The sequence below is a fragment of the Cherax quadricarinatus genome, chromosome 76, assembly GCF_038502225.1.
Source record: "Cherax quadricarinatus isolate ZL_2023a chromosome 76, ASM3850222v1, whole genome shotgun sequence".
Taxonomy (NCBI): domain Eukaryota; kingdom Metazoa; phylum Arthropoda; class Malacostraca; order Decapoda; family Parastacidae; genus Cherax; species Cherax quadricarinatus.
Window position 1 is genome coordinate 21,683,297 of NC_091367.1, and position 144,179 is coordinate 21,827,475.

Genomic DNA, 144,179 nt, shown 5'->3' on the forward strand with positions numbered 1-144,179 from the left:
ACATCACTGGTAGCTGAGGACATCACTGGTAGCTGGGGACATCACTGGTAGCTGAGGACATCACTGGTAGCTGGGGACATCACTGGTAGCTGGGGACATCACAGGTAGCTGGGTACATCACTGGTAGCTGGGGACATCACTGGTAGCTTGGGACATCACTGGTAGCTGAGGACATCACTGGTAGCTGGGGACATCACTGGTAGCTGAGGACATCACTGGTAGCTGAGGACATCACTGGTAGATGGGGACATCACTGGTAGCTGGGGACATCACTGGTAGCTGGGGGTCCAACTAGTCGTACCTCTGGAGAGCTGATCTTCATACATAGATTAATAGCATTTTAAAGGTAAAAGAACATATTAGTGAAGTGTGCTGCCGCAGGTTATGCTAGCGAGTGCGCATAAACTAAGGCGAAAGTTATAAGTCTTTTTTCAGACCTCGTAGGGGCTAGAATTATACTACTATAACCTATGACAGTCAAAACACAGGACAGAGTTTTTTCTTGAACTGCCAGAGTAATTTAATGCACACAAAGACAGTGTGTACGTATAGAGTGAGTCAGTCACATGCACGTACACGTACACGTACACGTACACGTAAAGGTACTCGTAGAAGCAGGAAGAAAACTTTAGTATTACTGTTAGGCCGAAGGAGTGACAGACGTACTCAAGGAAGTAAGACTGGTTCTGAGTACACAAGTACATAAATACACACAGAAACATGCTAACGAGGAAAAAGAACAAACACACACACATATGTGAATACATACTCTCATAAACACACATATATGAGTACATACACACAAAACACACACCCTCTCTCTCCCTCCCCCCCTTATGTTAGTACACATACAGGAATTGACAAGGTGGACAGAGACAGGATGTTCCAGAGATGGGACACAGCAACAAGGGGACACAGTTGGAAATTGAAGACACAGATGAATCACAGGGATGTTAGGAAGTATTTCTTCAATCACAGAGTAGTCAGGAAGTGGAATAGTTTGGGAAGCGATGTTGTGGAGGCAGGATCCATACATAGCTTTAAGCAGAGGTATGATAAAGCTCATGGTGCGGGGAGAGTGACCCAGTAGAGGCCAGTGAAGAGGCGGGACCAGGAGCTATGAATCGACCCCTGCAACCTCAACTAGGTGAGTACACGCACGCACACACACCGAACACATCTGAGGCACACATCAACCAGATAACTGCTGCAGCACTTGGGCGCCTGGCAAACCTAAGAATGCCGTTCCGATACCTCAGCAAGGAATCGTTCAAGACTCTGCACATCGTGTACGTCAGACCCATACTGGGGTATGCAACACCAGTTTGGAACCCACACCTGGCCAAGCACGTCAAGAAATTAGCAGGGAAATGGAGCAGGGAGAGAAAGGACCTAGTAGCGAAGAGGCGGGGCCAGGAGCTATGAATCGACTCTTCAACCACAAATAGGTGAGTACAAGTAGGTGAGTACACACACACACACACACACACATACAGCAAACACATAAACAACAAACAGAACTCTAACTTGCACACACATTTACACTCACTCTCACATAGACACACACAACACACACCCACACACTTCGAAAGCTAGATACAACAGCAAGCTCGATGAGCTCACAGCAAGAATGGAAAGAGGATGGAAGCAGAGAAGATGTGGGAGGAGGGAACGGAAACTGCAGAAGCCAGGATGCAGACCCTAGAAGCTGAAGTAGAAAGGCTGAAGCAGCATACAGGGCCAATGACCAGAAAAGACTTAAAATCTGGAGCAGATGCACCAACAGCAAGCGAGGGGACTAAAGGAAAGATGGAGACAAGACTTACGTTGAAACCATACGACAATACGAAAATGACATAACGAAAGCCAAATCTGACCCAAAGCTGTTGTACAGTCACATCAGGAAGAAAACAACAGTCTAAGACCAGGTAATCAGGCTAAGGAGGGAACGAGGGAGTTTACAAGAGACGACCTTGAAGTATGTGAGGAACTCATGAGATTCAAAGAAGTATTTATAGTGAAGACAGAGAGGACTCAGGAAAGACGGAGAGGTGGGGTACTTCATGTGCTGGACACGATACATACAACTGAGGAGGAGGTGAAGAGGCTGTTAAGCAAACTAGATATCCCAAAGGCGATGTGGCCGGATAACATCTCTCAGTGGGTCCTGAGAGAGGGAACAGAGGCGCTCTGTGTACCACTAACAACAATCTTCTACACATATATCGAAACCGGGCGACTACCTGAAGTTTAGGTGACGGCAAATGCAGTCCCGATTTTTAAAATAAGGGACAGACACGCAGCATTAAACTACAGGCCAGTGTCACTGACAAGTATTGTATGCAAAGTCATGGAGAAGATTATCAGAAGAGTGGTGGACCACCTAGAAAGATAAAAGATAACTATCACGGATTCAAAGGCGAGAAATCCTTTGTCACTACCAAGAGTTCTGTGACAAGGTGACAGCAGTAAGACGAGAGAGAGAGAGAGAGAGAGAGAGAGAGAGAGAGAGAGAGAGAGAGAGAGAGAGAGAGAAAGAGAGAGGTGGGCAGACTGCATTTTCTTGGACTAATAGAAGGCTTTTGACAAAGTTCCACACCAGAGATTAGTGCACAAGCTGGAGGACCAGGCAGTTATAATGGGGAAGGCACTACAATGGATCAGAGAATGCCTGACGGGAAGGCATCAGCGAGTCATGGTACATGATAAGGTGTCAGAGTGGGCGCCGGTGACGAGCGGGGTTCCACAGGGGTCAGTCCTAGGACCGGTGCTGTTTTTGGTATATGTGAATGACATGACGGAAGGAATAGACTCAGAAGTGTCCCTGTTTGCAGATGATGTGAACTTAATGAAGATAATTCAGTCGGAGAAGGACAAGGCACAACTACAGAGGGATCTGGACAGGCTGCAGCCCAAGGCCAGCAACTGGCTCCTGGAGTTCAACCCCACCAAGTGCATGGTCATGAAGATTGGGGAAAGGCATAGAAGACCATAGACATAGACCATAGCCTAGGGGGCCAAAGACTATAAACTTCACTCAAGAAAAGGGATCTTGGAGTGTGTATAATACCGAGCACATCTCCTGAGGCGCACATCAAACAAATAATTGCTGCAGAATATGCGAGACTAAAGAACATAAGATTAGCATTCGGGTGTACAGGGTTCGTTCCGAACCCTGTACACCGTGTACGTTAGGCCCATATTGAAGCACGCAGCTTCAGTTTGGAACCAACACTTGACCAAGCACGTCAGGAAACTAGAGAAAGTGCAAAGGTTTGCAAGGAGACAAGTCCCGGTACTAAGAGGCATGTCCTCTGAGGAGAGGTTAAAAAAACTCGACCTGAGGGCTAGAGGTCAGGACTTGATAACGACGTATAAAATACTGAGAGGAATCGACAAGGTGGACAGAGACAGGATGTTCCAGAGATGAGACACAGCAACAAGGGGTCACATTTGGAAGTTGAAGATTAAGATGAGTAACAGGGGTGTTAGGAAGTGAAATAGTCCTGAAAGTGAAGTAGTGGAGGCAGGCACCATACACAGCTTTAAGAAGAGGTATGATGAAGCTCATGGAGCAGGGAGTGGACTTAGAGGCGACCAGTGAAGAGGCGGGGACAAGAACCCTTCAATCACAATTAGGCGAGTACTCACAGGCCAGGAGCCATGAATCGACCCCTACAACCACAATTAGGCGAGTACACACAGGCCAGGAGCCATGAATCGACCCCTACAACCACAATTAGGCGAGTACACACAGGCCAGGAGCCATGAATCGACCCCTACAACCACAATTAGGCGAGTACACACAGGCCAGGAGCCATGAATCGACCCCTACAACCACAATTAGGCGAGTACACACAGGCCAGGAGCCATGAATCGACCCCTACAACCACAATTAGGCGAGTACACACAGGCCAGGAGCCATGAATCGACCCCTACAACCACAATTAGGCGAGTACACGCATACAAATATTTTTATATCTGCATTAAAATTATTTGAGTTCTCATTATTCTTTTTTCGCGCCTAAAGCAAGATCAAGATACACTATCAGACATATATTTAGGCCTAGTAAGTGGCGCAGTAACTCTCTGCACTCTCATATATTCGGTGCAACACAACGAGTTATTTCTCGTAATTATAAGTTATCATGCGCCATGATCTTCACCCCGCGAGTTATTCTGACACACGATGGCTTTTAGTAAGTTCAGTCGCACAGTAAGTTCAGTCGCACAGTAAGTTCAGTCGCACAGTAAGTTCAGTCGCACAGTAAGTTCAGTCGCACAGTAAGTTCAGTCGCACAGTAAGTTCAGTCGCACAATAAGTTCAGTCGCTCAGTTTACCTGGAGTTTACCTGGAGAGAGTTCCAGGGGTCAACGCCCAAGCGGCCCGGTCTGTGACCAGGCCTCCTGGTGGATCAGAGCCTGATCAACCAGGCTGTTGCTGCTGGCTGCACGCAAACCAACGTACGAGCCACAGCCCGGCTGGTCAGGAACCGACTTCAGGTGCTTGTCCAGTGCCAGCTTGAAGACTGCCAGGGGTCTGTTGGTAATCCCCCTTATGTATGCTGGGAGGCAGTTGAACAGTCTCGGGCCCCTGACGCTTATTGTATGGTCTCTTAACGTGCTAGTGACACCCCTACTTTTCATTGGGGGGATGTTGCATCGTCTGCCAAGTCTTTTATTTTCGTAGTGAGTGATTTTCGTGTGCAAGTTCGGTACTAGTCTCTCTAGGATTTTCCAGGTGTATATAATCATGTATCTATCCCGCCTGCATTCCAGGGAATACAGGTTTAGGAACCTCAAGCGCTCCCAGATGCGATTGATACAATGTTATGGTCCTTGAAGGTGAGATCCTCCGACATAATCACTCCCAGGTCTTTGACGTTGGTGTTTCGCTCTATTTTGTGGCCAGAATTTGTTTTGTACTCTGATGAAGATTTAATTTCCTCGTGTTTACCATATCTGAGTAATTGAAATTTCTCATCGTTGAACTTCATATTGTTTTCTGCAGCCCACTGAAAGATTCGGTTGATGTCCGCCTGGAGACTTGCAGTGTCTGCAATGGAAGACACTGTCATGCAGATTCGGGTGTCATCTGCAAAGGAAGACACGGTGCTGTGGCTGACATCCTTGTCTATGTCGGATATGAGGATGAGGAACAAGATGGGAGCGAGTACTGTGCCTTGTGGAACAGAGCTTTTCACCGTAGCTCTGTTGACGACTACTCTCTGTGTTCTGTTAGTGAGGAAATTATAGATCCATCGACCGACTTTTCCTGTTATTCCTTTAGCACGCATTTTGTGCGCTATTACGCCATGGTCACACTTGTCGAAGGCTTTTGCAAAGTCTGTATATATTACATCTGCATTCTTTTTGTCTTCTAGTGCATTTAGGACCTTGTCGTAGTGATCCAGTAGTTGAGACAGACAGGAGCGACCTGTTCTAAACCCATGTTGCCCTGGGTTGTGTAACTGATGGGTTTCTAGATGGGTGGTGATCTTGCTTCTTAGGACCCTTTCAAAGATTTTTATGATATGGGATGTTAGTGCTATCGGTCTGTAAGTTCAGTCGCACAGTAAGTTCCGTCGCACAGTAAGTTCAGTCGCACAGTAAGTTCAGTCGCACAATAAGTTCAGTCGCACAGTAAGTTCAGTCGCACAGTAAGTTCCGTCGCACAGTAAGTTCAGTCGCACAGTAAGTTCAGTCGCACAGTAAGTTCAGTCGCACAGTAAGTTCAGTCGCACAGTAAGTTCCGTCGCACAGTAAGTTCAGTCGCACAGTAAGTTCAGTCGCACAGTAAGTTCAGTCGCACAGTAAGTTCAGTCGCACAGTAAGTTCAGTCGCACAGTAAGTTCAGTCGCACAGTAAGTTCCGTCGCACAGTAAGTTCAGTCGCACAGTAAGTTCCGTCGCACAGTAACTGGCCTCTTTATGAGTCAGGGAAGTATGAGGAAGTACAACTAGTTTTTCACTTAATTTTACGGGACCGTGAACCAGGCGCCCTGGACTCTTGTCCAGGGCGCCTGGAAGACTCCCCGCTGAAGGTGACGTCTTGTCCAGGGCGCCTGGAAGACTTCCCGCTGAAGGTGACGTCTTGTCCAGGGCGCCTGGAAGACTCCCCGCTGAAGGTGACGTCTTGTCCAGGGCGCCTGGAAGACTCCCCGCTGAAGGTGACGTCTTGTCCAGGGCGCCTGGAAGACTCCCCGCTGGAGGTGACGTCTTGTCCAGGGCGCCTGGAAGACTCCCCGCTGGAGGTGACGTCTTGCCCAGGGCGCCTGGAAGACTCCCCGCTGGTGACGTCTTGCCCAGGGCGCCTGGAAGACACCCCGCTGGAGGTGACGTCTTGCCCAGGGCGCCTGGAAGACTCCCCGCTGGAGGTGACGTCTTGCCCAGGGCGCCTGGAAGACTCCCCGCTGGAGGTGACGTCTTGCGCAGGGCGCCTGGAAGACTCCCCGCTGGAGGTGACGTCTTGCGCAGGGCGCCTGGAAGACTCCCCGCTGGAGGTGACGTCTTGCCCAGGGCGCCTGGAAGACTACCCGCTGGAGGTGACGTCTTGTCCAGGGCGCCTGGAAGACTCCCCACTGGAGGGGGCATTCTACAAGCAAGTTGTTGGACGGAGTATTTAAATTCAATTTATCCTTAGAAATAGTTAATTTAGAAACGAGCCCATTAACACATATCAAGAATAAATTATTTATTATCTTTTGGTAATAATTTAGGATTTATGAGATTACGAGATATATATCAGTACTTACGTATTAGGTTGACTTAGTCATTATGTCTGGTTGATATCAAAGACAAGAGGATGGTAATACTGATATATGGAAGCAATGAGAAGCTTCTTATGACTCAAACTGAACCAAACTGAGAATATACGACAGTCTGACTCTAGCAATCAGCTAAATGTAATGAATAATGTCTGTATAATGAATGATGATGATGGGCCCTACTTAATGTTATATATTTTTCAACTTAATAATGAATGAGGATTATTTATACTAATTCAATCGATTTATCACATGAGATTAAGCATATATCACTACCCAAGTTCTGTATGAATTATGTACCGTTGAGAGAACTCACAAGATCAACTCGCAAAGAGCATAAAACATTGTACTCATAAAAAAGGGAAATTGAATCTAACAAAAATTGTTGTATGTCACAAAGGAGTCTCTGAAGGGACCCTTCAGTTACTGAACAAAAACTTAACATTATTCCTAAATGGCAAAGTTACAAAGACAACAAACAGTCGTCCTGAAAATTGCACATACCTCTTTAAGGGGGACTCCTTGTAGTGGTAAAGAGGCTTTTCGTCGGAGGAAATGGACTTTCGGTCTATTTCCTCGCACTCCCTCTTTCATACCCGATCTTTTCCATCCCTCCTTTCCCTTTCCTGTCATTTTCCCTTACATTCCCTCTGATTCCTTTCCTGCTTTTGCCCTCTGAGGTCTTCCCCTCAAAGTCTAGCTCCTAAGATGGAGAAAGGGTGTAGTTGTCTGTCCAATTTCGCTGGTGATGGCTGAGTTTCGGTGAAATTTAGATCATCCAGGGATGTCCCGATCCCCTTAGCCACCCCCTTCCCCTCCAGGGGCTGGCTAAGGATGTCCTTCGGGTGATGGGTGTATCTATGAAGGATACCTGTAGGTGCCAGGTAGGTGGCCGAAAGAGGTATGCCTTGTGGCGCGTTTCCGGTCGCCCTCTGTTTTCACTATGGAGGTGGTTCGGTGGATGTGAAAAGTAGGGTAGGGCACGGGCTCCATGCCGCATCTGCACTGTTGGCTGCACTAAGGGTCCTCTTGGGCCCTTTGATTCCTTTTGTTCCTCATGGGAGCTATTCCTCCACATTCCCCCATCCCCTTTCTTTAAAGAATAAATAAAAGGAAAAGTTATATAGGAGACCTTTACCCATGATATGCCTCCTCTCGAACCCTTTTCTGCAACGCTTCTTACAGACCCCTGGCACGCCTTTGGACCATTTTTCGGACCTGTCTTCCGGTACCTTCTCCGGGTAACGTTCCGTTACCCTCCTCTGGTACCGCTGTTTTGACTGACCCTTTAGACACTTTTGACCTCTGCACAGCTTTGACTATGATCCCGGCTTCTCCACATACATTGCGACGATTTTCGAATCTTATACACAACTGGGGATAGTCCACCTCTAACCTTCAGTCCAAACGACCTCGACGTGTCAACAATGAACCTACCTCAGTTTCTCCTCATGTTTTAAGAAACGTTGAACTAAGCAATTCCTACCCTTACGCTCTGTTTCAAGGACCTTGGACAAAATTCCTTACTCTCCAACCAATTTCTTCTACTGACCATCTTTCCGACCACAGCATCAACAAGGCATTCCTTGGCCATGGTGGTCGGAATATTTCCTTCCACGTTCTTAAAAGTGTCACAGGCATTGTCACAGTTCAAAATGCAGAGAAGACGCAGTCTTCCACTTCTTGATGTTGCTGACAACACACCAGACAGTGATGCTTGTGTTCGTGCAGTGATGCTTGTGTTCGTGCAGTGATGCTTGTGTTCATGCAGTGATGCTTCCAAATACTCGTGCAGTGATGCTTGTGTTCGTGCAGTGATGCTTGTGTTCGTGCAGTGATGCTTGTGTTCGTGCAGTGATGCTTGTGTTCATGCAGTGATGCTTCCAAATACTCGTGCAGTGATGCTTGTGCTCGTGCAGAGATGCTTGTGCTTGTGCAGTGATGCTTGTGCTCGTGCAGTGATGCTTGTGTTCGTGCAGTGATGCTTGTGCTCGTGCAGTGATGCTTGTGCTCGTGCAGTGATGCTTGTGCTCGTGCAGTGATACTTGTGCTCGTGCAGTGATGCTTGTGCTCGTGCAGTGATGCTTGTGCTCGTGCAGAGATGCTTGTGCTTGTGCAGTGATGCTTGTGCTCGTGCAGTGATGCACTGGGTCGCTACCGTTGCAGCAGAACCGCTAACTGAGTCCTGATTTTAAACGAGCGAGGAAGTTGTTGAAGGGTATGTGTGTCCACTCTCACTTCCACTCTAAGACAGCAGCTTGGAGAAAGGTAGAGGAGGTAGTTGCAAGTACTAGTCTCCAGACCCGACTCCCGTTCTTACGATGGCTTGGCATCAGTGTTGCAGACCTTGCTGAGGTTGCCACAGTAACCGGGCATCATCTCGTCCATATATCTCGACGGCTTCATCCTTCACTTCCTTTCTTCCCTCCAAACCTGAAGAGAGTAAACACATTTAGAGTTTGCTTCTCTCATTTAGTAGTCTTATAACGCGCCCTTCAAACTGCGCGAATTTGAGTCAACACTTTTCTTTTGTCACAGGCAGCTAAAGTCAGTACCTGACCAGCCGAGCTGTGGTTCGTACGTCGGATTGCGTGTGGCCGGCAGTAACAGCTTGGTCACCATGCCTCGGTGGGAGACGGCTTGTGTATTAATAATAATAACAATAACAATCATCAGCAGCATATAATTTATTCAGAGTTCACGGAAGAAATCATTACTCTGAATGTGTTTTTCTGTACTGTAAGTAAAATGTTGTCTAAATAAAGATCTGTGGGGTGGGAAGGACCTCGACCAGAGGAAGACCTCGACCAGAGGAAGACCTCGACCAGAGGAAGACCTCGACCAGAGGAAGACCTCGACCAGAGGAAGACCTCGACCAGAGAAAGACCTCGAGGTAAACTGAGTGAGTTATATAACTACGACCTTCACCACGAACAGTTCTCGTGATTCTATTGACAAATAAATCCCAGTGAAGTTTGTGTTGCAGGAGAGGATGCAGAGCACCACAGCTGCCTCCAGGCCTCCTCCAGGAGTCGCCTTCAACATCAAGGTGAGTACTCTTATTCTCTGTTATTGTAGAGACGTGTGTGTTTTTAAAGGGCTGCATTCTGCCTCAAATTTATTATTTTCTCGTTATATCTCTCTTATTTTTCACAAGGTTAGGTTAAGATTCCTAACTTTATTTACAAGCTAAGAGCTGTTACATACATCAGCTCAATTAAAAGCCTTTTTATTGTCACAAAACATAAAAACAGAGAAGAGGATGACGTTGGAGTCATCTCTGGGCCAATATCAAAATGGTATACAATACCGACAGGATGGTAGTTTAGACACATAGGCAACATTTAGGCAACTTTATTCCGAAACGTTTCGCCTACACAGTAGGCTTCTTCAATCTAGTACAAAAAGTAGGCAGGAGCAGTAGAGATGTGAAGACGATGTAATCAGTCTATCACCCTTAAAGTCATAGATTTGATGTTGTCAGTCCCTCAGCCTGGAGAAGTTCTCCAGGCTGAGGGACTGACAACCTCAAATGTTGCCTATGTGTCTTAACTATCATCTCTGGGCCAGCGATTTTATTTGGTCACCTAATTATTTCGTTGATATCATGCTGTACGAACATGTTCCAGACATGCATCATCCAAGGAATATAATAATCAACACTAAGTGGTAATCCCACAAGGTTTATACAGCACTGCACGGTAGGTTAATTAGTTTAATATCTTTATTATGTACCCCATACCCACCCTGTGGGTGGTAGTCATACCCATCCTGTGGGCGGTAGTCATACCCACCCTGTGGGCGGTAGTTATACCCATCCTGTGGGCGGTAGTCATACCCATCCTTTGGGCGGTAGTCATACTCATCCTGTGGGTGGTAGTCATACCCATCCTGTGGGTGGTAGTTATACCCATCCTGTGGGTGGTAGTCATACCCATCCTGTGGGTGGTAGTCATACCCATCCTTTGGGCGGTAGTCATACTCATCCTGTGGGTGGTAGTCATACCCATCCTGTGGGTGGTAGTTATACCCATCCTGTGGGTGGTAGTCATACCCATCCTGTGGGCGGTAGTCATACCCATCCTGTGGGTGGTAGTCATACCCATCCTTTGGGCGGTAGTCATACTCATCCTGTGGGTGGTAGTCATACCCATCCTGTGGGTGGTAGTTATACCCATCCTGTGGGTGGTAGTTATACCCATCCTGTGGGTGGTAGTTATACCCATCCTGTGGGCGGTAGTCATACCCATCCTTTGGGCGGTAGTCATACTCATCCTGTGGGTGGTAGTCATACCCATCCTGTGGGTGGTAGTTATACCCATCCTGTGGGTGGTAGTCATACCCATCCTGTGGGTGGTAGTCATACCCATCCTTTGGGCGGTAGTCATACTCATCCTGTGGGTGGTAGTCATACCCATCCTGTGGGCGGTAGTCATACCCATCCTGTGGGTGGTAGTCATACCCATCCTAAGGCGGTAGTCATACTCATCCTGTGGGTGGTAGTCATACCCATCCTGTGGGCGGTAGTCATACCCATCCTGTGGGTGGTAGTCATACTCATCCTGTGGGTGGTAGTCATACCCATCCTGTGGGTGGTAGTCATACTCATCCTGTGGGTGGTAGTCATACCCATCCTGTGGGTGGTAGTCATACCCATCCTGTGTGTGGTAGTCATACCCATCCTGTGGGTGGTAGTCATACCCATCCTGTGGGTGGTAGTCATACTTATCCTTTGGGCGGTAGTCATACCCATCCTGTGGGTGGTAGTCATACCCATCCTGTGGGTGGTAGTCATACCCATCCTTTAGGCGGTAGTCATACTCATCCTGTGGGTGGTAGTCATACCCATCTTGTGGACGGTAGTCATACCCATCCTGTGGGTGGTAGTCAAAAGATTACAAAGGTACACAATGGGTCCAGGGACTGGACCCCAAAGTTATGATAGCTGAACTAGTTACAAAGGTAATGAACTCCAGGTAGATCTGGTCACAATCATGGCAAGTTACAGAGGTAATGAATCAGCTTCACTCCTATACATGGTTACAGTCATGAACAAATTACAAAGTAATGAACCACTGACACGTCCACACCTGGTCACAATTGTAATGAGTTATAAATACAAAAATTAAGTGGGTCATACAATCACACGAGCGCGCGCGCACACATACACACACGAGGGCGCACGCACAGACACATGCACACGAGCGTACAAATATATGTATACACACAAGCGCGCGCACACACACACACACACACACACACACACACGTGGTAATGCTTTATTTACAGCTTTGAAAGTCAGGGTATTTCTCCAGAATGGTCTGTAATATACCAGTGTGTGCTAAAGTTTACTATGCTTGATCTGAGACAAGCCAGGCTGGAGAGTATAAGAGAGGGAGAGTAAAGGCGGTGAGGAGTGCTATAGGAAGTATAATAAAATTTGCGTAATAAATCTGTTGGTGTTAAAAAGTCCAAGAGAGAGTCTGTGTGAAAGATGGGGCCGTCAGCGAGGAGGTAAGATAAAGTAAGGCTGTTAGAGCGGTGACGACTCTGGAAGTAAATTCTGCGTGCTTGCTGGTAGATAGGAGAGTCATACAATATAGCAAACTGAAATAGGAACCTGACAATTCTCACGGAGTAGAACTGGGCACCTCTCCATGAGATACCCATGAGTGTGATGTGTGCGCCCCATGTGAAGGCTGGAAACCTAGTCTCCCAAACACGACATCGATAGTAAGAAGACCAGAATCCTAAACTCGGCTTTATAGAACGTAATTTGTTATGAATCAACTAAGACCAACCTTGTTACCAACGGTTTCGAAGGCGGCCAGAAATTACAGCAAAATAGGATGAAAATAGAATACCCCTATATAAAACGAGGAGGTCCTGTACCACTGACCGCGCAGCAGAGTCAGTCTGCTCGTTGCCCTGAACATCAACATGATCACGGACCCAACAGAAAACAATTTCTTTATTTTTGCTAGAAATGCGGCACAACCAAAGTTGTATATGACGAACTAGAGAATGGGAAGAATTAAATTTTTTGATAGGTTGCAAAGCACTAAAGCTTAAACTACCATGAATGTTGAGGTAGGACTGGAAACAATACGTATAATTGCTATGATAATTGCATACAGTTAAGCTGTGAAAATGCTACCAGAGTCTTATAAATGACCTCATACAACACTGGGAATGCTGCTTCAAACCCGACGCCGTCAGAGGATTTAAAACCATCAGTAGTGCAGATGCGGCATGGGACCAGTGCCATACCCTACCCTTCATGCCGATAAACCAGCAATCCAGGATAGCAACCTCACATCCACCGAGCCACCTCACTGAACGAAAGAGGGCGACTGGAAATCCATTACATGGCATACGTCCTTTGTCCACCACCACCTGGAACCGACAAGTAATCTCCAGAGATACATCCGTCACCCGAACCTAAGCTGCTCCCCCTGGAACTCTGAACGGATATCAGGATATCCCTAATTGATCCAGATTCCATGGCAAGCAACAGCACCACCATGAAGCTCAACGAAATGGAATGGACACCGACACCCTCTCCCCTAAAATTTCAGAGGGGTAGATTCCGAAGGCCAATAGCACGGAAGGAAGGAGAGGAGAGGGATGGGTCAAGAACAGGGAAAGGAAAGGAGGAATGGAAAAGATTGGGTTGGGAAAGAGGAAGTGGGGGTAATTTGGTTCGGTCGGAGGAAAAAGACCGAAGATCCAATTCCTCAGAGCAAAACCCTTTTCACCACGCCAAGGAGACTCCCCTCCCCTTGAAGATGGTCTGAACAACCTCCTGACCATATCTGCATCATTTTAGGGATTGAGATGCTGTCACGTGATTGGCTGATTAGGTACTGGCATTATCGGTATATTTAATATAGTTTCCACTAAGTACATGTGCATTCACAGAGGATCCAGTTATTATTGCTTTGATTGAGTGAAACTTGGCTTGATTCAAACAACTAAAGTAGCTTTGTCTATCATGTACTGGCTAGTTTAATCCATCTTGTGTTAAATTATAAAATACAACTGTATCCTAACCTCAGTTCTTTTGTGTTCGGTTTTTACTTAATCACTTGGAATGTTTCAAGTATCTAATTTTAGTTTATTTTGGGACTCTGTGGGAATATAACCAGTATAGTGAACCAGAGCCGTTCATTATTCCCCAGTATACAACAGTGACGAAAAATGATTTTTTGGGGGGGTGGGGAGTTTGTTTTATAAGATCGTGGAGATGCTGTCAGTCAGGAAGTCTGAAACAAGTGATTTATTTCAAGAATAAGACAGCATCGTGGCTGTCTCTCAGGAATGGTATCAAGAACCAAGTTGAGAACAAAATTTAAGTTTATAATAAACAGGAAAATACGAAGTTTAATAACCTAACTGAATCAAAATTGAAAAATAAAAACTAAATTAATGACCAATGTTAACAAGGGTTGATTTACTGGTATCATCACTGCTCCGTAGATAATCTGTAGCATACAGACGAAGATGTGGATGTTGCTGTCAGACTTCCTTGTACTACTGAGGCGATGAGGACAGTATAGTTGACCAGGATAACCGTATCGTAGTTAAAATGCAATCGGAAAAGAGTCCTGGTCAATACAGATGATTATGGGATTTTCCTGGAGCAAACTAGGTGAGGTGGAGGCTAGCAGAGTCGAGCAGAATATCTGAATCGAAACTCTAACATACGATCGTGTTGGAACGTTGGCCAAGAAACAGAGTGAGTGAGAGAGAGGGCGAGAGACACACACAGAGACAGAGCCACAGACACAAAGACACACACAGACAGACACACACAGACAGACACACAGACACACACACACACACACACACACACACACACACACACACACACACACACACACACACACACAACTAGGTGAGTACAACTAGGTGAGTACACACACACACACACACACACACACACACACACACACACACACACACGACCCCTGCAACCACAAATAGGTGAGTACACACACACACACACACACACACACTCACAGGGGATATGATAACGACATATAAAATGCTGAGAGGAATCGACGAGGTGGACAGAGACAGGATGTGCCAGAGATGGGACACAGCAACAAGGGAACACAGAAGCTGAAGACTCAGATGAATCACAGGGATCTTAGGAAGTGTTTCTTCAGTCACAGCATTGCCAGGAAGTGGAATAGTCTGGCAAGTGATGTAGTGGAGGAAGAATCCATACATAGCTTCAAGAAGAGGTATGATAAATCTCATAGAGCACGAAGAGTGACCTAGTAGCGACCAGTGAAGAGGCTGGGCCAAGAGCTGTGACTCGACTCCTGCAACCACAACTATATGAGGTGAGTGCAAACCACACTCTTATGTTATGGCATAAGTAGCCGGATTATAGCCAAGCTAATGCAGGTAACTTAAAATTTATTAGTCGTGAGGAAGACTTAGCGGGAGGAGTCAGGAGTACAGTGGCACTATTGACCTACTCTGGATACTATGTAAAAACCAGTAGTTCTCTCCCAAGGATGGCAGGGGAGACTGACTCTCATAAAAACCCGAGTAGGTTGACAGATTACTCGCTCATCCATAATTTATGCAAGCTAATGTTATTCTTAACACGTCCCAAGTGAAGATACAATCTTTTACCTCCATCGGAAATCTCCTTGAAACGATTAATATTAATCTCACCAAACACAAAAATTTACAGTGATTTGGGAAATATTTATGAGTCGTTGTATGTCATGATAAGAATTATGATGACCGTATAGGATAACTAAATAATATTATTATACTCAGTTTAAGCGCTAAACCCATAGAAATTCATACCACAGCATCAGATGACATTTCATCAAAGGAACAAACACCAGTAAGAATCTTTGAGTAACATGTAAGTTTAAAGATACTAGTTAATGACAGGATGGATAATGAGAACCTTCAAAACTAGGGAGGCCAAGCCCATGATGACACTCTTCAGGTCACTTGTTCTATCTAGGCTGGAATATTGCTGCACACTAACAACACCTTTCAAAACAGGTGAAATTGCTGACCTAGAAAATGTACAGAGAACCTTCACGGCACGCATAACGGAGATAAAACACCTCAATTACTGGGAGCGCTTGAAGTTCCTGAACCTGTACTCCCTGGAACGCAGGCGGGAGAGATACATGATTATATACACCTGGAAAATCCTAGAGGGACTAGTACCGAACTTGCACACGAAAATCACTCACTACGAAAGCAAAAGACTCGGCAGACGATGCAACATCCCCCCAGTAAAAAGCAGGGGTGCCACTAGCAGGATAGGAGATAACACAGTAAGTGTCAGGGGCCCAAGACTGTTCAACTGCCTCCCAGCATACATAAGGGAGATTACCAATAGACCCCTGGCTGTCTTCAAGCAGGCACTGGACAAGCACCTAGAGTCGGTACCTGACCAGCCGGGCTGTGGCTCGTATGTCGGTTTACGTGCGGCCAACAGTAACAGTCTGGGTGATCAGGCCTTGATCCACCATGAGGCCTGGTCACAGACCGGGCAGTGAGGGCGTTGATATACTGTCTTAGTCGTTCAGTTTGACTCGAGGGTCACAGACCAGTTATTCGTGGTAGAGAAACTAAATTTTTTTCCTAACTTGGTGGCTGCGAATTTAGATTTGCAAAGTTTGTCTGCTGGGAAGATTTTTTAAAGAAACTTGATCATTGTGAAAGGTTTGTCAGCGAGAAACATGAAGCTGAGAACGTTGAAGCAATTCATGTTATCATAATTTGTGAATTTTGTCGGTTTCTACATGATAAAAGTTTAAACTTTACATTCGAGGATTTAATTTGTAATTTGTGTTACAAGAAAGATCACTTGTGAAGCATGTATCGGGAAGCATCAAAAGTGTTGTATGATTGAGACACTTATGCTTATGTTGCTTGTCTCAATCTTCAACTTGTCGGTTTTTCAAACCATTCATCACAACTGTCAGACACGGCAGCATCATGGGATCTTGTTACAAAGAATTCTTCAACACTTGTTCAACCTTTGGACGAAGACCTACTTCGACTAGTGGATGGTACCACTATGACCCCGCCTCCGCCTGCTTCACCTCACCTCACTACAGTATATAAGCCACGTCTACGGCCCTATGCTGTACATTCTACAAGATTGATGGACTGAACACATCGACTCCAGGCTGAGGGACTGATTACCTCAAACTCCTCCTCTCCTTACCCATTTCTACTTTGTATTGGACTGATGAAGTCACTGTGTGGCGAAACGTTTCCTCAATAAAGATTCCCATATGTTGCATAAGTGTCTCAATCTGGAGTCTCAGGTTCCACGATGTCTGAAGATGGAGCACAGTTGTTAACAATGCAGGTAGAACTACGTCAGAAAATATTGAATGTAATCATTTAGAATACTTTGTATTATGCAAATTTTCCTTCTTATGGAGAAGGAAGTGCAATATAATTGATCGCGAATTTCTCACTTCTTAAATATGCTTTACTCTAATAATAAACTGGTAATAAACCGTGAGAAAGATCTCATCTAACCTCATCTAACCTCACCACGGGTGGGGTTAGAACCCGCGATCAGAGAGTCATAAAACTCCAGACCGACGCGTTAGCCACTGGACCAGCTGGCTACACTAAGATTCATCCAACTAGGTATATTTCTACACCATAGGAAGGTTAAGATAGGCACCACTGTGACCACAAATGTAAGTGCGTGGCCGTGATGAACTCTACCAATCGTGTCATTACGATTTCATGAGTCTGTTGCATTAGATAAGCTTTCTAAAGCTTATAAACATAATAGTGATAAAATATAAGCAATTTTTTTGTGGATTCAGATAAGTGTTTATCAAGTGAGAGGCGCTGCATCGCCTCTCACTCACTCATGCTGTATCCCGTGACGTCATACAGTCACTCGGCCTAATAGGGATCTTCTATATAAACACATGGATGGTATTATGATGCTCAGCTAATCTATACATACAACACATGTAAAGGAGGATCAGCAACTATGCTGACAACGGTAGCAACAGTTCACGTGAAGTGTGTCGCTACTCCCAGATTTATGAAACAAGAGAGATTACCTTCTGTCAAAAGGTGACTCAAGTAACACTTAAAAAAATGTTAATTGAAATTATTTTAGCAGGTTTATATAGTGATTGGGCAGTCCCTGCTGTGCCACTTTTAACTGCAGTCTCTAAAACTGTAAGGATTTATGTTGATTTTAAGGTTTCAGAGAAATTCAATGTAACAAGTGTCCATTAATATGACTTAAGGAACAATTATCTGTTGATAAATTAGAACATAAGAACATAAGAACATAAGAAAGGAGGAACACTGCAGCAGGCCTGTTGGCCCATACTAGGCAGGTCCTTTACAATTCATCCCACTAACAAACATTTGACCTTCCCAATTTTCAATGCTACCCAAGAAATAAGCTCTGATGTGCAAGTCCCACTCAAATCCAACCCATCCCACTCATGTATTTATCCAACCTAAATTTGAAACTACCCAAAGTCCTAGCCTCAATAACCCAACTAGGTAGACTGTTCCACTCATCTACTACCCTATTTCCAAACCAATACTTTCCTATGTCCTTTCTAAATCTAAACTTATCTAATTTAAATCCATTACTGCGGGTTCTCTCTTGGAGAGATATCCTCAAGACCTTGTTAATATCCCCTTTATTAATACCTATCTTCCACTTATACACTTCGATCAGGTCTCCCCTCATTCTTCGTCTAACAAGTGAATGTAACTTAAGAGTCTTCAATCTTTCTTCATAAGGAAGATTTCTAATGCTATGTATTAATTTAGTCATCCTACGCTGAATGTTTTCTAACGAATTTATGTCCATTCTGTAATATGGAGACCAGAATTGAGCTGCATAATCTAGGTGAGGCTTTACTAATGATGTATAAAGCTGCAGTATGACCTCTGGACTTCTGTTGCTTACACTTCTTGATATAAATCCCAGTAATCTATTTGCCTTATTACGTACGCTTAGGCATTGCTGTCTTGGTTTAAGGTTGCTGCTTACCATAACCCCCAAGTCCTTTTCGCAATCTGTATGGTTAAGTTCTACATTATTTAACTTATAAGTGCTAGGGTTATGGACACTCCCGAGCTTCAGAACCTTGCATTTATCTACATTGAACTGCATCTGCCACTTTTCTGACCAAGAGTAGAGTTTGTCTAAATCCTCCTGAAGTTCCCTAACATGTACGTTTGAATCAATTATCCTACCTATCTTCGTGTCATCGGCGAATTTGCTCATATCACTAGTAATTCCCTCATCAAGATCATTGATATATATTATAAACAACAACGGGCCCAAGACTGATCCCTGTGGAACGCCACTCGTTACTGATCCCCACTCGGATTTAACCCCATTTATGGACACTCTTTGCTTCCTGTCTGTGAGCCATGATTCGATCCACGAGAGCACCCTTCCCCCAATTCCATGAGCTGCTACTTTCTTCAACAGTCTTTGGTGCGGAACTCTATCAAATGCCTTACTAAAATCTAAGTAAATAATATCAAATTCTTTATCGTGGTCAACAGCCTCAAAAGCTTTACTGAAGAAAGTTAATAAATTAGTTAGACAAGACCGGCCTTTTGTGAATCCATGCTGAGTGTCATTAATCAAGCTATGCTTATCGAGATGGCTTCTTATAATCTCAGCTATAATTGACTCTAGTAATTTGCCTACAATTGAGGTCAGGCTTATTGGGCGGTAATTTGACGGTAACGACTTGTCCCCTGTTTTAAAAATAGGAATTACATTAGCCATCTTCCACATATCAGACACTGCACCTGTTTGAAGAGATAAATTAAAAATATTAGTTAATGGTTCACAGACTTCCATTTTGCATTCCTTTAGATCCCTTGAAAAAACCTCATCAGGACCCAGTGACTTATTTTGCTTCAGTCTGTCTATCTGCTTCACAACCATTTCAATAGTGACTGTGATGTTACATAATTTATCTTCTTCTGATCCACTATAAAAATTAATTACCGGAATATTATTAGTGTCTTCCTGTGTAAAAACCGAGAGAAAATAATTATTTAAAATCGAGCACATTTCATTCTCTTTGTCAGTAAGATGCCCATAGTTATTTTTAAGGGGACCTATCTTATCTCTGACTTTTGTTCTATAGACCTGGAAAAAACTTTTTCGGTTAGTTTTAGAATCCCTAGCAACTTTAATTTCATAGTCCCTTTTAGCTTTTCTTATCCCCTTTTTTAATGTCCCTCTTAATGTCAATATACTGATTCATAAGATGACCCTCGCCTCTTTTGATACGCCTATAAATTCCTTTCTTATGCCCTAGTAGATATTTGAGCCTATTATTCATCCATTTTGGGTCATTTCTATTTGATCTAATTTCCTTATAAGGGATAAACGTTCTTTGAGCAGCATGTATTGTGTTCAGAAAACTGTCATATTGATAGCTCTCTTCGTTACCCCAGTCAACAGATGATAAGTGTTCTCTAAGCCCATCGTAATCTGCTAAGCGAAAATCTGGGACTGTTACTGAGTTATCCCTACTATCATACTTCCATTCAATTCTACATGTAATTGATTTGTGGTCGCTAGCACCCAGTTCCTCTGAAACTTCTAAATTATTAACAAGGGATTCATTGTTTGCCAGAACTAAGTCAAGCAGGTTATTACCCCTTGTAGGTTCTGTCACAAACTGCTTCAAAAAACAATCCTGAACTACTTCTAAGAAATCGTATGATTCTAAATTCCCAGTCAAGAAATTCCAATCAATATGACTAAAGTTAAAGTCTCCTAGAATTACTACGTTATCGTGCCTTGTGGCCCTAACTATTTCCTCCCATAGTAGTCTCCCCTGGTCCCTATCTAAATTTGGGGGACGGTATATCACACCTAAAATTAATTTTTCATGCCCCTCTGAAAATTCTATCCAAACAGACTCTGTATGTGTTACTTCAGACTTAATACCCGTTTTTATGCAACAGTTCAAGCGATCTCGGACATACAATGCCACCCCACCCCCCTTCCCGATACTTCTATCTACTTGGAACAATTTAAAACCCTGAATGTGACATTCTGCAGGCATGTCCCGACTTTTTGAATTAAACCACGTCTCAGTAATGGCAAATACATCTATGTTACCTGCACTAGCAACTAGTCTCAACTCGTCCATCTTATTCCTAGCACTGCGACTATTTGTGTAATAAATATTTAATGACCCTCCTATCTCTTTACCCTTCCTGCTCATTTCTGTTATTCCACTAAACCTATTACTGTCATTGTCAATTAGTGCCACTGGCTTTCCAATATCCTCCTCATTTTGCCTATTACTAGTTCTCCTATTACTCATGTTACTACCCTGCGACTTCACAGTTTTCCCGCCAAAACCCATACCACTAACTATTCCTAGTTTAAAGACCTAACAGCTCCCTCCACTGCGTTGGCCAGTGCTCCCACCCCACACCTAGACAAGTGAACCCCATCCCTGGCATACATGTCATTTCTGCCATAGAAGAGGTCCCAGTTGTCAATGAATGTTACCGCATTTTCCTTACAGTATTTGTCCAGCCAGCAATTGACACCGATTGCTCTGGACAACCATTCATTTCCAACTCCTCTCCTTGGCAAAATGCCACATATGACAGGTTTCCCACCCTTCCTCCTAATTATCTCTATTGCTGACCTATACCTGCTAATCAGGTCCTCACTCCTACGTCTGCCAACATCGTTGCCTCCAGCACTGAGACAGATAATAGGATTGCTCCCATTACCTCTCATGATGTCATCCAGACGGCTAACAATATCCTTCATCCCAGCCCCAGGAAAACACACTCTCTGCCTCCTACTCCTATCCTTCAAACAGAATGCCCTATCCATGTACCTAATCTGGCTATCCCCAACAACAACAATGTTTTTACCTTCCTTGGCGTCGTCCGTAGTGATGCTCCGAGTAGTCGACTCACATTCGCCAGGTAGCATTACACCACTTGTAGAATTCGTCATGACGTTCTCGATGGTCTTCGTTGGGGTTTCTAGGGATGTCTCACTCACGTCTGCCAATGCTTCCTTGGTGCTCGTTGTGGCATTCCCAGTAGAACACTCACATTCGTCAGGTAGCACCGAGAATGAGTTGGAAGTTTCCACGGCAGTCTTCTGGTTTCTCGTTGTTTCTGCCTCTCCAACCGTTTTCTTAATCTTCAGCTTGGTTCCATGTTGCCCGGCCACTGACCAAGCTCCCCTCTTAACCTGGGGACTCACAACAGGAGGATTACTACGAATCCTCTTGTTCTCCTCCGTTAATCGCCGTATCTCCAGTTTAGCAACTCGGAGTTCTTCTCTCAGCTGCTGGTAAAGCTGCTCAAGAGAGGGCATCCTGGTTCAGATTCACAGAGAGCACACAAACAGGTCTTCACAGAGCTAAGTACACGTCACCACTGAGCTAAGTACACGTCACCACTGAGCTAAGTACACGTCACCACGTGTGCAATTCTTGGGTATCTTTATTGAGGAAACGTTTCGCCACACAGTGGCTTCATCAGTCCATACAAAGGATAATCTTGAAGAACCGGAGGAGAATGAGGTAATCAGTCCCTCAGCCTTCAGTCGATGTGGTCAGTCCATCAATGTTGAATAGAATACGGCATAAGTGCAGAGAAGGAGCTTATAAACCGTATGGCAGGAGAGGTGCAGCAGTCTCAGGTGTTGTCACATCAACAATTATCTGTAACTGAAAAGTGCCGAGAGATTTTCGTAATTAATCATAGCAAAACACTTTTTTTGAGAGACAAGGATGCCTTTTGGACTCTTAGCATCTCCAAGAATTTGGATGCAGTTGATTTAGATGACATATTGTTATTGGGTCACAAAAGATGAGAACTTAATGACTGGTGAAATTGTAATGACGATTGCAAACAAACCATACCACGGGTGGGGTTAGAACCCACGATCAGAGGGTCACAAAACTCCAGACCATCACTTTTTTTTTTTTTTTTTTTGAGAACCTAATTTAAGAGTTAGACATGCGTTAGATTTTACAGAATCATAAGTATTATTGTTGGAAACTAATTCCATTGGGTTCTTCAGGCATTACAATTCAGGTGAAGGCATTAAATAATACCAGTATTAACATATACATCAGTAAATGAACATAAGAACATGTTGAACATTAAAATGGTATAAAATACCGACAGGTTGTTAGGTAAGACACATATGCAACAGTTAGGTATCTTTACTATGAAACGTTTCGCCTACACAGTAGGCTTCTTCAGTCAAGTACAGAAAAGTTGATAGAAGCAGAAGATACTTGAAGACGATGTAATCAGTCCATCACCCTTAAAGTTTTGAGGTGGTCAGTCCCTCAGTCTGGAGAAGAGCATTGTTCCATAGTATGAAACAATATGGAGATGAAGTGACAGGATGGAGCTTTTTATAGCGCCAAGAGGTGAGACGTAGGCCACTAGGAGAGGTAAGAACTCAGATGCTGAGAGGTCAGGTCCCTCTCAAATCCAGCCGCTCTCACTAGTGGAAGTTGTCGAAGTTGATTGCAGGTCTGTACCAAGATACCCTTGTGTTGCAGTGTCTGACAGATTGAACATTAAAATGGTATAAAATACCGACAGGTTGTTAGGTAAGACACATATGCAACAGTTAGGTATCTTTATTATGAAACGTTTCGCCTACACAGTAGGCTTCTTCAGTCAAGTACAGAAAAGTTGATAGAAGCAGAAGATACTTGAAGACGATGTAATCAGTCCATCAGTGGATTTGAGAGGGACCTGACCTCTCAACATCTGAGTTCTTACCTCACCTAGTGGCCTACGTCTCACCTCTTGGCGCTATAAAAGCTCCATCCTGTCACTTCATCTCCATATTGTTTCATACTATGGAACAATGCTCTTCTCCAGACTGAGGGACTGACCACCTCAAAACTTTAAGGGTGATGGACTGATTACATCGTCTTCAAGTATCTTCTGCTTCTATCAACTTTTCTGTACTTGACTGAAGAAGCCTACTGTGTAGGCGAAACGTTTCATAATAAAGATACCTAACTGTTGCATATGTGTCTTACCTAACAACATAAGAACATAAAAAAGGAGGAACACTGCAGCAGGCCTGCTGGCCCATACTCGGCAGGTCCTTTACAATCCATCCCACTAACAAAACATTTGCCCAACCCAATTTTCAATGCTCCCCAAGAAATAAGATCTGATAACTCTATCCACTCATTTGCAAGTCACACTCAAATCCAACCCATCCCACTCATATATTTATCCTACCTAAATCTGAAGCTTCCTAAAGTTGTAACCTCAATAACCCAACTAGGTAGACTGTTCCACTCATCTACTACCCTATTTCCAAACCAATACTTTCCTATGTCCTTTCTAAATCTAAACTTGTCTAATTTAAATCCATTACTGCGGGTTCTCTCTTGGAGAGATATCCTCAAGACCTTATTAATATCCCCTTTATTAATACCTATCTTCCACTTACACACTTCGATCATGTCTCCCCTCATTCTTCGTCTAACAATTGACTGTAATTTAAGAGTCTTCAATCTTTCTTCATAAGGAAGATTTCTAATGCTATGTATTAATTTAGTCATTCTATGCTGAATGTTATCTAACAAATTTATGTCCATTCTGTAATATGGAGACCAGAACTGAGCTGCATAATCTAAGTGAGGCCTTACTAATGATGTATAAAGCTGCAGTATGACCTCTGGACTTCTGTTGCTTACACTTCTTGATATAAATCCCAATAATTTATTTGCCTTATTACGTACGCTTAGGCATTGCTGTCTTGGTTTAAGGTTGCTGCTTTCCATAACCCCCAAGTCCTTTTCACAATCTGTATGGCTAAGTTCTACATTATTTAAGTTATAAGTGCTAGGGTTATGGACACTCCCGAGCTTCAGAACCTTGCATTTATCTACATTGAACTGCATCTGCCACTTTTCTGGCCAAGAACAGAGCATGTCTAAATCCTCCTGAAGTTCCCTAACATCTACGTTTGAATCAATTATCCTACCTATCTTTGTGTTATCCGCGAATTTGCTCATATCACTAGTAATACCCTCATCAAGGTCATTGATATATATTATTAACAACAACGGGCCCAAGACTGATCCCTGTGGTACGCCACTTGTTACAGATCCCCACTCGGATTTAACCCCATTTAAGCATACTCTCTGCTTCCTATTAGTGAGCCACGACTCGATCCATGACAGCACTTTTCCCCCAATGCCATGAGCTGCCACTTTTTTTACAGTCTCTGGTGCGGTACTCTATCAAAAGCATTTTCTATAATGGTGATCTGCTGTTGAATATTTTAAAAAGATGGAGTTTTCTGTAAACAGTCTTCAGTGAAAAAGAAAACTGTTCCAGGTATAAAGGAAGTTTTATTGAATTCTTCCATGATATCCAGTTTTCCAGAGAAACATTCACCAGTTCTTAAAGTTGATATTTTTTATATAAGCTCACATCATGTCTGATCATCCATCAACACTTTTAACTGATGCATTATTCTGCTCCTGGAACTGGTCAGTCGACATGATAGAAAATGCACGTCCTCAAGTTTTCACAACAAATTTGCCTTTTATAAACTATGAACGTTGGGATTCGCTTTGTCAGTGAAACCCTATTACGGAAGTGAACTGGAATCCATCTTGCATACTGAGTGTGTCTCGACGCCAAGAACAATGACACCATCTTGGTCACGTCTTCCACATAAAGCGGAAGTCTCAACCTCGTATCACTTTCACGTAAATCACTAAAATTAGCACCAGCTGCTAGATGGTGATCCAGAACCACAACTGGGGACAAACCTCCCTACTTTCTGTGCATTATTCTTTTCTCAGAATGACGTCTATGTTGCTATCTTCTAAGTCTCCGCAGTATTCAGTATAGGACTGTGGCATAATTACATAGAGACTTGTAGATGAATGGTTCAGAGAACCGACATGTTGATAAATTAGACACATGTGCAACTGAAGAATTGAGACACTTATGCAACATATGGGAATCTTTATTGAAGAAACGTTTCGCCACACAGTGGCTTCATCAGTCCTATACAAAGTAGAAGTGGGTAAGGAGAGTAGAAGTTTGAGGTAATCAGTCCCTCAACCTGGAATCGATGTGTTCAGTCCATCACTCTTGTAGGAAGTGCAGCATAGGGCTGATTACCTCAAACTTCTACTCTCCTTACCCACTTCTACTTTGTATAGGACTGATGAAGCCACTGTGTGGCGAAACGTTTCTTCAATAAAGATTCCCATGTGTTGCATAAGTGTCTCAATTCTTCAACTTGTCGGTTTTCAAAACCATTCATCACACATGTGCAACTCTTGGGTATCTTTATTGAGGAAACGTTTCGCCACACAGTGGCTTCATCAGTCCGTACGTAGGAGAAACTTGAAGAACAGGAGGAGAATGAGGTAATCAGTCCCTCAACCTTGAGTCGATGTGTTCAGTCCATCAATCTTGATGGACTGAACAAGTGCTCCCGTCCACCCTCTTTCATCCAGAAGATATCTAAGTAATTTGAGAATTGCCATTTAAATATGCAAACTAACAAACTTTTTGATCCTCGCCATTAATTCTATGCCAGTTCTACTGGATTTTCTCAGCCAGTGAGAGTAGTGGTTGGCACTTGTCGTGGATTAAGGAGCTGAACTACTTAAGTAACAAAGTCCACTGAAAGCAAAAGACTTGGCAGACGATGCACCATCCCCCCAATGAAAAGCAGGGGTGTCACTAGCACGTTAAGAGACCATACAATAAGTGTCAGGGGCCCGAGACTGTTCAACTGCCTCCCAGCACACATAAGGGGGATTACCAACAGACCCCTGGCAGTCTTCAAGCTGGCACTGGACAAGCACCTAAAGTCAGTTCCTGATCAGCCGGGCTGTGGCTCGTACGTTGGTTTGCGTGCAGCCAGCAGCAACAGCCTGGTTGATCAGGCGCTGATCCACCAGGAGGCCTGGTCACAGACCGGGCCGCGGGGGCGTTGACCCCCGAAACTCTCTCCAGGTAAACTCCAGGAATGGCGAATCCTGGCTACTGTCATGACCAGTCCCAGATACAGGGGAAGTAAGGACGGGATTGTGGCTTCGCTGTTTACTGGAGGCTCTTGATGGCGTGTGTGGTATGCTGTCAAAGAAATAATCGCGCTGTCCAACATGTAATTCAAATACTGTAGCCATCTATATTCCTTCTCCAAGGCTTGTATTGTTAGTTTAAACCTTCTTGCTGTGGCACAGGTTAAAGATGTGTAACAAGAACAGTAGCAGAAATACTACCGCACTTACGTCTTTTGTCTAATATTTTCTGTAATGTTAGTCTCTCCATCCCCAGTTAATTATATCTCACCTTTCCTAGTTTCCCGAGAAACGTAACGCTTATGTGTCCTTAATTTCTTCAGTGACGAATCTCTCATGTGTGAGCTAGTTTCTCTCAGTAATGTATCTCTTGTGTGTGTTAGTGTCTGCCAGTAATGTATCTCTTATGCATGGTGTCGTCAGAACAAGTTGGATCGGTGTCTTAGTAGGAAGACACTGTACCGACGTCTGCCCTTCCTTACCTGGCTCAGGAGCTACAACACAGAATGCCTGATGGGGGACCTGATAGCTGGCTTCACCGTTGGCCTCATGATGATACCCCAGGCGCTGGCTTACGGTCTCGTAGCTGGTCTTCCTCCAAGTGTAAGTTACCTTTTGATTACTCCCTTGTTTATCTTGCCATTATGTCTGGTTTTTCCCCCAGCAACTAATTAAATCCTGTCATCATGTCTGTACTTCCACTCAGCCAATACCAAACTCCTGTTCCCATGTTTACTCTTTTTCCCAGTCACTGTCTTTATCCTGATATTCATGACTACTTTTTCAATTAACCACTTTCTTTATCCTCTGGTATTTTCATGGTGAGGAAGAATGTCTCCTGACGCAGTTAGTTGTCTTACAACGACCAGCAGAGTGGCAAAGCGATGCTTCAATCTATAGATTAGTTTCTCACTTTACAGTAAATCATGATAGCCACACATTACAGTGTAACTAATGGTTAGGTTAGGTAAGGTTCGCCAGGAAACAGGACAAATGTTTCCTGACGCGGGTCTTAGTCAGATGATGACCCGCCTTTGGAGCTTTTGGTCATCTGACCGAGGCCTTCCGCTGGCTTACCGGTCCACCCCTTTAAAAATTATGGTCATTTATAACCATTGTTATATATAATGATTGTGTGTAACTAATGTTGATGTATATAAACACTGTAATGTTGATGTATATAAACACTGTAATGTTGATGTATATAAACACTGTAATGTTGATGTATATAAACACTGTAATGTTGATGTATATAAACATGTAAATTGATTTAGAATATAATCTGTGAAATAACACACAAATTTAGTGTTAAGATGCCAGTAATTTTGAGATGGTAATTAAATTCTGCATTGACGAGTTTGGTAAGAATTGCTGTAATTGTTAGAAATAACTTTATTCATAGTGGTCTGCTGAAATTCATTATGATATCCTGAATTGCCTCTGACGATAAACATTGGGATCACAATTTTTTGCTGCGGCAACAATTTAACTGCCACACCAACATTCTCTCTCTCTCTCTCTTATTGACAACTAATCCGAAAATGAAAAATAGTGGAGAGTTTGGTCTGTCCTGGACCATTATAAGCTCGTGAATTATTTATTTGTTTCAGCCTGGCTACAGTGACTTTTATTAACTATCATCCTCACACTGTTTCCCCTCCCTCTTCCTCTCTGCTACAGTATGGGCTGTACTCTGCCTTCATTCCCTGCTTCGTATACTTCCTGCTGGGGTCGACCAGTGAGGTCAGTATCGGACCAACAGCCATCATGTCCATCATGACGTACCAGTATAGCGGTCAGGGCGGGGGTGACTATGCTGTTCTCCTCGCCTTTATGGCTGGCATCATAGAACTGGTCGCTGGCATCGTCAACTTAGGTAAGTTCCTCTTTAAAAGACAAAACAAAAGAGTCGTTACACTTGATGGTGTCACATGCACTATGTCCGGCTTGTTCTATAAATTCATATATTTTTTATACTAATTTACAAACCGGAATTAACCTGAAAGAAACGTGAAATGGTGTCTAGAACTAACTTAAATTTCTAGTGAATAGAACTAAGGCACGTTTAGCCTAGGGTCAGGTTCAGCACCAGAGCAACACAGAAATTGGTTAAACTTGCTGACCAGAAACCAGGTGACATTGCAGTATAATGGACAAACGTTCTTGTTGCATAGTACCACCGACCCATGATTCATCACACATCACCGGTCCATGATTCATCACACATCACCGACCCATGATTCATCACACATCACCGGTCCATGATTCATCACACATCACCGGTCCATGATTCATCACACATCACCGACCCATGATTCATCACACATCACCGGTCCATGATTCATCACACATCACCGGTCCATGATTCATCACACATCACCGGTCCATGATTCATCACACATCACCGGTCCATGATTCATCACACATCACCGACCCATGATTCATCACACATCACCGGTCCATGATTCATCACACATCACCGACCCATGATTCATCACACATCACCGGTCCATGATTCATCACACATCACCGACCCATGATTCATCACACATCACCGGTCCATGATTCATCACACATCACCGGTCCATGATTCATCACACATCACCGGTCCATGATTCATCACACATCACCGGTCCATGATTCATCACACATCACCGGGCCATGATTCATCACACATGATTTCATCACACATCACCGGTCCATGATTCATCACACATCACCGGTCCATGATTCATCACACATCACCGGTCCATGATTCATCACACATCACCGGTCCATGATTCATCACACATCACCGGTCCATGATTCATCACACATCACCGGTCCATGATTCATCACACATCACCGGTCCATGATTCATCACACATCACCGGTCCATGATTCATCACACATCACCGGTCCATGATTCATCACACATCACCGGTCCATGATTCATCACACATCACCGGTCCATGATTCATCACACATCACCGGTCCATGATTCATCACACATGACTTCACTCATCTCACCTCGAAATGATTTTCATTTTTCAACTATCCTCCCTCCAGAAAACATTTGTATTTACATCTTCTGTATAACTCGGTACACCTCTACATAGAGAAGCAGTGTCCCAATATAAGCTCTTTCTTCAGTGCACAGGTATGGAAGGGTAGTTCCAGTTCCTTATATCAAGTGTTTCACCAGTAACCTCTGATACATGGTCACCTTGGCTTGCTGGCTTTGTCTGAGTGTCTAAGCCTGGCTAAGAACTCATCAACCCATCCCATCTTTTTATTTAGCTTACATTGTTGGCATGTTTATTCCATTTGTTAAATTTTGCTCCTGAGTAATGTGGAAGACTTTGTTGTCTGTTATTTTCCTCGTTACACAACCAGTTGCAATGTTGAGATCTGCAGCACCCAAGGATGGTTAGACCACTAAATGCACCAGCTATGGACCATCAGGTGCACCAGCTGGTGGATCATCAGGTGGCTGTCAGATGGTAGAAGTATTACTGGAGATGTTCTGTCAGGTTGATTCTCGAGCATCACTAGTGAGTAGTTGTATGTCTGGTGCTCCCGGTCTATGACGCAGCTTTCTTAACCTTTGCTCTTTTAATTCTGGTTGATATATCCTGGCCTGTGGCACGTGTAGGGTAGTGGATCATCCTCCACAAAAAGTTGGCACTCCTTGATGTAGATAATGGGACTAGTGCCAGGATAGTTCGTTAATTTTTTTAAGTATCCTCGAAGGGGAAACTTTAAGAGGTTCCTAATTTTTTGTTCCTCTTTTCGTTGCAAGCCTGTTCACGGTGGGCAAGTTTGCAACCTGGTAGTTGCAAACTACCTGTCTTCTGTATCCTGCAATAGTTGTGATTCGGATGATTAAGAGGAAGGTAGATGGTGCTGCGTTGAGCACTAATTCACTGGACCTCACGTTCAGCCAACCGGACCTTCCCCTCTACCCAGATGTTGGGTGGAGAGATTCGGAGAGACCAAAAGTCTGGTCATCAGAGGCTCAAGAATTAGGCAGCCTGAAACACTTGTTGCATGTGTTGACGACGCCAACACTTCCCACTCCACCACACATGACAGGACGTGTGTGGTGGAGAGAGTGACTACGCTGCTGCGCTCTAAGTATCTCGAGAAAACGAGGTTTGGAGAGACGACTAGCATGAACTGCCTCTTGCATCCTGGCTGATCTTATGCAACTATTACTACTAGTCACAGGTTAAAAAAACTCAGTTGTAAAAGGAACTTAATTGAGATATTTCGCCTATGGACAGTCTTATTTGGTCAACTGTGGCTTTTTCTTAGCACCTACTGTCAGCTTTGCATCATTTATCTCCAAGGTATGAGACGCAGGCTGCTCTGGGGTACAGCTCTTACCTTCCCTCGGAGGTTCGTCCTACCGAGTCTTCAAGCAGCCTACAAATGACCAGCACTGCCTGACTACCCGCAGGTTAGTAAGGGCTCTCCTAGGGTATACCCTGAAAGTGAATGTGTTGGGAAGTACCTGAAGGCAGAGGGTGGAGCATCAGCCTTCACTGCTCAGTAGGAACTTTCACTGCTCAGTAGGAACTTTCACTGCTCAGTAGGAGCTTTCACTCCTGCTTGGATTATATCCTCTCGTGTGCCTGGTCAGAGGAACTAGTTACAGAAGCTATTTGATCAACTGCTACCAACTTTTAGAATTGTCCGAACATGTCGTGCTAGATGTTGTTAGGTAAGACACATATGCAACAGTTAGGTATCTTTATTTCGAAACGTTTCGCCTACACAGTAGGCTTCTTCAGTCGAGTACAGAAAAGTTGATAGAAGCAGAAGATACTTGAAGACGATGTAATCAGTCCATCACCCTTAAAGTTTTGAGGTGGTCAGTCCCTCAGTCTGGAGAAGAGCATTGTTCCATAGAATGAAACAATATGGAGATGAAGTGACAGGATGGAGCCTTATATAGCGCCAAGAGGTGAGACGTAGGTCACTAGAAGAGGTAAGAACTCAGATGTTGGGAGGTCAGGTCCCTCTCAAATCCAGCCGTTCTCACTAGTAGAGGTTGTCGAAGTTGATTGTAGGTCTGTACCAAGATACCCTTGTGTTGCAGTGTCTAACTGTTGCATATGTGTCTTACCTAACAACCTGTCGGTATTTTATACCATTTTAAAGTTCATGTCGTGCTAGAGCTGAAGTGAGGTACAGTACCTGGAAGTGATGTACTGGAACAAGTGAGGTACAGTACCTGGAAGTGATGTACTGGAAGAAGTGAGGTACAGTACCTGGAAGTGATGTACTGTAACAAGTGAGGTGCAGTACCTGGAAGTGATGTACTGGAACAAGTGAGGTACAGTACCTGGAAGTGATGTACTGGAACAAGTGAGGTACAGTACCTGGAAGTGATGTACTGGAACAAGTGAGGTGCAGTACCTGGAAGTGATGTACTGGAACAAGTGAGGTGCAGTACCTGGAAGTGATGTACTGGAACAAGTGGAGTACAGTACCTGGAAGTGATGTACTGAAACAAGTGAGGTACAGTACCTGGAAGTGATGCACTGGAACAAGTGAGGTACAGTACCTGGAAGTGATGTACTGGAACAAGTGAGGTACAGTACCTGGAAGTGATGTACTGGAACAAGTGAAGTACAGTACCTGGAAGTGATGTACTGGAACAAGTGAGGTACAGTACCTGGAAGTGATGTACTGGAACAAGTGAGGTGCAGTACCTGGAAGTGATGTACTGGAACAAGTGACGTACAGTACCTGGAAGTGATGTACTGGAACAAGTGAGGTACAGTACCTGGAAGTGATGTACTGGAACAAGTGAAGTACAGTACCTGGAAGTGATGTACTGGAACAAGTGAGGTACAGTACCTGGAAGTAATGTACTGGAACAAGTGAAGTACAGTACCTGGAAGTGATGTACTGGAACAAGTGAGGTACAGTACCTGGAAGTGATGTACTGGAACAAGTGAGGTATGTTTTATTAACTAAGGTAACGTTAGGTTAGGTAAGGTTCATCTGGAAACAGGATAAGTGTTTCCTGACGCCGGTCTTAGTCATTTGATGACTCGCCGTTGGAGCTTTCGGTCATTTGACCGAAGCCTTCCGCTGGCTTGCCTGTCCACCCCTTTTAAAATGATCATATCGTGTGTACAGAGAAAAGTGGAAAAAGGAAAGAATGGGACAAGGAAACAAGCATTTTTAATTCGTTTAATTGATGCTATTGTTTAATGATACATTTTTGTGTTGAACTGGAATATATCTTTTTTTTTCAAATCGCAGAACGGGTGGGGATCGATCCCATGGTAGGGAAGTGGTAAAACTCACAGGTCAGTGTGTTAACCACTGAACCAGCTGACCAGCTGTTACAGTATCGTGAGTCATATCGATATATCAAATATTCGTTTTTCGTTTAAATTATCATATATTTCCCACTGCTACACTGAACTTTCAGTTTATCTCGCTTCAGATCACCAGCATCTCTCCCAGCATCCCCCACTTCAACCCAGAATCTCTTAATCTTCCTAATTAACCGATGTTTAGCCTCGTATTGGCATCTCCATTTACATAGCTCTCTTGCCCCTAATGTTGTAAACTCAGGCAGATGTTACACATGTGTCTTATTCATCACATCCTCACCCCATTATTTCTCTTCTGTTACTCCAGCTTCAGCGTATTCTTTCTCATCACGATGTTGTATCTGCAGGGATCTTTATTCCTTATTTGATACATCTGCAAGGTTCTTAACCAGCTTCCACATTGTTCCTGATCAGTTTCACACGTATTATATTTACATGTTTCCTGATCAGTTTAGAATTTGAATATTACATTTTCAGGGTTTATCATCAACTTCATCTCTCAGCCAGTCATCAGTGGGTTCACCTCAGCTGCAGCTATCATCATAGCTTCGTCCCAGCTTAAGCTACTGTTTGGTCTTCGTCTCAAGACCAAAGGGCTGATCGACACTTGGGTGAAAGTCTTCTCAAATATCCAAGATTTACGATGGCAGGACCTCACACTCGGCCTCATCTGCATTGTCGTCCTCTTCCTCCTGAAGGTAAGATGGCAGGACCTCACACTCGGCCTCATCTGCGTTGTCGTCCTCTTCCTCCTGAAGGTAAGATGGCAGGACCTCACACTCAGCCTCATCTGCACTGTCGTCCTCTTCCTCCTGAAGGTAAGATGGCGGGACCTCACACTCAGCCTCATCTGCACTGTCGTCCTCTTCCTCCTGAAGGTAAGATGGCAGGACCTCACACTCGGCCTCATCTGCACTGTCGTCCTCTTCCTCCTGAAGGTAAGATGGCAGGACCTCACACTCGGCCTCATCTGCACTGTCGTCCTCTTCCTCCTGAAGGTAAGATGGCAGGACCTCACACTCGGCCTCATCTGCACTGTCGTCCTCTTCCTCCTGAAGGTAAGATGGCAGGACCTCACACTCGGCCTCATCTGCACTGTCGTCCTCTTCCTCCTGAAGGTAAGAAGATCGTCGCATTATCTATGTTGTTTTAAGAATGTGAAATGACTTTTTTATTAGTGCTATACATCTAAATATCTACAGGTCCTCTTTTCTGGAACTCGTCTTTCTTGACGTTAAAGGTCTTTTTCAAGAAATATTTCTACTTCAGTGTAAGAAGGATATATTCAAGTCCTCGTTTTACCTCAGTGAAAATCTTGTGTGTTAATTACTGCAAGTTTTATCTTTTTTTTTTCTTTTAACCTTTGGTATTCTTAAAAATCTCCAAATTTTCTCCCTTACTAGAAGTGCTCAGTGATTACACAGGTTAAATCGTTCCTTAAATCTGGCGTCTGGTTTCCACAGGAACGTCCTGAAATCTTATATGTTATAACTTTGTTTTTTCTGGAAGCTTTTTTGTCTCCACTGAAAACTTCACTAAATATTATATGTTCATCAAATACACTTCCTGGTCACTCTTTGTGAGCTTCCCTCCTTCCTTCCTCGACCTGATTACCTGGTCCTTGACCAGGGGGGATATGATAACGACATATAAAATACTGAGAGGAATCGGCAGGGTGCACAGAGACAGGATGTTCCAGAGATTGGACACCGCAACAAGGGGTCACAGTTGGAAGTTGAAAACTCAGATGAATCACAGGGACATTAGGAAGTATTTCTTTAGTCACAGGGTTGTCAGGAAGTGGAATATTCTGGGAAGTGATATAGTGGAGGCAGGATCCATGCATAGCTTTAAGAAGAGGTATGATAAAGTTCATGGAGCAGGAAGTGTCACCCAGTAGCGGTCAGTGAAGAGGCGGGCCAGGAGCTATAACTCGACCCCTGCAACCATAACTAGGTGAGTAAACACACACACACACACAAGCACACACACACAGAAAAACCCACAGAACTGCCCTCAGAACCCTGCAGCCAAACACATTATCTCAACACAAACCACACTCACAACCCCCACCTCACAATACGCAGTAGAATCCAAGAACACCCTCCCAGGCCCCCAACACTCCCACACCCACAAATCCCCCAGAATTCAGTGTTGGAGAGGAAACTGAAGATGTGGTACACCAGCACTGGTATAACGAACAAGTTATATCATGCTATGATGTCAACAGACATCAAAGAACTTACAGAAGTCAAGCTCACAGGAATGATAATAAACGCCATCTTTCCAACTGGATATCAGATCATGAGGAAAGACATTGTGAATGGGGTGGGAGGGAATGGAGGAGCGGAACTGCTCATCAATAACCAATGGGATTTTGGGGAGCTGGAGAGAGGTGACAGATAATAGGAACACAGACTGAAGGTCCCAAGGTGGTCATTGCAATGATGTATAACCCACCACAGAATAGCAGGAAGCCAAGACAAGAATATGATGAAAGTAACAGAGAGATGGTTGACACACTGGACGAAATAGCAAGATGTGCCCATGGGGGCAGGGCAAAGCTACTAGTTGTGTGTGACTTCAATCACAAAGAAATCGATTGGGAAAACCTGGAGCCACATTAGGGCCCAGAAACAGAGAGAGCTAAGATGTTTACCTGGGGTTTACCTGGAGAGAGTTCCGGGGGTCAACGCCCTCGCAGACCGGTCTGTGACCAGGCCTCCTGGTGGATCAGAGCCTGATCAACCAGGCTGTTACTGCTGGCTGCATGCAATCCAACGTACGAGTCACAGCCCGGCTGGTCAGGTACCGACTTTAGGTGCTTGTCCACTGCCAGCTTGAAGACTGTCAGGGGTCTATTGGTAATCCCCCTTATGTATGCTGGGAGGCAGTTGAACAGTCTCGGGCCCCTGACACTTACTGTATTGTCTCTTAACGTGCTAGTGACACCCCTGCTTTTCATTAGGGGGATGTTGCATCGTCTGCCGAGCCTTTTGCTTTCGTAGTGAGTGATTTTCGTGTGCAAGTTCGGTACTAGTCCCTCTAGGATTTTCCAGGTGTATATAATCATGTATCTCTCCCGCCTGCGTTCCAGGGAATACAGGTTTAGGAACCTCAAGCGCTCCCAGTAATTGAGGTGTTTTATCTCAGTTATGCGCGCCGTCAAGGTTCTCTGTACATTTTCTAGGTCAACAATTTCACCTGCCTTGAAAGGTGCTGTTAGTGTGCAGCAATATTCCAGCCTAGATAGAACAAGTGACCTGAAGAGTGTCATCATGGGCTTGGCATCCCTAGTTTTGAAGGTTCTCATTATCCATCCTGTCATTTTTCTAGCAGATGCTATTAATACAATGTTATGGCCCTTGAAGATGAGATCCTCCGACATGATCACTCCCAGGTCTTTTACGTTGGTTTTTCGCTCTATTTTGTGACTAATCTCATTTTGTCGGTCTGGGGCTCCGCGCATACATGTCTGAACCTCGATTATGTTGTGATCTGAGTATATTGTTTTTGATATGGTGACATTTCGTATCAGATCATCATTGTTAGTGAAGATGAGGTCTAGTGTATTCTCCAGTCTAGTAGGCTCTATTATTTGCTGGTTTAAGTTGAATTTTGTGCAGAGATTTAAAAGCTCGTGTGTGTGTGTGTGAGAGAGTTCTCGTCAGAGCTGCCTCCTGGTGTTATCACTGCAACAACATTATTTGCTATATTCCTCCATTTTAGATGCCTCAAGTTGAAATCCCCCAGGAGCAAGATGTTGGGGGCAGGAGCTGGCAGATTTTCCAGACAGTGGTCAATTTTTGACAGCTGTTTCTGGAATTGCTGAGACGTTGCATCCGGAGGCTTGTAGACTACCACAATGACTAGGTTTTGGTTCTCGATCTTTACTGCTAAAACTTCCACTACAACATTTGAGGCATTAAGCAGTTTTGTGCAAACAAGTGACTCTGCGATATACAGGCCAATCACCCCAACCCCCCTTTTGCCTGTTCACTGTGACATCTGTATAGGTTATAACCTGGGATCCATTTTTAGTAGTCCAATTGAATCTTTTTGTGGGTCTCTGAAAGCCGCGAACATTGCCTTTGCCTCTGCAAGCAGTCCACCGATGAAAGGTCTTTTGTTGTTCGTTGCTGGATTTAGACCCTGTATATTTGCAAAGAAGAATGTCATCGGACTGGTGGTATTGGGGGCACTGGGGGGTACTTTTTTTTCCGGCACTAGTATCTGGTTTGGAGTGGAGGCCATCGACTGTGGTTTCACTCCAGAAATGACTTGATTTGGCGTACGATTTCCGCCATTTCCTGCCAGTTTTTTTTCCTTCCTGGCACTAAAAAACCTCTCCCTCTTGAGTGGCTGTGGCTACCCAGGCTTTCCCATGGCCTGGATGTTTTGTATCTTTTTGTCGCCTTTAGATGGTGTGCCTGGCAATTTAAGTTATAGCACAGTCTTTCCTGTACTGAAGAGAGACACATTTCAGGGTGAAAAAGCTTACAGGAAGGGAGTTTGCATTTTTCTGTTGTCATATGAGTACGGCATTTTCTAGGGTAGTCAAAGTTGCACGTCCCATGTGTTTTTCCAGATTTCCCATGACTGCAGATACCAAGTGCATAGTATGTGCACAGGCTTGGTATCCGTTTGCCTTGGGTTTCTGTGACTGTATTCCCTGTTGGTGCATGTTTACCTGTCTCATTCCTATCCTTACTAGTACTAACAATGGAGCTCTCACCAGTTGCTTCTGGCAATATATCCTCACTATTGCTAGTGGAGTATCCCTGTTTGCTATCTCCTGTGGTATTACTAGTTTGTAATATTGGTTTTATGATGAAAATAAGTGGTATAAAATACCGACACTATGGAAACATAAACACATATGCAGACGGCGGGCATTAAACATCTTCAACACACCCAGAGAAGACACTGCCGAGAAGAGATACATAGTCCTCCCCACCAACTCCATTGCCAAACATGTTTCCAACATCTTTTCCAATACATCATTCCAAGTATCTACCTCTACAACCACGACCATCAAGGACATCACCAGTAGTAGACAGGACAAGCTTCCATCCTCTGCAGGGGTATACATAATCCCTTGTAATGGCTGCAACAAATTATATGTGGGCGAAACATCAAGAGACCTCCAAACACGTATTTCAGAACACCAATACGCAAGCAGGACTGACGATACAAGGAATGCCTGTGTACAACATCGCAATTCACACAACCATTTAATCAACTACAGAAACTCAAGACTTATCGCCACAGAAGACAACACTCAATACAGAAGAATCCTGGAATCATCGCTTATCTCTATAACCAACAATTTCAACCAGAACAATGGCTTCTATAACATAGCTGAACCACTTGCCAAGAAACTTCTTCATCGCTATCCCACAAAAGAACATAGAACACTGCAGAAGGTCTACTCACAACTTGTCCAATACCCCTGCCAAGCTACCCAAGACTCTAAAATCCCACCCAGTGGATCCTCAGATGCAGCATTCTCCACCTGACCTCAACATTCTGACTATAAATACTCCCGTACCTTCCACCCCAAGTAGATCTGTTTGTGACTTGAAAAAGCCCACTGTGTGGGCGAAACGTTGTCAATAAAGGATCACATTAAACTGCATATGTGTATGTTTCCAATATTGGTTTTATCTCGTACTTGACTACACTTGTTTCCCCACTACAGCTCCTGTCTCCCTCGAGGTCATTTATATGCATTCTCTCATGCGTACATTTACTGACTACTTGGACAGCACCACCATCCTCACCATTACTGTCACCCAGCAGCCAGCAGTATAGAGGCAGTATAGAAAAGCTCATGCATCAATACGTTAGGGACACTATCAGAGAGAGGGGAGAGGATGAACCAGCAAGACTGAACCTAATATTCACATAAGAAACGCCCCTCAGAGCAAGCGATCGTGTGATTCTAAGGGAAGGCAGGACGAATGAAGCCAAACTACAAAAGAAGGGACTACACAGGCATGAGGAATTTCCTGCACAGGGTTCAGTGGGATAAAGAACTGGCAGGGAAATCAGTAAACGAAATGATGGAATATGTGAAAACAATATGCAAGGAAGCGGAGGAGAGGTTTGTACCCAAAGACAATAGATAAAGTGAGAAGGCCAGAACGAGCCCTTGGTTCACCCAAAAATGTAGAGAAGCAAAAACCAAGTGTGCTAGAGAATGGAAGAAGTATAGGAGGCTAAGGACACAGGTGAATAAGGAAAGTAGTCAAAAAACAAGAAATGAATATGCACAGGTAAGGTTGGAGGCCCAACGACAATGCAAAAATAACATAGCAGCCAAAGCCAAGTCTGACCCAAAGCTGTTGTACAGTTACATTAGGAAGAAAAGAACAGTGAAAGACCAGGTAATCAGGCTGAGGAAGGGAGGAAAGGAGTTTACAAGAAACGACCTGGAAGTATGTGAGGAGCTCAACATAAGATTCAAAGAAGTATTCACAGCGGAGACAGAAAGGACTCCAGAAAGGTGGAAAGGTGGGATACACCAACAAGTGCTGGACACGATACATACACGAGCTATGAATCGACCCCTGCAGCCACAACTAGGTGAGAGAACACAAGCAGGAGAACCCAGACTCAGGAAGAAAAGCAAATACAACGTCACTTACAACCACCTACAGAAAGCCTTTAACCCTGACAACCCCACTGCAACCAAGCACAGTAACCTAAAACCAACATGCTCTACCCACAGCCCCACCTCCTTCACCACAAACTCTAACTTCACAGTAACCCCCCATAGTACCTCACCAGGTTTCCCGCTTCCCCAACTCCAATGTACCCCTCAGACCACAGTATTAAAAAAGAAGTTGAAGGTTTGGTACACAACACGGATGGAATAACAAATAAGTGTGAGGAGTGATATGAAAAAATTAAGGAGGCGTCCCCAGACATCACAGCACTAACAGAATCGAAACTCACCGGGATGATAACAGACACGATGCTTTTCATCTGGATATCAGACCCTGAGGATAGAGGGATTTCAGGAAATGAAAGGAATGGACAGAATGGGCGAAAGGGACCACAGAGTAAAAAGAATTCAGTCTGGGAGCCCTAAGGTGACAATTGCAGTGATGTATAAACCTCCACAGAACAGCAGGAGGCCAAGAGAAGAATATGAAGAAAGCAACAGAGCAATGGTGGACACACTAGCTGAGGTGGCCAAAAAGGCTCACAAGGAGATTGGGAAAACCTGGAGCCACATGGAGATCCCGAAACATGAGAGCCAAGATGATGGAGGTAGTACTGGAAAACCTGATGCGTCAGCATGTTAGGGACACTACCAAAGACAGAGGTGAGGATGAACCAGCATCACTGGACATCGTATTCACCTTGAGTAGTTCAGATATCGAGGATTTCACATACGAAAGGCCCCTTGGAGCTAATGATCACATGGCTCAAATATATAGTTATAAGTGGAGAGGGAAACAGGAGTAGGATGGAAGAAGCTAAACTGCAAAAGGGGGGACAACTCGGGCATGAGGAATTTCCTGCAAGGGGTTCAGTGGGAAAGAGAACTGGTGGGAAAATCAGTAAACATAATGATGGACTAATGACAACAAACTGCAAGGGTGCAGAGGAGAGGTTTGTTCCCAAAGGCAAGAGAAATAATGGGAAGACCAGAACGAGCCCTTGGTTCACCGAAAGTTGTAGAGATGCCAAAACTAAGTGTGCTAGAGAATGGAAAAAGTGTAGAAGACAAAGGACCCAGGAAAATAGAGATTAGTCGAAGAGCCAGAAACGAGTATGCACAGATAAGGAGAGAGGCCCAATGACAGTACGAAAACGACATTGCATCGAAAGTCAAGTCTGACCTGAAGTTGTTGTATAGCCACATCAAGGACCAGGTAATCAGGTTGAGGAAGGAAGGAGGGGAGTTAACAAGAAACGACCAAGAAGTATGTGAGGAGCTCGACATAAGATTTAAAGGAGTATTTACAGTGAAGACAAGAAGGACTTGGGAAAACCGGAATGGCAAGGTACACCAGCAAGTGATGCTCCAACAAGTGCTGGACGAAACACGCAACCGAGAAGGAGAAGAAACTGATAAGTGAACTAGATACCTTAAAGGCGGTAAGACCGGACATCTCTCCGTGGGTCCTTAGGGAGCAAAGATGCTGTGAGTGCTACTAACAACAATCTTCAACACATCAATTGAAACTAGACAACTACCTGAGGTGTGTAAGACGGCAAATGCAGTCCCATTTTTTTAGAAAGAAGATAGACACGAGTCACTAAACTACAGAACAGTGTCACTGACATGCATGGTATACAAAGTCATGGAGAAGATTATCAGGAAAAAAGTGGTGGAGTACCTAGAAAGGAACAAGCTCATACACGACAACTAACACGGTTTCAAGGAAGGGAAATCCTGAGTCACACATCTACTGGAGTTTTATGACAAGATAATGGAAGTAAGACAATAGAGAAAGGAGTGGGTAGATTGCATTTTCTTGGACTGCAAGAGGACTTTTGACACTGTTAAACACAAAAGATTAGTGCAAAAGCTAGAGGAGCAGACACGTATAACAGGAAAGGCACTACAATAGATCAGAGAATACCTGACAAGAAGGCAACAACGAGTCATGGTACGTGACGAGGTGTCAGAGTAGGCGCCTGTGACGAGAGGGTTCCACAGGGGTCAGTCCGAAGACCGGTGCTATTTCTGGTATATGTGAATAACATGACGGAAGCAATAGAAGCAATAGTGTCCCTGTTTACAGATGATGTGAAGTTAATGAGAAGAATTAAATCTGATGAGGATCAGGCAGGACTACAAAGGGACCTGGACAGGCTGTAGGCCTGGTCCAGTGACTGGCTTCTGTAATTTAATTTAACCTAATCCAACGAAATATATTTTAGATAAGTTTACAATAATTTAATATTAAACACAATGAAATATATTTTTTTTCTTTCAGAATGATTTTTGCGAAATTATTACGTACACAAATTTTCTCTTGCCTTATTCAGCAAGAAGAGCGCTGCTATTTATCCAAAATCGCATGTATTACCTATATATATATATATATATATATATATATATATATATATATATATATATATATATATATATATATATATATATATATATATATATATATATATAATATCGTGCCGATAGGCAGAACTTGCGATCTTGGCTTAAATAGCAACGCTCGTCTTGCCATATAGGACAAGCGAAAATTTGTGTATGCAATAATTTCGCCAAAATCATTCTGAACCTAACGAAAAAAATATATTTCACTGTGTAAGAATGGTATATAATACCGAATGGTATTATATACCATTCTTGCACAACCTGTCAGACACTGCAGCATCATGGAATCTTGATTCTGAGGACATGTACATAACCTCCACGACTACGACAACTACTACTACAACTAAAACATCCCTTTGGGTAGGACCTACTTCCACTGGGGTATCCCGCCTACCAGTGACTATGCCCTCGTCTGCTACACGTCCCATTTCCACTTGACGTTAGTATATAAGCGTCTGGCGCCTTGCTTCTGCTTCAGAATCTCCACGACTACGGTGCTCTTCTCACCAACTCCAAGGTTGAGGGACTGATTACCTCATCTTCTGTACATAGTCCTACTGTCTTCAAGTTATGTCCTGGAATTTGTATTGATAAAGCCACTGGATGGCGAAACGTCTACAATAAAGATACCCAGATGTTGCACATGTGTCTTAATTTCATATTTCACTGTGTTTGTATAGTATTAAATTATTTTTTGTAAACAAATCTAAAATATATTTAGTTGGGTTAGGCTAAAATAAATTGTTCTTATTATAATAAGGTTAGGTAAGTTTTCTAAGATTCTTTTGGAGCAAAATTAAATTTTTTTTACCTTAACATTAATGAAAAAAACATATTTTTAAACGTATAAGACAAAATTTTAGAAAGGACTTCATTTTAAATGAGTTCTTGCTAACTGACCAGTTCTACATATTCGGCACTATTTATATATATATATATATATATATACATATATATATATATATATATATATATATATATATATATGTAAATGTATTTTGTTTATTAATAAATGTTCACATAGAATAATAAACATATAGGGGGTGGTAGGAGAAGAAAATATTCAAACAGCTCCGGGGAGAACCTTGAGTTTTCTCTGAGGTACGTTTATTGTCTTCTCTGAGGATGAGGGTCCCCATTCCAGCCATAGAGGTGGTACTTCCCTATATATTATTTTTTATATATATATATATATATATATGCTACATTGGTGGCACCGGTGAATCACGTCTTCAAAAGATCCATATTTTTCTCTTGTTTTGACGCCAGATGCATGATAGAACTGATAAATTGGCTAAGCTGTATGCTTTCAAAGAGGGAGTAGATTACAATCTTGGCTTGTCAAGTAGTAGTTTGAGAACAATAATACGAAAAGAACTTCAGCTGAAATTTATGGACTTAAGGCTCAGGGAGATTGACACCAGTGAGTCCATCTATCATCATTCTATCATGCAGGAGGAGCCACATGTCTATGGTGCATCCAACAAAATAAGCAGACTCTTGGATGTCACTACTGCCCGGCTCCGGCTGGGTTACAAGTATCTTTGGCAGGTTAAATCACCACCACCAGATGTAGACCAAACGAAATGTAAACTTTGCCAGATGGACTATTGTCACACCTTGCGTCATTATGTACTGGAGTGCGATAAAATTAATGAATTTAGAAACAACTCACTCAGAAGTGTTCAAGAAATGGCAAAGTACTTTATCCACAGTGGTATATTGCAGACCATTCTGGAGAAATACCCTGACTTTGCTAGCTGTAAATAAAGCATTACCACATGTGTGCATATGTGTGTGTGTGTGTGTGTGTGTGTGTGTGTGTGTGTGTGTGTGTGTGTGTACTCACCTATTTGTACTTACCTATTTGTGGTTGCAGGGGTCGATTCACAGCTCCTGGCCCCGCCTCTTCGCTAATTGCTACTAGGTCCTCTCTCTCCCTGCCCCATGAGCTCTATCATACCTCGCCTTAAAACTATGTATGGTTCCTGCCTCTACCACATCACCTTCTAGGCTATTCCATGGCCTGACTACTCTATGACTGAAGAAATACTTCCTAACATCCCTTTGATTCATCTGAGTCTTCAACTTCCAATTGTGACCTCTTGTGTCTGTGTCCCATCTCTGGAACATCCCGTCTTTGTCCACCTCGTCTATTCCGCGCAGTATTTTATATGTCGTTATCATGTCTCCCCTGACCCTCCTGTCCTCCAGTGTCGTCAGGCCGATTTCCCTCAACCTTTCTTCATAGGACAATCCCCGTAGCTCTGGGACTAGTCTTATTGTAAACCTTTGCACTTTCTCTAATTTCTTGACGTGCTTGACTAGGTGTGGATTCCAAACTGGTGCTGCATACTCCAGTATGGGCCTGACGTAGATGGTATACAGAGTCTTAAACGAATCCTTACTGAGGTATCGGAACGCTATCCGTAGGTTTGCCAAGCGCTGCAGCTGCACCGACAACAATGGACCTTCAACACCTTAGCAACATGACTGGAGATAAAGGCAAAGGAACTAAATGGAAGATCAACCAAAGAACCTATAGCACCAATCCACGTTAATCACAGATATCCGTGACATCCACAGTCTGGTGGATCACACAGACCTTTGGACTGCGACAGAAATGAACATAAGAATGTGATACATGCTTAACCAATAAACTACATAAAGCTGTATCAAAGTGGTGGCTAGTTATAAAAAATACGTAAATGCAACACTCCTGTCACCTAAATCAGAGAACGGGCGGGGCTTTTACCCATTGTAAGTCCTAAAACTCACGGGCCAGTGTGTTAACTTCTCGGCCAGCTGGCTAATAAGATTCATCCAACTATGTATATTTCTACACACCATGGGGAGGTTAGCATGGTCCACCACTGTGACGACAAATGCAGCCTTTTACACATGAATCCCACACCAGCGTCGCTTTGGCGCACTCTTGATCAAGTCCCTTCAAAACCACCTTCATGACTCACTAAATCTTGTTGTTACGGTTTAGTCTGTCAGAGTAACACCAACGAAAAGAGAGACCAGTTTATAAACCCTATAGCAGCTGACAGCACTAGAAACACAGCAGTAATAAACTGGAACAGCAAGGTACATAGATGGGCAGGATGAGGTCAGAGAGACCTGGAGGACACTGGTAGGAGAGGAAGACTAAAAGAAGCTTAGCAACTGTAGCCAGCGGTCTACCGCACTCTCTGAGAACCCAGAATTTTCCCCTTGCAACTGGATGAAATTCTTTCTCTTCAGCCAACAACTCACGGATTAGTTCTCCGGCCACAACATTAACAAAGAACTAAAGAAACATGTTCTATTTCATCCCCTTAAAATCAACTGGGTGTGAGAAAATTTGTGTAATCTGGCCTCTTGTGAGTTGTACTCTTCAGCAAGTACCGTCGACACAGATACCCAGAGACTCCAAGTGTCACAGTCTCACAAGTGGCCTTAAGGGCACAATTTGCATAACAGTAAACTAAAAGACCTATAGAACATCTGAATCACCTGATGGTTAGTGGTAGATACGATTCTTAACAGTAAGATAACTATTCCTGAGTGTTTCCCCATTATTATTATTATTATTATAATCAAGGGGGAAGCACTAAACCCGTGGGATTATACAGCGCCTATGGGGGGATGGAAGGCATTCAGGCTTAATTCAGGGAACTGGAGCACAGATCCAACTGGAGCACAGATCCAATTCCCTAGATCAAGAGCCCCTCACCAGCGTCAAGGAGCCTTCCTTGAGGGGAGTGTTTCCCCAGTATTTAGTGGCCACATAACTAGGGACAAAAAACAGTAATGAGTATCAGAAACTGGTCTGGCGTAGAGACTTGTATCCACGATTTATTGGGAATGCCTCTGAAGCACGATGTTGGCAGCCAGAAATATTTTGAAAACCTGCTGGCTTTATGTAGTTTGTGTCTCGTAAGAGCTGTTGCTGCTAAGAGTGTTTTTTTTTTCCCAAGAAAGATCTAGCCCATATAGACTCATTTTTTGAGATGCTAGGTGTCGCAGTTTTTCTAGTATCCCTACTCAATGCAACCTATTATTAAGCTATATATTAAAGTCTAAATCTATTATGAGAAATTACATGCATGAGATTCACAGGCACTAATCTGAATTTTTACATGCATATAATTTGGCCAGAGCTAGGTGGGACTATGGTACAGAAGGTCACAACACTGCACCTCCTTCATGCCCACTCCAAACTACACTCACACAAAGCTGGACCTGTAATAATTGTTGATTATTCAATTTACACCAGTAACTGGTATATTATAATCGTGGACATTACATAAATTTAACGACTTGATCACCAGAAATGGTTAACTGGATCACTAGTTATTATTATAGACTGTTGTGTTTAGAGATTGAGTAAGATTCTAATCACTTTGATAATATTATCACCCTAATTATAAATACCAAATTATAGACATTAACTTACCACAGTTATTGTTGACAGAACACATCCAAACACCTCTCTAGTAACAGCCAACGGAAACTTGACCAACCGCTACATACAATTATAAAAGACAGTTAATATGCTGCCCAGATTTGACATCCTCTTATTTTCCACCCATACAACCTTATTATAGTTGTTTAACGCGGAATTTGTCTATTTACCACATTGGAGGACGTTATAGAATTTCCTAATCCTTGATTCCAGTCAATACAGTAGTTTTCAGCTTCGATGACGCCAGGTAAGAACCAGGAATAATGGATTTAAGTTGGATAAATTTAGATTTAGAAAGGACATAGGTAAGTACTGGTTTTCTAACAGAGTTGTAGATGCGTGGAACAGTCTTCCCAGTGGGGTGATAGAGGCTAGGACCTTGGGTAGCTTTAAGAAGAGACTGGACAAATATATGAGTGGGAGGGGCTGGGTTTGATTGGTGTCAAGGGGTACGGGAGTTATTTCTTGAGTAGCTTTAGGTAGATGTCGTTTTGATAAGGACCTGCCTCGTATGGGCCAGTAGGCCTTCTGCAGTGTTCCTGATGGTTAAAACCTCTCACATGAATAAATAAAACATTAGAATCTTGTTTAATGTTATATTTATGTTGTTGTAACATTAGTTGAAGACTTTTCCCAGCTTATCCATAATGAACTTTATTGAATTGTGGTCTGAATATCTTCAACCATTTTAGACATAATTATTCAGAAGACTATTATTAATAACATGTCTTCCTGCACCTCACTGTCTTCCTGCACCTCACTGTCTTCCTGCACCTCACTGTCTTCCTGCACCTCACTGTCTTCCTGCACCTCACTGTCTTCCTGCACCTCACTGTCTTCCTGCACCTCACTGTCTTCCTGCACCTCACTGTCTTCCTGCACCTCACTGTCTTCCTGCACCTCACTGTCTTCCTGCACCTCACTGTCTTCCTGCACCTCACTGTCTTCCTGCACCTCACTGTCTTCCTGCACCTCACTGTCTTCCTGCACCTAACTGTCTTCCTGCACCTTACCATCTTCCTGCACCTCACCATCTTCCTGCACCCCACTGTCTTCCTGAACCTCACCATCTTCCTGCACCTCACCATCTTCCTGCACCTCACCATCTTCCTGCACATCACTGTCTTCCTGCACCTCACCGTCTTCCTGCACCTCACCATCTTCCTGCACCTCACCCTCTTCCTGCACCTCACCATCTTCCTGCACCTCACCATCTTCCTGCACCTCACCATCTTCCTGCACCCCACTGTCTTCCTGCACCCCACTGTCTTCCTGAACCTGACCATCTTCCTGCACCTCACCATCTTCCTGCACCCCACTATCTTCCTGCACCCTACTGTCTTCCTGCACCTCACCATCTTCCTGCACCTCACAAAGTTCCCTTTATATAAAGAAACATAAATGCAATATAGTGGCATCCTGTTAATAAAGATAGAAATATAATACATTTGCTTATTATCCATCGTAAGAGTGTTTTATACCATTTTTCACCATATTCCATTTATTGAACTTCTGGGTCGTTGTATAATTTACACTGACTTTATAAAGCTTCTGGAGAGACAAACGTAGCATCATTAAATGTCTCATTAGTTGCTCCTGTGTTCTTTTACCTTAAATATTTCAGCCACTGTTGGTGTCATCTGTGAGAGATTCATTTATTCCGTGACTTTGACTCGGTCTCAGATCATGAGTCTGTCTAGGTAAATTGTGTAATATTCTACTCTGCTACTGTTACTAGGATCTACCCATAAGATATATCCATTTTTCTACATGTAATATCCAATTGCTATAATTACAAATTAATTTCAATTGATTCAGGAGGTTCGCAGTGTGCGGTGGTCGTGTCTGGACAACAACAGTCGTAGTCTGGGTCAGCGGGTTTTAAGAAATACTATTTTCTACGTCTCTGCTGGACGCAATGCTATTGTTGTCATTATTTCTTCCGTCATCGCCTATTACCTCGACGGGGATGAACAGCCATTTATAATTTCAGGTGAGATGCTGTTATGATTTTAAACATTGATCTGCTGATATTATGTATCAGTACATCACCTGACTATTCTCAACCTCACAGGGAAACATATCCGGATATTAGTCTTGACTCGTGAAATCTTAATAACATGACTACAAACAAACCATGGTACGGGTATGGGTTCTAATTCCACCCATACCATGGTTTAAAGATGTTCTTGGTTGCATGATATACACTTCAGTTATATAAACCTTTTTGTGGAGATACAAACTTGTAAATTATCTCCAAAACACAGAATGTGGAAAATTGCATTTACTTGGATGTATCATTATATACATAACAGTAAATGAACATAGATAATTATTATTTATCAGTTAGACAAGTAGGAATTTGGGACACCTAGGTCGCAAAAAATGTCCCCCTTCCATACCTACCACTGTCATATCCACAAGTTGCTCTGGACCTATTAATTAAATGAAATATACATCACCAGGAATGCTGGTAAATATATAAATTTGTGGACTGTATATTAAAATTAAAAAAGGATTATAGTATATACACACATTTATATAACAGAAGGAGAATATATCTTAATCATAACACTCACCAATTTAACTGGAGATTAAGTTGTATCATACTCAGAAAACCTCACTGTCTATACATGAAAATAACAACTGGCCAGAGTTATAACATAACAGACTTATCTGAGGTTCCTGGAGCTGTCTTGTCCAGTCGCCTGATATCTCAAGTTATTCAGGAATGCACATCCAACAATTTCGCCTCCTATTTGAGAGGTGTCAACCCAATTTTAACCTCTAGAGCACGAAAAATTCTTCCCGTTACACTAACGTTGTATCCAATTCAAAATAACAATGGCGACTGATTCCCCCAGCCGCAGGTTTCCCATTTTCGATATCATACTTCTTTTAAAAATACAATATAGGGCATCTATTTACCTATAAATTACCGTATTTCCGGAAAATATATACAGTATTTTCCACACAGAATCTCAAGGTAATCAAACCGAGAAGAAAAAAATAAGTAATTCACCTTATACTCAGGAACACTGAACCAGCACGAGTCGCCTGTCTGTATTGCTTGATACCGTCACTGGCACCCACCATCTTCCCTTTACTTATCCGATGGCGTACATATACTCTATAGTGACTGGCGTAACTTGTACACATTGCTGGAGTATATATCCTTGTAATTGTTCCCTAATAGCTTCTGATGTAAGTTACTCGTTGTGAAAGGTTTATATGGCTGTGTTGCCCTGTAGTGATGAATGTAACTTACACGTAAAGGTTTATCAGTAAAGGCTCGCCTTGCTAAATTCCTTTGTTTTGGCAAAATTAATGTCAAAGGAACTTAAAATAACATACATAGCCCCACTCCACAAAGGGGGGCAGTAAAGCAAAAAGAAAAGAATTACAGACCAATAGCGGTAACGTCCCAATAAAAATCTTTGAAAGGGTTCTAAGAAGCAAGATCGTCAATCATCTAGATACCCATCATTTACACAACCCAACTACTGGACCACTATGACAAGGTTCTGGATGCTCTAGAGGACAAACAAAATGCTGATGTAGTATACACAGACTTTGCAAAAGCATTCGACAAGTGTGACCATGGTGTAATAGCACACAAAATGCGTGATAAAGGAATAACAGGAAAAATTGGTACATGAATCTAGTTTGTTAGAACAGACAGGAGCAACGTTCTCTAAACCCATGTTGCCCTGAGTTGTGTAACTGATGGATATCTAGGCTGGTGGCGATCTTGCTTCTTAGAACCCTTTCAAAGATTGCTTTTCTACCACCTTAGCCCCACCTTCCTTCACTATGTCTGTTGCTTTTAGTGAGTGTGGGATGACCACTGTGTCCATGCTTCCTCTCCATAGAATGCTGAAGGCACGTGAAAGAGGCTTCTCGCAGTTCTTGATGAACACAGAGTTCCATGAGTCTGGGCCTGGGGCAGAGTGCATGGACGTCATTTATTGTTTATTCGAAGTCTTGTGGGGTTAAGATAAAGAAAATTTTCGAACTGACCAAATTTTGAGTATCAGTCATAAAAAATCCGTTTAGATTTTCGGCTCTTAGTCCGGTTAATGGCTCACTAAACACTGAATTACACTGGGAATCAGTATCTCACTTATTTCTTAACTGTCATCTACGTAACTCCCATCTTGTCTCAGTTCTTTCTGTTTTTCCAGACGTTTCATGCCTACAGATACCTATGGCAAAGAATTTGCATAGATTAGAATTTTTTCCATCTCCCTATTTCCTACAGTCACTGTACTAACATCACTGCTTACACCAGTTTTTTTCTGGAAATGTATCAACACTGTTCCCCAAAGCATCGTTCCCCTTTATTCTGTCTCCAGCAGTAATTCTACGCTATACCTCGGGAATTTGTATAGCATTGTCTTCACCTGTTTCATCACCAGAGCCAGATTCTCCATCTGGTGCACTGTCCTCCAGACCAGCACTATCACTATCTGGTGCACTGTCCTCCAGGCCAGCACCATCTTGTGCACTGTGCTCCAGACCAGCACCATAACTATCTGGTGCACTGTCCTCCAGACCAGCACCATCTTGTGCACTGTCCTCCAGACCAGCACCATCACTATCTGGTGCACTGTCCTCCAGACCAGCACCATCGCTATCTGGTGCACTGTCCTCCAGACCAGCACCATCGCTATCTGGTGCTCTGTCCTCCAGACCAGCACCATCTTGTGCACTGTCCTCCAGACCAGCACCATCACTATCTGGTGCGCTGTCCTCCAGACCAGCACCATCACTATCTGGTGCACTGTCCTCCAGACCAGCACCATCGCTATCTGGTGCAATGTCCTCCAGACCAGCACCATTACTATCTGGTGCACTGTCCTCCAGACCAGCACCATCACCATTTTGTGCACTGTCCTCCAGACCAGCACCATCACTATCTGATGCACTATCCTCCAGGCCAGCACAATCACCATCTTGTGCACTGTCCTCTAGACCAGCACCATTGATATCTGGTGCACTGTACTCCAGACCAGCACCATCGCTATCTGGTGCACTGTCCTCCAGACCAGCACCATCACTATCTGGTGCACTGTCGTCCAGACCAGCACCATCACTATCTGGTGCACTGCCCTCAAGGACAGCACCATCACCATCTTGTGCACAGTCCTCCAGACCGGCACCATCACTATCTGGTGCACTGTCCTCCAGACCAGCACCATCACTATCTGGTGCACTGTCCTCCAGACCAGCACCATCGCTATCTGGTGCACTGTCCTCCAGACCAGCACCATCACTATCTGGTGCACTGTCCTCCAGGTCAGCACCATCACCATCAAGTGCACAGTCCTCCAGACCAGTACCATCGCTATCTGGTGCACTGCCCTCCAGACCAGCACCATCGCTATCTGGTGCACTGTCCTCCAGACCAGCACCATCACTATCTGGTGCACTGTCGTCCAGACCAGCACCATCACTATCTGGTGCACTGTCCTCCAGAGCAGCACCATCCCCATCTTGTGCACTGTCCTCAAGACCAGAACCATCTCCATGTGGTGCACAGCCCTCTAGACCAGCACCATCTCCATCTGGTGCACAGTCCTCCAGACCAGCACCAACTCCATCTGGTGCACAGTCCTCCAGACCAGCACCATCAATATCTGGTGCACTGTCCTCCAGACCAGCACCATCATCATCTTGTGCACTGTCCTCCAGACCAGCACCATCATCATCTTGTGCACTGTCCTCCAGACCAGCACCATCATCATCTTGTGCACTGTCCTCCAGAACAGCACCGTCATCATCTTGTGCACAGTCCTCCAGACCAGCACCATCACTATCTTGTGCACTGCCCTCCAGACCAGCACCATCACCATCTTGTGCACTGTCCTGCAGACCAGCACCATCACTATCTGGTGCACTGTCCTCCATACCAGCACCATCACTATCTGGTGCACTGACCTCCAGACCAGCACCATCACCATTTTGTGCACTGTCCTCCAGACCAGCACCATCACTATCTTGTGCACTGTCCTCCAGACCAGCACCATCACTATCTGGTGTACTGTCCTCCAGACCAGCACCATCACCATTTTGTGCACTGTCCTCCAGACCAGCACCATCACCATCTGATGCACTGTCCTCCAGACCATCACCATCATGTGCACTCTCCTCCAGACCAGCACCATCACTATCTGGTGCACTGTCCTCCAAACCAGCACCATCACCATCTGGTGCATTGTCCTCCAGACCAGCACCATCACCATCAGGTGCACTGTCCTCCAGACCAGCACCATCACCATCAGGTGCACTGTCCTCCAGGACAGCACCATCACCATCTGGTGCACTGTCCTCCTGACCAGCACCATCACCATCATCAGGTGCACTGTCCTCCAGACCAGCGCCATCACCATCAGGTGCACTGTCCTCCAGACCATCACCATCACCATCAGGTGCAGTGTCCTCCAGACCATCACCATCACCATCAGGTGCAGTGTCCTCCAGACCATCACCATCAGGTGCAGTGTCCTCCAGACCAGCACCATCACCATATGGTGCACTGTCCTCCAGGACAGCATCATCATCTTGTGCACTGTCCTCCAGACCAACACCATCACTATCTGGTGCACTGTCCTCCAGACCAGCACCATCACCATCTTGTGCACTGTCCTGCAGACCAGCACCATCACCATCTTGTGCACTGTCCTGCAGACCAGCACCATCACTATCTGGTGCACTGTCCTCCAGACCAGCACCATCACTATCTGGTGCACTGTCCTCCAGACCAGCACCATCACCATCTTGTGCACTGTCCTGCAGACCAGCACCATCACTATCTGGTGCACTGTCCTCCAGACCAGCACCATCACCATCTTGTGCACTGTCCTGCAGACCAGCACCATCACCATCTTGTGCACTGTCCTGCAGACCAACACCATCACTATCTGGTGCACTGTCCTCCAGACCAGCACCATCACCATCTGGTGCACTGTCCTCCAGACCAGCACCATCACCATCTTGTGCACTGTCCTGCAGACCAGCACCATCACTATCTGGTGCACTGTCCTCCAGACCAGCACCATCACTATCTGGTGCACTGTCCTCCAGACCAGCACCATCACCATCTTGTGCACTGTCCTGCAGACCAGCACCATCACTATCTGGTGCACTGTCCTCCAGACCAGCACCATCACTATCTGGTGCACTGTCCTCCAGACCAGCACCATCACTATCTGGTGCACTGTCCTCCAGACCAGCACCATCACCATCTTGTGCACTGTCCTGCAGACCAGCACCATCACTATCTGGTGCACTGTCCTCCAGACCAGCACCATCACTATCTGGTGCACTGTCCTCCAGACCAGCACCATCACTATCTGGTGCACTGTCCTCCAGACCAGCACCATCACCATCTTGTGCACTGTCCTGCAGACCAGCACCATCACTATCTGGTGCACTGTCCTCCAGACCAGCACCATCACTATCTGGTGCACTGTCCTCCAGACCAGCACCATCACCATCTTGTGCACTGTCCTGCAGACCAGCACCATCACTATCTGGTGCACTGTCCTCCAGACCAGCACCATCACCATCTTGTGCACTGTCCTGCAGACCAGCACCATCACTATCTGGTGCACTGTCCTCCAGACCAGCACCATCACCATCTGGTGCACTGTCCTCCAGACCAGCACCATCACCATCTTGTGCACTGTCCTGCAGATCAGCACCATCACTATCTGGTGCACTGTCCTCCAGACCATCACCATCACCATCAGGTGCAGTGTCCTCCAGACCATCACCATCACCATCAGGTGCAGTGTCCTCCAGACCAGCACCATCACCATATGGTGCACTTTCCTCCAGGACAGCATCATCATCTTGTGCACTGTCCTCCAGACCAACACCATGGTGCACTGTCCTCCAGACCAGCACCATCACCATCTTGTGCACTGTCCTGCAGACCAGCACCATCACCATCTTGTGCACTGTCCTGCAGACCAGCACCATCACTATCTGGTGCACTGTCCTCCAGACCAGCACCATCACCATCTGGTGCACTGTCCTCCAGACCAGCACCATCACCATCTTGTGCACTGTCCTGCAGATCAGCACCATCACTATCTGGTGCACTGTCCTCCAGACCATCACCATCACCATCAGGTGCAGTGTCCTCCAGACCAGCACCATCACCATATGGTGCACTGTCCTCCAGGACAGCATCATCATCTTGTGCACTGTCCTCCAGACCAACACCATCACTATCTGGTGCACTGTCCTCCAGACCAGCACCATCACCATCTTGTGCACTGTCCTGCAGACCAGCACCATCACCATCTTGTGCACTGTCCTGCAGACCAGCACCATCACTATCTGGTGCACTGTCCTCCAGACCAGCACCATCACTATCTGGTGCACTGTCCTCTAGACCAGCACCATCACCATCTTGTGCACTGTCCTGCAGACCAGCACCATCACTATCTGGTGCACTGTCCTCCAGACCAGCACCATCACCATCTTGTGCACTGTCCTGCAGACCAGCACCATCACCATCTTGTGCACTGTCCTGCAGACCAGCACCATCACTATCTGGTGCACTGTCCTCCAGACCAGCACCATCACCATCTGGTGCACTGTCCTCCAGACCAGCACCATCACCATCTTGTGCACTGTCCTCCAGACCAGCACCATCACTATCTGGTGCACTGTCCTCCAGACCAGCACCATCACCATCTGGTGCACTGTCCTCCAGACCAGCACCATCATCATCTTGTGCACTGTCATGTCTACATTCTTACAAGTGCTATCTTCCAAGACAGCACCAGCCCCAAGGGTGACAGCCCCATCTGCCCCACTCCTTTTATTTCTGCAGCTGTTATAGAAGACTGTCATGTGTTCTAGGAATGATGCTGTTTTGTTGGTGTTCCTGTCTTTTAGTATAGATGTAATTTTATCCCAAAGATGTTTTCAACTTGGGCAGACCATAAAATATTTTCCTGATTTAATATCAGTGGTGGAGTCTACCTGGAGAGGGTTTCGAGGGTCAAAGCCCCAGTGGCCCGGTCTGAGACCAGGCCTTGTGGTTTATCAGGGTTTTATCAACGAGGCTGTTACTGCTAGCAGCAGATAAACCAACGTACGAACCACAGCCCGGTTGATCAGGTATTGACTGTAAGTGCCCGTCCAGTGCCTTCTGGAAGACAGCCAGGGGTCTATTGGTAATCCCCGTTATGTATGCTGGGAGGCAGTTGAACAGTCTTGGGCCCCTTACGCTTACTATATTGTCTGTTAGCGTACTCGTGGCGCCCCTGCTTTTCATTGGGGAAATGTTGCATCTCCTGCCGAATCTTTTGCTTTCGTAGGGAGTGATTTTCGTGTGCGAGTTTGGTACTAATCCCTCTAAGATTTTCTAAATGTATATTATCATTTATCTTTCTCGCCTGTCTTTCAGGAATACAAATCAAGGAATTTCAACCTTTCCCAGTAATTTAGGTGCCGTGAAAGTTCTCTGTACATTCTTCAGGTCAGCAATGTTGCCAGCCTTGAAGGGGGCCGTAAGTGTCCAGCAATATTCCAGCCTAGAGAGCACAAGCGATTTGAAGAAAATCCTCATGGGCTTGGCGTCCCTAGTTTTGAAGGTTCTCGTTATCCATTCTATAACATTTTGTAGCAGATGAAGTAGATACATTGTTGTGGTGTTTGATGGCGGACACTGTCATGGCTATACTGTATAGCCCTTGTGGCTTAGCGCTTCTTTTTGATTATAATAAAAATCTCTTGGCAATAAAGATGAGAAACAGAATGGGAGCGAGTACTGTGCCTTGTGGAACAGAGCTTTTCACCGTAGCTGTCTCAGACTTTACTCTGTTTACTATTACTCTTTGTGTTCTATTTGTCAGGAAGTTATAGATTCATCTACCAACTTTTCCTGTTATTACTTTATCGCCCATTTTGTGTGCTATTACACCATGGTCACACTTATCGAGAGCTTTTGCCAAGTCTGTGTATACTACATCTGTATTTTGTTTATCCACTACAGCATCCAGGACCTTGTCATAGTGGTCCAGTAACTGTGGCAGACAGGAGCGACCTGCTCTAAACCCGTGTTGTCCTGGGTTGTGCAACTGATGGGTATCTATGTGGTTGGCCATCTTGCTTCTTATCGGTCTGTAGTTCTTTGCAATTACTTTACTGCCACTTTTGTGGAGTGGGGCTATGTCTGTTATTTTTAATGTGTGTGGGACGACCCCTGTGTCCATGCTCCCTCTCCATAGAATGCTGAAGGCACGTGACAGGGCCTTCTTGCAGTTCTTGATAAACACGAAGTTCCACGAGTCCGGACATGTTAGTCTGGTTGTAAACTGCACAGTTTTGCAGGATGGTAGTACATACTGCAATTTGATATATATAATTTTATAGATTATTTATATTTTCAATATTCCTTATTGCAAACTTTCCTCCTCATTCACCTTAAAGGTTCTCCTGGGTAGGCTGGCTAGGGTAAAGGTATACTATAAAAGTATTTAGTTTTATGTACTTGTGTGTATACTGTAGTTTTATATATATATATATATATATATATATATATATATATATATATATATATAAGTTATATAGATTATAAAGAAACTATTATTATTATTATTATTATTATTATTATTATTACTATGTGACTTGCGTGTTTCGCAAATTGGTGACCTCTGACACCCACTGTACAGCCTGAGATTTTCGGCACTTATACATCACTGTGTTTATTCTTGATTCCTAGATTAGTTAAATCAGATACACCGGTGAGTGCTTTCTAAGTCTGAATTGTTTAAAGTGTTGAAACACTTGTTTTACAAGTTACCTCAGAGGACAGCTCGAAGGGGATGGCTGGGAAGGGGATGGCTGGAAGAGGACAGCTGGAAAGGGACAGCTGGGTAGGGGCTGTTGGAAGGGAACGACTGGAAGAAGATGACTGGGAGGGGACGGCTGGGAAGGAGACGGCTGGAAGGGGTTCGCTGAGAAGGGAACAGCTGGAAGGGAACAGCTGGAAGGGAACAGCTGGAAGGGAACAGCTGGAAGGGGGGTGACTGGGAAGGGGACGACTGGAAGGGAACGGTTGAGAAAAAGAGAAGCCTGGTTTTTTTTTCGTTTATCCTGAGATTTGATTCTGGGCACGCTGGAAAATTTATAAAAAAAAATTAATATGCTATTTTTTGACGTTTGAGGTTACGTGGAGCCTGGAATCCCAGCTGCTTCTCTTCCACCATTCTCCACTGAGATCAATAACCAGACCATAACATTTACGGAGATCATGAGCGACATTGGCATTGGTTTAGTAATGGTGCCATTCATTGCCATTCTTGACCTTATTGCCATTGTCAGTGCCTTTGCTAAAGGAAGAACCTTTGATGCTACACAGGAGATCATCGCTTTAGGCCTCGCCAATGTAATTGGATCCTTTTTTGGGTAAGTTTTTAAATTACATTTACCTTTAAGGAGGGCTGAGAGTCATTATACTGATGAAGGTCTCTTGATCCAGGGAATTGGAGCTACCTTACCCTTAGATCAAACTTGATTACCGCCAGAAGCTGTGTCACCTTCAATATAACAATAATTAGGTGTTTGACGTAAAAGATCAAAGGAAAATTTAAGAGCTATTTAGGAAGTTGTAGATAGTGTGTTGTGTGTTTTAATGATTATACTGACCAAGCTGGATGTTATTATACTGACCAAGCTGGACGTTATTATACTGACCAAGCTGGATGTTATTATACTGACCAAGCTGAATGTTATTATACTGACCAAGCTGGATGTTATTATACTGACCAAGCTGGATGTTATTATACTGACCAAGCTGGATGTTATTATACTGACCAAGCTGGATGTTATTATACTGACCAAGCTGAATGTTATTATACTGACCAAGCTGAATGTTATTATACTGACCAAGCTGAATGTTATTATACTGACCAAGCTGGACGTTATTATACTGACCAAGCTGGATGTTATTATACTGACCAAGCTGAATGTTATTATACTGACCAAGCTGAATGTTATTATACTGACCAAGCTGAATGTTATTATACTGACCAAGCTGAATGTTATTATACTGACCAAGCTGGATGTTATTATACTGACCAAGCTGAATGTTATTATACTGACCAAGCTGAATGTTATTATACTGACCAAGCTGGATGTTATTATACTGACCAAGCTGAATGTTATTATACTGACCAAGCTGGATGTTATTATACTGACCAAGCTGAATGTTATTATACTGACCAAGCTGGATGTTATTATACTGACCAAGCTGGATGTTATTATACTGACCAAGCTGGATGTTATTATACTGACCAAGCTGGATGTTATTATACTGACCAAGCTGGATGTTATTATACTGACCAAGCTGGATGTTATTATACTGACCAAGCTGGATGTTATTATACTGACCAAGCTGGATGTTATTATACTGACCAAGCTGGATGTTATTATACTGACCAAGCTGGATGTTATTATACTGACCAAGCTGGATGTTATTATACTGACCAAGCTGGATGTTATTATACTGACCAAGCTGGATGTTATTATACTGACCAAGCTGGATGTTATTATACTGACCAAGCTGGATGTTATTATACTGACCAAGCTGGACGTTATTATACTGACCAAGCTGGATGTTATTATACTGACCAAGCTGGATGTTATTATACTGACCAAGCTGGACGTTATTATACTGACCAAGCTGGATGTTATTATACTGACCAAGCTGGATGTTATTATACTGACCAAGCTGGACGTTATTATACTGACCAAGCTGGATGTTATTATACTGACCAAGCTGGATGTTATTATACTGACCAAGCTGGATGTTATTATACTGACCAAGCTGGATGTTATTATACTGACCAAGCTGGACGTTATTATACTGACCAAGCTGGACGTTATTATACTGACCAAGCTGGACGTTATTATACTGACCAAGCTGGATGTTATTATACTGACCAAGCTGGATGTTATTATACTGACCAAGCTGGATGCTATTATACTGACCAAGCTGGACGTTATTATACTGACCAAGCTGGACGTTATTATACTGACCAAGCTGGACGTTATTATACTGACCAAGCTGGACGTTATTATACTGAACAAGCTGAATGTTATTATACTGACCAAGCTGGACGTTATTATACTGACCAAGCTGGATGTTATTATACTGACCAAGCTGGATGTTATTATACTGACCAAGCTGGATGTTATTATACTGACCAAGCTGAATGTTATTATACTGACCAAGCTGGATGTTATTATACTGACCAAGCTGGACGTTATTATACTGACCAAGCTGGATGTTATTATACTGACCAAGCTGGATGTTATTATACTGACCAAGCTGGACGTTATTATACTGACCAAGCTGGATGTTATTATACTGACCAAGCTGGATGTTATTATACTGACCAAGCTGGATGTTATTATACTGACCAAGCTGGATGTTATTATACTGACAAAGCTGGATGTTATTATACTGACCTAGCTGGATGTTATTATACTGACCAAGCTGGAGGTTATTATACTGACCAAGCTGGACGTTATTATACTGACCAAGCTGGATGTTATTATACTGACCAAGCTGGATGTTATTATACTGACCAAGCTGGATGTTATTATACTGACCAAGCTGGATGTTATTATACTGACCAAGCTGGATGTTATTATACTGACCAAGCTGGATGTTATTATACTGACCAAGCTGGATGTTATTATACTGACCAAGCTGGATGTTATTATACTGACCAAGCTGGATGTTATTATACTGACCAAGCTGGATGTTATTATACTGACCAAGCTGGATGTTATTATACTGACCAAGCTGGATGTTATTATACTGACCAAGCTGGATGTTATTATACTGACCAAGCTGGATGTTATTATACTGACCAAGCTGGATGTTATTATACTGACCAAGCTGGATGTTATTATACTGACCAAGCTGGACGTTATTATACTGACCAAGCTGGATGTTATTATACTGACCAAGCTGGATGTTATTATACTGACCAAGCTGGATGTTATTATACTGACCAAGCTGGATGTTATTATACTGACCAAGCTGGATGTTATTATACTGACCAAGCTGGATGTTATTATACTGACCAAGCTGGATGTTATTATACTGACCAAGCTGGATGTTATTATACTGACCAAGCTGGATGTTATTATACTGACCAAGCTGGAGGTTATTATACTGACCAAGCTGGACGTTATTATACTGACCAAGTTGGATGTTATTATACTGACCAAGCTGGATGTTATTATACTGACCAAGCTGGATGTTATTATACTGACCAAGCTGGATGTTATTATACTGACCAAGCTGGATGTTATTATACTGACCAAGCTGGATGTTATTATACTGACCAAGCTGGATGTTATTATACTGACCAAGCTGGATGTTATTATACTGACCAAGCTGGATGTTATTATACTGACCAAGCTGGATGTTATTATACTGACCAAGCTGGATGTTATTATACTGACCAAGCTGGATGTTATTATACTGACCAAGCTGGATGTTATTATACTGACCAAGCTGGATGTTATTATACTGACCAAGCTGGATGTTATTATACTGACCAAGCTGGATGTTATTATACTGACCAAGCTGGATGTTATTATACTGACCAAGCTGGATGTTATTATACTGACCAAGCTGGATGTTATTATACTGACCAAGCTGGATGTTATTATACTGACCAAGCTGGATGTTATTATACTGACCAAGCTGGATGTTATTATACTGACCAAGCTGGATGTTATTATACTGACCAAGCTGGATGTTATTATACTGACCAAGCTGGATGTTATTATACTGACCAAGCTGGATGTTATTATACTGACCAAGCTGGATGTTATTATACTGACCAAGCTGGATGTTATTATACTGACCAAGCTGGATGTTATTATACTGACCAAGCTGGATGTTATTATACTGACCAAGCTGGATGTTATTATACTGACCAAGCTGGACGTTATTATACTGACCAAGCTGAATGTTATTATACTGACCAAGCTGGACGTTATTATACTGACCAAGCTGAATGTTATTATACTGACCAAGCTGAATGTTATTATACTGACCAAGCTGAATGCTATTATACTGACCAAGCTGAATGTTATTATACTGACCAAGCTGAATGTTATTATACTGACCAAGCTGAATGTTATTATACTGACCAAGCTGGATGTTATTATACTGACCAAGCTGGATGTTATTATACTGACCAAGCTGAATGTTATTATACTGACCAAGCTGAATGTTATTATACTGACCAAGCTGGATGTTATTATACTGACCAAGCTGGACGTTATTATACTGACCAAGCTGGAGGTTATTATACTGACCAAGCTGGATGTTATTAAACTGACCAAGCTGGATGTTATTATACTGACCAAGCTGGAGGTTATTATACTGACCAAGCTGGACGTTATTATACTGACCAAGCTGGATATTATACTGACCAAGCTGGATGTTATTATACTGACCAAGCTGGAGGTTATTATACTGACCAAGCTGGATGTTATTATACTGACCAAGCTGGACGTTATTATACTGACCAAGCTGAATGTTATTATACTGACCAAGCTGGATGTTATTATACTGACCAAGCTGGATGTTATTATACTGACCAAGCTGAATGTTATTATACTGACCAAGCTGGATGTTATTATACTGACCAAGCTGGATGTTATTATACTGACCAAGCTGGATGTTATTATACTGACCAAGCTGGACGTTATTATACTGACCAAGCTGGATGTTATTATACTGACCAAGCTGGACGTTATTATACTGACCAAGCTGGACGTTATTATACTGACCAAGCTGGATGTTATTATACTGACCAAGCTGGAGGTTATTATACTGACCAAGCTGAATGTTATTATACTGACCAAGCTGAATGTTATTATACTGACCAAGCTGGATGTTATTATACTGACCAAGCTGAATGTTATTATACTGACCAAGCTGGATGTTATTATACTGACCAAGCTGGACGTTATTATACTGACCAAGCTGGATGTTATTATACTGACCAAGCTGGATGTTATTATACTGACCAAGCTGAATGTTATTATACTGACCAAGCTGGACGTTATTATACTGACCAAGCTGGATGTTATTATACTGACCAAGCTGGATGTTATTATACTGACCAAGCTGAATGTTATTATACTGACCAAGCTGAATGTTATTATACTGACCAAGCTGAATGTTATTATACTGACCAAGCTGAATGTTATTATTCTGACCAAGCTGGATGTTATTATACTGACCAAGCTGGATGTTATTATACTGACCAAGCTGAATGTTATTATACTGACCAAGCTGAATGTTATTATACTGACCAAGCTGGATGTTATTCTACTGACCAAGCTGGACGTTATTATACTGACCAAGCTGGAGACCAGTTATTATACTGTTATTATACTGACCACGCTGGATGTTATTATACTGACCCAGCTGGATGTTACTATACTGACCAAGCTGGATGTTATTATACTGACCAAGCTGGATGTTATTATACTGACCAAGCTGGACTGACCAAGCTTATTATACTGACCAAGCTGGATGTTATTATACTGACCAAGCTGGATGTTATTATACTGACCAAGCTGGATGTTATTATACTGACCAAGCTGGATGTTATTATACTGACCAAGCTGGATTATACTGACCAAGCTGGATGTTATTATACTGACCAAGCTGGATGTTATTATACTGACCAAGCTGGATGTTATTATACTGACCAAGCTGGACGTTATTATACTTACCAAGCTGGATGTTATTATACTGACCAAGCTGGACGTTATTATACTGACCAAGCTGGACGTTATTATACTGACCAAGCTGGATGTTATTATACTGACCAAGCTGGAGGTTATTATACTGACCAAGCTGAATGTTATTATACTGACCAAGCTGAATGTTATTATACTGACCAAGCTGGATGTTATTATACTGACCAAGCTGAATGTTATTATACTGACCAAGCTGGATGTTATTATACTGACCAAGCTGGACGTTATTATACTGACCAAGCTGGATGTTATTATACTGACCAAGCTGGATGTTATTATACTGACCAAGATGGATGTTATTATACTGACCAAGCTGGATGTTATTATACTGACCGTTGAATGTTGTTATATGACCAAGCTGGATGTTATTATACTGACCAAGCTGGATGTTATTATACTGACCAAGCTGGATGTTATTATACTGACCAAGCTGAATGTTATTATAACTTGACCAAGCTGAATGTTATTATACTGACCAAGCTGGATGTTATTATACTCGACCGCTTGAATGAATTAGTTATACTGACCAAGCTGGATGTTATTATAACTGACCAAGCTGGATGTTATTATACTGACCAAGCTGGATAAGTTATTATACTGACCAAGCTGGATGTTATTATACTGACCAAGCTGGATGTTATTATACTGACCAAGCTGAATGTTATTATACTGACCAAGCTTGAATGTTATTATACTGACCAAGCTGGATGTTATTATACTGACCTAAGCTGAATGTTATTATACTGACCAAGCTGAATTGTTATACTGAGGCCTAAGCTGAATGTTATTATACTGACCAAGCTGGATGTTATTATACTGACCAAGCTGGATGTTATTATACTGACCAAGCTGGACGTTATTATACTGACCAAGCTGGATGTTATTATACTGACCAAGCTGGACGTTATTATACTGACCAAGCTGAATGTTATTATACTGACCAAGCTGGATGTTATTATACTGACCAAGCTGGATGTTACTATACTGACCAAGCTGGATGTTATTATACTGACCAAGCTGGATGTTATTATACTGACCAAGCTGGATGTTATTATACTGACCAAGCTGAATGTTATTATACTGACCAAGCTGGATGTTATTATACTGACCAAGCTGGATGTTATTATACTGACCAAGCTGGATGTTATTATACTGACCAAGCTGGATGTTATTATACTGACCAAGCTGGATGTTATTATACTGACCAAGCTGGATGTTATTATACTGACCAAGCTGGATGTTATTATACTGACCAAGCTGGATGTTATTATACTGACCAAGCTGGATGTTATTATACTGACCAAGCTGGATGTTATTATACTGACCAAGCTGGAGGTTATTATACTGACCAAGCTGGATGTTATTATACTGACCAAGCTGGACGTTATTATACTGACCAAGCTGGATGTTATTATACTGACCAAGCTGGATGTTATTATACTGACCAAGCTGGAGGTTATTATACTGACCAAGCTGGATGTTATTATACTGACCAAGCTGGACGTTATTATACTGACCAAGCTGGAGGTTATTATACTGACCAAGCTGGACGTTATTATACTGACCAAGCTGGAGGTTATTATACTGACCAAGCTGGATGTTATTATACTGACCAAGCTGGAGGTTATTATACTGACCAAGCTGGATGTTATTATACTGACCAACTGGAGGTTATTATACTGACCAAGCTGGATGTTATTATACTGACCAACCTGAATGTTATTATACTGACCAAGCTGAATGTTATTATACTGACCAAGCTGGATGTTATTATACTGACCAAGCTGGATGTTATTATACTGACCAAGCTGGATGTTATTATACTGACCAAGCTGGATGTTATTATACTGACCAAGCTGAATGTTATTATACTGACCAAGCTGAATGTTATTATACTGACCAAGCTGAATGTTATTATACTGACCAAGCTGGATGTTATTATACTGACCAAGCTGGATGTTATTATACTGACCAAGCTGGATGTTATTATACTGACCAAGCTGGATGTTATTATACTGACCAAGCTGGATGTTATTATACTGACCAAGCTGGATGTTATTATACTGACCAAGCTGAATGTTATTATACTGACCAAGCTGGAATGTTATTATACTGACCAAGCTGAATGTTATTATACTGACCAAGCTGAATGTTATTATACTGACCAAGCTGAATGTTATTATACTGACCAAGCTGAATTATACTGACCAAGCTTGTTATTATACTGACCAAGCTGGATGTTATTATACTGACCAAGCTGGATGTTATTATACTGACCAAGCTGAATGTTATTATACTGACCAAGCTTATGTTATTATACTGACCAAGCTGGTTATTATACTGACCAAGCTGAATGTTATTATACTGACCAAGCTGATGTTATTATACTGACCAAGCTGAATGTTATTATACTGACCAAGCTGGATGTTATTATACTGACCAAGCTGAATTATACTGACCAAGCTGAATGTTATTATACTGACCAAGCTGGATGTTATTATACTGACCAAGCTGGATGTTATTATACTGACCAAGCTGAATGTTATTATACTGACCAAGCTGGATGTTATTATACTGACCAAGCTGAATGTTATTATACTGACCAAGCTGAATGTTATTATACTGACCAAGCTGGATGTTATTATACTGACCAAGCTGGATGTTATTATACTGACCAAGCTGGATGTTATTATACTGACCAAGCTGGATGTTATTATACTGACCAAGCTGAATGTTATTATACTGACCAAGCTGGATGTTATTATACTGACCAAGCTGAATGTTATTATACTGACCAAGCTGAATGTTATTATACTGACCAAGCTGAATGTTATTATACTGACCAAGCTGGATGTTATTATACTGACCAAGCTGAATGTTATTATACTGACCAAGCTGGATGTTATTATACTGACCAAGCTGGACGTTATTATACTGACCAAGCTGGATGTTATTATACTGACCAAGCTGAATGTTATTATACTGAAGAAGCTGGATGTTATTATACTGACCAAGCTGGATGTTATTATACTGACCAAGCTGAATGTTATTATACTGACCAAGCTGAATGTTATTATACTGACCAAGCTGAATGTTATTATACTGACCAAGCTGGATGTTATTATACTGACCAAGCTGGATGTTATTATACTGACCAAGCTGATGTTATTATACTGACCAAGCTGGATGTTATTATACTGACCAAGCTGGATGTTATTATACTGACCAAGCTGGATGTTATTATACTGACCAAGCTGGATGTTATAATACGGACCAAGCTGATGTTTTTATACTGACCAAGCTGGATGTTATTATACTGACCAAGCTGGATGTTATTATACTGACCAAGCTGGATGTTATTATACTGACCAAGCTGGATGTTATTATACTGACCAAGCTGGATGTTATTATACTGACCAAGCTGGATGTTATTATACTGACCAAGCTGGATGTTATTATACTGACCAAGCTGGATGTTATTATACTGACCAAGCTGAATGTTATTATACTGACCAAGCTGGATGTTATTATACTGACCAAGCTGGATGTTATTATACTGACCAAGCTGAATGTTATTATACTGACCAAGCTGAATGTTATTATACTGACCAAGCTGGATGCGACCAAGCTGAATGTTATTATACTGACCAAGCTGAATGTTATTATACTGACCAAGCTGGATGTTATTATACTGACCAAGCTGGATGTTATTATACTGACCAAGCTGAATGTTATTATACTGACCAAGCTGGATGTTATTATACTGACCAAGCTGGATGTTATTATACTGACCAAGCTGGATGTTATTATACTGACCAAGCTGGATGTTATTATACTGACCAAGCTGGATGTTATTATACTGACCAAGCTGAATGTTATTATACTGACCAAGCTGAAGTTATTATACTGACCAAGCTTGTTATTATACTGACCAAGCTGAATGTTATTATACTGACCAAGCTGAATGTTATTATACTGACCAAGCTGGATGTTATTATACTGACCAAGCTGAATGTTATTATACTGACCAAGCTGGACGTTATTATACTGACCAAGCTGGATGTTATTATACTGACCAAGCTGGATGTTATTATACTGACCAAGCTGGATGTTATTATACTGACCAAGCTGGATGTTATTATACTGACCAAGCTGGATGTTATTATACTGACCAAGCTGAATGTTATTATACTGACCAAGCTGAATGTTATTATACTGACCAAGCTGAATGTTATTATACTGACCAAGCTGGATGTTATTATACTGACCAAGCTGGTTATTATACTGACCAAGCTTGTTATTATACTGACCAAGCTGGATGTTATTATACTGACCAAGCTGGATGTTATACTGACCAAGCTGAATGTTATTATACTGACCAAGCTGGATGTTATTATACTGACCAAGCTGGATGTTATTATACTGACCAAGCTGGATGTTATTATACTGACCAAGCTGGATGTTATTATACTGACCAAGCTGGATGTTATTATACTGACCAAGCTGGATGTTATTATACTGACCAAGCTGGATGTTATTATACTGACCAAGCTGGATGTTATTATACTGACCAAGCTGGATGTTATTATACTGACCAAGCTGGATGTTATTATACTGACCAAGCTGGATGTTATTATACTGACCAAGCTGGATGTTATTATACTGACCAAGCTGGATGTTATTATACTGACCAAGCTGGATGTTATTATACTGACCAAGCTGGATGTTATTATACTGACCAAGCTGGATGTTATTATACTGACCAAGCTGGATGTTATTATACTGACCAAGCTGGATGTTATTATACTGACCAAGCTGGATGTTATTATACTGACCAAGCTGGATGTTATTATACTGACCAAGCTGGATGTTATTATACTGACCAAGCTGGATGTTATTATACTGACCAAGCTGGATGTTATTATACTGACCAAGCTGGATGTTATTATACTGATCAAGCTGGATGTTATTATACTGACCAAGCTGGATGTTATTATACTGACCAAGCTGGATGTTATTATACTGACCAAGCTGGATGTTATTATACTGACCAAGCTGGATGTTATTATACTGACCAAGCTGGATGTTATTATACTGACCAAGCTGGATGTTATTATACTGACCAAGCTGGATGTTATTATACTGACCAAGCTGGATGTTATTATACTGACCAAGCTGGATGTTATTATACTGACCAAGCTGAATGTTATTATACTGACCAAGCTGGATGTTATTATACTGACCAAGCTGGATGTTATTATACTGACCAAGCTGGATGTTATTATACTGACCAAGCTGGATGTTATTATACTGACCAAGCTGGATGTTATTATACTGACCAAGCTGGATGTTATTATACTGACCAAGCTGGATGTTATTATACTGACCAAGCTGGATGTTATTATACTGACCAAGCTGGATGTTATTATACTGACCAAGCTGGATGTTATTATACTGACCAAGCTGGATGTTATTATACTGACCAAGCTGGATGTTATTATACTGACCAAGCTGGATGTTATTATACTGACCAAGCTGGATGTTATTATACTGACCAAGCTGGATGTTATTATACTGACCAAGCTGGATGTTATTATACTGACCAAGCTGGATGTTATTATACTGACCAAGCTGGATGTTATTATACTGACCAAGCTGAATGTTATTATACTGACCAAGCTGAATTATACTGACCAAGCTGAATGTTATTATACTGACCAAGCTGGATGTTATTATACTGACCAAGCTGAATGTTATTATACTGACCAAGCTGGACGTTATTATACTGACCAAGCTGGATGTTATTATACTGACCAAGCTGAATGTTATTATACTGACCAAGCTGAATGTTATTATACTGACCAAGCTGGATGTTATTATACTGACCAAGCTGGACGTTATTATACTGACCAAGCTGAATGTTATTATACTGACCAAGCTGGATGTTATTATACTGACCAAGCTGGACGTTATTATACTGACCAAGCTGAATGTTATTATTCTGACCAAGCTGAATGTTATTATACTGACCAAGCTGGATGTTATTATACTGACCAAGCTGAATGTTATTATACTGACCAAGCTGGACGTTATTATACTGACCAAGCTGGATGTTATTATACTGACCAAGCTGGATGTTATTATACTGACCAAGCTGGAGGTTATTATACTGACCAAGCTGGATGTTATTATACTGACCAAGCTGAATGTTATTATACTGACCAAGCTGAATGTTATTATACTGACCAAGCTGAATGTTATTATACTGACCAAGCTGAATGTTATTATACTGACCAAGCTGGATGTTATTATACTGACCAAGCTGAATGTTATTATACTGACCAAGCTGGATGTTATTATACTGACCAAGCTGGATGTTATTATACTGACCAAGCTGAATGTTATTATACTGACCAAGCTGGATGTTATTATACTGACCAAGCTGGATGTTATTATACTGACCAAGCTGGATGTTATTATACTGACCAAGCTGGATGTTATTATACTGACCAAGCTGGATGTTATTATACTGACCAAGCTGGATGTTATTATACTGACCAAGCTGGATGTTATTATACTGACCAAGCTGGATGTTATTATACTGACCAAGCTGGATGTTATTATACTGACCAAGCTGGATGTTATTATACTGACCAAGCTGGATGTTATTATACTGACCAAGCTGGATGTTATTATACTGACCAAGCTGGATGTTATTATACTGACCAAGCTGGATGTTATTATACTGACCAAGCTGGATGTTATTATACTGACCAAGCTGGATGTTATTATACTGACCAAGCTGGATGTTATTATACTGACCAAGCTGGATGTTATTATACTGACCAAGCTGGATGTTATTATACTGACCAAGCTGGATGTTATTATACTGACCAAGCTGGATGTTATTATACTGACCAAGCTGGATGTTATTATACTGACCAAGCTGGATGTTATTATACTGACCAAGCTGGATGTTATTATACTGACCAAGCTGGATGTTATTATACTGACCAAGCTGGATGTTATTATACTGACCAAGCTGGATGTTATTATACTGACCAAGCTGGATGTTATTATACTGACCAAGCTGGATGTTATTATACTGACCAAGCTGGATGTTATTATACTGACCAAGCTGGATGTTATTATACTGACCAAGCTGGATGTTATTATACTGACCAAGCTGGATGTTATTATACTGACCAAGCTGGATGTTATTATACTGACCAAGCTGGATGTTATTATACTGACCAAGCTGGATGTTATTATACTGACCAAGCTGGATGTTATTATACTGACCAAGCTGGATGTTATTATACTGACCAAGCTGGATGTTATTATACTGACCAAGCTGGATGTTATTATACTGACCAAGCTGGATGTTATTATACTGACCAAGCTGGATGTTATTATACTGACCAAGCTGGATGTTATTATACTGACCAAGCTGGATGTTATTATACTGACCAAGCTGGATGTTATTATACTGACCAAGCTGGATGTTATTATACTGACCAAGCTGGATGTTATTATACTGACCAAGCTGGATGTTATTATACTGACCAAGCTGGATGTTATTATACTGACCAAGCTGGATGTTATTATACTGACCAAGCTGGATGTTATTATACTGACCAAGCTGGATGTTATTATACTGACCAAGCTGGATGTTATTATACTGACCAAGCTGGATGTTGTTATACTGACCAAGCTGGATGTTATTATACTGATCAAGCTGGATGTTATTATACTGACCAAGCTGGATGTTATTATACTGACCAAGCTGGATGTTATTATACTGATCAAGCTGGATGTTATTATACTGACCAAGCTGGATGTTATTATACTGACCAAGCTGGATGTTATTATACTGACCAAGCTGGATGTTATTATACTGACCAAGCTGGATGTTATTATACTGACCAAGCTGGATGTTATTATACTGACCAAGCTGGATGTTATTATACTGACCAAGCTGGATGTTATTATACTGACCAAGCTGGATGTTATTATACTGACCAAGCTGAATGTTATTATACTGACCAAGCTGGATGTTATTATACTGACCAAGCTGGACGTTATTATACTGACCAAGCTGGATGTTATTATACTGACCAAGCTGAATGTTATTATACTGACCAAGCTGGATGTTATTATACTGACCAAGCTGAATGTTATTATACTGACCAAGCTGGATGTTATTATACTGACCAAGCTGAATGTTATTATACTGACCAAGCTGAATGTTATTATACTGACCAAGCTGAATGTTATTATACTGACCAAGCTGAATGTTATTATACTGACCAAGCTGAATGTTATTATACTGACCAAGCTGGATGTTATTATACTGACCAAGCTGAATGTTATTATACTGACCAAGCTGGATGTTATTATACTGACCAAGCTGAATGTTATTATACTGACCAAGCTGGATGTTATTATACTGACCAAGCTGAATGTTATTATACTGACCAAGCTGGACGTTATTATACTGACCAAGCTGGACGTTATTATACTGACCAAGCTGGATGTTATTATACTGACCAAGCTGAATGTTATTATACTGACCAAGCTGGACGTTATTATACTGACCAAGCTGGACGTTATTATAGTGACCAAGCTGAACGTTATTATACTGACCAAGCTGGACGTTATTATACTGACCAAGCTGGATGTTATTATACTGACCAAGCTGGATGTTATTATACTGACCAAGCTGGATGTTATTATACTGACCAAGCTGGATGTTATTATACTGACCAAGCTGGATGTTATTATACTGACCAAGCTGGATGTTATTATACTGACCAAGCTGGATGTTATTATACTGACCAAGCTGGACGTTATTATACTGACCAAGCTGAATGTTATTATACTGACCAAGCTGAATGTTATTATACTGACCAAGCTGGATGTTATTATACTGACCAAGCTGGATGTTATTATACTGACCAAGCTGGATGTTATTATACTGACCAAGCTGGATGTTATTATACTGACCAAGCTGGATGTTATTATACTGACCAAGCTGAATGTTATTATACTGACCAAGCTGAATGTTATTATACTGACCAAGCTGAATGTTATTATACTGACCAAGCTGGATGTTATTATACTGACCAAGCTGAATGTTATTATACTGACCAAGCTGAATGTTATTATACTGACCAAGCTGAATGTTATTATACTGACCAAGCTGAATGTTATTATACTGACCAAGCTGAATGTTATTATACTGACCAAGCTGGATGTTATTATACTGACCAAGCTGAATGTTATTATACTGACCAAGCTGGATGTTATTATACTGACCAAGCTGAATGTTATTATACTGACCAAGCTGGATGTTATTATACTGACCAAGCTGAATGTTATTATACTGACCAAGCTGGACGTTATTATACTGACCAAGCTGGACGTTATTATACTGACCAAGCTGGATGTTATTATACTGACCAAGCTGAATGTTATTATACTGACCAAGCTGGACGTTATTATACTGACCAAGCTGGACGTTATTATACTGACCAAGCTGGACGTTATTATACTGACCAAGCTGGACGTTATTATACTGACCAAGCTGGATGTTATTATACTGACCAAGCTGGATGTTATTATACTGACCAAGCTGGATGTTATTATACTGACCAAGCTGGATGTTATTATACTGACCAAGCTGGATGTTATTATACTGACCAAGCTGAATGTTATTATACTGACCAAGCTGGATGTTATTATACTGACCAAGCTGGATGTTATTATACTGACCAAGCTGGATGTTATTATACTGACCAAGCTGGATGTTATTATACTGACCAAGCTGGATGTTATTATACTGACCAAGCTGGACGTTATTATACTGACCAAGCTGGACGTTATTATACTGACCAAGCTGGATATTATTATACTGACCAAGCTGGATGTTATTATACTGACCAAGCTGGACGTTATTATACTGACCAAGCTGGACGTTATTATACTGACCAAGCTGGATGTTATTATACTGACCAAGCTGGACGTTATTATACTGACCAAGCTGGATGTTATTATACTGACCAAGCTGAATGTTATTATACTGACCAAGCTGGATGTTATTATACTGACCAAGCTGAATGTTATTATACTGACCAAGCTGGACGTTATTATACTGACCAAGCTGGACGTTATTATACTGACCAAGCTGGATGTTATTATACTGACCAAGCTGGATGTTATTATACTGACCAAGCTGGACGTTATTATACTGACCAAGCTGGATGTTATTATACTGACCAAGCTGGATGTTATTATACTGACCAAGCTGGATGTTATTATACTGACCAAGCTGGATGTTATTATACTGACCAAGCTGGATGTTATTATACTGACCAAGCTGGATGTTATTATACTGACCAAGCTGGACGTTATTATACTGACCAAGCTGGATGTTATTATACTGACCAAGCTGGATGTTATTATACTGACCAAGCTGGATGTTATTATACTGACCAAGCTGGATGTTATTATACTGACCAAGCTGGATGTTATTATACTGACCAAGCTGGATGTTATTATACTGACCAAGCTGGATGTTATTATACTGACCAAGCTGGATGTTATTATACTGACCAAGCTGGATGTTATTATACTGACCAAGCTGGATGTTATTATACTGACCAAGCTGGATGTTATTATACTGACCAAGCTGGATGTTATTATACTGACCAAGCTGGATGTTATTATACTGACCAAGCTGGATGTTATTATACTGACCAAGTTGAATGTTATTATACTGACCAAGCTGAATGTTATTATACTGATCAAGCTGGATGTTATTATACTGACCAAGCTGAATGTTATTATACTGACCAAGCTGAATGTTATTATACTGATCAAGCTGGATGTTATTATACTGACCAAGCTGAATGCTATTAGAGCTAAATACTTCACAAAAAACTATTATTGGATATCAGAGACTGCCAGTATCAAAAGCTCTCAAATAATTAAATTTCTTAGAATCAATTTATAAAAACAATGTATTTATTTTCAGTTTTCTTCTCATTATATATATATATATATATATATATATATATATATATATATATATATATATATATATATATATATATATATATATATATATATATATATAAAGGATATGGATATAATGAGATACACCAACAGATCGATGCCAACAACAGGAGCTTTCTCACGTTCAGCTATAAACATGACAAGTGGAGTACGGACTCCTGCTGGAGGTCTGGTCACAGGAGTCATGGTCCTCCTCTCCCTCGCCTTCTTAACACCTTATTTCACGTAAGTTAACATTATAGATGTACAGTTATATGGTTGTTATTAAGATATATCAAAGATGTTCATTTTTATCCTGTGGTCAACAATTAATCTTATAAGAAAGTGTCTCTGGACTCCTTAAGTAGCGTACAGATGAAGACAGAAGTTCCCTGACACTGTCTGTCTGCTGGACAGAAGTGATATCTTGATAGATAAGTAGACTGTTTTTATTAATGAATTAACACAGCTTATAACGACCATGATGACTGGCTGACAGACTAATTACCGGTACTTTCTGTGTCTATGTAAAAGTAGTTTTAAGAATATAGACATAAACTAATTACTATTCGGATATTACATCGAGAATCACAAAACCATAAAATTCGTTTTAGAGGCGACCGGATATATTGTTAGGGTCATATATCAGCAATATCTCCTCACGTGAGCCATAATTATGATAGACAAGTTGTATCAAAAAATGTGTGGCATTCGCTCAATATAATTATGAAGAATATTTATATTTTGTATATTATATCCAATAAAATAATTACTATATTAACCAAGGTGTACTGTAAAATATCTTCGTTGTAGCTTCTGTTTATACTGTTACATAATACATTAACAGTGATGTTCAGTGTTGTTACGTTTTCCGTTCTGGAGAATGTAAGGTTATGCCTCGACACTGGTGACACTTGTATTTAATTATACCACAATGAAATATAAATGAACTGGAAAACCTCAGCACAGTCCTCCAGAGAACATGTATAAGCACTGGAAAGCTCTCATGTCTTCCATACCTCTGGTAGTGAACCTGTTTCCACAGATTTGTTGCGCAAGTGAGACTGCACCTGGGGCCGAGTCCATGGGCATGTCATTTATTGTTTTTTTGAAGTCTTGTGGTGTTAGAATAATATCAGAGATTTATGAATTGACCAAATTTTGAGTCTCGGTCATAATTTTTTTTTTTTAGATTTTCAACTTACAGTCCAGTTAACTGCGTACTAAACTTTGAGTCACACTGGGACTTAAGAATCTCACTCATTTCTTTGTTGTGTGCTGGTGCTGCTGCGTGCTGGTGCTGCTGTGTGTTGGTGCTGCTGTGTGCTGGTGCTGCTGTGCTGGTGCTGCTGTGTGCTGGTGCTGCTGTGCTGGTGCTGCTGTGTGCTGGTGCTGCTGTGTGCTGGTGCTGCTGTGTGTTGGTGCTGCTGTGTGCTGGTGCTGCTGTGCTGGTGCTGCTGTGTGCTGCTGCTGCTGTGTGCTGGTGCTGCTGGTGCTGCTGTGTGCTGGTGCTGCTGTGTGCTGGTGCTGCTGTGTGCTGGTGCTGCTGTGTGCTGGTGCTGCTGTGTGCTGGTGCTGCTGTGCTGGTGCTGCTGTGTGGTGGTGGTGCTGGTGCTGCTGTGCTGGTGCTGCTGCTGTGCTGGTGCTGTTGTACTGTGCTGGTGCTGCTGTGTGCTGGTGCTGCTGCTGTGTGCTGGTGCTGCTGTGTGCTGGTGCTGCTGTGTACTGGTGCTGCTGTGCTGCTGTGTGCTGGTGTTGCTGTGCTGGTGCTGCTGTGTGCTGGTGCTGCTGTGTGCTGGTGCTGCTGCGTGCTGGTGCTGCTGCTGTGCTGGTGCTGCTGTGTGGTGCTGGTGCTGCTGTGTGCTGGTGCTGCTGCTGTGCTGGTGCTGCTGTGTGCTGGTGCTGCTGTGTGCTGGTGCTGCTGCTGTGCTGGTGCTGCTGCTGTGCTGGTGCTGCTGTGTGCTGGTGCTGCTGTGTGCTGGTGCTGCTGTGTGCTGGTGCTGCTGCTGGTGCTGCTGTGTGCTGCTGTGCTGGTGCTGCTGCGTGCTGGTGCTGCTGTGTGCTGGTGCTGCTGTGTGCTGGTGCTGCTGTGTGCTGGTGCTGCTGCTGGTGCTGCTGCTGCTGTGCTGGTGCTGCTGCTGTGCTGCTGTGCTGGTGCTGCTGTGCTGGTGCTGCTGTGTGCTGGTGCTGCGGTGTGCTGGTGCTGCTGTGTGCTGGTGCTGCTGCTGTGCTGGTGCTGCTGTGCTGCTGCTGTGCTGGTGCTGCTGTGTGCTGGTGCTGCTGTGTGCTGGTGCTGCTGCTGTGCTGGTGCTGCTGTGCTGGTGCTGGTGCTGCTGCTGTGCTGGTGCTGCTGCTGTGCTGGTGCTGCTGCTGTGCTGGTGCTGCTGCTGTGCTGTGCTGCTGTGCTGCTGTGTGCTGGTGCTGCTGTGTGCTGGTGCTGCTGCTGTGCTGGTGCTGCTGCTGTGCTGGTGCTGCTGCTGTGCTGGTGCTGCTGCTGTGCTGGTGCTGCTGCTGTGCTGGTGCTGCTGCTGTACTGGTGCTGTTGCTGTGCTGGTGCTGCTGCTGTGCTGGTGCTGCTGTGCTGGTGCTGCTGCTGTACTGGTGCTGCTGCTGTGCTGGTGCTGCTGCTGTGCTGGTGCTGCTGCTGTGCTGGTGCTGTTGCTGTGCTGGTGCTGCTGCTGTGCTGGTGCTGCTGCTGTGCTGGTGCTGCTGCCGTGCTGGTGCTGCTGCTGCGCTGGTGCTGCTGCTGGGCTGGTGCTGCTGCTGTGCTGCTGCTGTGCTGGTGCTGGTGCTGTTGCTGTACTGGTGCTGCTGTGCTGGTGCTGCTGCTGTGCTGGTGCTGCTGCTGTGCTGGTGCTGCTGCTGTGCTGGTGCTGCTGCTGCTGGTGCTGCTGCTGTGCTGGTGCTGCTGCGTGCTGGTGCTGCTGCTGCTGGTGCTGCTGTGTGCTGGTGCTGCTGCTGCTGCTGTGCTGGTGCTGCTGTGCTGGTGCTGCTGTGTGCTGGTGCTGCTGTGTGCTGGTGCTGCTGTGCTGGTGCTGCTGGTGCTGCTGCTGTGCTGGTGCTGCTGTGTGCTGGTGCTGCTGTGCTGCTGCTGTGCTGTGCTGGTGCTGCTGTGTGCTGGTGCTGCTGCTGTGCTGGTGCTGCTGCTGTGCTGGTGCTGCTGTGTGCTGGTGCTGCTGTGTGCTGGTGCTGCTGTGTGCTGGTGCTGCTGTGCTGGTGCTGCTGCTGTGCTGGTGCTGCTGCTGTACTGGTGCTGTTGCTGTGCTGGTGCTGCTGCTGTGCTGGTGCTGCTGTGCTGGTGCTGCTGCTGTACTGGTGCTGCTGCTGTGCTGGTGCTGCTGCTGTGCTGGTGCTGCTGCTGTGCTGGTGCTGCTGTGCTGGTGCTGTTGCTGTACTGGTGCTGCTGTGCTGGTGCTGCTGCTGTGCTGGTGGTGCTGCTGTGCTGGTGCTGCTGTGCTGGTGCTGCTGCTGTACTGGTGCTGCTGTGCTGGTGCTGCTGCTGTACTGGTGCTGCTGCTGTGCTGGTGCTGCTGCTGTGCTGGTGCTGCTGTGCTGGTGCTGCTGCTGTACTGGTGCTGCTGTGTGCTGGTGCTGCTGCTGTGCTGGTGCTGCTGCTGTGCTGGTGCTGCTGTGTGCTGGTGCTGCTGAGTGCTGGTGCTGCTGTGCTGCTGCTGTGCTGGTGCTGCTGTGTGCTGGTGCTGCTGTGTGCTGGTGCTGCTGTGTGCTGGTGCTGCTGTGTGCTGGTGCTGCTGTGTGCTGCTGCTGCTGTGCTGCTGGTGCTGCTGCTGCTGGTGCTGCTGCTGTGCTGGTGCTGCTGTGTGCTGGTGCTGCTGTGTGCTGGTGCTGCTGTGTGCTGGTGCTGCTGCTGTGTGCTGGTGCTGCTGTGCTGCTGTGGTGCTGCTGTGCTGGTGCTCCTGTGTGCTGGTGCTGCTGTGTGCTGGTGCTGCTGTGTGCTGGTGCTGCTGTGTGCTGGTGCTGCTGTGTGCTGGTGCTGCTGTGTGCTGGTGCTGCTACGTGCTGGTGCTGCTGGTGCAGCTGTGTGCTGGTGCTGCTACGTGCTGGTGCTGCTACGTGCTAGTGCTGCTACGTGCTGGTGCTGCTGCGTACTGGTGCTGCTGCGTGCTGGTGCTGCTGTGTGCTGATGCTGCTGTGTGCTGGTGCTGCTGCGTGCTGGTGCTGCTGTGTGCTGATGCTCCTGTGTGCTGGTGCTGCTGTGTGCTGGTGCTGCTGTGTGCTGGTGCTGCTGTGTGCTGGTGCAGCTGTGTGCCGGTGCTGCTGTGTGCTGGTGCTGCTGTGTGCTGGTGCTGCTGTGTGCTGGTGCAGCTGTGTGCTGGTGCTGCTGTGTGCTGGTGCTGCTACGTGCTGGTGCTGCTGCGTGCTGGTGCTGCTGCGTGCTGGTGCTGCTGCGTGCTGGTGCTGCTGCGTGCTGGTGCTGCTGCGTGCTGGTGCTGCTGTGTGCTGGTGCTGCTGTGTGCTGGTGCTGCTGTGTGCTGGTGCTGCTGTGTGCTGGTGCTGCTGTGTGCTGGTGCTGCTGTGCTGGTGCTGCTGTGTGCTGGTGCTGCTGTGCTGGTGCTGCTGTGTGCTGGTGCTGCTGTGTGCTGGTGCTGCTGTGTGCTGGTGCTGCTGTGTGCTGGTGCTGCTGTGTGCTGGTGCTGCTGCGTGATGGTGCTGCTGTGTGCTGATGCTGGTGCTGGTGCTGGTGCTGCTGTGTGCTGGTGCTGCTGCGTGCTGGTGCTGCTGTGTGCTGGTGCTGCTGTGTGCTGGTGCTGCTGCGTGCTGGTGCTGCTGTGTGCTGGTGCTGCTGCGTGCTGGTGCTGCTGCGTGCTGGTGCTGCTGTGTGCTGGTGCTGCTGCGTGCTGGTGCTGCTGTGTGCTGGTGCTGCTGTGTGCTGGTGCTACCGTGTGTAGGAACTCCTGTGTACAGGTGCTGCTGTGTGCAGGTGTTTGTGTGCAGGTACTGCTGTACTCACCTAGTTGTGGTTGCAGGAGACGAGTCATAGCTCCTGGACCCGCCTCTTCACTGGTCGCTACTGGGTCTCCCTGAACCATGAGCTAAATTTATCGTCCATCTGCTTAAAGCTGTGTATGGATCCTGCCTCCACTACATCGCTTCCCAGACTATTCTACTTCCTGACAACTCTGTGACAGAAGAAATACTACCTAACATCCCTGTAATTCATCTGTGTCTTCAACTTCCAACTGTGTATCCCCTTGTTGCTGTGTCCCATCTCTGGAATATTCTGTCTCTGTCCACCTTGTCAATTCCTCAATGTTTTTTAAATGTCGTTTTCATGTTCTCCCTGTCTCTCCTCTCTTCCAGTGTAGTCAGGTCGATTTCCCTTAACCTCTCCTCGTAGGACATACCTCTTAGCTGTGGGACTAGTCTTGTTGCAAACCTTTACACTTTCTCCAGTTCCTTTACGTGCTTGGCTAGGTGTGGGTTCCAAACTGGTGCCGCATACTCCAATATGGGCCTAACGTACACGTTGTACAGGGTCCTGAACGATTCCTTATTAAGATGTCGGAATGCTGTTCTGAGGTTTGCTAGGCGCCCATATGCTGCAGCAGTTATTTGGTTGCTGTGTGCTTCAGGAGATGTGCCTGGTGTTATACTCACCCCAAGATCTTTTTCCTTGAGTGAGGTTTGTAGTCTCTGGCCCCCTATACTGTACTCCGTCTGCTGTCTTCTTTGCCCTTCCCCAATCTTCATAACTTTGCACTTGTTGGGGCTGAACTCCAGGAGCCAATTGTTGGACCAGGTCTACAGCCTGTCCAGATCCTTTTGTAGTTCTGCCTGGTCTTCGTCGGAGTGAATTCTTCTCATCAACTTCACGTCATCTGCAAACAGAGACACTTCAGAGTCTATTCCTTCTGTCATGTCGTTCACAAATACCAGAAACAGCACTGGTCCTAGAACTAACCCCTGTGGGACCCCGCTGGTCACAGGTGCCCACTCTGACACCTCGCCACGTACCATGACTCGCTGCTGTCTTCCTGACAATTATTCCCTGATCCATTGTAGTGCCTTCCCAGTTATTCCTGCCTGGTCCTCCAGTTTTTGCACTAATCTCTTGTGTGGAACTGTCAAACGCCTTCTTACAGTCGTAGAAAACGCAATCTACCCACCTCTCTCTGTCTTGTCTCACTGCTGTCACTGTCAGAGAACTCCGGTAGGTTTGTGACACAGGATTTCCCATACCTGAAACCATGTTGGCTGCTGTTGATGAGATCATTCCTCTCAAGGCGTTCCACCACTCTTCTCCTGATAATCTTCTCTATGATTTTGCATACTATACATATCAGTGACACTGATCTGTAGTTTAGTGGGACTACATTTGCTGTCTTCCATACCTCAGATAATCTCCCCGTTTCGATAGACGTATTGAATATTGTTGTTAGGGGTACACATAGCGCCTCTGCTCCCTCTTTCAGGACCCATGGAGAGATGTTTTCCTGCCCCATCGCCTTTGAGGTATCCAGCTCACTCAGAAGCTTCTTCACTTCTTCCTCGGTTGTGCGTACTGTGTCCAACACTTGGTGGTGTTCCCCACCTCTCCGTCTTTCTGGAGTCCCTTCTGTCTCCTCTGTGAACACTTTGAATCTCATGTTCAGTTCCTCACATACTTCGCGGTCGTTTCTTGTTGTCTCTCCTTCCTTCCTAAGCCTGATTACCTGGTCCTTGACTGTTGTTTTCCTCCAGATGTGGATGTATAACAGCTTTGGGTCAGATTTGACTTTAGCTGCTATGTCGTTTTCAGGTGCTGCTGTGTGCAAGTGCTGCTGTGTGCAGGTGCTGCTGTGTGCAGGTGCTGCTGTGTGCAGGTGCTGCTGTGTGCAAGTGCTGCTGTGTGCAGGTGCTGCTGTGTGCAGGTTCTGTGTGCAGGAGTTCCTGTGCACAGATGCTTGTAATAGGGAACATTTGTATTGTACACCAACAGCTAAAACATTTTTCGCATTTGTCATCTGTTTTATAATTTCTGTGATGTCTCTGGTAGGGATTTCAAAATACTTTTAGAATTATCTTTGAACGATGATAATTTAATGTCAATTTTAACTGGTATTATTGTCTTTGGTTAGATAGTATTTATTTGTGTTCTGTGCTTTATTCAGTTAAGTGTTTTTTTTTTTTTGATAATTATATCTTAATTTTCCTTATTTATGTTTTTTTTTTAATTACCGCGAGTGCTGAATGATTTATAATATCAAACGCTTCTTAGGTTTCAATCCTACCTACCCATGTACCATAATTCTTTCTCCTCAGCTATATTCCCAAATCCACACTGGCAGCAGTAATCATCAGCGCTGTGGTTCATCTCATTGACTACGAGATCTTGGCTCCTCTCTGGAGGAGTAAGAAGACCGACCTGATACCTCTTATAGCTACCTTCTTGGCCTGCCTCTTGTGGGGACTCGAGTGGGGAATCTTGATTGGTATCGGTGTCAATCTCTCAATGCTTCTGTATTCCATTGCTTCACCCACCGTTAACGTGGCTGTTGTTCCATCAAAGGTAACTTTTGTTCTTTTGACTATTTATTGTCCAGGATTTTGGAAGATAATTCACTAGATGTTAGAGTAATCTGCCAGAAAGTAGCTATTTAATGTAGATTTATTTTGTGGTGGAGGAAAACGAGTTACCATAATTATATTGTCTCAAAAGTCGAATTTTATAGTTTTTTTTTCTTTTCTGTAATTGTTTTAAAAGATGCATTGGTTATATTAAAATTTGGATCATTTTGGTTAAAATGCTAATAGTTCAACCAGAAAAAAAACGAAACATCAACCGACTGTAATGTATTTTACTTCCTTATAAAAACAACACAGAATCCATATGCTTCTGAGTTGTTTATTTAATGGTATTGTGCAGGTGTGTTTTCTGGGTATTTTTAATGGCTTATTACTTGTGCACAAATTATTCAGTAGCTTAACAGATTTATAAATCTGTAATGACCAAAAATCACTGTATATCAACCTATAATTATACAGCCATAATACCTGAATTATAGAGAAATAGATGTTTGTTCTTGAGTATTTTATTCAATAATCAAAAACTAATTTTTTCTCACTTCATGTTTACCTCAGAAACACCGTAGAGGATATGTTCTGGTTATTGTACTCTTCATGGCTTCTGGTGTTCCAGCATCTCTCACATCTCACTCATCTTTCTCTCTCAGAATGATAGTAGAGGATATGTTCTGGTTATTGTACTCTTCATGGCTTCTGGTGTTCCAGCATCTCTCACATCTCACTCATCTTTCTCTCTCTCAGAATGATAGTAGAGGATATGTTCTGGTTATTGTACTCTTCATGGCTTCTGGTGTTCCAGCATCTCTCACATCTCACTCATCTTTCTCTCTCTCAGAATGATAGTAGAGGATATGTTCTGGTTATTGTACTCTTCATGGCTTCTGGTGTTCCAGCATCTCTCACATCTTACTCATCTTTCTCTCTCTCAGAATGATAGTAGAGGATATGTTCTGGTTATTGTACTCTTCATGGCTTCTGGTGTTCCAGCATCTCTCACATCTCACTCATCTTTCTCTCTCTCAGAATGATAGTAGAGGATATGTTCTGGTTATTGTACTCTTCATGGCTTCTGGTGTTCCAGCATCTCTCACATCTCACTCATCTTTCTCTCTCTCAGAATGATAGTAGAGGATATGTTCTGGTTATTGTACTCTTCATGGCTTCTGGTGCTCCAGCATCTCTCACATCTCACTCATCTTTCTCTCTCTCAGAATGACAGTAGAGGATATGTTCTGGTTACTCCTTGCTACGGTCTCAGTTACCCCAGCACTTCACACATCCGTGGTGCCGTCAGGAAGGCTGGGCTCCGGCAGGCTGCTGGTTCTCTTCCTGTTGTTATTGACTGTTCCTGCATTGATACCACTGACTATACATCAGCTAAGGTATGACTAACATCTTGAGTCCCGTTTAAAATTAAATGTATCACATATATTAATTATCTGTCATAGTGCCAAGACTTTAAGTTTTATTTTATGTAATATTTATTAGAGATTATGCTGGTCACTGTCAAATAATAGATGATTACAATAATTCGAATAATACTGTTGAAATTATCAATGCTTGAACATGTTACATATTCCAGTATTTGATAAAAAACATTCACTCATCCTGATAAGCCACTGGAAAGGCATCTGTTGTCTTCTTTTGTTCATCATTTGCAAGAAATGTTAATGAAAGCTAATTGCTAATGCCTTCCTGATACTGTGAATCTCTGTTAGTTAACTTCGATTAAATATGCAGTTTGTTTCATTGACAAAGAACAAAAAAGGCAAAGTATTTTTGTAACATTTTGTACTGGCATTTTGATAATTAGGGCATAAAGGGGATGATAGAGGAGTTCCATCAGCGTGGGCAGAGTCTTGTGTTCTTGGGCATGAAGCCGAGCATCATCCAGATCGTTCAAGCTCTTCACAAAGACATCAGGATTTGCTCCAGCTTTGATGTTTTGTCTGAGGTCCTGGCAGGTATGTGATGATGTTTTGTCTGAGGTCCTGGCAGGTATGTGATGATGTTTTGTCTGAGGTCCTGGCAGGTATGTGATGATGTTTTGTCTGAGGCTCTGGCAGGTATGTGATGATGTTTAGTCTGAGGCTCTGGCAGGTATGTGATAATGTTTTGTCTGACGTTCTAGTAGGTATGTGATGATGTTTTGTCTGAGGCTCTGGCAGGTATGTGATCATCAGTGAAGCTCATATCAGAGTGGAAATGGCACCATTATAATGATAAAAATAGCTGATTTCTCATCCCAAATAGGTAAATAGGTAGTCTCTCCAGCAGTGATATAGACTATGATAAAACGTTCAAATACATGGGAGAGAGGGACATGGAAGTTAACATTAACATTAGCAAAAAGCTGTTACCTGAAGATAGCAATATTGAGAACCTCCAGTGAGACAATGACCAACGTTAAATTTATCTTAGATACATTAAAGAGAAAACACTGAAAAGCCTTTCACAGTGGCCTGGTGGCCTGGTGGCTAAAACTCCCGCTTCACACACGGAGGGCCCGGGTTCGATTCCCGGCGGGTGGAAACATTTCGACACGTTTCCTTACACCTATTGTCCTGTTCACCTAGCAGCAAATAGGTACCTGGGTGTTAGTCGACTGGTGTGGGTCGCATCCTGGGGGACAAGATTAAGGACCCCAATGGAAATAAGTTAGACAGTCCTCGATGACGCACTGACTTTCTTGGGTTATCCTGGGTGGCTAACCCTCCGGGGTTAAAAATCCGAACGAAATCTTATCTTATCTTATCTTACAAAGAGTAAGCAGCAGTGGTGTCCACACCATAAATACACAGAAGAATCATTATACGAATGACACAAAATGCTGACATGTAGATAAGACACATGTGCAACACCTAGTTACTTTATATTGTCAAAAACATTACAGATCCACTAACGTTACACATGAGTCTTACTCAGGATATAAGAATGAAGACAACAATATTCTTACTTTGGGTTATTAACCAGTGATAGTGACGTAGACGCTATATTCCAGGGAAAACCTTTATTACAGAGTTTCTTCCAGGACTGGACTATATCATGAATATAAAAACATAGATACGCTGATGTATAAGATCAAAGTGAGGTAAATTAGAGGTAAAACGCGAGGTCAGGGGTGTGAGGGAGAGGTGAAACAATGATCACAGTGTGTGCCATCATGAAGGATGTGGGTAGCAGGTGGGGGTCAGGTTTAAGGTAATCATCAACACTGTATGTGACGGGTGTTGCCAATACCAATCGGCTCATGCCATTGTTCAACCCTGCCAAGTAATGTGGCATATTTCCGTTGTGGTCATTTCACTTATGCTGTAGGATGCTAGCCACAACAGCCTCATTAATTCTAGGTACAGCAGGTGTAAGTTTCCATTACATCTGGCTTCACCTGGGAATCGAACCTAGGTTCATTTTGTTGCTGACACGGTCGCTGCGCACAACAATAAGAGCTATAAATATATGAGTTTTGATGACAGGCTAAAACTCTGAAAATACTCAAGTTGGCTAATACCAGGTAGATTACTATAAAAATTATTCAGTGGTAGAACAATGGAATAGCTAAATCCTAAAAGATGGAGCTAGTGTTACTAGCAGTGAAAATATTGTTGTGGTCTTTGAGGGCGAGATCCTCTGACATTATCACTCCCAGGTCCTTCATGTTACTTTTGCGCTCTATTATATGGTTAGAATTTGTCGTATACCCTGATACATTTTTTAATTTCCTCAAGTTTCCCATATCTGAATAGTTGAAATTTCTCCTCGTTGAACTTCATACTATTTTGAGTGGCCCAATCGAAGATTTGGTTGATGTCCGCTTGGAGTCTTGCAGTGTCTTCGATGGAGGTCACTGCCATGGTGATCCGGGTGTCATCCGCAAAGGAAGACACGGAGCTATGGCTTACATCTCTGTCTATGTCAGAAATGAGAATGAGGAATAGAATGGGAGCGAATACTGTGCCTTGTGGAACAGAGCTTTTACCATGGCTGCCTCAGACTTACTATTATTCTTTGTCTTCTATTTGTCAACCAACTTTTCCTGTTATTTCTTTATCACGCATTTTGTGTGCTATTACATTTATCGAGAGCTTTTGCCAAGTCTGTGTATACTACATCTGTATTTAGTTAATCCTCACAGCATCCAGGACCTTGTCATAGTGGTCCAGTAGCTGGGACAGGCAGGAGCGACCTGCTCTAAACCTGTGTTTCCCAGGGCTGTGTAAGTGATGGGTATCTAGGTGGTTGGCGATCTTGCTTCTTAGAACCCTCTCAAAGATTTTTATATGAGATGTTAGTGTTATCGGTCTGTAATTCTTTGCAATTGCTTTACTGCCACCTTAGTGGAGTGGGGCTATGTCTGTTGTTTTTAGTGTGTGGGGGACGACCACTGTGTCCATGCTCCCTCTCCATAAAATGCTGAAGGCACGTGATTGGGGTTTCTTGCAATTCTTGATGAACACGGAGTTCCATGAGTCTGGGCCTGGGGCAGAGTGCATGGACATGTCATTTATTGCCTTTTCAAAGTCTTGTGGAGTTAGGATAATATCTGAGATTTTTGAGATGACCAGATTTTGGGTCTCGTTCATAAAGAATTCATTTGGATTGTCGTCTCTTAGTCTGGGCAGTGGCTCGCTGAACACTGAGTCATATTGGGACTTTAATATCTCACTCATTTCTTGGCTATCATCTGTGTATGTCCAATCCCGCCTAAGCAGGGGCCCAGTACTGGATGTTGTTTTTCCCTTAGATTTAGCTTGTAAGATAAGTATTTTGTTTTTCAATTTTCTTTATGGCTTTTAGTTCTTCCTGTGATTCTTGTCTCCTGCAAAATTCCTTCAGCTTAAGTTCGATATTTGCTATTTCATTGATCAGTGCCTCCCTTCGTAGCATTATTTTCAATACGTGGCAAATACGGCTTTTTTTGGGTACATGTACACATGTTCCTATTATAAGTAATACACTAAACACTGTTGAGAATGAGCAAATTTCATTTTGTAAGTATATGTTATTCTGATAAGGATACTTTTTTACTTTAAATCAGTGTACAGAGCTCAATTTTGTATTCAGAGAAGTGCTTCTGCATTAATACTCTTTAAAAAATGTCTGTGAGTTACTGTTTCACATTGTTTGGCAACCATCAGATTTTCTTATTAATTGATGAACACTTGTCTCAGATGATGACGCAGTGTCGGAGGTGGAAACTGTGGAATGTACCAGCCGCCACCCAGGAGGAGACATACTTCTTCCTGTTCTGACATCCAAACCTTCACCTGACACCCCCACAGCTTTCCACGACCAGATGTAGCACACCTTTACTACTATTTTGACCAGAAATAGTAACCCTCTTCAAGGCTGAGTAAGCGGTGAAACAGGTCAACAAGTCTGTCGAAAATCTAGAACGCTAGAAGTCAATGGGCATGTATCTTCCTCGAAGCTTCAGGAGCATATGTTGAGGTCCCTAGTCCAGCTCATATGTTGAGGTCCCAAGTCCAGCTCATGTGTTGAGGTTCCAAGTCCAGCTCATGTGTTGAGGTCCCAAGTCCAGCTCATGTGTTGAGGTCTCAAGTCCAGCCCAATGACTTTACCCTAGAGAAGGTGATTCTGGCACTGAGTACTTATGACGGCTGAGAGACGAAGTCCAGAATTTCATGTTCTCTCTGTGTGCCAATGAGTAATTAGAGAAATAAGAACATTTTGATAATTTCATCCTACAACATGGAATGTTCACTGCAGTACTTATTCATCAGTATCAGATGAAAACCGTTATATCATAGACTCAACTGAAGCATAAGCAATATGCTGTCTTCACAACAGCATATTCTGTCTTCATAATAGCATATTACGTGTCCTTGTAACAGTATATTATATGTTCTCATAATGTTATGGGAAAGAAGGCTATATCTGGTACATATTGTTGAAGGCATCCTGGCTCTCCATGTATGACCAGATAAACCAGCAGACCCATAACGTAATAGTGATACAACCTTATGTTAATTTTCACAACCTGCTTACATGGCAACCTCGTCATGCAAGCAGATAGGCTTAATTAAAGAATTCACTTCCAATAGGCTGTGGAGCTCTCCAAAATTCTGATACAAGTTATTTTATACAATGTAAGAGCGACTCTGTGCCATGCAAATGATGTACAAAAAAGAGATGAATAAAAAAATCATAAGGATTTTATTTGTAAAGTTTACAATGTGTAATTACAGTTTTGGTTTGCTAAGTACAAAGAAAGTCACTGTCATGCCGGGGCATTTCTGGCAGACTAATCCTAGTACATAATAAATACTTAAATCTAGACAAGATAAGAGTGGTTAACTAGTAATAAAATCTCAATTTAACCTTAATACTAATGCGAGGTAGTCAAGGTTTTTAAGAATAATGATCTTGAAGTTGCACATAATAAAAACAATATTACAAATAATGGTTCAAACAGTAATATTTCATGGATTGGCAGAAGTTTAATAGGCAAGAAGTCACATAATATTTGGGAGAGTTGCTTCAAACTGATTAGTTGTTGGTTTGGTTAGTATTGAGAGATGAGATGATTTTTAGGCAAATTCCTAAATTTATAAGTAGTCAGGCGACGAAGTCAAGTTCGTCTGTAGACCATCACGTGCTCTCTTCCTTAGAGAAGTCATCAATCTCCTTAATGCTCCAGAGATCGACCCAGACCGCAAATTTAGACTCATAACCATGGCAATACCGAAGTTCCAGACTCTAATGGGTCAATAGCTTAACACACCTCAAGCCGACCACCACCAATACAACTCATCCTGCTTGCTGCCTTCTGACACTCCCAGCTACTGCCGCTGCCTTCTCCATCCTCTCCTAGTGAGCCAAGTACCGACATCATCCAAGCCTCTCCGTATACGCATCCAGTACTTCTGTACCACATGTCCCAAATGGTTGGGCCACTTGCCTTGTTTCCTCCTCTTCCCCTCCTTCCCATTTTTTCCAGTATTTCCATCCTTCCTCATCCTTCTTCCATCCCTTCTCACGACAGCTCTGGTCGTCTTCCTCGTGAAATCGTGAAGTAGTCAGGGGATCCTTTACCGGTTCAGGTAGTGAATTCCAGATCTTCGGGCCCTTTATATACATTGTATTTTTGCACAGTGAGACTGACACGAGAGATGTTGAAGAATGCCTTGTGTTGTGACTGTGTTCTGTTGTAGGTATCAAGGAGAAGTTTAAGTGGAGGGTTTACATTGAAGTTTAATGTTCTGTATACGTAGTAGGCAAAATAATATGAGTGTATGTCTCATATATTTAGCAAGTTCAGGCTTTTGAAAAGTGGTGGGGTGTGGTGTCTAGCACAAGACCTGGTAATGATCCACACAGCAGCTTGTTATTGGGTTATTAAAGGTTTAAGGTGGTTGATCCCCGGACACAAATACCATAGGTGATGCAGGGATATATTAAAGAGTGGTATAGGGTAAGGAGTGTCATTTGGGGTACATAGTATCGTATCTTGGAAAGGATACCTACTGATTTGAAAATTTTCTTGAAAATATGCTGGATGTGGGAATGAAATTTAAGATTACAGTCAAGGAGAAGACCTAGAATTTTACCCTCAGTGTGTCTTGTAATAGGGGAACCATTTATCGATATATTAAGTTGGATGTTCAAGGCTCTGTTTCCAAACAGCATGAAGTATGTTTTGTCTATATTGATAGTTGGTCACCATCCAAGTATATATTTTTAGCAGCTCGTTGTTAACAGTGTGTCTTCGAATTATTGGGATTTGAGTGGGAATAGACATAAGTAGTGTTATCTGCGAATAAAACTGGTTTAAGGAGTTAAGATGCACTGGGGAGATCATTAATGTAGATGAGAAAGAGGAGTGGGTCTAGGACACTACCCTGGGGCACTCCGACAGCTACAGGCTGGATAGTGGAGTTGACTCCATTTGTGTATACATAATGGTGTCTGTTGTTAAGATATGATTTTAGGTAATCTAGGGAATGACCTCTGATGCTGTAAAGATTTAGTTTTAGGTGCAGGAGATTGTGGTCGACTGTATCAAATATTTTCCATAGGTCGATGAAGAGCCCCAGAGGATATTCAATTTTATCGAGGGCTGTATATATTAGTTCAAGCATCTGTATAATATCATCATTCGTACTGTTGTTTGGTCTAAATGAATCGATCGACTTTATCTCACGTATTCTAGGAACTCTAGAAAAAATATATTCAAAAGAAGATGCAGCTTATTAGAGATGTGTCCAGAATTCTCAACAGACATGAATAATAAAGAAGATTATCATCATATTACACAGAGATAATGTTTGATCAGCCAGTTAATGCTAAAACATGTGAAGTTATAACAGTTTAAATACAATTAAAAAAATAATCAAAATATGTGGGAGGGGGGGCAGGGGGAAGAAACAAAATAATTTCTTCTTCAGTCTTTTCGATTTTATTTCACTCATAACTTGAAAGTGCTTCAGCCATTCAGCTTTAAATTTTCAGAGCAGATTTAGCAATAATCGAGAGACAGATTCTAGGAACAACTGGAATGTGCTGATGCCAGAAGTGCTGATCTCAGTCCCAGCATCCTGGAATGACTCCAGTAACTTCCAAAACTCTCAGTGGCGTAACTTCAGACGACGACGGTAGGAGAGTACAAATTCAAGTGTGTAGGAGTAGCGGTGTCCATTGTATGTGTTAGTTTAATGTGTTTATTATGCACCCCATACCCATCCTGTGGGTGGTAGTCATACCCATCCTGTGGGTGGTAGTAATACCCATCCTGTGGGTGGTAGTCATACCCATCCTGTGGGCAGTAGTCATACCCATCCTGTGGGTGGTAGTCATACCCATCCTGTGGACGGTAGTCATACCCATCCTGTGGGTGGTAGTCATACCCATCCTGTGGGCAGTAGTCATACCCATCCTGTGGGTGATAGTCATACCCATCCTGGGGGCAGTAGTCATACCCATCCTGTGGGTGGTAGTCATACCCATCCTGTGGACGGTAGTCATACCCATCCTGTGGGCGGTAGTAATACCCATCCTGTGGGTGGTAGTCATACCCATCCTGTGGGCGGTAGTCAAAAGATTACAGAGGTACATAATGGGTCCAGGGACTGGACCCCAAAGTTATGATAGCTGAACTAGTTACAAAGGTGTGACGAATGGTTTGAAAAACCGACAAGTTGAAGATTGAGACACTTATGCAGCATATGGGAATCTTTATTCAGGAAACGTTTCGCCACACAGTGGCTTCATCAGTCCAATACAAAGAGGAAGGGGTAAGGAGAGGAGTATGAGGTAATCGGTCCCTCAACCTGGAGTCGATGTGTTCAGTCCATCAATCTTGTAGAATGTACAGCACAGGGCCGTAGACGTGGCTTATATACTGTAGTGAGGTGAGGTGAAGCAGGCGGAGGCGGGGTCATAGTGGTACCATCCACTAGTCGAAGTAGGTCTTCGTCCAAAGGTTGAACAAGTGTTGAAGAATTCTTTGTAACAAGATCCCATGATGCTGCAGTGTCTGACAGTTGTGATGAATGGTTTGAAAAACCGACAAGTTGAAGATTGAGACACTTATGCAGCCTGCTTCACCTCACCTCACTACAGTATATAAGCCACGTCTACGGCCCTATGCTGTACATTCTACAAGATTGATGGACTGAACACATCGACTCCAGGCTGAGGGACTGATTACCTCATACTCCTCTCCTTACGCCTTCCTCTTTGTATTGGACTGATGAAGCCACTGTGTGGCGAAACGTTTCCTGAATAAAGATTCCCATATGCTGCATAAGTGTCTCAATCTTCAACTAGTTACAAAGGTAATGAACTCCAGGTAGATCTGGTCACAATCATGGCAAGTTACAGAGGTAATGAATCAGCCTCACTCCTATACATGGTTACAGTCATGAACAAATTACAAAGTAATGAACCACTGACACGTCCACACCTGGTCACAATTGTAATGAGTTATAAATACAAATATTAAGTGGATCATACACCCACTCGAGCGCGCGCGCGCGCTCGTGTGGCTCGTGCCATGGAATAGCCTAGAAAGTGATGTGGTGGAGGCAGGAACCATACATAGTTTTAAGGCGAGGCATGATAGAGCTCATGGGGCAGGGAGAGAGAGGACCAAGTAGCAATCAGCGAAGAGGCGGGGCCAGGAGCTGTGACTCGACCCCTGCAACCACAAATAGGTGAGTACAAATAGGTGAGTACACGCACGCACACGCACGCACGCACACACGCACGCACACACACGCACACCTAGCCAGGAGCTAGGACTCGGCCCCTGCAACCTCAGCTTCAACTAGGTGAGTACACACACACTCCAGTACATAATGACGCAGGGTGTGACGCACTCCAGTACATATTGACGCAGGCAAAGTATACATTTCGTTTGGTCTACATTTGGTAGTAAGTTTATTCATGTATACACAAATACAGTTACACAGATTATCATACATAGCAGCGTATGTGTAAACAACCTGGGATAACCCAAAAAAGTCAGACAGAGTGACTTACTGCCAATGGGGTTATTTAACCTGCCATAGATGTAACCAGCCGGAGCCGGGCGGTAGTGACATCCAAGAGTCTGCTTATCTTATTGGATGTACCATAGACATGTGGCACCTCCTGCATGATGGAATGATGATAGATGGACTGACTTGTGTCAATCTCCCTAAGCCAATAAAGTTCAATTGAAGTTCTTTTCGTATTATTGTTCTCAAACTGCTAACTGACAACCCAAGATTGTAATCTTCTCCCTCTTGGAAAGCATACAGCTTAGCCAATTTATGAAAACATACAGCTTAGCCAATTTATGAAAGCATACAGCTTAGCCAATTTATGAAAGCATACAGCTTAGCCAATTTATCAGCTCTATCATGCATCTGGAGACCAAGTATTATGTGCAAAATAAGGTGAAATTTTTTTATTCTGTTAAATCACGTTAAATTAATTTCAGGTTAGCTTTTCAGATTGTTTCATTATGTGATAACCGAGGCATCGTATGATCAGGAAAGTTTTGCTTCTGTGTGAGAAAACTGGTTGATGGAGTAAAACAGTTAAAAAAACAAGCTTAGATTTTAGAATATATGACATAACTGGTAAAAGGAGAAAAGAAATTGAGAGAAAAATAAAGAGAGAAGAAGAGAAGAATAAAGAGAGAAGAAGAGAAGAATAAAGAGAAAGGTTTAGTTCTCTATATTAATAATATATGTTGCCACCTCCTGCTCTTTCAGTAGTAATAGATTAGAGAGGGAATAAAGTTGCAGCAGAAGGAAGAGAGAAAGTGAACTAGAGCAGGATAGCTCAATGGTAGTCATACACGACAAGCATGATACACCAGACTTTGACAATTGTCAGTTTATTGGCAACATATTATAAACTTAATAAGAGAAGTGTAAATTCAATATTAACTCATAACCCAAGTTAAGAATCACCGCATTATTTTCATTTATTTTCTAAATTCTTGTCAGATATTGTTACAAAAAACGCGATTCTAAAAGCTTAGAGATCTCCAGTGAATACTAGAAAGGACTGCCCTTCTAGCATCCAGCCTGTTACTGGGTTTTCGTAACAAGTAGTCTGCCTCGCATGGGCCAGTAGGCCTTCTGCAGTGTTCCATCGTTCTTATGTTCTTATGTATCCTTGTCCAATTATCCATTAGAATTCAGTATGATTCAATAGTGCTTCAGGATTACAACTGGTAGGCTACTAACTAGAGAAATTAAAATTTAATAAATTTATTAATTAAGTTGTCTAGGCATTTATCAAATTAAATTAATCACAGTAATCAAAATAATATTAATCACTTCTCTCGTGTACAGTATTATAGTGCTGAAAGCACATATCTCATTTATAAGTCTTAAGTACCATCTGGTACATTAACATTTAATAAGATTACAAATACGTACAAGTAAGTTTGTGTATATGTGTGTAAGTGCTCTAAGTAGTTCGCTATGTCTCACGACTCAACTAGACTTAAACAAGTGACTGACAAAAGTCTTCAAATAAACTAACTTCTTGACCAACTGGCAATCAGAACAGTCTGCTTGAACAATAAAAAAGAATGCCAAGCCCAATAGCAATATAACAAGCAACTGCGACACAGAATCAGGAACAAGGAGATAATATAACGACACTAAGTAGGGACCTGGAGTTTACCTGGAGAGAGTTCCGGGGGTCAACGCCCCCGCGGCCCGGTCTGTGACCAGGCCTCCTGGTGGATCAGAGCCTGATCAACCAGGCTGTTGCTGCTGGCTGCACGCAAACCAACGTACGAGCCACAGCCCGGCTGGTCAGGAACCGACTTTAGGTGCTTGTCCAGTGCCAGCTTGAAGACTGCCAGGGGTCTGTTGGTAATCCCCCTTATGTGTGCTGGGAGGCAGTTGAACAGTCTCGGGCCCCTGACACTTATTGTATGGTCTCTTAACGTGCTAGTGACACCCCTGCTTTTCATTGGGGGGATGTTGCATCGTCTGCCAAGTCTTTTGCTTTCGTAGTGAGTGATTTTCGTGTGCAAGTTCGGTACTAGTCCCTCTAGGATTTTCCAGGTGTATATAATCATGTATCTCTCCCGCCTGCGTTCCAGGGAATACAGGTTCAGGAACCTCAAGCGCTCCCAGTAATTGAGGTGTTTTATCTCCGTTATGCGTGCCGTGAAGGTTCTCTGTACATTTTCTAGGTCAGCAATTTCACCTGCCTTGAAAGGTGCTGTTAGTGTGCAGCAATATTCCAGCCTAGATAGAACAAGTGACCTGAAGAGTGTCATCATGGGCTTGGCCTCCGTAGTTTTGAAGGTTCTCATTATCCATCCTGTCATTTTTCTAGCAGATGCGATTGATACAATGTTATGGCCATTGAAGGTGAGATCCTCCGACATGATCACTCCCAGGTCTTTGACGTTGGTGTTTCGCTCTATTTTGTGGCCAGAATTTGTTTTGTACTCTGATGAAGATTTAATTTCCTCGTGTTTACCATATCTGAGTAATTGAAATTTCTCATCGTTGAACTTCATATTGTTTTCTGCAGCCCACTGAAAGATTCGGTTGATGTCCGCCTGGAGCCTTGCAGTGTCTGCAATGGAAGACAGTCATGCAGATTCGGGTGTCATCTGCAAAGGAAGACACGGTGCTGTGGCTGACATCCTTGTCTATGTCGGATATGAGGATGAGGAACAAGATGGGAGCGAGTACTGTGCCTTGTGGAACAGAGCTTTTCACCGTAGCTGCCTCGGACTTTACTCTGTTGACGACTACTCTCTGTGTTCTGTTAGTGAGGAAATTATAGATCCATCGACCGACTTTTCCTGTTATTCCTTTAGCACGCATTTTGTGCGCTATTACGCCATGGTCACACTTGTCGAAGGCTTTTGCAAAGTCTGCATATATTACATCTGCATTCTTTTTATCTTCTAGTGCATTTAGGACCTTGTAGTGATCCAATAGTTGAGACACACAGGAGCGACCTGTTCTAAACCCATGTTGCCCTGGGTTGTGTAACTGATGGGTTTCTAGATGGGTGGTGATCTTGCTTCTTAGGACCCTTTCAAAGATTTTTATGATATGGGATGTTAGTGCTATCGGTCTGTAGTTCTTTGCTGTTGCTTTACTGCCCCCTTTGTGGACTGGGGCTATGTCTGTTGTTTTTAGTAACTGTGGGACGACCCCCGTGTCCATGCTCCCTCTCCATAGGATGGAAAAGGCTCGTGATAGGGGCTTCTTGCAGTTCTTGATGAACACGGAGTTCCATGAGTCTGGCCCTGGGGCAGAGTGCATGGGCATGTCATTTATCGCCTGTTCGAAGTCATTTGGCGTCAGGATAACATCGGATAGGCTTGTGTTAACCAAATTTTGTGGCTCTCTCATAAAAAATTCATTTTGATCTTCGACTCTCAGTCTGGTTAGCGGCTTGCTAAAAACTGAGTCATATTGGGACTTGAGTAGCTCACTCATTTCCTTGCTGTCATCTGTGTAGGACCCATCTTGTTTAAGTAGGGGCCCAATACTGGATGTTGTTCTCGACTTTGATTTGGCATAGGAGAAGAAATACTTTGGGTTTCTTTCGATTTCATTTATGGCTTTTAGTTCTTCCCGCGATTCCTGACTCCTATAAGATTCCTTTAGCTTGAGTTCGATGCTTGCTATTTCTCTGACCAGTGTCTCCCTACGCATTTCAGAAATATTGACCTATTTTAGCCGCTCTGTTATTCTTTTCCGTCGCCTGTAAAGGGAGCGCCTGTCTCTTTCTATTTTACATCTACTCCTCCTTTTTCTTAGAGGAATAAGCCTTGTGCATACATCGAGTGCCACCAAGTTAATCTGTTCTAGGCATACGTTGGGGTCTGTGTTGCTTAGTATATCTTCCCAGCTTATATCGGTTAGGACTTGGTTTACTTGGTCCCACTTTTTGTTTTTGTTATTGAAGTTGAATTTGGTGAATGCTCCCTCGTGACTAGTCTCATTATGTCTGTCTGGGGCTCCACGCATACATGTCTGAACCTCAATTATGTTGTGATCTGAGTATATTGTTTTTGATATGGTGACATTTCTTATCAGATCATCATTGTTAGTGAAGATGAGGTCTAGTGTATTCTCCAGTCTAGTAGGATCTATTATTTGCTGGTTTAAATTGAATTTTGTGCAGAGATTTAAAAGCTCGTGTGAGTGTGAGTTTTCATCAGAGCTGCCTCCTGGTGTTATTACTGCAACAATATTATTTGCTATATTCCTCCATTTTAGGTGCCTTAAGTTGAAATCTCCCAGGAGCAAGATGTTGGGTGCAGGAGCTGGAAGATTTTCCAGACAGTGGTCAATTTTTAACAGCTGTTCCTGCAGATCCTCCACAAAAGTCACAAAACTCCCATACTACTGAATCTAAGTTCAGCATAAGAAAATCCCCGACTGTGACAATACACAGATACCAGTACAAATTAGGTGAGAAGCTCCAGCTCAGGACCTGAGTTGCTCAGTGTGTCCAAGAGACACACAACCTCAGTACAACGCCGAAAATCACTAAGTCTATACAATGTTCGGTGAACAGAGTTCCACAGAACTTACAACAATAATGAGACAAGAGACGATCTTCCAACAAGGGCCAATAAGGGAGATTTAGGCTCGTCTTGTCAAGAATACGACCAACCACCAAGAGAGTCTAGACCAGACTGAATACTTCAGGCGAGGTGTGATCACTCCCCCCCCCTCGATCACGTGATAGCTCTGTGGACAGTTACTGCCCAGCAACAACGAGAAGCCGGCAGAGTAACGAGCCACCAGCAATAATTACTGTAGTTAGACAATCAAGACTTGAACTATGAGCACATAATATGTTACATCCTACCTAACAAAAGTAACTAAGTCAAATAATAATATAAAGCAATATATTTACGATTTAGCTATTATCGCAAATGTAAGCAATATAAAATTATATGAAAAGGTAATATACATTATATATATATATACATGATATACATTGTAACCCATTAAGGGGTTGCAACAATATTATATATGTTTGCATTATCCCAGGCCACACACGATTTTACGGGGCCTTAGTTATGAATTTCATTATATAAATAAGACACCTGATGGTATCATAGTAATCACAATGGTTATAAATGACTAAAATTTTTAAAGGGGTGGACCGGTAAGCCAGCGGAAGGCCTCGGTCAGATTACCAAAAGCTCCCAAGGCAGGTCATCATCTGACCAAGACCCGTGTCAGGAAAAACTTGTCCTGTTTCCTGACGAACTTTACCTAACCTAACCACGTGATGGTAGGGTTGGTATATCTCATTCCTGTCTTTGTTTATCACAGGAAGTTTGACCAGGGTTGTTCACACTAGGGTTTAGCATCACTCTAATGTAACACTTAATAAATCTGTTTGACCAGGGTGGTTCACACTAGGGTTTAGCATCACTCTAATGTAACACTTAATAAATCTGTTTGACCAGGGTGGTTCACACTAGGGTTTAGCATCACTCTAATGTAACACTTAATAAATCTGTTTGACCAGGGTGGTTCACACTAGGGTTTAGCATCACTCTAATGTAACACTTAATAAATCTGTTTGACCAGGTTGGTTCACACTAGGGTTTAGCATCACTCTAATGTAACACTTAATAAATCTGTTTGACCAGGTTGGTTCACACTAGGGTTTAGCATCACTCTAATGTAACACTTAATAAATCTGTTTGACCAAGGTGGCTCACACTAGGGTTAAGCATCACTCTAATGTAACACTTAATAAATCTGGGTTAGTTATAGCTGGATTTTTCACCGGCCACCTCGTCACTGCTTTTCTCTTAGCAGCAGGAGATTGAGAGATTTTTCGGATTTTTAACCCCGGAGAGTTAGCCATGCATATTCTAGCTAGAATAATGTCCGGAAGGCCAGAGTACATGGTGGCTGCTGTGGTCTACATCTCTGGGCCCAGATTTTTTCTTCAAAAATCATCGAACTTACAAATATCATTGTGATTACATGTTATTTGTAAGTATTAAAAAAATCTTAATAATGGCTCAGACCTTTGTATTTTCTCGTTAATATTAATAGAAATTATTACAGTTAATTAGAAAATTAATGTGACACAGACTAATAATAAAAAAATATATATTTATTTTCTGCTTAAAAATATACCAAGAGTAAACATAATAGAACCTTCTGACCAACCGAACATAATAGAACCTCCTGACCAACCGAACATAATAGAACCTTCTGACCAACCGAACATAATAGAACCTTCTGACCAACCGAACATAATAGAGCCTTCTGACCAACCGAACATAATAGAACCTTCTGACCAACCGAACATAATAGAACCTTCTGACCAACCGAACATAACAGAACCTTCTGACCAACCGAACATAATAGAACCTTCTGACCAACCCAACATAATAGAACCTTCTGACCAACCCAACATAATAGAACCTTCTGACCAACCGAACATAACAGAACCTTCTGACCAACCGAACATAATAGAACCTTCTGACCAACCCAACATAATAGAACCTTCTGACCAACCCAACATAATAGAAGCTTCTGACCAACCCAACATAATAGAACCTCCTGACCAACCAAACATAAGAGAACCTTCTGACCAACCCAACATAATAGAACCTTCTGACCAACCGAACATAATAGAACCTTCTGACCAACCCAACATAATAGAACCTTCTGACCAACCGAACATAATAGAACCTTCTGACCAACCCAACATAATAGAACCTTCTGACCAACCGAACATAATAGAACCTTCTGACCAACCCAACATAATAGAACCTTCTGACCAACCGAACATAATAGAACCTTCTGACCAACCGAACATAATAGAACCTTCTGACCAACCCATCATAATAGAACCTCCTGACCAACCGAACATAATAGAACCTCCTGACCAACCAAACATAAGAGAACCTTCTGACAAACCGAACATAATAGAACCTTCTGACCAACCGAACATAATAGAACCTCCTGACCAACCGAACATAATAGAACCTTCTGACCAACCCAACATAATAGAACCTTCTGACCAACCGAACATAATAGAACCTTCTGACCAACCGAACATAATAGAACCTCCTGACCAACCGAACATAAAAGAACCTCCTGACCAACCGAACATAATAGAACCTTCTGACCAACCGAACATAATAGAACCTCCTGACCAACCGAACATAATAGAACCTCCTGACCAACCGAACATAATAGAACCTTCTGACCAACCGAACATAATAGAACCTTCTGACCAACCGAACATAATAGAACCTTCTGACCAACCCAACATAATAGAACCTTCTGACCAACCCAACATAATAGAACCTTCTGACCAACCGAACATAACAGAACCTTCTGACCAACCGAACATAATAGAACCTTCTGACCAACCCAACATAATAGAACCTTCTGACCAACCGAACATAATAGAGCCTTCTGACCAACCCAACATAATACAACCTTCTGACCAACCGAACATAACAGAACCTTCTGACCAACCGAACATAATAGAACCTTCTGACCAACCCAACATAATAGAACCTTCTGACCAACCGAACATAACAGAACCTTCTGACCAACCGAACATAATAGAACCTTCTGACCAACCCAACATAATAGAACCTTCTGACCAACCGAACATAACAGAACCTTCTGACCAACCGAACATAATAGAACCTTCTGACCAACCGAATATAATAGAACCTTCTGACCAACCGAACATAATAGAACCTTCTGACCAACCCAACATAATAGAACCTTCTGACCAACCGAACATAACAGAACCTTCTGACCAACCGAACATAATAGAACCTTCTGAACAACCGAACATAATAGAACCTCCTGACCAACCGAACATAATAGAACCTTCTGACCAACCCAACATAATAGAACCTTCTGACCAACCGAACATAACAGAACCTTCTGACCAACCGAACATAATAGAACCTTCTGACCAACCGAACATAATAGAACCTCCTGACCAACCGAACATAATAGAACCTTCTGACCAACCCAACATAACAGAACCTTCTGACCAACCGAACATAACAGAACCTTCTGACCAACCGAACATAATAGAACCTTCTGACCAACCGAACATAATAGAACCTTCTGACCAACCCAACATAACAGAACCTTCTGACCAACCGAACATAATAGAACCTTCTGACCAACCCAACATAATAGAACCTTCTGACCAACCGAACATAATAGAACCTTTTGACCAACCTAACATAATAGAACCTTCTGACCAACCGAACATAATAGAACCTTCTGACCAACCGAACATAATAGAACCTTCTGACCAACCGAACATAATAGAACCTCCTGACCAACCGAACATAATAGAACCTTCTGACCAACCGAACATAATAGAACCTTCTGACCAACCGAACATAATAGAACCTCCTGACCAACCGAACATAATAGAACCTTCTGACCAACCGAACATAATAGAACCTTCTGACCAACCGAACATAATAGAACCTTCTGACCAACCGAACATAATAGAACCTCCTGACCAACCGAACATAATAGAACCTTCTGATCAACCCAACATAATAGAACCTTCTGACCAACCGAACATAATAGAACCTTCTGACCAACCGAACATAATAGAACCTCCTGACCAACCGAACATAATAGAACCTTCTGACCAACCGAACATAATAGAACCTTCTGACCAACCGAACATAATAGAACCTTCTGACCAACCCAACATAATAGAACCTTCTGACCAACCGAACATAATAGAACCTTCTGACCAACCGAACATAATAGAACCTTCTGACCAACCCATCATAATAGAACCTTCTGACCAACCGAACATAATAGAACCTTCTGACCAACCGAACATAATAGAACCTTCTGACCAACCCAACATAATAGAACCTTCTGACCAACCGAACATAATAGAACCTTCTGACCAATCGAACATAATAGAACCTTCTGACCAACCCAACATAATAGAACCTCCTGACCAACCCAACATAATAGAACCTTCTGACCAACCGAACATAATAGAACCTCCTGACCAACCGAACATAATAGAACCTTCTGACCAACCGAACATAATAGAACCTTCTGACCAACCGAACATAATAGAACCTTCTGACCAACCGAACATAAGAGAACCTTCTGACCAACCGAACATAACAGAACCTCCTGAACAACCGAACATAATAGAACCTCCTGACCAACCGAACATAATAGAACCTCCTGACCAACCGAACATAATAGAACCTTCTGACCAACCAAACATAATAGAACCTTCTGACCAACCGAACATAATAGAACCTTCTGACCAACCGAACATAATAGAACCTTCTGACCAACCGAACATAAGAGAACCTTCTGACCAACCGAACATAACAGAACCTCCTGAACAACCGAACATAATAGAACCTCCTGACCAACCGAACATAATAGAACCTCCTGACCAACCGAACATAATAGAACCTCCTGACCAACCGAACATAATAGAACCTCCTGACCAACCGAACATAAAAGAGCCTTCTGACCAACCGAACATAATAGAACCTTCTGACCAACCGAACACAATAGAACCTTCTGACCAACCGAACAAAATAGAACCTTCCGACCAACCCAACATAATAGAACCTCCTGACCAACCGAACATAATAGAACCTTCTGACCAACCGAACATAATAGAACCTTCTGACCAACCGAACATAAGAGAACCTTCTGACCAACCGAACATAACAGAACCTCCTGAACAACCGAACATAATAGAACCTCCTGACCAACCGAACATAATAGAACCTCCTGACCAACCGAACATAATAGAACCTCCTGACCAACCGAACATAATAGAACCTCCTGACCAACCGAACATAAAAGAGCCTTCTGACCAACCGAACATAATAGAACCTTCTGACCAACCGAACACAATAGAACCTTCTGACCAACCGAACAAAATAGAACCTTCCGACCAACACAACATAATAGAACCTCCTGACCAACCGAACATAATAGAACCTTCTGACCAACCGAACATAATAGAACCTTCTGACCAACCGAACATAATAGAACCTTCTGACCAACCGAACATAATAGAACCTCCTGACCAACCGAACATAATAGAACCTTCTGACCAACCGAACATAATAGAACCTTCTGACCAACCGAACATAATAGAACCTTCTGACCAACCCAACATAATAGAACCTCCTGACCAACCGAACATAATAGAACCTTCTGACCAACCGAACATAATAGAACCTTCTGACCAACCGAACATAATAGAACCTTCTCACCAACCGAACATAATAGAACCTTCTCACCAACCGAACATAGTAGAACCTCCTGACCAACCGAACATAATAGAACCTTCTGACCAACCGAACATAATAGAACCTTCTGACCAACCGAACATAATAGAACCTTCTGACCAACCGAACATAATAGAACCTTCTGACCAACCCAACATAACAGAACCTCCTGACCAACCCAACATAACAGAACCTCCTGTTATTAATCATTTACGGACGTTACATTTTAAACACTGTCAACACTGACCAAGTACACTGTTGTACAGATGTAAACACTGACCAAGTACACTGTTGTACAGATGTAAACACTGACCAAGTACACTGTTGTACAGATGTAAACACTAACCAAGTACACTGTTGTACAGATGTAAACACTGACCACGTACACTGTTGTACAGATGTAAACACTGACCACGTACACTGTTGTACAGATGTAAACACTAACCAAGTACACTGTTGTACAGATGTAAACACTGACCAAGTACACTGTTGTACAGATGTAAACACTGACCAAGTACACTGTTGTACAGATGTAAACACTGACCAAGTACACTGTTGTACAGATGTAAACACTGACCACGTACACAGTTGTACAGATGTAAACACTGACCAAGTACACTGTTGTACAGATGTAAACACTGACCACGTACACAGTTGTACAGATGTAAACACTGACCACGTACACAGTTGTACAGATGTAAACACTGACCAAGTACACTGTTGTACAGATGTAAACACTGACCACGTACACAGTTGTACAGATGTAAACACTGACCAAGTACACTGTTGTACAGATGTAAACACTGACCAAGTACACTGTTGTACAGATGTAAACACTGACCAAGTACACTGTTGTACAGATGTAAACACTGACCACGTACACAGTTGTACAGATGTAAACACTGACCAAGTACACTGTTGTACAGATGTAAACACTGACCAAGTACACTGTTGTACAGATGTAAACACTGACCAAGTACACTGTTGTACAGATGTAAACACTGACCACGTACACTGTTGTACAGATGTAAACACTGACCAAGTACACTGTTGTACAGATGTAAACACTGACCAAGTACACTGTTGTACAGATGTAAACAATGACCAAGTACACTGTTGTACAGATGTAAACACTGACCAAGTACACTGTTGTACAGATGTAAACACTGACCAAGTACACTGTTGTACAGATGTAAACACTGACCAAGTACACTGTTGTACAGATGTAAACACTGACCAAGTACACTGTTGTACAGATGTAAACACTGACCAAGTACACTGTTGTACAGATGTAAACACTGACCAAGTACACTGTTGTACAGATGTAAACACTGACCAAGTACACTGTTGTACAGATGTAAACACTGACCAAGTACACTGTTGTACAGATGTAAACACTGACCAAGTACACTGTTGTACAGATGTAAACACTGACCACGTACACTGTTGTACAGATGTAAACACTGACCAAGTACACTGTTGTACAGATGTAAACACTGACCAAGTACACTGTTGTACAGATGTAAACACTGACCAAGTACACTGTTGTACAGATGTAAACACTGACCAAGTACACTGTTGTACAGATGTAAACACTGACCAAGTACACTGTTGTACAGATGTAAACACTGACCAAGTACACTGTTGTACAGATGTAAACACTGACCAAGTACACTGTTGTACAGATGTAAACACTGACCAAGTACACTGTTGTACAGATGTAAACACTGACCAAGTACACTGTTGTACAGATGTAAACACTAACCAAGTACACTGTTGTACAGATGTAAACACTGACCACGTACACTGTTGTACAGATGTAAACACTGACCACGTACACTGTTGTACAGATGTAAACACTGACCAAGTACACTGTTGTACAGATGTAAACACTAACCAAGTACACTGTTGTACAGATGTAAACACTGACCACGTACACTGTTGTACAGATGTAAACACTGACCACGTACACTGTTGTACAGATGTAAACACTGACCAAGTACACTGTTGTACAGATGTAAACACTAACCACGTACACTGTTGTACAGATGTAAACACTGACCAAGTACACTGTTGTACAGATGTAAACACTGACCAAGTACACTGTTGTACAGATGTAAACACTGACCACGTACACTGTTGTACAGATGTAAACACTAACCAAGTACACTGTTGTACAGATGTAAACACTGACCAAGTACACTGTTGTACAGATGTAAACACTAACCACGTACACTGTTGTACAGATGTAAACACTGACCAAGTACACTGTTGTACAGATGTAAACACTGACCAAGTACACTGTTGTACAGATGTAAACACTGACCAAGTACACTGTTGTACAGATGTAAACACTGACCAAGTACACTGTTGTACAGATGTAAACACTGACCACGTACACTGTTGTACAGATGTAAACACTGACCACCACTGTTGTACAGTACACTGTACACTGTACAGATGTAAACACTAACCACGTACACTGTTGTACAGATGTAAACACTAACCACGTACACAGTTGTACAGATGTAAACACTAACCACGTACACTGTTGTACAGATGTAAACACTAACCACGTACACAGTTGTACAGATGTAAACACTAACCACGTACACTGTTGTACAGATGTAAACACTGACCACGTACACTGTTGTACAGATGTAAACACTAACCACGTACACTGTTGTACAGATGTAAACACTGACCACGTACACTGTTGTACAGATGTAAACACTAACCACGTACACAGTTGTACAGATGTAAACACTGACCACGTACACTGTTGTACAGATGTAAACACTAACCACGTACACAGTTGTACAGATGTAAACACTAACCACGTACACTGTTGTACAGATGTAAACACTAACCACGTACACTGTTGTACAGATGTAAACACTGACCAAGTACACTGTTGTACAGATGTAAACACTGACCAAGTACACTGTTGTACAGATGTAAACACTGACCACGTACACTGTTGTACAGATGTAAACACTAACCACGTACACTGTTGTACAGATGTAAACACTAACCACGTACACTGTTGTACAGATGTAAACACTGACCAAGTACACTGTTGTACAGATGTAAACACTGACCAAGTACACTGTTGTACAGATGTAAACACTGACCACGTACACTGTTGTACAGATGTAAACACTAACCACGTACACTGTTGTACAGATGTAAACACTAACCACGTACACTGTTGTACAGATGTAAACACTGACCAAGTACACTGTTGTACAGATGTAAACACTGACCACGTACACTGTTGTACAGATGTAAACACTGACCAAGTACACTGTTGTACAGATGTAAACACTGACCACGTACACTGTTGTACAGATGTAAACACTAACCACGTACACAGTTGTACAGATGTAAACACTAACCACGTACACTGTTGTACAGATGTAAACACTAACCACGTACACTGTTGTACAGATGTAAACACTAACCACGTACACAGTTGTACAGATGTAAACACTAACCACGTACACTGTTGTACAGATGTAAACACTAACCACGTACACAGTTGTACAGATGTAAACACTAACCACGTACACTGTTGTACAGATGTAAACACTAACCACGTACACTGTTGTACAGATGTAAACACTAACCACGTACACTGTTGTACAGATGTAAACACTGACCAAGTACACTGTTGTACAGATGTAAACACTGACCAAGTACACTGTTGTACAGATGTAAACACTAACCACGTACACTGTTGTACAGATGTAAACACTGACCAAGTACACTGTTGTACAGATGTAAACACTGACCAAGTACACTGTTGTACAGATGTAAACACTAACCACGTACACTGTTGTACAGATGTAAACACTAACCACGTACACTGTTGTACAGATGTAAACACTGACCAAGTACACTGTTGTACAGATGTAAACACTGACCAAGTACACTGTTGTACAGATGTAAACACTGACCAAGTACACTGTTGTACAGATGTAAACACTGACCAAGTACACTGTTGTACAGATGTAAACACTAACCACGTACACTGTTGTACAGATGTAAACACTGACCACGTACACTGTTGTACAGATGTAAACACTAACCACGTACACTGTTGTACAGATGTAAACACTAACCACGTACACTGTTGTACAGATGTAAACACTAACCACGTACACTGTTGTACAGATGTAAACACTGACCACGTACACTGTTGTACAGATGTAAACACTAACCACGTACACTGTTGTACAGATGTAAACACTGACCACGTACACTGTTGTACAGATGTAAACACTAACCACGTACACAGTTGTACAGATGTAAACACTGACCACGTACACTGTTGTACAGATGTAAACACTAACCACGTACACTGTTGTACAGATGTAAACACTGACCACGTACACTGTTGTACAGATGTAAACACTAACCACGTACACTGTTGTACAGATGTAAACACTGACCACGTACACTGTTGTACAGATGTAAACACTAACCACGTACACTGTTGTACAGATGTAAGCACCAAGAATATTTAACAATACCAACACATTAATAATAGTAACAATAATAATAATTAATATTTCTGAAGGTTTTCACGAAGATAATTTATACGTAACATCACAATTCAATTCAAATTCAATTCAAATTCAAAGTTTATTCTCTATAAGGATTACATGAAGAGGTTGAGTTGCTGTATTGTTTCCCAATCTAATACTCAGTGAATGCCTCTTCTGCTCGGCTTCAAACCCTAAATGCTGGTATATCTTCAATGGAAATATTTTTGTAGTAATTTTGGGCTGTGTTAGGGCCAATTTGTCAAAAATTAATTAAGTAATTTTAGCACACTGGATTTTCTTACAAAATAAAAATGAAATATTTTTCTTATAGAGAATTTGAAATAAAATGGAAATGATGAAAGAAAAATGGAAAAATGAAAGTTAGCGTTTTTATGGTATTTTCAAATTTAACCGGAATAATTTCTCCTATTTTCGGAACGCTTCCAGGAATATTTTTTTCTTATTTTTGGTCACTGTGACTCGTTGCCTGGTAGGCAGAACTCGCTTCACACAGTGATGAGGACCTGGGTGTTAGTGGACTGGTGTTTACCTGGAGAGACTTCCGGGGGTCAACGCCCCTGCGATCCTACAAAGATCACGCATCCAGCAGAGCTAGATGTTTTTCTCGTGCTCCGAGAACACTCGTGGCAGTGTTATCTCAAGGATTAATTTCAGCCTCCTCCTGTTTGAATACCCGCCTGAACAAGCGCTCTATATAACAATGAAATCACAAAACAAGTGGCATTTAATTATTTATCAAACTGCGGCAGGCCAGGATTCGACACCACGACAAATTGTCCCACCTCAAGAGACAACACAACGTACGTGTCACCTTATCCACTCAGCCATCGATCCCACAAACATGAACCTAGCGAACTAGACTTGTTTCATGTTGCGAGAACACTTGTAGCAGTGGATGTTCCAGGATTAATTTCAGCTTCCTCCTGTTTGAATATCCGCCTCAACAAGCATTTAATAAAATTGACTCATTAAAAGTTTAAACAACTTGAAAGGAAGGAAAAGTTTATCTTGAGGAAAATACATCAGCACTAAAAGTTTGAAGCCGAGCAGAAGAAACATTCTCCAGTTATTGAACATAGTCCAACATAATGTTTACCTACACAGCCTAAAGCCAAGAAATCTTTCATCAATCGTAAGATGACTCAGTCAATAAACATTAATGCTGTTGAGTTTAATTTTAATCAGGGAAAGCACTAAACCAGTATGGGTCATGCAGAGCCTGAGGAATGGGAGACATTCAGAACCAATCCAAGGAAGAGGAGGATAAATCCAATTCTTGGATCAAGAGCCTCGTCAGTATCAAGACAAAATAATATAATGTAAAATAAAACTATTCCATTTTGTGATGGCCATGTTCGCTCCTTCACTTCCATTAACAACACCAACGGTTGAAGGTCCTTGATCGGTATTCTCTGGAACGTAGGCGAGAGAGATGCATGATAATATCCACTTGGAAAGTCCTGGAGGGATTGGTACCAAACTTGCACACGAAAATCACTCCATATGAAAGCAAAAGACTAGGCAGGAGATGCAACATTCCCTCGATGAAAAGCAGGGGCGCCACGAGTACACTGAGAGACAATACAATAAGTGTCTGGGGTCCAAGACTGTTCAATTGCCTCCCATCATACATAAGGGGGATTACCAATAGACCCCTGACTGTCTTCAAGAAGGCACTGGACAGGCAACTAAAGTCAGTACCTGACCAACCGGGCTGTGGTTCATACGTCAGCTTGCGTGCGGCCAGCAATAACAGCCTGGTTGATCAGACCCTGATCTACCATAAGGCCTGGTCTCAGACCGGGCCGCGGGGGCGTTGACCCCCGAAACCCTCTCCAGGTAAACTCCAGCTGTCTACCATCGACAGTAGTGGAAGAGCTCATGTATACGATGGGAAAGCAAATTTTGAACGAAATCAAACGAGTAAAAAAAAACGCAAATATTATTCAATTTCCCTCGACTCCGGTGGCCTGGTGGTTAACGCTCTCGCTTCACACGGTGAGGGCCTGGGTTCGATTCCCAGCCAGAGTAGAAACATTGGACGTGTTTCCTTCCACCTGTTGTCTATGTTCCCCATCAGTAAAATGGGTACCTGGGTGTTAGTCGACTGGTGTGGGTCGCATCCTGGGACACTGACCTAAGGAGGCCTGGTCACAGACCGGGCCGCGGGGGCGTTGACCCCCGGAACTCTCTCCAGGTAAACTCCAGGTAAACTCCAGGTAAACTCCACGCCTGACGAAAGCCAAGTTGATCAGCTTGCACTAGTCTTGTGTTACATAGAGAATAATGAGCCTGTTGAAAGATTTGTTACGTTAATGCCGAACAAGAGCCACAAAGCACAGGACATGTTCGATGCCATGCTGTTGTTTATCCAGTTACACGAAATAGACATCAGTAACTGCCGTGGTCAGACCTACGACAATGCCAGTTCAATGAGCGGCATGTACAATGGTCTACAGGCCAAGATGCTGCAAGAGAACAGGCACACAGAATGGGTTCCTTGCACAGTTCATTCTCTGAAACTAGCTGAGAAAATGCAGCCGAATGTTGTACTGGAGCAATCCATTACTTTGATTTCCTTCAGAAGTTGTATGAGTTTTTTTTTCAGTTTCACCACATCGGTAAAAATTCTAACAGATGCTCTGGAAAGTGTATATATTTCCTTGACTAAGAAACGGGTTACAACAACGCATCGGCATTACCGGGCAGGTGCAGTCAAAGCCCTTAGATTTGGTTACAATGAAATCAGAAATGCATCCTAAAACATAACAAATTACGTTGATAAAAAGGCCTGTGTACGGTGCTAAGCACATGGATTGTCAGCAAAGATCTGTCTTCTTGAAGCAGGAATTCATACTGTTTTCTGGAATGATGTTCTTCAAAGAGTAAATTACCTGGAGTTTACCTGGAGAGAGTTCCGGGGGTCAACGCCCCCGCGGCCCGGTCTGTGACCAGGCCTCCTGGTGGATCAGAGCCTGATCAACCAGGCTGTTGCTGCTGGCTGCACGCAAACCAACGTACGAGCCACAGCCCGGCTGATCAGGAACTGACTTTAGGTGCTTGTCCAGTGCCAGCTTGAAGACTGCCAGGGGTCTGTTGGTAATCCCCCTTATGTGTGCTGGGAGGCAGTTGAACAGTCTCGGGCCCCTGACACTTATTGTATGGTCTCTTAATGTGCTAATGACACCCCTGCTTTTCATTGGGGGGATGGTGCATCGTCTGCCATGTCTTTTGCTTTCGTAGTGAGTGATTTTCGTGTGCAAGTTCGGTACTAGTCCCTCTAGGATTTTCCAGGTGTATATAATCATGTATCTCTCCCTCCTGCGTTCCAGGGAATACAGGTTTAGGAACCTCAAGCGCTCCCAATAATTGAGGTGTTTTATCTCCGTTATGCGCGCCGTGAAAGTTCTCTGTACATTTTCTAGGTCAGCAATTTCACCTGCCTTGAAAGGTGCTGTTAGTGTGAAAGCAAAAAAAAAAAAAAAAGATGTTAATGTTGCAGTTGCTTCATTGGCTAGTCTGAAAGACTTTGTGTGGTCCAAACGTGAATATTTTGACAGTTATGAGAGGCAAGGTCAATAGCTGTCAGGTTCTGCAGACTACACTCAATTGCAAAAGTGATGCCGCTACATTCACTTAAGCCCACTGCAGAGCAAGCAAGAATGAACCCCTCTGAAGATTTCGAAGTAAGCATTTCATTCCTGTCATCGATCAGTTCGGAGCTTCACTTGATCAGTGTTTGCATACATATGAGCTGACGTCTCCTCGGTTCTGTTGCTTCGGGTGATTGATGGAGTTATCGCACTGGAGCACTGTCTTACAAGACAGCCCTGTCCAACCCACACATTTTATTTTCCCAGCTGTCATACCAGGCTGACATGTCTTTCAAGAAGGATATTTTATTGGCGCTTTTGTCTTTTAATATAGATGTAATTTCCTCGTACAGGTGTATCTCGTTTGGACAGATCCAGAATCATTTCTCTGATTTTATATCAAAAGTGGTCACTGGTTTAAAGTTCACGCATGACCCATGGGACCATTTACCACAGATATTGCATCCAATCAAAGCATGACTTCGTCTATTACCCTTTCTGCAGACTATACAGATTTTCATGGTGGTTATTTACAACACTTTACAACTCTCCTAACTAGATGTAGATTTTGCCAACGAAGTGGCTAGTTTATTGTGCATCCCATATCCATCCTGTGGACGGTAGCACAAGAGCATATGGATACACAAAAGGCCTAGGAACGAGGCCCCAAAAGGGTTAACAGGTGTACATATGGATTTATATCTACATATCTACAGTTTACTTATTTCTTATAAGCAAATTTAGGAAATTTGCTTAGTATATCTGGTATCTTATTTTCAATAATAAGATATCTTGACATGTTACATAGGTTATTATACTGTCTGTCTCTGTATTCCTCAATAAGTGGACAATTAAGCACACAGTGTTCAAACAAATCTAAAATATATTTAGTTGGGTTAGGCTAAAATAAATTGTTCTTGTTATAATAAAGTTAGGTAAGTTTTCTAAGATTCTTTTGGAGCAAAATTATTTTTTTTACATTAACATTAACGAAAAAAAATATCTTTAAACGTATAAGAGAAAATTTTAGGAAGGACATAATTTTAAATGAGTTCTTGCTAATTGACCAGTTTTACATATTCGGCACGACATATATATATATACAGTGGACCCTCGATCAGCGATGGCATCGATTAACGATAAATCTGACTAGTGATACATTTTATCGCAAAAATTTTGCCTCGATTAGCGCTAAAAAACTCGACCAGCACTATTCGTTCAGTCTGAGACGCGTCCACTTCTGGCCAGTGTTTACAAGCCAGGCAGCCAGCGCGGTCGCTTCCAAGCATACAATCGGAACATTTCATATTATCACAGCCTTTTTAGTGATTGCACCTGCAAAATAAGTCACCATGGGCCCCAAGAAAGCTTCTAGTGCCAACCCTACAGCAAAAAGGGTGAGAATTACTATGGATATGAAGAAAGAGATCATTGCTAAGTATGAAAGTGGAGTGCGTGTCTCCAAGCTGGCCAGGTTGTACTCAAAACCCCAATCAACCACCATCGCTACTATTGTGGCCAAGAAAACGGCAATCAAGGAAGCTGTTCTTGCCAAAGGTGCAACTATGTTTTCGAAACTGAGATCGCAAGTGATAGAAGATGTTGAGAGACTGTTATTGGTATGGATAAACAAAAAACAGATAGCAGAAGATAGCATCTCTCAAGCGATCATATGTGAAAAGGCTAGGAAGTTGCATGACGATTTAATTAGAAAAATGCCAGCAACTAGTGGTGATGTGAGTGAATTTAAGGCCAGCAAAGGTTGGTTTGAGAGATTTAAGAATCGTAGTGGCATACATAGTGTGATAAGGCATGGTGAGGCTGCCAGTTTGAACCAAAAAGCAGCTGAAAAATATGTGCAGGAATTCAAGGAGTACATAGACAGTGAAGGACTGAAATCTGAACAAGTGTTTAATGGTGACACTGACAATGTTGTGAAACACTTTAGGAATGTCATAAAGGAACGGGAGGTACAGGCCTCTATGGGCAGATATGTTGTGCGACAGAGGTCCAGTGACTCTCAAGCTGGTCCTAGTGGCATTAAAAGAAGAAGGGAAGTAACCCCAAAAAAGGACTTGCCACCTCAAGTCCTAATGGAAGGGGATTCCCCTTCTAAACACTAAGACCATCAACACACTCCCCTCTTCCCATCCCATCAATCATCACCAGATCTTCAATAAAGGTAAGTATCATGTAACTGTGCATGTCTTCTTCAGTTTGTGTGTATTAAAATTAACATTTCATGTGTTAAAAAAAAAAATTTCAATACTTTTGGGTGTCTTGCACGGATTAATTTGATTTCCATTATTTCTTATGGGGAAAACTAACTTGACTAACGATTATTCTGACTAACGATGAGCTCTCAGGAACGGATTAATAGCGTTAGTCGAGGGTCCACTGTATATATATATATGTGTGTGTGTGTGTATGCTGTAGGTTGATATATATGGATTTTATGTATTATGGTTTCAATCCCATACAACACTCTTCCCTCCTGGTACACTTGAACATGTGTATGAAACAAGCTTACCACTACTAGCAGTAACTGTTTGGGTGTTAAGGGCGCCTAAAAACCCCATCAGCTTATAATCAGGTGACCCCGTGGCCTGACTGGCAAAGCTATCGCTTAACACACGGAGGACCAGGGTTCAATTCCCAGCAGGGTGAAACATTTCGAAGCATTTCCTTTCACCTGTTGTTCTGTTCACCTAGCACCTTAACACCTAGGTGTTAATCGACTGGTGTGGGTCGCATCCTGGGGGACAAGATTGAGGACCCCAATGGAAAAAAGACAGTCTTCGATGTCACACTGGCTTTCTTGGGTTATCCTGGTTGGCTAACCTTCCGGGGTTAAAAATCCGAACGAAATCTTATCAGAGGATACCTTATTTTTCAACGAATCCAGTTGGGTGTTAAGGGCACCTAGAAACTCTGTCAACTTTTGAATCCGGTCGTTGGTTTATTTTTGGACGAACCCGGTCGGTGATTTTGGACTAGCTTGTGAAAGGACTACTGGAATATTATTTAACAGAGTAATGTGTATTCAGTGTGTCTGAGAAACCGGTGACTTCTGGATTATTCATAATTTTGTTTTAATTCTATAATTTATTCCTTTTGTGTTTTCCAGCAATTACAACAGATTGATAATTCATTTTCAGAGTGAAATCTATTTTAATTTAATATTTTTCATTATTTTTGTACTTAAACAAGATGGGTCCTACACAGATGACAGCAAGGAAATGAGTGAGCTACTCAAGTCCCAATATGACTCAGTTTTTAGCAAGCCGCTAACCAGACTGAGAGTCGAAGATCAAAATGAATTTTTTATGAGAGAGCCACAAAATTTGATTAACACAAGCCTATCCGATGTTATCCTGACGCCAAATGACTTCGAACAGGCGATAAATGACATGCCCATGCACTCTGCCCCAGGGCCAGACTCGTGGAACTCTGTGTTCATCAAGAACTGCAAGAAGCCCCTATCACGAGCTTTTACCATCCTATGGAGAGGGAGCATGGACACGGGGGTCGTCCCACAGTTACTAAAAACAACAGACATAGCCCCACTCCACAAAGGGGGCAGTAAAGCAACAGCAAAGAACTACAGACCAATAGCACTAACATCCCATATCATAAAAATCTTTGAAAGGGTCCTAAGAAGCAAGATCACCACGCATCTAGAAACACATCAGTTACACAACCCAGGGCAACATGGGTTTAGAACAGGTCGCTCCTGTCTGTCTCAACTATTGGACCACTACGACAAGGTCCTAAATGCACTAGAAGACAAAAAGAATGCAGATGTAATATATACAGACTTTGCAAAAGCCTTCGACAAGTGTGACCATGGCGTAATAGCGCACAAAATGCGTGCTAAAGGAATAACAGGAAAAGTCGGTCGATGGATCTATAATTTCCTCACTAACAGAACACAGAGAGTAGTCGTCAACAGAGTAAAGTCCGAGGCAGCTACGGTGAAAAGCTCTGTTCCACAAGGCACAGTACTCGCTCCCATCTTGTTCCTCATCCTTATATCCGACATAGACAAGGATGTCAGCCACAGCACCGTGTCTTCCTTTGCAGATGACACCCGAATCTGCATGACAGTGTCTTCCATTGCAGACACTGCAAAGCTCCAGGCAGACATCAACCAAATCTTTCAGTGGGCTGCAGAAAACAATATGAAGTTCAACGATGAGAAATTTCAATTACTCAGATATGGTAAACATGAGGAAATTAAATCTTCATCAGAGTACAAAACAAATTCTGGCCACAAAATAGAGCGAAACACCAACGTCAAAGACCTGGGAGTGATCATGTCGGAGGATCTCACCTTCAAGGACCATAACATTGTATCAATCGCATCTGCTAGAAAAATGACAGGATGGATAATGAGAACCTTCAAAACTAGGGAGGCCAAGCCCATGATGACACTCTTCAGGTCACTTGTTCTATCTAGGCTGGAATATTGCTGCACACTAACAGCACCTTTCAAGGCAGGTGAAATTGCCGACCTAGAAAATGTACAGAGAACTTTCACGGCGCGCATAACGGAGATAAAACACCTCAATTATTGGGAGCGCTTGAGGTTCCTAAACCTGTATTCCCTGGAACGCAGGAGGGAGAGATACATGATTATATACACCTGGAAAATCCTAGAGGGACTAGTACCGAACTTGCACACGAAAATCACTCATTACGAAAGCAAAAGACTTGGCAGACGATGCACCATCCCCCCAATGAAAAGCAGGGGTGTCACTAGCACGTTAAGAGACCATACAATAAGTGTCAGGGGCCCGAGACTGTTCAACTGCCTCCCAGCACACATAAGGGGGATTACCAACAGACCCCTGGCAGTCTTCAAGCTGGCACTGGACAAGCACCTAAAGTCAGTTCCGGATCAGCCGGGCTGTGGCTCGTATGTTGGTTTGCGTGCAGCCAGCAGCAACAGCCTGGTTGATCAGGCTCTGATCCACCAGGAGGCCTGGTCTCAGACCGGGCCGCGGGGGCGTTGACCCCCGGAACTCTCTCCAGGTAAACTCCATGTAATATATTATAATTCTTGTATTCCGCTTATCTTTATTCTCGATTATTCAGTATTTTATATAATTTGTTTTGTGTCTTTTATATAATTCCTTATCTACCACATTTAACTTTCATAACGTAATATTATCAGTAAGGTAACAAAACGACACCAATGGAAATAAACTTACTTTAGGTGTCCTTTAGCTCCATCGGTAGCACACTCGCCTCACACACTGAGGTCTGGAGTTCGAGTCTCCAGTAAGGCTGGAAAACATTAGGGACATGCTTCCATAAGTCACCTACTATCCATATTCACCCATCAGCATAAAATGTAAGTAAGTAAGTAAGTAAGTTTATTCAGGTATACACAAATACAGTTACATAGAATTATCATACATAGCAGCATATGTGTAGAGAACCTGGGATAACCCAAAAAAGTCAGACAGAGTGACTTATTTCCATTGGTGTCCTTTTACCTTATTATTATAATATAAAGGTTTTAATATTTTCTTATTATTCTACAATGAAGATAACATCTTATTATCATACTAAAAAGACTATCTACTACACCAAGGTCATTAAGACTATCTACAATACGAGGGTCATTAAGACTATCTACAATACGAGGGTCATTACTAGGAATATGGTAAAATTTACACGTATGTTAGCTAAAAAATAGAAAATCATTTCCCTCCCTTTCTGTAGCTACATTCATCAGACACTTTTTGGCACTCTTCTTGAACTGGTTCATGCTATGACTGGCTTTGACATGTGCGGGCAGTCTGTTCCATTCCTTTATTGCCGTACAATAAAAGGTGTTTGAAGCCTGGCCAATGACTGTGGGTACTACAAAGTTGTGCTCTCTCCCCCTAGTACTATGATTGCTTTGGTTCCCAACCTTGACAAAATTGACAGCAAGATATTCTGGACATTGTTTGTGAGCAATTTTATAAACATGATTTAGCTTCAGTTGTTTTACTCTGTCTTCAACATTCAGCATATCCAACTGGTGTAATTCATCCTGGCCTACATGTTCTCTTGGTCCCAGCCCCAGGATGAATCTTACGATTTTGTTCTGGGTGATTTGCAGTCTATCTTTCAGTTTTTTTGTCAAGGCAGAGTACCAAGAAGAGCAAGCGTAATCCATATGGCATTGTATAAGGGCTAGACATAGGGTCCTGCGAGCCTCAGTAGGTAGACACTAGATAAGAGATAAGATAAGATTTCGTTCGGATTTTTAACCCCGGAGGGTTAGCCACCCAGGATAACCCAAGAAAGTCAGTGCGTCATCGAGGACTGTCTAACTTATTTCCATTGGGGTCCTTAATCTTGTCCCCCAGGATGCGACCCACACCAGTCGACTAACACCCAGGTACCTATTTGCTGCTAGGTGAACAGGACAATAGGTGTAAGGAAACGTGTCGAAATGTTTCCACCCGCCGGGAATCGAACCCGGGCCCTCCGTGTGTGAAGCGGGAGCTGTAGCCACCAGGCCACCGGGCCACACTGTGCTTGTCTATACAGGAACTTCAGTCTGGCATTCGCTTTCTTTACTACACTGTTCCCTATCAATTCTCCTGACATGCATGGGTCAAAGGGGATTCCCAAATATTTTACTGATGAAACCAAAGTGATGGGCTCCCCATTACATTGAACATTAAAATTATTTACCCTTCTCAGTTTATGTTTCGTGCCAAAGAGAATGGCTTCAGTTTTCCCTAGGTGTAATGATAGTTTGTTGTCTACTAACCATTTGCTGCAGGACTCCAGTTCCAGTGTTAAAACATTAGCAATATCTTGTGGGTCTCTACCTGGCACTAACAGAGCACTGTCATCTGCATACAGTAGGAGTTTGCACTTGACACTGATAGGCATATCATTGACATAACATAAGAATAATAAGGGACCCAGAATACTACCTTGGGGAACTCCACAAGTTATCGGCAGGGGTTCTGATTCTTTAGATTAGATTTTGCCACCGAAGTGGCTAGTTTATTGTGCACCCCATATCCATCCTGTGGACGGTAGCGCGAGAGCATATGGATACACAAAAGGCCTAGGAACTAGGCCCCAAAGGGTTAACAGGAATACATATGGATTTATATCTACATATCTATAGTTCACTTATCTGTTACAAGCAAATTTAGGAAATTTGCTTAGTATATCTGGTATCTTATTTTCATTAATAAGATATCTTGACATGTCACATAGGTTATTATACTGTCTGTCTCTGTATTCCTCAATAAGTGGACAATTAAGCACATAGTGTTCAAGAGAGTGACCATATGCCTGATCACATAATTTACATTTAATTTGATCATCATCTGTGTGTCTCCCAAACTGCCAGAAGTACTTATAACCAAGCCTAAGCCTGGCCACTACAACATCAGTCAGTCTGTTCACATTGCAAGTTGCTCCATAAACATACTTATCTACGTTCATGTTATCATAGTGGGTTATAGATCTACTCAGGCTTCTAACTGCATTCCTATAACAATCATTTTCATTATTTACTTCTCTCCTAATATTATTCCTAATGCTAGACACAGTTATACCAAAGTTATATTCTACATTCTCCTTCTCGATACTCTTCTTGGCTAACATATCAACTTTATCATGAAGGAGTAATCCAATGTGTGATGGGATCCATAGCAATTATTATTATAATCAAGGGGGAAGCGCTAAACCCGTAGGATTATACAGCGCCTGTGGGGGGATGTGGAAGGTATTCAGGCTTAATTCAGGAAACTGGAGCACAGATCCAATTACCTGAATCAAGAGCCCCTCACCAGCATCAAGGAGCCTTCCTTGAGGGGACCATAGCAATTGTACATTAATTCCTTTGTCCCTAATTTTTGAGTATCTATACCTGGCTTCCCCAATGAGCATGTTGTTGGAGTCATTATATGAGTCAAGAGCCTTCAGTGATGACATAGAATCAGTAATGATGATAGAGTCAAGCTCAGTGTCATAGGTTAGCTTTAGCGCCATTAGGATTGCAAACAATTCAGTTTGCAGTGTAGACGCCCAGTTGTTAATTCTTATGCCTAACTCAACAAATTTATTATCGTTCTTAACTGATTCTGTTTTGTTGATTTTGACTATTTGTCTCCTGTTGCTAAGGTAGGACTTAAACCAGTCTACAGAACCTATACCAATAGCTTGAAGTTTATTACATAATATATAGTGGTTGACAGTATCGAAGGCCTTTTGCAGGTCTAAGGTTACCATACCTATGAGGTTCCCCTTTGACATTTCAGTGCTCAGGTAATCCATCAGATTAATAAGGGAGGTGTCGGTTGAGTAGGATCTTCTAAAGCCCGATTGATAGCTATGGAGAATGTTGTTGTCATTAAGGTACTTAACTACTTGAGAATACACCGCCCTCTCTAGAATTTTAGATATTATACTGAGTATACTAGCAGGCCTATAGTTGCTTACATCAGACCTACTATTTTTCTTGAAGATAGGAGTAACTCTGGCCTCCATGAACCCCTCCGGTACGGTATTAGTGGTGATTGATAGATTTATTATGTGAGCAATAGGGATTGACAGTTCAGAAGCACCATCTTTTAGGAACTCAGACGGGATGTTATCAGGGCCTGTGCTCTTAGTTGGGTTTAACCTGCTTAGTTCTTTTTGAATAAAGTCATGAGATACACTTACTAGTTGACAACTGTTTGGGGTTACCCCTTTATTGGTATAGTATGTTTGAAACTTATCAGAGTCTGTGTTAAAGGTATTTGATGCAGCTGGTAGTTTACTTACTAGTGTTGATGCAACAGATGTGTAGTATGAATTAAAGCAATTTGCCACCTTAGATGTTTCGTGGCATACCTCATTATCGATAGTGAGTACTATGTTAGACCTATCTACTGGCTTATGGCTATAGCCCAACTGTTTTAGTTGTTGCCAGAGCTTTCTGGGGTTATGCTTATACTCTTCAATTTTTGAGCAGTAATGCTTTGCCTTTGCTCCTTTCATAAGTCTCTGTACTCTGTTCCTCACCCTTTGGAATTTATTTAGTGCTGCAATATCCTGTCTGTTTGCTTTAAATCTTTTTAGCAGCTGGTCTCTGAATTTCATATTATCTAATATCTCAGTATTCATCCAGGGTTCAGTTCTTCGTTTAATCCTAACCTCTTTAACTGGTGCAATATTATTAAGAATGGTAGTGAACATTGTTTTGAATTTTTCCCAGGCATCGTTTACGTCCGTACAACTTGTTATCTCTGTCCAGTCACAATTGTGTAGCCTATTTACCAGTGTTTCTTTACTGTAGTTTCTAGTTGACCTCATTTTTATTGTCATGTGTAGGCCTATCCTATCCCTAGTGATTTTCCTGGTGCAGTAAATGATGAAATGATCACTAAGACCTGTGGTAATGACGCCTGACTGACTAATGTTCTCAGAGCGGTTACAAAGTATGTGGTCAATTAGGGTGGCTGAGAACTGTGTGATCCGGGTTGGAGTATTAATTAGTTGAGTGTAACTATTTAATCCTAGAATTTGCTTATACCTTTTGCATAGCCCGTTATTTTGCTGCTGAAAACAGATATTGAAATCGCCCAGTATTATTGTCTCGCAATTGTTTTCAACTCCGGACAGGACTCTGGAAAAGTCTTCTAAGAACTGGTCCTGGGTAGGAGGGCGGTAACTAGTTCCTACTAAGATGGGTTTGGTCTTAGGAAGCAGCACTTCAAACCATAGAATCTCCAGTTTATTGTTATTTAAATCAGGTCTTGGGTTGTAAGCTAAGTCATTTCTAATGTAGGCACATACTCCACCACCCTTTCTGTTCCTATCTAAGCGTTTTATATTGTAACCATCTATTTTGACCTCGTCGTCAGTCACCGTATCATCCAACCAAGATTCAGAGATGGTTATAACTGCCGCCCTAATTTTGTTAGCTAGAATCCTAATCTCTGCCAATTTAGGAAGAAGTGATCTTGCATTGACATGAATAAAGTGAAGGCCTGTTTTCATAAAACAATCATAATCATCAATATATGGCAATGGGTCATTTGTATTAAAATTAGGTAAATCAATGTCATCACTGCTAAAGGGTAACTGTGCCAAAGTGCATTTGTTACACACAAAATGAATTCTGGCACCGTTGCTATAATTGTACATACATCCATCATGCACCCACCTGGAGTTTACCTGGAGAGAGTTCCGGGGGTCAACGCCCCCGCGGCCCGGTCTGTGACCAGGCCTCCTGGTGGATCAGAGCCTGATCAACCAGGCTGTTGCTGCTGGCTGCACGCAAACCAACATACGAGCCACAGCCCGGCTGATCCGGAACTGACTTTAGGTGCTTGTCCAGTGCCAGCTTGAAGACTGCCAGGGGTCTGTTGGTAATCCCCCTTATGTGTGCTGGGAGGCAGTTGAACAGTCTCGGGCCCCTGACACTTATTGTATGGTCTCTTAACGTGCTAGTGACACCCCTGCTTTTCATTGGGGGGATGGTGCATCGTCTGCCAAGTCTTTTGCTTTCGTAGTGAGTGATTTTACATAAGGTGCCTTTTCTGTTTTTCATGCGTACTTTAGTACAGTGTATGTACCTGTTTGGTAGTGTTTGAGATAATAATGGCTGTATTGTCTCACATTGACCTATGTATGCATTACATATGGAGTTAAGGTTATCATTCCTAGCTACTAGACCGTCATTATCGCCGTCATTTATCTGTCTGTTTTGCCTCTGTACAATAGTTTGAGGTCATGGATTAATTTGGATATCACCACTTAAGAGCGCTACAATAAGAGCTGTGTGCCACTGTTTTTGTTTGGGTATGCGGTGTTGCCATACCTTGCGGCGATAGTGAGGTTTACTTTTCTGGTAGGATGGCAACTGTTGGGCTTTTACTGTCCAGGGCGCTGTTACTCCATTCACCTTTTCCAACCCCCATGACTGATTTCTTTCTTCATGGAATTGAAGAAGAAAGATAAATATAATTATGGCAGCCTGTACCCCCCTAATGCCTGCCATTTTCACTCTTCGCTCTTTTACTCATATACAATAATATTTATTTCTCTTTTCCAGTCCCTAGTACACTTAGTATCTGCTTTAGCAATCACCACTGAATTACTAGTAAAATTTCCTCTTCAAAACCCTCTTCACTGCTCACTTTTCCCATAACTTCACAAAACCCTTACAGATTAACCCCTTATTACACACTCCCCTTCCCATCTCACTTCACAGTCTGGCTTCCTCAGTTAACTTCTAACTCCTTTCCATTCTGGTAGATCAGAAAGATTTAATCCATGGTTTTATCCTTCCAAATCCCCCTCAATTCCATTTATCGGGGGTTGTGTGGTGTTGTTGACTGCCTGACCTGTTCTGCTGACTCAGCCATTTTTAAAACACTGAGGGGAGTAACGCCACCTACAACCTGACTTTCCTTGAGTTTGCAGATATATTTGGCGTTTTCTGCTATAATTCTCTCTGGGTGTTAGTGGACTGGTGTGGGTCGCATCCTGGGACAAAACTGACCTAATTTGCGGGAAATGCTCAGCATAACAAGCGACTTTCTCTATAGTTATTTGTTATTTATTTATTTATTTATTTATAAATTTTAGCATACATACAGAGGTACAAAAAAATACAGGTAAGAGCAGCATGCCAAAGCCACTTATATGCATAGCATTACGGGCTCGCTTAAAATTAACTTAAGATTAACTAAACAATGATGAAATCAGTGATAAGACATTATTGTAAACAGATAACTATAAAATACAAATGATTATTACAAAGACAGGTCATATGGTTGCATGCATTGCTGTTCATTCAGGTAGTGTATTTAAAAAAAAATAACAGTTAGGTTTAACATTTTTGTGATATAATTGTGAGTAACATTTAGGATATACAATTTATATGGTTCAGTTATTCAGTATTTATTTGGTTTTGAGTGAGTAATTGAACTTTGAGAAGAGACTTGAATTTATAAACAGGTAGTAGTAGTGCACATGTCATCCATACCTGTGTACCTTATACATGTACTTGTAAAAATAAAGGCATTGTTATTATTATTATTATTATTATTATTATTATTATTAGTATTATTATTATTATTATTTATTATTATTATTACTTAGTTATTTGCTTATTTATTAATTTCAATAAGTGTATCCCCATAAAGGTTCATAACCCTCAGAACAACAACAACAACAACAACCATTGTTGCTCTGGACGTCACTGCTGCCTTCACCAACATATTTCCTCATATATCACCAGGTTCGTGCACCATTAACACTACTACAACATTCAGTGCATAACTAACACCATCCTGATTATATATTACAGATATCTGAGCGCTAAAATTTGCGTATTGTGATATATATGAAATAATTTTCAATATCCATGATAACTGATTATTAACCCAAGATGTCCCAATTATCTTCATAAAACATCGTTTAGGGGAACAGTTAGCAGATGAGTTAGAGATAACTAGAGCAGGTTAGTTAGGTGTTTAGAAGATCAGTTTTGTTAATATTTCTTATGAAATTGTTGCTTGGAGAAAGTAACAAGGTCATTATTACATGACGTTATTACTAGGCTAGATTATCACCAGGTGAGATTATTACTAGGCTAGATTATCACCAGGTGAGGTTATTACTAGGCTAGATTATCACCAGGTGAGGTTATTACTAGGCTAAATTATCACCAGGTGAGGTTATTACTAGGCTAAATTATCACCAGGTGAGGTTATTACTAGGCTAAATTATCACCAGGTGAGGTTATTACTAGGCTAAATTATCACCAGGTGAGATCATTACTAGGCTAAATTATCACCAGGTGAGGTTATTACTAGGCTAAATTATCACCAGGTGAGGTTATTACTAGGCTAAATTATCACCAGGTGAGATTATTACTAGGCTAAATTATCACCAGGTGAGATTATTACTAGGCTAAATTATCACCAGGTGAGGTTATTACTAGGCTAAATTATCACCAGGTGAGATTATTACTAGGCTAAATTATCACCAGGTGAGGTTATTACTAGGCTAAATTATCACCAGGTGAGATTATTACTAGGCTAAATTATCACCAGGTGAGATTATTACTAGGCTAAATTATCACCAGGTGAGGTTATTACTAGGCTAAATTATCACCAGGTGAGATTATTACTAGGCTAAATTATCACCAGGTGAGATTATTACTAGGCTAGATTATCACCAGGTGAGATTATTATTAGGCTAAATTATCACCAGGTGAGATTATTACTAGGCTAGATTATCACCAGGTGAGATTATTACTAGGCTAAATTATCACCAGGTGAGATTACTAGGCTAAATTATCACCAGGTGAGGTTATTACTAGGCTAAATTATCACCAGGTGAGATTATTACTAGGCTAAATTATCACCAGGTGAGGTTATTACTAGGCTAAATTATCACCAGGTGAGGTTATTACTAGGCTAAATTATCACCAGGTGAGGTTATTACTAGGCTAAATTGTCACCAGGTGAGATTATTACTAGGCTAAATTATCACCAGGTGAGATTATTACTAGGCTAAATTATCACCAGGTGAGGTTATTACTAGGCTAAATTATCACCAGGTGAGATTATTACTAGGCTAAATTATCACCAGGTGAGGTTATTACTAGGCTAAATTATCACCAGGTGAGATTATTACTAGGCTAAATTATCACCAGGTGAGGTTATTACTAGGCTAAATTATCACCAGGTGAGGTTATTACTAGGCTAAATTATCACCAGGTGAGATTACTAGGCTAAATTATCACCAGGTGAGGTTATTACTAGGCTAAATTATCACCAGGTGAGATTATTACTAGGCTAAATTATCACCAGGTGAGGTTATTACTAGGCTAAATTATCACCAGGTGAGGTTATTACTAGGCTAAATTATCACCAGGTGAGGTTATTACTAGGCTAAATTGTCACCAGGTGAGATTATTACTAGGCTAAATTATCACCAGGTGAGATTATTACTAGGCTAAATTATCACCAGGTGAGGTTATTACTAGGCTAAATTATCACCAGGTGAGATTATTACTAGGCTAAATTATCACCAGGTGAGGTTATTACTAGGCTAAATTATCACCAGGTGAGGTTATTACTAGGCTAAATTATCACCAGGTGAGGTTATTACTAGGCTAAATTATCACTAGGTGAGATTATTACTAGGCTAAATTATCACCAGGTGAGATTATTACTAGGCTAAATTATCACCAGGTGAGGTTATTACTAGGCTAAATTATCACCAGGTGAGGTTATTACTAGGCTAAATTGTCACCAGGTGAGGTTATTACTAGGCTAAATTATCACCAGGTGAGATTATTACTAGGCTAGATTATCAGCAGGTGAGGTTATTACTAGGCTAAATTATCACCAGGTGAGATTATTACTAGGCTAGATTATCACCAGGTGAGGTTATTACTAGGCTAAATTATCACCAGGTGAGGTTATTACTAGGCTAAATTATCACCAGGTGAGGTTATTACTAGGCTAAATTATCACCAGGTGAGGTTATTACTAGGCTAAATTATTACCAGGTGAGATTATTACTAGGCTAGATTATCACCAGGTGAGGTTATTACTAGGCTAAATTATCACCAGGTGAGGTTATTACTAGGCTAAATTATCACCAGGTGAGGTTATTACTAGGCTAAATTATTACCAGGTGAGATTATTACTAGGCTAAATTATCACCAGGTGGTTATTACTAGGCTAAATTATCACCAGGTGAGATTATTACTAGGCTGGATTATCACCAGGTGAGGTTATTACTAGGCTAAATTATCACTAGGTGAGATTATTACTAGGCTAAATTATCACTAGGTGAGATTATTACTAGGCTAAATTATCACCAGGTGAGGTTATTACTAGGCTAAATTATCACCAGGTGAGGTTATTACTAGGCTAAATTATCACCAGGTGAGGTTATTACTAGGCTAAATTATCACCAGGTGAGGTTATTACTAGGCTAAATTATCACCAGGTGAGGTTATTACTAGGCTAAATTATCATTAGGTGAGATTATTACTAGGCTAAATTATCACCAGGTGAGATTATTACTAGGCTAAATTATCACCAGGTGAGGTTATTACTAGGCTAAATTATCACCAGGTGAGGTTATTACTAGGCTAAATTATCACAAGGTGAGATTATTACTAGGCTAAATTATCACCAGGTGAGATTATTACTAGGCTAAATTATCACCAGGTGAGATTATTACTATGCTAAATTATCACCAGGTGAGGTTATTACTAGGCTAAATTATCACCAGGTGAGGTTATTACTAGGCTAAATTATCACTAGGTGAGATTATTACTAGGCTAAATTATCACCAGGTGAGATTATTACTAGGCTAAATTATCACCAGGTGAGGTTATTGCTAGGCTAAATTATCACCAGGTGAGGTTATTACTAGGCTAAATTATCACCAGGTGAGGTTATTACTAGGCTAAATTATCACTAGGTGAGATTATTACTAGGCTAAATTATCACCAGGTGAGATTATTACTAGGCTAAATTATCACCAGGTGAGGTTATTACTAGGCTAAATTATCACCAGGTGAGGTTATTACTAGGCTAAATTATCACCAGGTGAGATTATTACTAGGCTAAATTATCACTAGGTGAGATTATTGCTAGGCTAAATTATCACCAGGTGAGGTTATTACTAGGCTAAATTATCACTAGGTGAGATTATTACTAGGCTAAATTATCACTAGGTGAGATTATTACTAGGCTAAATTATCACTAGGTGAGATTATTACTAGGCTAAATTATCACTAGGTGAGATTATTGCTAGGCTAAATTATCACCAGGTGAGGTTATTACTAGGCTAAATTATCACCAGGTGAGATTATTACTAGGCTAAATTATCACCAGGTGAGATTATTACTAGGCTAAATTATCACCAGGTGAGGTTATTACTAGGCTAAATTATCACCAGGTGAGGTTATTACTAGGCTAAATTATCACCAGGTGAGATTATTACTAGGCTAAATTATCACCAGGTGAGATTATTACTAGGCTAAATTATCACCAGGTGAGGCTATTACTAGGCTAAATTATCACCAGGTGAGATTATTACTAGGCTAAATTATCACCAGGTGAGGTTATTACTAGGCTAAATTATCACCAGGTGATATTATTACTAGGTTAAATTATCACTAGATTAAATTATTACTAGGCTAGATTATGACTAGGTTAAATTATTGCTAGGCTAGATTATCACTATATTAGATTAGTAAGGTTAAATTATTACTAGGCTGAATTATGACTAGGTTAGGTTATGACTAGGCAAAATTATCACTAGGCTAGATTATTGCTAGGCTACACATGACTAGGCTAGATTATGACATGTTAGTACTAGGCTAGGTTATTACTAGTCTAGATTATTATTAGGGTAGATTATCAATAGGGTAAGTTATTACTTAACTATTTTTGACTAGGCTGCATTATGATTAGGGTATGTTACTACTAATATAATAATAATAATAATAATAATAAGAATAATAATTTCCCTACAAGTACAAGGTATACAGACCATAGATGACATCAGTGACATACTACTATATAGAAAGCCCCTTGTTATGCTGAGCATTTCCCACAAATTAGGTCAGTTTTGTCCCAGGATGCGACCCACATCAGTCCACTAACACCCAGGCATCCATTATTACTGATTTGTGAACAGGGACAGCAGATGTCTCATGGAAACACGTCCCTAATGTTTTCCAGCCGAACCGAAGGAGATTCGAACTCCAAACCTCAGTGTGTGAGCTGAGTGTGCTAGTGATCAAGCTATGGGTTATGGCTTGGTTAAGTTATTACTAGGCTATATTATGACTAGGTTATATTACTAGGCTACATTATCTACCACTAGGCTACATTATCTATCATAGGTTATATTACTAGGCTACATTATCTACCACTAGGCTACATTATCTATCACTAGGCTACATTATATATCACTAGGCTACATTATCTATCAGTAGGCTACATTATCACTAGGTTAGGTTATTATTAGGTTAAAATTCAATAGATCAGGATATTACTTGGCTAGATTATCCCTTGGTTAGGCTATTGTATGGTATTCAACCTCTTTTGCCCCTTTCACCTTTTTCACTGTGTCAGAATGTCATTCCTCCCTCCCAAGATTGTCTGACTCTAAAGATGCATTCCAAATAATATGAATATAATACTGAAAATGTTTTATTTATTTCTATATTAATACATATATATATTTACTTGGATTATTTTTGTAGTGGAGTTTTACAAATTTAATAGCAAAAGAAAACATTGATTGATTTTAAAACTTGAATAAAAGTATTTTTGTTTTATATTCATAACTAATTATGTACTTAACAGAATAAAGTTACTGAAGCATACCAAACAGTTCAGTAGAATGCCAGGGTATTGTAATTAATTTTATTAGGATGTAGATTGCAATTACTGAGAAACCTGCGATTGTTTTTTCTTCGCCAATTCTTGGATACACCGAGAAGTACTTGAAAGGACACAATGCAGGTCATTTTCAACCTCCGATATACTTTTTTGCTTCATTTTCATTTACAACAGAGTTCAAAAGCTTGACTCACGAAGATATATTGACACAAATGGAAGCAAAGCATGGATAAATAAGGCAAATTCTGCAGACTTAATCTCCTACATAACTTCCTTGATGTCAATGGGAATGTCGCTGATCCTCCCTTGAACAGTACTGTATGATAGTGAAACTGCTGCAAGTTTTTTCTCCAATCCATCTCCCAACACAGTTTCCACCATTTTGAGAGTGCAAAGTTTGATAAAGGTTTCCCCAGTTGTATGGGTTTTTCTGCTTTGCTATCTCCAGTGCTACAACATATGAAGCCTTAATAACCTTTTAGTTTATTTCTTGAAATACCCCTATTGAATCCAGCTTCATATTTTTGAGGGCATTCCCATGATATTCAGAATAAGCTTTTGTACTTGGTTTTGTGTTGAGGATGAACATTTGCAAATGTTGCTTCAAGTTTGTTGGTGTCATAGAATTACTTGACAAAGCTTTGCAACAAATAACACATTGAGGCCTTATCCATTAATGATGATAAATAAGAAGCCATATTGAATATATGAAGCAATCATACTACCCTCTTTTTTGTCAGTCATGATAGGCTCCAAATTCTGTGAATAAAAAACAGAATAAGTCAAATAAAAAGTGAAATGTTTATCTTTATTTTTAATCTGAGACATTCATTAAACTTTATTGATTGTCACAGATTAAATTATAAAAACCTTACAGTTCTCCAGATTGTACATCATCTAAAAGACATTACACATTGATGAATAGCTAAACTCTGTTTTTCCAGACTGTGATCTGCTTGCCCTATGTGTAAACTAATGTGTTTCAAATGATTTTGTTTTTAGATTATTTTTTGGCTAAGCTATTTTCAAAAATCACAAAAACCAAGTAATGTTTGGAACTCCGGCTACTTATGAGGCTTATATGATTTTCAATGAACCTGCCTTGTTTGGCAAATTATTCATTGCTTTATAAGTTATGATCACAGGTTTTTGCCTAATAAGCACAAAATATTTTTCCTGTGCACTTTTAATTTATTTAAACCTCTCTTAATTTTTCATTATTTTGCAGGTCATCATTTTATAGAAGAATTCTACTTGCAACATAATCACCCAGTGCAATAATGCTAATGGAAGTGGAAGAAATGCTTCATGTATACTCTGTCTATAAATTGTCAGCATAGTGTCATAGAATATATCACAGACTTGGAAGTACTATATGGTCAGTAGCATCACACAGTATACCACAGACTCAGAAGTACTACATGATCAGTAGCATCACACAGTATACCACAGACTCAGAAATACTACATGGTCAGTAGCATCACACAGTATACCACAGACTCAGAAATACTACATGGTCAGTAGCATCACTCATTATCTTTAGCTAACTTCAGTATACTGGCACCTACAAATGCTCATCAAGGTATTGAACAAGGTATATAGTTGATTTTTTGCTACCTCTTTTGCTCACTTTTCCAAAATCTATTTCACAGCATTATAAATGCATCTTTTTAAATAACTGCAGTTAACCATTACTTTTTGTAAGCCATTATTCTTTCATGAAAAATTATTTCTTCATTCTTTTCTGTTATTCTACTGTTAATTTGATACCCTGCTTCAACTTATTAAATCAGATTTTATATAAAAAATTTTATTTATATATCGAGTTGTAAAAAGTTTATTTAATATTTTTCCTCAGTCATACTGTGATTATTTTTACCCTCATTGTCCTCCAGCATCTCTGATGCATTTTAAAGCTATAGTATTAAAAAAAGGTATTAATCTTAATTTATCAAGTTTTTTGTTGTTGATTATACTGGGGTTAATAAAACTGTGTTGAAATTTATGTGTGATTGTTGATATTTGATAATTTATACTTAATATCTTGACAGCTTGAAAGCTGACCCTAAGCCCCAGTACGTTATAAATTACTACTAGTGTAGTTTATATAATTGTTCCATTTTGGTAAAGTTCTAAGTTTAAAGCGTAACTTATAAAGTCGTATATTAAGTATTCATTTCAGTTGTATATAACAGGTTGAACACTCAAGAAACCACATACTTCAGTAGCCCTTAATTTTATTTTATTTTGTAAATCGCCTGATTCAGTGGAGGTCTCATTTCACTGTTGTACCTTGAAATTTATGTACATTATGAATACTGAGTTGAGCATACGAGAGTTTGCACAATATTATTATCTCCTTGTGCTAAGTGTGTTCTAGTAAATATCTTTCACTGTTAACATGAGAGTTCATATATTATGCACATTGTACCAGTATTGAAAGTGCCTTCTAACAAATATTGTAACATGCAGAGCAACTTATGAAATATATAATCATTTATTCAGTGTGTTTAATGTTATTAAGTTTTTTAAGAAAGTTCATCATAGGACCATAGATAAAAGTTCACATTGTTATCCATATTGGTGTTCTGTATATAAGACAAATTTTTAAAAAATCCCCTAAAATAAAATATAGAAGTTAATGCAATATGAGCTGCATCAGTGTTTAATATGTCTAACTTACTTGAGATTAATCTGCTTCAGTAAACTCTTTAATAAAACTTATTCCAGAGTTAAAAATTATTTGAAGGTTTAGGGTTTTGATCACTTCTCGGAAATCTTTTAAAGCTTAACTCTTGAGAGCTCATACAAGTGACTTAAGAATATCAGTATTTCTTGATTCAAAACTTTCACAGAAAAACTAGGCAGGTGAGACATGAGTGCTCAACTAGAAGTAAAAACAAATCAGTGTTCAGTGTGTCTCAAAGTCTTTTCTAAAAAATCACTTTTAACAAGACACTTGAGAATTCACACAGGAGAAAGACCTTATCAATGTGCATTATGTCTTAAAGACTATCAGCAAAATGCACATTTAGTAAATCATATGAGAGTTCATACTGGAGAGACACCATTTCAGTGTCCGTTGTGTCAAAAAGGCTTTACACGAAAAGACGGTGTAATAAAACATATGGTTGTTCACACAGAAGAGAAGTCGTGTGAGAGCTCATTGAGTTCAAAAGATTTTGTATGCAAATCATATCTATTGCAACAAACTATAGTTCATGGAAAAAACAAAGCCTATCAGTGCTCAGAGTGCCCAAAAACCTTCGAACGTAAACCAAATTTGGTCAAGCACATGAGAATTCACACGAGAGAAAAGCCATTTCAGTGTTCGTTATGTCTGAAAGCTTTTACTCAAAATTCCCACTTAATAATACACAAGAGACTTCATACAGGAGAGAAACCACATCAGTGTTCAGTGTGTCTGAAAGGCTTTACTCAGAAATCTCATTTAATAAAGCACATGAATGTGCACACAAAAGAGAAGCCATTTCAGTGCTCGGAATGTCTTAAAGATTTTTCGGATAAATCATCACTAGCAAGTCATACGAGAATTCATACAGGTGAAAAACCGTATCAATGTTCAGAATGTCAAAAATGCTTCTCGGTAAGTTCGTCTCTAGTGAAACATACGATACGTCATATAGGAAGGAGACCATATTGCTGTTCAGAGTGTGGAAAAGTGTTTACACAAAAATCAGATTTAATAAGACATATGAGGGTTCACACAGGAGATAAACCACATCGCTGTCCAGACTGTCAGAAAGACTTCTCAGATAAATCAAGTCTACTAAAACATGTAAAACTTCATCAAAGAGAAAAATCAAGTCAGATTTCAGAGTGTTATAATCATATGGAAACACTAGATTCATAGGGGTCGTACAGTGCCAGGGAAATGGGGGGTAATTGGGTATGATCCCAGAAATGGGAGGGTAGATCCAGTTCCTTGGATTAAGAGCCCCTTGGCATCAAAGCAACTTCTTTAAGGGTCAGCATTCAGAGTGTCTAAAAGATTTCATATGAGAAATTTAGAAGCAAATTTTAATTGGAATACTACTCACCAAATCTTATATAAGAAACATGAGTATGTGATATCCAATCTTCCAATGCTTAAACTTTCATTTACTCTGGTAAACTTGCTGTCTACTGTTTCCATTATATTTCCTTTGTTTACTCACCCTCATAACCTCATCCACCAACCTTTGTATCTTCTCTTTAGGATCTCTCAAAAGAAGTTAAAACCTCTTCCCAACACCCTAGCATTCACTTCTTTTACATACCTATCAATAAATGTTAAACAACCATGATGACATCACATATCCACAACAGAGGCCTACTTTTAAGGGAGAACAGTTGCTTTCTCTCCCTAACACACCGCTTTAAAACTTATAACTGATTTTAGTCGCCTTCTACCTGCTCCATTCATTTGCATCATCTGCCACATTTCTCTCCTGTTCACCCTGTTCTCTGCCTTTTCTAAACCCATAATTGTGAGAAACACTTCCTATTTTGATCTAAGAATTGTTCATCTGCATGTTTCCTTGCAACACTTGGTCTTCATGCCCCTTACCCTTCCTAAATACTCACTGTTATTCAGCAGTTTTCTTTAATTAATAATTCTATTATAAGCTTTACCAGGTATACTGAACAGGCTTATTCCCTTATACCCTTATCTTCTCTTGTTTCCTTTTTCCTATACAAAGTAACCATGCATGCTCTCTGCCAGACCTTGCTTACCTTCCCTTCTTGCAGATATATTTAGAACAAATATGCTAATCACTCCGAAACTATATCCTCAGCTTTTAACATCTTAATCTTAGTCCATTCATCCCACCTGCTAAACCCCCTTTCATTCTACCCAGTACCTCACCCACTTTCCCCACATACTTCTCAGGCATTTCAATATTTCTGTGAGATGGTATTACTCCAGTGCATGCCCTTCCATTCGGTATTTCTCCCTCGTTCACATTTTACTGCTAAATCCATTTGCTCTCCATGCTTCTTCAACTTTTTAATCTTCAAAACTTTTTTTTTCTCAGTAAAATTTGCTGGTAAATATTTACTCATTCTCTCAGCTTAACTTTTGCACTCTCTCACCACTCATTAACCTTTCCTTTCTTTTCTGTATACTCTGCCTTCCATATCATTTCTACAATATAAAATCTTTCATTTGCTAATTTTTTCTCACATATCACTTAAATTACATCATAAAACTGGGACACTGTTATGGGATAATGACAAAATGAAGATAAGCACAAGTCAAATGGTACATAACTGTACATTCTGATGTGACTATTTAGGTCACCATTCATTCCTCTTCCCACCCACACCTATAATCGCAAATGGTCAGTGTGTACTTTACTCCTGGGTGTTTTTATGTGAATTCTCTGGTAATAAGTGCCCTCTGCAATGGGGATATATGTAAATCACAGAATGGGAGGGGTTTCACTTGCCATGGGTTCAAATCCCATCCATTCTTTAATTTATTTGCCATCATGTTATTACAGTTTCATGACTTGGGATGTACATGTATATATATAATGCACAAGTGGAAAGACTTTATTGTTTAATATAACTTGACAGCCCTTGTGGCTTAGCGCTTCTTTTTGATTATAATAATAATAATATAACTTGACCAAATGTTACCTGCCCTGACCAAACAGTTTTAAAACTGGTCTATATTAAGTTAGGTTTGGTTGATTGTTATGTTATTAAATTTATTTAATAAAATAAAGCCTCTTTCCTTTTGTTTAAAATATGACTGACTCCATTGCACTGCTCATGTTATAAAAAAAAATGTATAATAACTGATATTCTTATTTTTGTCTGTTATCTACTTAGTTAACAATTTCCACAATCAATAACTATTTACCTATACAGTTGCTATTTATCATATAAAATGTTAAGATTTCTATCCCAGGAAAATGTACATTATGACCCCACAAACTTCTGTTGCACCCTGAAATTTTTTGGGAATAAAGTTTGGCCTAGACATGAGAGAATGAGTCTACTTGATGGGTATGATATCTGTTCCCATCATGCATGGATGATGGGAACATCATAGGTATGCTAACTTTTCCCATCATGCTCGGATGATGGGAACGTCATGGGTATGTTAGCTGTTCCCATCATGCACTCCATGACCTTGTGTTTAACTTAAAATAGCAACTTTGGGGAATTTTCTAGGTTTTTTCATGTTTTATTGTCTGTTTCTTGGTGTTATTAGATGGGTTCAAAGATATGCTAGTGAAACAGACAAGTTTTTCTTTGGTTTAATAGACCAGAAGTGGCCTGAAATGAGCATAAATTTGGGGAGCAATGGGCAGTTTTTCTTGGAGATTAAGGGATCCTCCCAACTCCCCATCTGTTTCAGGTTTTTTTTATTAGATCAACTTCCATTATAAGACTGCCTAAACTATCCAAACATTCTTGGTCATGGTTTATTAGCTGAGTAATGGGAAAAACATCATAATACAGCAGAAGAGGTCTGGGGAAGCAATTGATGAACAAAAGGAAAGTTGTTCTAGTGGCTAGAATGCTTACAGTTTTTATTTTGGATTCTGTTTTTTAAGTGAGATATTGGTAAAAATAGTATGAAGTGTGACCAAGTGACTGACTGCTTAATAGGATGGTTCAGATGGTTGACTGGGCATTTTTTGGCAGTTAATGAATATTACAGAAGTCATACTTGTTAAATAGCACTGAAATAGGCTTACAATAGAATGTGGGCAAAATCTCTGTTGTGTAAAGTTCTCCATGATCTTCAACTTTGTTTCTACTGTATATAATTCCATAAGTATTTTTGGTGTCATCATCTTTAGAAAAACATTCTAAGATTATTTTTTCTTCAAAAATTTTGACTCGGAAGTGGCATTAAATTTGGAGTCTACTGACAGATTGAAGGTTAAATCTGCCTTGTACCTCTTTGACCTCCTCATACCTGTACTTTCTCTAGCCCACTTTTCTCCCAATAGTTACTCATACTCTTCCCTATGTTCTACAAGGTTTTTTTATCTGTTTGGTATCAGGTATTAATAAAAGTCAAAAAAATGAGTTAAGATTCAGATTAGAAGATTAAAAATAAAACTTTATAATTGGCTGGTTGTGAAAGATTGAGTAGTAATAGGTTATGAAAATCACAATACATCATAATGCAGTGTAAGTCATATGAAGATTTTCAAGGACATTAATCATTCTAGGCAAAAAAAAACTTTATTAAAACAAGAATGTCAAAATATAGGAGCAGGAATACAATGACAATGAGAATTAACCCTTTCAGGGTCCGTGCCGTAGATCTACGGCTTTACATTCAGGGACCAAACCGTAGTTCTACGCCATGAGCTCAGCTCACTATGATAAGCTAGATATAAGAGAATACATCTGTGTGGTATGTGTGCACCACATAATTCAAATCCTGCAGCACACAGTGTATAATGAGAGAAAAACAGACCGTAATTTTCAATTAAAACAGCAACTTTGCAGTTTTTTTTTTTTTTTGTATGTTTTTTATAGTTGTATTTGCAATCCTCTTCAAGGGGGGCTCCTTGGCGTGGTGAAGAGGCTCTTGGTCTGAGGAATTAGCCCTGTCGGTCTTCTTCCTCAGACCGAACCTAATTACCCCCCATTCTCCCCTCCCCTATCCCATCCTCCCCATCCTCCCCTTTTTCCATTCCTCCTCCTCCTCCTCCTCACCCCTCCCTTTTGCCCTTCCTCTTTTTAGCCTTCGTGATTTCTCCCACAGGCGCGCTAGTTCCTAGGTAGGGGAAAGGACACCGGGGTCCATCCCATTCCGTTGAGGTTTCTTGGCGGTGGCGTAGTTTGCCGTGGAATCTGGATTGCCTAGGGATGTCCCGATCCCTCTCCGGTATCCCGGAGTGGCTTTGGGTGTCTTTTGGGCGACGGGTGTATCTCTGGAAGCCACCTTTCGGATTCCGGGGGTGGTGGCTAAAGGAGGTATGCTTTGTGGCGGATATCCGGCCGCCCTCTCTTTTGTCCACCGAGGTAGCTCGGCAGATGTGAGGTTGCTATCCCAGATTGCTGGTTTACTGGCATGAAGGGTAGGGTATGGCACGGGTTCCATGCTGCATCTGCGCTACTAGCGGTGTCGAGTCCTCTTGGGCGCGGAGGGGGATTTCCGGCCCTTTCATTCCTCCTGGGAACTATTCCTCCCCGCTCCCCCCTTTTTTTATTCTTTTTTTTATTTTTATTTTCTTTTCTTCTTTCTTTTTTTTTCTTAAAAACAAAAAGCAAAGGAGTAACCTAACCATGGCAGCCCTAGTCCATGAAACCACTACCCCCGGGCCCCTTCTTGATACCGCACCCCATTCTGACCCTGCCTTGTGTTTAGACCACTCTTCGGACACTCCTGATGCCCCTGTACCTCTTGCTGGTGCTGTTTCCTCACCCGCTTCAGGTACCGGGGCTTCGACTGACTCCTTCGATTTGTCTGAACTCCGCTCTCCTTTGACTATGCTTCCGGCTTCTCCCTCTACGGTACGGCAATTTTCGAATCGCCCACCCATTTCCTGCCGGACCAACTCCGGTCCTACTCCTAAACGCCAACGTCAATCTCCTGATGATGCTCCGTCGTTACCTTCCCATTCTACTCGGAAACGACCGACACGTCAAGCACTCCCTCTCCACGCTCAGTTTCGGACCACACAATGGACTAAATTCTTTACTTTAAGACCAACTTCTTCTTCTGCCTACCTTTCTGACCATAGTATTGCCAAAGCGCTCCTGCGTCATGTTGGCAGAGATATTTCATTTCACGCTCTCAAGAGCGGTACACGCATCGTCACTGTCCAGAATGCTACCCAAGCTCATGATCTTTCTCTCCTTTCGAATATCGATACTACTCCTATCACTATTGAAAAACATCTTTCTCTCAATTCTTGTAGTGGTACTGTCATTCTGCCCCATACCATAGTCCAACAGAATTTCCAGTCATGTGGCAATGACATTTTTGAACAGCTGGAACTCCAGGATCTCCCAATCCTCAAAGTAGACACTTATGTCCTTCCTGCCCGGGGGCGGAGACGTTACCCTTGCAATGTGGCTCGTTTAACTTTTGACAGCCGAGAACTCCCGTCCTCTGTATATGTCGCGGGACATCGGTTACAAGTTCGAAAGGTGATACCTACACCGCAACAATGTAGAAATTGCTGGCGTTTTGGTCACCCAGCGAAATATTGCAGATCTATGGCCAAATGCCCAGTCTGTGGTGCCGACAACCATTCTAATACATCTTGCAGTCAACCTCCATCTTGCCTTAATTGTAATGAAGCTCACCCTTCGTACTCCCGCCGTTGCCAGGTCTACTTAAATGAACGTGAAATCCGTTGCCTCAAAGAGGCAGAAGGTCTCCCTTATGCTATGGCAGTTACTCATCTCCGCCTCCAAGGGAGACTACCCCGTGTTTCTTATTCTCGTGTTTCCAAACGTCCCCCCACTTCTGGGGTCCCATCTTCTGCAGCCTCCTCTGTTGTTACCCCTCCCATAGCCACTACGGCATCTAATCCTTTTGCTGTCCTTGGCTCTGACGTCCCGACTACAACTCAGTCTGTTCTCACATCTTCGCGTCCTTCCTCACAAGCCCCAGTATCGACAAGACCTCGTACGACACCTAATACCAATCGCCCCTCTACTCAGAAGTCCAAAAAATCCACATTGCTCAAATCTTCTTTGCCCCTTCCTTCCCTTCTTCCACCTCCACACGTTACCTTTCCAGTCTCTGTACCTAGTTCTTCCCCTCTCTCTGGCTCTATTACAAGTGTGGAGATTCACCCTCCTCCTCGTACTATGCCTTCCACCCCCGTCCCCTCCCAAGTTTCTCCCTCTTCTGTCACCTCCCAGGTTTCTATCTCTTCTGTCCCCCCCCACACTTCATCTCCAGTCCCTTACACTTTTCCCTCCCCCTCTACTTTGGTACAGTCCATTACTGTCCCAATCTTTACTCACCCTCCTCCTCCTATCTCCAATATGGTTTCCCATACATCTTTGAATTCAGAAACACTTGAAGCCATTTCAGAATATATTGCAGAGACTAAACCTTCAATGGACACTGATTCACTTCCTGTTCCTTCTCTTCCCTCTCCTCCATCTTCACAACCCCATTCTTCGCAACGCTCCGTTCCTTCGCTACTTGAACATCTTCCAATGCCACCACACGTTGACTTTTCTAACCCCTCTAGTCCGTAGGTGCCTTTACCTACAGATTCCTGATATTTTCTTCATCGCCAATCATGGCCTATTTACAGTGGAATATCCGCGGCCTCAGGGGTAATCGGGGTGAGCTTCAGATGTTGCTTTCCAGGTTTTCCCCTGTTGGTGCTTGCTTACAAGAACCAAAATTACACTCGGCTGTTTTCCAACCTATCTCAGGCTATAATTTATTGTATTCTTCGGATCCTTTCTCAGATGGGACCTTTAATGAAAGTGCCCTTCTTCTACGCAATGATATTCCGTACTGTCAACTATTTGTCCATACCTCGCTGCATTACACTGCAGCCCGTATCCACTTGAATAAGTGGTTTACAATATGTTCTTTATATCTCTCTCCTTCTCGAGCATTTTCTATCCCAGACTTTGCCTTTCTTGTTTCATCCTTACCACCACCACTTCTGTTACTTGGTGATTTTAATGCCCACCATTTCCTCTGGGGGGGGTCTCATTGTGACTCACGTGGCATTCAGTTGGAGGCTTTTCTTGCCTCTCACCCCCTCCATGTTTTAAATACGGGTACTCCCACCCATTTTGATCCTCGTACTCATACTCTCTCTTGCATCGATCTATCAGTCTGCTCTTCCTCCACTGCACTAGACTTCACCTGGTCTGTTCTACCAGACTTACATGACAGCGATCATTTTCCGATCATTCTTACTTCTCCTTCCTATTCACCACCTTCCCGTAGCCCTCGCTGGCAATTTGATCGGGCAAATTGGGATCTTTACTCACACCTCACTGCTTTTAGTGAGGTTCCTTCTTCATCCTCCATTGATGAGCTCCTACACATCTTCTCGACATCAGTTTATACCGCAGCTTCTCATTCTATACCCCAAACCTCAGGCAGGCATTCTCAGAAGTGCGTGCCTTGGTGGTCTCCTGCTTGTGCTCGTGCAGTACGTTTGAAACGTGCTGCATGGGGCAGGTACCGGTACAATAGAACCGCTGAGAGACTTGTTGATTTTAAGCAGAAGCGTGCGATCGCTCGCCGTGTCATCCGTGAAGCTAAACGCACTTGTTGGCGAGACTATGTTTCCACCATCACCTCTGCTTCTTCTATGAGTGCAGTCTGGAAAAAAGTAAGGAAATTGAGTGGTAAATACTCTCCTGACCCGGCTCCTGTTCTACGGGTCACTGGTGTTGATATAGCAAACCCTCTCGACGTTGCCATTGAACTTGGCACACATCTGGTCCGTATTTCCCGAGGGCTCCATCTATGCCCCTCGTTTCTTTCCTCAAAGTCTGCCAGAGAGTTAGTACCCTTGGACTTTTCTTCTCTCGGAGAAGAACAGTATAATGTGCCTTTTACACTTCAAGAACTGGAGGCAACGCTCTCAGCTTGCCGTTCATCGGCAGCTGGGCCTGATGACATTCATATTCGTATGTTACAACATTTACATCGGTCAGCCCTTGTAGTCCTCTTACACCTCTTCAATCTTATTTGGGCACAAGGAGTTCTTCCCCAGCTGTGGAAATCTGCCATTGTTCTCCCTTTCCGCAAACCGGGTACTACAGGACATGATGCCTCCCACTATCGCCCCATCGCTCTTACAAGTGCAGTTTGCAAAGTGATGGAACGCCTCGTAAATCGACGTTTAATGTGGTATTTAGAGACTCACAACAGTCTCTCCGCTAGTCAATATGGCTTTCGTAAGGGTCGTTCTACCATAGACCCCTTACTACGCTTGGATACGTATGTTCGTAATGCCTTTGCGAATAATCACTCAGTTATTGCCATATTTTTTGACCTTGAGAAGGCATATGACACAACTTGGAGGTATAATATTTTGGCCCAGGCCCATTCCTTAGGCCTCCGAGGCAATCTACCATCCTTCCTTAAGAACTTTTTAACTGACAGACATTTCCGTGTTCGAGTCAATTATGTTCTTTCCCCGGACTTCGTCCAAGCTGAAGGTGTCCCTCAGGGATGTGTTCTAAGCACAACACTTTTTCTCCTTGCTATAAATGATTTGGCCTCTGTTCTTCCACCCAATATTTGGTCATCACTCTATGTTGATGACTTCGCTATTGCTTGTGCAGGCGCTGACTGTCACCTTATTGCAGTTTCTCTCCAGCATGCGGTCGACCGTGTTTCCACTTGGGCCACCACACATGGGTTTAAATTTTCAAGTACCAAAACTCACCAAATTACTTTCACTAGACGCTCTGTTATCTCCGATCATCCTTTGTATCTCTATGGGTCCCGTATCCCCGAACGTGATACAGTCAGGTTTCTAGGCCTTCTCTTTGACCGTCGGTTAACCTGGAAACCTCACATTACCTCTCTGAAGGCAACTTGTCACAGCCGGCTAAACCTTCTTAAAACCCTTGCTCATCTTTCCTGGGGAGCTGATCGTCGAACTCTGCTTCGCCTACATTCAGCCCTCGTTTTATCGAAACTCGATTATGGTGACCAGATTTATTCCGCGGCCTCTCCTGCTACTCTCTCTAGCCTTAACTCTATCCATCACCAAGGCTTACGTTTGTGCCTTGGAGCTTTTCGCTCTTCCCCTGTTGAGAGCCTCTATACAGAAGCAAATGTTCCATCCTTGTCTGATCGCCGTGATGCCCATTGCCTTCGTTACTATGTACGCTCTCATGATCTACACAATCCTTCCATTTATAGAATGGTCACCGATATTAGTAGACATTCTTTATTCGTTCGCCGCCCCTGTTTGCTCCGTCCCTTTTCTCTTCGCCTACATTCACTCTTGTCTTCCCTTCAGTTACCACCTTTATATGTTCATGTAGCATCTCACTTTTCCCTGCCCCCCTGGGAAGTTCCAGCTGTTCGGGTCTGTTCTTTCTCACTCCCTTGCTCGAAAGCTCAACTGCCTACGGTGGCTTCCCGCTCTCTTTTTCTTGATCACTTCCACTCCCATTCTCATGCCACCGCTGTGTACACAGATGGCTCTAAGTCTTCAGACGGCGTCGGATTCGCAGCAGTGTTTCCGGACAGCGTCGTACGAGGGCATTTACTATCTTCAGCTAGCATTTTTACTGCTGAACTGTATGCCATTCTTGCAGCACTTATTCGTATTGCATCTATGCCTGTGTCATCATTTGTAGTAGTCTCAGACTCCCTTAGTGCTCTACAGGCTATACGAAAATTTGATACATCTCATCCCCTAGTTCTCCGTATCCAACTTTGGCTACGCCGTATCTCTACCAAACATAAAGATATTGTTTTTTGTTGGGTCCCTGGTCATGTCGACGTACAGGGCAATGAACAGGCAGACACTGCTGCGCGGTCAGCAGTATATGACCTACCAATTTCCTATCGAGGTGTTCCATTTCTGGACTATTTTGCTGCAATAGCTACCCACCTTCGCACCCGTTGGCAACAACGTTGGTCAACTCTGCTCGGTAACAAACTTCATTCTATTAAACCGAGCATAGGTTACTGGCCGTCTTCTTGTCATCAGTGCCGAAGTTGGGAGACCACTCTCTCTCGCCTTCGCATTGGCCACACTCGTCTTACTCATGGGTATCTCATGGAGAGGCACCCTGTTCCTCTCTGTGAGCAGTGTCAAGTTCCAGTATCGATTAGCCACATTCTGTTAGACTGCCCTCTCTATCAACGAGCACGCAGAATTTACCTCCAACGTCGTCTTCGTTCTACTACTCTCTCTTTACCTTCCCTTCTTGCTGATGGACCCTCCTTTAATCCTGACTCTCTCATTGACTTCTTGACAACGACCGATTTACTCCACAAACTCTGATGATACTTTTCGCACTCCCCTCAGCCCTTTCTGGTTCAGTCTCTTGCTGCCCTTTACCCTTTCACCATCCACTGCCCCGCTGTTATCCGTAACCTGTTGCTCATCCATCTCCCTTTTGCCACCTGATGCCCTCACTTCCTTCCTGCCCTGCAGCGCTGTATAGTCCTTGTGGCTTAGCGCTTCTTTTTGATTATAATAATTATAATGTATTTGCAATTTTCTGGTCTCAGTTGATATAATGGAAGATATACTACAGAAATAGAGATGATTTTGATTGGTTTTAGTACTGGAAATGGTTTGAAACTGAGCTCAAAGTAGCAGAATGTTAAATTTTTGCCGATGTTCAAGAGTAAACAAATTACCTCACAAGTCTAATACACACCAGCTGGCGGGTCTAATATACATTGACAAATGTGGTGATATTATTTATGCAATTATTACAGTATTGCATAACAGTAAATCTTCTATTTTTTGGTTTGAATAAAAATTCATTATGTGAATAAAAAATAAAAATGGAATTCACTTGTAAATCCTGAAAACATAACTAATGAACAGAGGAAATGTTAGTTTAGTGCCAGGAATGTCTGCATTGTTTATTCTGGACCCTATTTTGAAATTGAAATATTTTGAACTTTGCATTAAATTGGCCAAATTACCAATTTCCGGTCACTTTATTTTGTTTTTGAAACAGTTGACTTGGCGATTTTAATAGAAGTAATACTAGTGAAATAGCTAAGAATTTGGTTGACTGGAATACTGTAATTGGCCTAAAATGGGAGTCAAAGTTGGCAAAATTGCCGATGCATAAATATCGCCGACACATCAAAATTCGTGAGATCATAATTTCGTCAATTTTCCATCAAATTTCGTACTTTTTGTTTTATTACTGTCAGAAAAAGATTCTCTACCATTTCATAAGAAAAAATAACAAAATTATTTTTTGAAAATTCTTGGACCCTGGCCTCTGGACCCTGAAAGGGTTAAAGAAATAACTCTTGTAGCTCAAAACTCCAGACCGTCGCGTTAGCCACTAGACCAGCTAGCCACAATGTAGCCACTCTTGTAGCTGTTTATAATTCCTTCAGCAGAAGGACTTGTAAACATATGGTACAATGTATGGGAATAGAAAAATAGTACAGGAGAATGAATAATGAATAAAAACTCATCAAGCATGTTTCAAGATGTGTTTGAACATAGTATATTGCTATCATGAATCATATTAAGGGGGTACTGTTTAACAAGCGCTTTGAAGCAGCTGGCAGATAGGGGACCTTTGTGATCTTCAGGCAGTGTGTTCCAAATTTTGGGACCTCTTGTACACATTGAGGGCCAAGGAGAGGTTGTTGAGATAGCCTTGACATTCAGAGAGGATGGACAAATATAGAATGACTAGGAGGGCATATAAAGTTGAGGTGGAAGCAAGACAGGGTAGGGGTCATCATAGGAAAGGTTGTAGGGAGGGGGTAAAGGAAGCTTTGAGTGCTAGGCTTGTGGCTTAGCGCTTCTTTTTGATTATAATAATAATAATAATTTGAGTGCTAGGGGCCTGAATATCCAAGAGGCTTTGTGTGAGCATGTTAGATAGAAGCGAGTAAAGTCTAGTGAGTTTTTTGATGATTTGACGTGCTGTTGGAGTGTGAGCAAGATAACATTTATGAAGGGATTCAGGGAAACCAGTTAGCCAGACTAATGTTGTAGAGGTGGGAAGTATAGTGCCTGCACTCTGTAGGAGGGGTGGGGATATTGTGGTTTGGAGGGTGATCTGATCTGT

General features: G+C 42.1%; 2 protein-coding genes across 2 annotated transcripts; both read left to right on the forward strand.

The window, feature by feature from the left end:
• Positions 1–9,313: 9,313 nt before the first annotated feature.
• On the forward strand, positions 9,314–88,371 carry LOC128703729 (sodium-independent sulfate anion transporter-like). Its single transcript, XM_070101368.1, has 11 exons — positions 9,314–9,815; positions 27,289–27,468; positions 28,546–28,741; positions 33,678–33,898; positions 48,548–48,722; positions 57,919–58,159; positions 74,723–74,854; positions 81,869–82,115; positions 83,344–83,514; positions 83,946–84,096; positions 87,304–88,371. The coding sequence occupies exons 1-11, from the start codon at positions 9,759–9,761 to the stop codon at positions 87,432–87,434; spliced, it is 1,902 nt and encodes a 633-aa protein (XP_069957469.1). The 5' UTR covers positions 9,314–9,758; the 3' UTR covers positions 87,435–88,371.
• Positions 88,372–123,227: 34,856 nt separating this feature from the next.
• Positions 123,228–136,611, forward strand: LOC138854977 (zinc finger protein 271-like). Its single transcript, XM_070101370.1, has 2 exons — positions 123,228–123,319; positions 129,691–136,611. Exon 2 carries the CDS (start codon positions 131,338–131,340, stop codon positions 132,334–132,336), a length of 999 nt encoding a protein of 332 aa, XP_069957471.1. The 5' UTR covers positions 123,228–123,319; positions 129,691–131,337; the 3' UTR covers positions 132,337–136,611.
• The last annotated feature ends 7,568 nt before the right edge of the window (positions 136,612–144,179 follow it).

Excerpts from the sequence above, each read along its gene's own strand:
- LOC138854977 (XM_070101370.1), top strand. The coding sequence starts at position 131,338 with ATGAGTGCTCAACTAGAAGTAAAAACAAATCAGTGTTCAGTGTGTCTC.
- LOC128703729 (XM_070101368.1), top strand. The coding sequence starts at position 9,759 with ATGCAGAGCACCACAGCTGCCTCCAGGCCTCCTCCAGGAGTCGCCTTC. Across the intron at positions 9,816-27,288 it reads GAGTCGCCTTCAACATCAAG|AACAAGTTGGATCGGTGTCT; the intron begins GTGAGTACTCTT and ends TGGTGTCGTCAG. Across the intron at positions 33,899-48,547 it reads TCGTCCTCTTCCTCCTGAAG|GAGGTTCGCAGTGTGCGGTG; the intron begins GTAAGATGGCAG and ends CAATTGATTCAG.